This window comes from Myotis daubentonii, chromosome 18, assembly GCF_963259705.1.
Source record: "Myotis daubentonii chromosome 18, mMyoDau2.1, whole genome shotgun sequence".
NCBI lineage: Eukaryota > Metazoa > Chordata > Mammalia > Chiroptera > Vespertilionidae > Myotis > Myotis daubentonii.
Genome location: NC_081857.1, coordinates 18,978,659 through 19,104,036, shown reverse-complemented (window position 1 = coordinate 19,104,036; position 125,378 = coordinate 18,978,659). Strand labels below are relative to the sequence as shown.

General features: G+C 43.8%; 2 protein-coding genes across 6 annotated transcripts; one reads left to right on the top strand and one right to left on the bottom strand.

Moving 5' to 3' along the window:
- Window positions 1-4,043: 4,043 nt before the first annotated feature.
- Window positions 4,044-83,155, bottom strand: COLGALT2 (collagen beta(1-O)galactosyltransferase 2). Of its 3 annotated transcripts, none has more exons than XM_059673770.1 (12): window positions 82,524-83,149; window positions 37,054-37,164; window positions 34,157-34,274; window positions 33,093-33,227; window positions 29,002-29,206; window positions 23,653-23,772; window positions 16,531-16,607; window positions 12,896-13,002; window positions 11,660-11,792; window positions 10,216-10,343; window positions 8,351-8,557; window positions 4,044-6,848 (listed from the first exon to the last, which is right to left on the bottom strand). In XM_059673770.1, the coding sequence occupies exons 1-12, from the start codon at window positions 82,784-82,786 to the stop codon at window positions 6,572-6,574; spliced, it is 1,881 nt and encodes a 626-aa protein (XP_059529753.1). In that variant the 5' UTR covers window positions 82,787-83,149; the 3' UTR covers window positions 4,044-6,571. The 3 variants fall into 3 exon arrangements, with proteins under 3 accessions (XP_059529753.1, XP_059529755.1, XP_059529756.1); XM_059673772.1 differs by lacking the exon at window positions 4,044-6,848 and adding an exon at window positions 6,922-6,994 and having other exon boundaries at window positions 82,524-83,151; XM_059673773.1 differs by lacking the exons at window positions 4,044-6,848; window positions 8,351-8,557 and adding an exon at window positions 8,579-9,456 and having other exon boundaries at window positions 82,524-83,155.
- Window positions 83,156-88,483: 5,328 nt separating this feature from the next.
- On the top strand, window positions 88,484-104,557 carry TSEN15 (tRNA splicing endonuclease subunit 15). Of its 3 annotated transcripts, XR_009449923.1 has the most exons (6): window positions 88,485-88,663; window positions 91,802-91,883; window positions 92,196-92,331; window positions 100,784-100,925; window positions 101,434-102,442; window positions 102,620-104,557. XR_009449923.1 is itself a non-coding variant. In XM_059675288.1 (5 exons), the coding sequence occupies exons 1-5, from the start codon at window positions 88,523-88,525 to the stop codon at window positions 104,139-104,141; spliced, it is 525 nt and encodes a 174-aa protein (XP_059531271.1). In that variant the 5' UTR covers window positions 88,484-88,522; the 3' UTR covers window positions 104,142-104,557. The 3 variants fall into 3 exon arrangements, 2 of the variants coding, with proteins under 2 accessions (XP_059531271.1, XP_059531272.1); XM_059675288.1 differs by lacking the exon at window positions 101,434-102,442 and having other exon boundaries at window positions 88,484-88,663; window positions 104,118-104,557; XM_059675289.1 differs by having other exon boundaries at window positions 101,434-104,557.
- The last annotated feature ends 20,821 nt before the right edge of the window (window positions 104,558-125,378 follow it).

The following is a 125,378-nucleotide window of genomic DNA, read 5'->3' as shown; positions in this document are numbered from 1 at the left end:
GAGCTCTTTACTGACGTAGTGGAAAACAAGTCTGATAAATGGAAACTGTTTGCACGTGACCCAGGAGATCAAGTAGAAGCCAGGCAAGCCTAACCATTTTAGCCTCAGAATTTGAAAATCCCTGCTTGGTGTGGTTTCTCAATGTCTCTACCCAGAAAACTGCTGGAAGCAGCTCACTTAGCGGTTGGTGAAACCCAGCGTGTTAACATTTTGTGGAGTCAGAAGGCATCTCGGACATCAAGTGCCCGCCTCCTGTTACAGAGGCGGCTGGGCCCAGAGCAATGAAGTCCTTGCCCAAGGTTGGGGGCGGAGCTCTGGATTATCGGCCCCACTGTGTGTGCGTCCCGGTGGGTGGGCGCTGGGTCCAGGAGGTTTCCCTGAGGGACACTCGCCAACGCTTGGACAAGCTGGACAGGATGCCTGGGGTTCTCTCCACCCCCAGCCCCCCCGACCGTGTGAACGCACACCATCCGGGTTCGATGGGCAAATGGTTGGTTCTTTAACGCCTCCGAGGAAGGTTGCGCTGCTGGTCAGAGCACTGCTCCCTGTTCTCCTGAGCACGTTCCATCTCACAGGTGAGGAAACGGGCCATGAAAGTCGGGATTCCTGTGCTTTAGGTCCCCCGCTGGGATTTGAACCCATTTCTGATGCCTGAACTTGGCCATCCCATGGGGTGGGGTGCATGCTGGGGGGGAGGTCTCCTGTGAGAAGCACCAGCTGCGGGAGGATGTAATGGGGGGGTGGTGGGGGGGGGTGTGACAGGCAGGGCTGCCTTGGAGAGAGCTGGGACGTCCCTTTCAGCCCCTGGAAGCCAAAGAATTCATGTTGTTCCCACCATTGTTTCATCCCAAGGCAGCACTGTGTGCCACAGTTCCAATTTCTTCCGTAAGGGGGACCAGAAAATCAAGTGGGAAAAGGATGCAGTGAATGATTTTAAACTGTTTCTGGTTTGCTCACGGGCATAAAAAATATATCAAGGCACTCTTTTCTAAATGGGACTTAGCTTTCCCCGCACACCTATTTCTGATCCTTGTTTATGCGATGGCTGCCATCCACGCCTCCAGCAGAGGCCATCAGACAAGTCTGATCACTGAGTAGTCAATGCTTGAGAGGTCACAGGTGGGGAGTGAACAGGGGATGGAGCTGCAGGTTGTGTGTGTGTGTGTGTGTGTGTGTGTGTGATAGGCATTCAGAGAGAGACAGGCAGAAACATTAGATGTTAGTGAGAAATAAATAAGACAGACTGCACCAGCGGCTTTGCCACTGACTACCTTAGTGAAGCCTCACCTGAAAAGTAGGTGATGATGACAGTTCCCACCTGTGGAGGTGCACGTGGGATTAAAGGCGGGGCACGCGCGTGAAGAGAGCACTTGGGCGCACACGGGGAGGGGCGGCTGCTGCTGTCGGGGAGGCTCCGGTGTAAGGGCAGCGGTGTCTGCCCAGCAGCCCTTGAGCCGCCTCCCCTGCTGAGCAGCCACTCGCTGCTGCAGAGGCAACACTCAGATGTGTGAGCAGCACCCGGGAAACCAGCCTGCTGCTGCTTTGGGGAAAGACTGACTCTCGGAGTTGGAGGGCAGCCAGGGCTGCTCCGGCACGTTCCACAGCCGCAGGCCAAGGCTCCCGGAGGGGCCCATGGGCCGGCTGCAGGCCGTGCAGTGTGGGCGCCCATGGCCGGGCTGTGACGGAGGGGCCGCTGACGGGCCGGAATCTGTCTCTTCTCCCCTGTCCTGGCACTTCTGTCCCGGGCGCTGTGCTGGGCCTGGAGGCACCTCTTTCCTCCTCCCTGCATTTCCCGCCAGCCTGTGCGCTCCTCTGCCCCCGACACTCAGCTCTGGGGTTCCTCCCTCTGCCTCGGGAGGATCACAGCCCCACCCAATCTCCGCAGTCTGTGCCGGCAGTTCTCGAAGCAGCTCCCACCCTGCAGCCCAGAACATCAGCCCCTGGGCGGCTCCTCCTGTCGGGGGTCTCTTCTTTCAGAACAGGCCGCTCGGTCACACTGTTTTCTAAGCTTCTCTGAAGGACGGAGGCAGAGGGCCGTCCACTACACTCTGAAGGTCAGGCTCCCTCATGAGCAAGAGCTCAGATGTCTGTCCAGCCTCCCCATGGACCGGCGGGGGGCTGGGAAGCTTGCGCTCTGCAGCTTGCGCTCTGCGCCCCGGAACTGCTTGGACATGGAGATTTTTATTAAAACGCCCATTCTGGAGGCAGCCACGCTGAAGAAACCGCAGGGAGGGGCACACAAATAAACGCAGTAAATTAGCCATCAAGGGAAACCAATGCTCAGAGGCAATTCTTCATTCTTTCCACCCCTTTCGGGGCACATGGGAGGGCGGCTTTGGGCTGGGAGCAGCCCAGCTGGTGTCCTAGGAGCGTCCAGAATAAGATCATCTCAATATTAACACATCCGTGGGTGGGAAGAAGCACACAGGCCATTTCAGGTCAACTCAGAGCAGGAGCCCTTCCTGCTCTGGCCCTGGGATCCCCCTCAGTGTTGGACAGTCTGTGAACCGACTCTCCCCGAAGCACCTGACCTCTTGGTGCTGCGATGGGAGCCTCGTCCTCTTGCTCTGCGCTTGGGGAGGCACCGCTTTCCCTGTCATCTGTCTAACAGGACGGGCCAGAACCCACCGCCATATTTCTCTCTTTTCCAAGGAGGCAAAAAGGCACACGGCCACCGCGGGCCGGGCTCTTCGTCCTCTCAGCCGCCCTGCACTGACTCAGGGCCGCCGTCACCTGCTCACAGGGTCACTTCACTGCTCTCTCCTCCCCCGGCCACATGGAATCAGAACGTCCTGAGGGAGGAAGGTTCTTTCCGAATAATGAACATCAGCACGAAGTGTAGTGACGATTTCCAAGGCTGCTCTTAGTGTTCTGTGCTACCCATGTCATGCTCTTATCATTTCAACTCTCACTTTGTCATTAATTCCTCAGCCAATTAATTCCTTCTGGGTCATTTCTCTCCCCCTCTGTTCACCTGGAGAGAAAGTCTCAAAAGCACCTGGTAGACATGCACCTGCATTTGACAGTTACTTGTTAGAGGGGTTTACTCCCACCTCAGGTGAAAAGATTCCCAGTGCGTAGGTGAGTGGGAACGTTCTGTTTCAGGCACCAGCATTTTCCTGGAAACCTCTGCGCTGTCCGTCAGGAAACCAAGCCTAGGATCCCCCTGAAACAATGGCCTCTGCATTCCCGACGAGGTAGCCTGAGCGGAGGGAGCCCACTTGCCTTGCCGTCATTATCTGGGTTCAACCTTGTTTCTTGTCATCAACCCCAAAACATACCTGCCTCTCCAGTCCTCCCCAGCTCCCCATCCCAGCCACAGCCCACGCCTCCCAGTGCCTAGAGAGCTTCCTCACCCACCTTGCCCAACCCTCCTGCCTCTAGACTCGCATTCATGCCCCCCAGGCCAACACAACTGTCACCTTCCCCGCAGAGCTGCCTCCCAGTGCTCCCAGCAGAACCAGGTACTCTGGGTCCTGTGGCCCACTTTGTTCCACCCTCTGAGGTCAGGCCATTCTGCTCTCATGGATGCTCCAGGATCACAGCAGTGGGGCCTCTCCTTGTCCTCTGAGCATCTCAGTGCCCAGCCCAGGGCCTCAACAGGGCAGTGCTCAGGCCTGGTTTTTGAAGTTTTGGGGGCAGTATGATCTGCTGAGGCTAAGATGGATTCTCCTTTTGTTGTTGTTGTTGTTGTTTGCCTCAGGATAAAGCTCTTTGGCTTTGGACAAGCGTCATAGTACCTTTCGGTGAATAGACTGACCTATAGAGCAAAAATGTGAATGCCCTCTCCCTCAACACCCTCCCACTGGGGACTCCAGTCTTTCTGTAGCCTCCAATCCTTTTTAGCTGACCCACCTCCACCCAGCCATCTAAAACCACCCCCACTGGGCAGGAAGGTCAGGGGCCACCCTCTTTCGTTTGCCATGAGGATCACGCAGCCGTGATGGTTATCTCTGGCCTCCGACATCTTCGTTTGAGAGCAAACCTGAACACCCAATATTGGCCATTGATCATGTTGGAAGAACCAATGAACAATCATAGCATTGAGCCAAAATATATATTTTTTAATTTTTCACAAAGAGCTCTAGAAGGCAAGTAGTAGTTTATCACGTCCTCTCTGGAAATGACACAGCATGAGACAGGGTAGGGCGCTGGGATGCCGGCTCTTCATCATTGTCCAGAGTCCCCGCAGGGACCCAGGGACCCCACAGCAAGGCCATGCGGTATGTCCTCTGCAAGCGTGGTCGCTCAGCCCACACTCAGCAGCACCAGCACTCCTGAGGTCACCATCGTCTGTCCAGAAGATTCCACCTCAGATCCCAAGATCCAGACCGGAATCCAGGTGGGGTTTGATGGCCAGAGGCAGAGAACAGGTGCCAAGGCTGGAGGCAGAGCCTCTGACACTGCAAAGGTCGGAATTCTTGACTCAAGACTAGAGGGGAGGCGGGAAGAATGATGAGGTCAAGGAAGCCCTGGGTTGCTGAAGAGACAACTTTTTAAAGGAATGCTGGGTCTGCAGTTCACAATGTTCACAACAAAAGAACATCGCTTGGGATTCCAGACCTGAGCAGGGAGAGGCAATGGCTGGGCTAAGAGAGCCAGAACTTTCTTCACAGTAGAACAGCCTTAAGCTAAAATTCTAGAATTTAAGACCCATGTCTTTTAAGAATGGGAATTCGGAAACCCATCAGACCAGCTGATGGAGGCAAAAAAAAAAAAAAAAGTTCTCTATTAAACAAAACCACACAAACAACTCAGTCCTCCTCCACTCCCAATACCCCAGCCACCTCCCACCCTATTAAAAAGTATTATGAACGTTACACACACTCGCACACACTAAAATACACAAACAAAATACAAGACACTCAAGGAACCTTCGGGATCACCTAAGGAGTTTTCACAAGCTCTCCAGGTGCTCTTCTTGTTTTGTTTCTAGAAAAAAAGAGTCAAGCTCTGATGGTTTGTCTAAGCAGTAAAAACTGGAGTCAGCCTCAGTTTCCTGGCTTATTAGTCTAGTCTATGTAGAGGAATATCAGCGGTAATTCAAGAAGGGAGGCCAAGACTGGTATTCTGTGGAAGGCGAGCTGCCTTGTCCTGCAGCCGGGCCCTCACCAGGGAGCACTCAGCTGTCACACGCAGCAGCCCCGCCCATGGGTTCTGCTCGAACATCAGGACACTGCGTGTGTGCACAGAATGCTGGGAAGGCTATTCCAGAGGCGAAGCTCTACTGTTCATAAACCTGAAGCAAACCGTCAAGGGACAGCCGAGGATCACAGACGGTGGAGCTGGAGGAGCTGATGCAGTCCAACTCCGCTTTCGACAGAAAATCCATCTATGGAGAAAGCAGAGGTTGTCCAGATCCTGACTCCACCTGAAGCTTCCCTGGTGGTTGGCCTCAATCAGTTGCTCAGTCCGTTGTTTCTGACCAATGTCCCTCACCTGGATCATTTGTTTCCGGACGGTGAGAATCTCCCACTCAGCATAAGTCTGTCTGGGAAATGCAGGAGAACCGGACGATCGAACCGATGTGGCTACACTGACCGCTCCCCAGGGTGCCATTGTGTTTAGTCTTCAAACACGATAAAGTTCAAAACATCTGTTTCTCTGCCTTATCACACAGATATCTCCCACCCCCCCCCACTTTGTAAAATAAATAATTCAAACTAGACTGAAACTGGGGCAAGGACAGTTGCTGCCTCTTAACAGTAACTCATGAAACTCACACCTGCAATTCATTCCCATGCAGGGGTGGAGGGGAGCGTCTGACGTGCTGAAACCCTCGGACAGAAGTCAGAGCCAGCCCTCCCCCCTTATATATTAAATTTATCTTCATAAATAGAGCATCTTAATTCCAATGGCCACAATAAAAAGGCCAAAGTTTGAGTTCTTTTTTCCTCAAATAGTTACACAAACCCCCAAATATCTACTAAGCTACCCACATGGCCCATTGGAGCCTCATTACGAGAGCTCCGGCTGCCACGACAGTCAAAGGCCAAGGCTCAGACAGACCCACACCCACCCCTGTTGGACAGCGAGGACTCGGATAGAAAATTCTCTTTGCAATAAGGCTCATGAAAATTCCTTTCAACAAAAAGCCCAATTTGATTTTAAACTATTTGATCCCCCCAAAACTTGTTACCTACACAAGTTTTTAAGGTCACATCTATGACATGAAATGGGCTCACTAGACCAATAGACGTGGCCTCAGTGGGCGTGGCAAGGTTGCCCACCCATTCACTGATGTGACACTGTGGTGATCACCTTCCTCTTGGACAAGTCTCTGAGCCATACTTTCAACCTTACTGTGAGAACCAGTATCAATGGGTAATTGACTAAAGGACTAGGCGTCTACATTAAAGTTTATCTTAATGGGCGCAATAAAGCCTACCTTCTAGGCATCCTAGGAAATTTGGGTTTTAATTTTCTAATTTCTCCTCCCCTCCCAAAAATGTACTAATTTGGATCAATCACTTGGGTTAGATGACTGTGACCATAGGAAGAAGCCGGGGCAAACAGATGGACAGCCCGTCAGAGAAACCAAAGGGTGGTGAATGCCGTCCGGGTGGAGCCTTCATAGCTCGTCCCTCGAAGGCGCGGTGTCCAGGGAGGTTGGCGGTGGCAGGGCCTCTGTGTTCTTGGCATTGTGGTGGATGTGGCCTTGCTTCTGGGACTTCCAGGAATGTGTCCTGTCCCAGTCAGTGGCCACTGTCTCATTGTCCCAGATGGTCGAGGTCTCCGTGTCACTCAGGTACCCCGGCTGGCCTGTGTAGTGTGTGGGGTAGATGAGCAAGGGTTCCGCGGAGAAGGCTTTCAAGTCCCTGGATTTGTAATGCTCCTTGTACTCAGCTCTGAAAACAAGAGGGGCACAGGCATGAGGGGGCAGGGCACTTACAGAACAGAGGGAGAGGGAGAGGGGCCCTGCTTGTTACCTCTTCAATGGTCAGGGACTCATCTGATTATCTTTTAAGTTGTGTCCTTTGTGGAAAACTTTAGTCTATAAATACAATAAAGGTTCTTTAGAAAGAAGCTTTCGGATGAGCTAAGCACATACATAGACAAAGTCAGGATATTTCTGTTGTATTTGGATAGACTGGTTTAGAATGAATTTCAGCTCTTACTCTGAAAGTTAAGAATTAAGCTCTGTGTGGGACCGTACTAATACATAAATGTGATCACTCTGTAGAAAATGCCCTGTTGCTAGATTAATACATTAGCAGCAGGATCTGGACAGCAGTGAAGGAGTGAGTGAACTAGCGTAGGCTTGGAGGCAGGCCAACGTGGCTTTGTATTGCAGATCCCTGTGAGTGTAAAGTCGAGAGATGACTTGACCTCCCTCCCAGGGCTCTGGTGCAGATTATGTGAGGTGACATCTGCTCGGCTCCTACGTCAGTGCGTGCCCCATAGGCGTTCATTTCCTTTCTGTTAAGGGGATGATGGCTGACCTCCCTGTTTCTTCAGGATTCAGAGATAAAGTGAGTCTCTAATACGTTGTGTAAAAGAGGGCAAGGAGATAAAATGAGATGATGAGGATGGAGGTCAGGAACTCTTAACCACTAAAATGAAGACCATCTCCGTGAGGAGATAACCCAGCAACTGAGAGAAGGAACCAAGGTTAGAACCTGGTCTCCTGCTCCATTAAGGAATTTAGGAATCATTGACAGAACAGCAAATATGCATAGAGTTTGACTCTAAAGACACAGAGATGTAAGACTGTGCCTACCTGAGGGGCTCACAGGTTATTGGGGAGACTGACAAGTAAACCATCAATTACCAAACCCTTTGGTAAGTGTTGGTCAGAGCCAGCTCCTGGGCTATAGAATCCCTGATCATCACGCTGCCTTCTCCCATGGATCCACCCCAGAGGCCACCTCCTTTCCCTGATTCTCTAACACACCTCCATGATCACAGGTAGCACAGTATATCATGATGATTGTTCATGGGCCTGTGCTCTCGACTAGGCTGTGAGCCACTGCCTGGCCAACAGGACCCACAACAGACTGAGAAATGAGTTGAAAATTTTGAGATGCTTAGGAAGATGACCTCCACCTTGAGGTGTATGAGTTCATGGAAGTAAGGAGATCAAAGACAAGGAGAGGACAGAGCAGATTATGTCTATTTATATCACACATTGGGTATTAAAGGGGACCCCTATGCAAGACACCATTTCTGCTTCACCTTCCCCATAAGGGGGTAACCACTCGAGTCAACCTCCCTGGGTCGTGATTATGGAAAGATCATCTAGGAAAGCAGTGCACCGTTAGGAAATACCAAGTACTGCCCAGGAACTGAGTAGGCTGGCTCACGAATGCACTGTGCTCACGGGACGGGCAGGGAGTTCAGGGCAACTCACACAGGATGCTTGTTGTACATGATTGGCAGGAACTCGTCCACTGGCAGCATCTTCCCAAAAGGATCAGCTCCAACCAGCTTCTGTGCTCCTTCCAGAGAGAGGGCGTAGCCCAGCGTCCAGTAGGAGTAGTCGGCTTCAACCAGGTTGACCACGTTGGGCACCGCCTTCTCCGGCTCTTTTACTTGCATCCTCTTCCTACCAATATAACTAAAAGGAAGTGGGCAGAGGAGAAAATTCCATTGGAATGCCAGACATCCCTAGGAATGGGACACGGCTTTGTAGACACTTTTGAAAGCTTACACCCACTGTGTCCTATATTAAATGCATCAGGCCGCATAGCACGTCACATCTGTCACCAACTGTGACTGTCACCTGCCATCAGTGGGGCCTTTCCCTGGCTCCATTTATCAGCATCCCATCTACTCTTGTCTAGGAGACCGTGTTTAAGCCAGAAAGTAAAGATGTAAAGAGATGAAAGGTCTTTTCAGATCATTTCCCAAAGGTGGTATGGGATTTCCAGCTGTGTTTACAGGGGTTGCAGGGGACACAAAAGGCCAGATGTGAGAATCCAGCTTGCTATGTTCAAGTCCCCCGAGTTTCAGCCTGCTGTGTTGTCTGCAAGCGCTCCAAATGCTGGTGGTAAACACAGGACAGAACTGGCTGTGGGAAAGAAGCAGTCTGCAGGAGTGGCCCCCGGAAGGCTCTTCCTGGGGAGGATGATGCCAGCGCCTCACAGGCACCTAGCTCTGCCCACACTTCCCCCTGCGTGCTCTGCTCTGAGAAAGGCACCCAAGCAGGTCCTGTTCTCCATGAGCATCTTAGCAGCTGCTGTCTGACAGGGAGCCGTCTCTCAATTACACTGTGCTGACTGCTGGGTCTATTTCCCACGGGTCAGTGGAGCCATTGCTAGGTTGCTCTTGAGCTCAGAAGAGTGCCTTTTCTGAGAGAACAAGTATTCCGCCTGGGCCCATAGCTGGCTTTCCCTCCAAGGATGGGAGGGGGGAGGACAGCCTGTCTGAAGCAGGTGCTCCAAAGGGACAGGCTCTGATGGGATGGGATTGCCCGTGACACACAGCTGGGGGGAGAACGCAGGGCTTGGGAACTTTCTGCCTCATGGAGAAAAGAGAAGTGTCAGTTGGGTTTAACAAGAAAATGAGAGAGAGGGGGGAGGAGGAAGTAGAAAGGGAGGGAGGAAGGAAGGGAGGGAAAGAGAGAGAGAGAGAGAGAGAGAGAGAGAGAGAGAGAGAGAGAGAGAGAGAGAGAGAGAGAGAGAGAGAACACTCAATTCCAAGAGGTGGCAGACAATGAGCATTAACCCATTGTTAACTCATCAATGTCAGTTCAGAGCCACCAGTCCCCTGGTAAACCTGGTTTTCCTGCAACAGCCCCTGACCCTCCACCAAACCCGGCTGTCAGTGTTCTCCCTGCTGCACCACTTCCTCTCCCAGCAGAGATGCCCTCCCCTTGCTCAGTCTCCCACACCCACGGAGGGAACCTGCTCTACTGAGAGCTGAGGTCCAGTGTGAGCCAGGACTCTTGCCCTGGAATAAACCCCCTCCATGGGCCACGTGCTTCGAGGGCGGGTGTCTGCTGTGCTCCCGAGTGAGTGCTCTGTCTGAAGGCCCCTGATCTGCAAGCTGACCCAGGTCTCATAGAGTCTCCTGCAGTTTCTTCCTCACCCTGCAGAGTACACACATGCAGAACCAGTGGCTATCCTCTGCTCATTTCTTCTGGTAATGTTTATGGAGAGAAAATCAGTGGAAACTTGGGGTGTATCTCCTACCAGGGGGGAGGTGGGGCTCGCTGCCCCTGGAAAGGACCCAGTGCCTCTCAGAGCTCTCTGATAAGGCTGCCTTGTCACTCACATCAGTTCCCAATCCAGCTGAGCCTGGTCAATGTCATCCATCAGTTTCATCAGCTTCTTCTTAAACTGATGTTCAAAACGCACATCATCCTCAATAACAAGAGTCTTCTCCAGCTCTCGGTCAATTACCTGCGAAGGTCATCAGTGGGAAGACACTCTATGAAATAATCAATACTTATTTTTTTAAATATATTTGATTGATTTTTTACAGAGAAGGGAGAGGAATAGTTAGAAACATCAATGAGAGAGAAACATTGATCAGCTGCCTCCTGCATACCCCTACTGCGGATGTGCCCGCAACCAAGGTACATGCCCTTGACCGGAATCAAACCTGGGACCCTTCAGTCCACAGGCCAACACTCTATCCACTGAGCCAAACCGGTTAGGGCGATATGTATTTTTTTTATTAGACAAATCAGTATTAAAACATAAGGAGTTTAGTAGCATATGTAAAAGCTCATAACTGGGTTCTAAGTCAACAGCAGAATGAATCAATAGACTGTGGTATATTTACAACAATAAGAATGTATGATCTACAATCAAATTAAATGTTCTAGATGAATCTCACGAACATAAGGTTGAGAGATGGGACATACCCTATGGTTCTATTCATATATTTTTTAAAAAAGTACAAAAGAAGACAAAACTACTCTGGCTGTCGTTAAAAGTCAGGACGGTGATGACCGGGGGGGACAGTGACGAGAAGGAAATGCAGAGGGGGTGGATCTGTGGACTGGCAATCTGTTCGGGATCTGGGTGCTGGTTAACGTGGGTGCATTGTTCAGTCTGTGAAATTTCACTGGCCCGTGTTTTACAATCTACATATTTTTATACATTTCTCTTATGTTTCATTTAAAGTTTAAAGAAAAAAAAGACAGGCCTAGACTGGATCATTCAAAGAGAGAAGGCATTCAAGGGGCCCTTCTTTAGAGCCTTTTCCTTTTCTTGTGAGAACTGAACCTTGATCAAGAGCCCCACACTCCAATACCACCCCCATCGTCTCACCTGTAAGATATGGGTTCAAGTCCTAGCTCTGCCACTTCTTGCTTAGACAACATGTTTATTTCCTCTTGGATAAAATGGGCCCATCCCTCCTGACCCACCTCATGTGACTCCTGTGGGTCTTCTCGTATGAAGTCACTTACTAAATGATGACATGCTAGACACATGCAAGGCGTCCCTACTAAGGATGAGAACGCATCTGCAGGAGTGTGGCCCTAAGAACACGGGCGTCTTCCCCTGCCATTGTCCCAAGGGTGCCAAGGTTACCCCTCCTTGTCTGTGGCTGGCCTTGCGTCAGAGGAAGATACGGAACAACTGCAACTTTCAAGTGTACTTCCAGAACAGGGAGGGGCTCACCTTACACCCGGCCCTCATTCACCCACCAAGTCCCACTCTCCCTCCTCCTCATTACAAAATGCACATGTACATACAGCATCATTTACCTCTTTCCAGACAGAGTAGTGGCTAAGGAAGCAGCCGATTTCACCCCTGGTCAGAGGCCTGGAGGAGTAGGGGTCTCGATACCCAGGCAGCATGTCAATGTTCAGGGCCTTCAGCTGGCTGGTGTTGAGCGCCCTGCGTGACAGAGAACACATATGAAAACGAACAAGGAGAGATGTCCCCACCACGGAAGCCAGAAAGAGAGTTCTGTATGTCCCCCAGAGCCTTCACGCACCCTGAGAAAAACGTCCCAGGTTTCCCATAACTCCTTAGGAGCTCCCGGGGTCACGTGTCCTGGGGGGTCTTATGAGCTTTGTGGAGAGCAGAGGGTGTCTTGTAGTTGGTGTAGCCCTCATAATGCCCAACATAGCTCTAAGTATCATCACTTTTTTGACAACTTTGAAAAGTATTTTCCTCATGAAGGAAAGTGGCAAATAGGAACATTAAGTCCCCTTCCCAGGCCCTGGGGATTCTGCTGTGGGTGTCCCGGCCACACTTCAAGAAACACTGATGGGATTCTCTAAAGGAGTCATAAGAACTCGCACTACAGCTTCTAACCATCCTCCTTACAGGCATGCAGATAACATTGGAACTGCAGTTTTTGCAAAAATCCATGCCTTGAAGGAGGGTGTCAAATAAAAGGTCAAAGCAAAGCAAAGCAAAGCAAAGCAAAAGAAAATAACAACAGCAATAACAAACCCCCCTGAAGGGAGCTAACATGTACCCCATGTGACTTGCCTGCCATTCTCGGCAAAGCGATCAGCCCAGACGGACTGTGGCCAGCATCTCATGCAACAGCATACACAGACCATTATGAACTTTTTCCATTCATTTTCATTGGGTCGCCCTAGTTTACTGGTAGACACTTTGCTCAAAATCAGGCTCTGAATGCAACTCTGAACGGATTATTTCCAATACACTGCAGGAAGCTGGGAACCACCCCAACCACTGCAAGAACCCCAGAGATGGGAACATCACTTCTGGCGTGAGCCTTCAGCGTCATGAAGAGCGGAGATGGCTGGACGGTGAGTGGACTGTGGTCCAGATCTACATGGTGAAATTAACTTCTGTGCTACTATGAGTCATAATGTCTCCCCAGGTAGGCTGCACGGGGCTGTTATAAAAATGTGTCTATATTCCAATGACCACAGATTCTCCTCACCCAGAACTACTCCATCAGATAGGACACATCCCCACTCCAACCCCAGCTGCAAAGGTTCAAGAGAAACCCAACTCACTTTCCATCCACAGCCTCCACGATCTTGACCTCAATCTCCTGCTCATACAGGGTGCGTAGCATGCGGTCCCGCCGGTCCTTCCTGCGTTTGAGATTTATCATGAAAATCTAACGCAGGGAGAAAAGGAGAAGGAAACAGAGATGACTCAAGTCTTCTTTTAGGCTGTTTGAGAATTTAAGTAAATGTAGCATCAACATTTTAAAGTTTCAGTTGGGATAGGGAGTGGAAACTGGAGATTAGTTTATGTTTCATATCAGGTCAAATGACATGAATCCAGATGGACTTACTTTAAAAACTGAGCCATTTGTGGTGACTTAACCCTCCCTGTTTCTCTGATGTTCATTGGTGAACACCTCCACCTTGTTTTTGAGACAGAAAAGTTGAAAAAGTTGCTCTCCGCGAGGCTAATGGTGACTTAAATCTAGGCATAGGCACTAAGGGGCAGGAGGCAGCTTGGCAAGTGGTTAAATTCGTCAGCAGACCTGAGTTCCCATCCTGTTATTTACTAGTGTTTGCCTCAGATCAGTTCCTCTGCCTCAGTTTCCTCATCTTTAAAACTAGGATAATAATGGTCCTGTCTCATGGGTACTAAGTACCAGCTATTATTATAATGTATATCCTCTGTCTAAAGTCAAAGAATAAGAAAAATCTAGTTTTAACACATTCCTTTTATTTCCAAAGGTTCCAAACGTAATGATCAAGGTCTCAATTTTAGTAGCTTCTGTGTCAAAATTCAACTTCCCTAAAGATAAGGGCATTTTTCTGAAGGAGGTAAAGGAAGGAGCCATGGCCTCAGGGGCAGCCCTTTGAGGAAGAGATAAGGGAGAGGTGGAAAGAAAGGCTTAAGTGAAGGCTTAAGTGAAACTAAATTTCCATGTGGATCTGTGGGAAAAGGTATAGAGAGGACTCCTACTGGTCCCAAAGAAGGTGCACTCAGCTCATCCCCCACGAGGGCTTGGGTCCACCTGTGCACCCACGTTATCCCTACATTCCTGATGGCTGCACTAGACACATACGTATTACCAGGCCATAACAGGAAGTTACAGATGATGACACTGTCCTAACTTTTCCCATGTTTAAGGGGCCACAGAAGGACCTAAAGCCTCATGAATGCTATTATAGGTAAATTAATATATTAACAAGGTCTCTCCTATGGGCAGTAATAAACCCACTTAGTCCTCAAAGTGAGGGAGACTTCAGCGGCCAGCAAGAAAATGATTGATACATGGCATGGAAAAGGAGAAACCTACAGGAGTGAGTCGGATGATGCTGGCTACCTCTTTAACCGTCGAGGTGATATTTCATGTTACAGGGTCCAGACACTTGTTTGTAAAAAGAGGGAGTTGAACAAACTCATCTCTCAAGTCCAGGACAGATGAAAATGTCTATAATTCACGCTTTATAACAGGGTTGCCTTATGCTATGTCTAGAAGAAAGAAGTAACTATAACCAGCCTGCAGTTCAGACTACATTGGGTAAAACTTTGGTTCATATGGTCATTCTGAGTGTGTTTATCGATGTTATATGATTTATTGGGATAAAAAGCTACACTAACTAAAACTGCCACTCTTCCTTACAAAATATTCTCATTTCTATCCATGTATAAAGCTCTGGGCAAAGAAAGTGAGGGTGGGGGGCAAGATGACCTCTTTAAAAAATCATCCACTTGATTTAGGGCGAAGTGTGTCAGGCACGTCATGATTTCATCACCTCCTTTGTTTACCTAACTGGGTAATTATTTTTTAAAAACACAATTTCTATGGTGACCATTTGCCTTGTTACTGGTGATTTTACAACTTGATGGGTGGTGTTCTTTCATATTTCATTTTCTTCCTGGGTAGTAGACTCATACTGTGATGGGCCATATTCCACCCCTTCGTTTTACAGATATGGGAAGGGCATTGCTTGTGGCACACAAGGAGCTACCTGGGGTCACTCTAGGAGAGCAAACCACAAAACAAAAACTGAACAGAAACACAACAAAAAAGTCCCCTCACGCCAAAGACCTCTGGCCTGGGATGACTTTAGGAAATAACAAGCCTGTCCCAGTTCCTACCAGGACAAGTGCAATAAAAACTGCAGCCACGAAGGAAAAACACAGACAGCTCGCTCATACTTAGTGCACGGTAAACAGAGAAAGAGCCACACAGCCAAATGCAACCCAGACACCACCACCGAGGTCGGAGAGTCCTGGGAGGGGATGGAAATGCCCAGAAAATCTTTTTTTTCCACCATCCTAGTCAGGACAGAGAGAAGATTACCCTGGGCCCCGGAGTTGAGTCCCTGAGGCTGTGTCACTTTCTAGAGTGAGCCCTTTTCAAAGGCAACTACGAGTGACCCAGTCGTCACACCCACATCCAAATGCAAGACCAGAGCTAGAAGATCCTGTTCCTGTCCCGTTTTTTGCTTCTGTTTGGTCCTTAAGGGAATGTGTTTATAGAAGGAAGATGACATCTGTGAAGACACGGGCTCTTTTACCTGGAGAGCCAGGAGCTCCAGGGGAGGAAAGCTACAGCGATACATGGGAGCCCGTTCAGTGCACGGTGCAGACCAACATTCTCTGCAGCCTGAGGGTTTTTAAAGCCATTTATACTTCAAGTCCTCTCTCCCACGCTTCCAATCATCTCTCCTCATTCAGCCCTCTGTGGAAATTGCTTAGTAGTGCTCTTTCCCACCTGATAGTCATGAAAGACTTCTTCCCACCTCAGAAGTTCAGCCCCCAAGTCACTTTTATAGACAGAAGCCCATTTCCCAGGGCCAGCAGCTCTTTACATGGCTGTACTTAGGGAACATGCGTTATATGATACCAGGTGATAAAGAAGGACTTTCCTTTCAATGGAACAGCCGCAATGGGCACAGAGCACAAAGCTTGGCCTATAACCTATCCGGATTCCGTGAGAAAGCACCCGGTGTGCGGATTCCTGACTCGCCTCTAGACCGCCAAGTTCCTGAATACAGGACATGAGGAACCATGGAGGAGTCAGTGACTTGGCCCTGCCAAGTATCATATATGTTGGGCATATTACCAAGAGAGGCATCTCTTTATATTTCTGCTTCATTCTTTATGCAATTGAAACTTACTGACAAACATGGCCCTCAGCGAGCTATTATGATATTCTTGCCTGGGGAAAGGCAGAATTTTAGAACAGTTTCTTCGTTCTCTTTTTCCTTTGTCCTCTCAACCCTACCCTCCAACCTTTTTCCTTGGGAGAACAGCGGAGAGAACATAAAGTTCGGAGTGGTCCAGCACAGTTTCCACCCACCCAGAGTCAAGTTCAAGTTCTCTAATCCCGAAAACACATATCCTCTTTACCTTACCCTGGAGTCTTGATAAAAAGGTTGATAAACTGTGGCAATATTTTAGAAAAAAAATATCAAATTCACTTTCACCACGCAACAGTAGTTTCTTTCCGATTGAATGATTAATTCACTTTTACCATGATGCTCCTTTTTCAAGAAAACTGAGGCACAACAAAAAGTGAGTAATTTTTCCCAAGACCTCAGTTTCTTTTCAGTAGCCAAGCCCATCTTGTTGGCTCCCAGACCTATGCTCAGGCCTGTGCATCGATATAAACATACAAGCATGTTAAACCCTTGCACACACGTGCACACACACACATAGACACCTTTCCTACCTCATCAAATCCCATCTTGTCTGGGTATTTAGGGACAACTGAGACAAACTGGGAGGGTTCCACTGGAGGACGGTCAACTGGAAGACACAAGAAACACGCAGAGGGCTTTGTTAGTGCATGTCAGAGAACAGAAATGCATCCACATGTCTGATCTCTAGGAACACAACCTGCGTGTCCAGGGCAGGCACAAGCACTCAGCACCTCTCCAGGACTGAGTGGCTACACAAGAGCCCTGCCAGCCAGGGGCCTGGCTTTGAGAGCACTTGTTTATATGCTAATTGCAGTATTTGCTCCATTTCCCATTAGACTTCTTGTCAGATGCCCTGCCAGTGTGGCTCAGTGGTTGAGTGTTGACCTATGAACCAGGAGGTCATGGTTCAATTCCCGATCAGGGTACATACTGAGTTGTGGGCTCGATCCCCAGTAGGGGGCATGCAAGAGGCAGCTGATCAATGATTCTCTCTCATCATTGATGTTTCTCTCTCTCTCTCCCTCTGCCTTCCTTTCTGAAATCAGTAAAAATATATATATTTTTAAAAAGACTTATTGTCAGAGCATTTAGGGCAACCGATGAGGGTGAGGACTCTGTAGTCAGATGACCTGGGTCCAGACTTAGGTTTGTGAAAGTCTGGAACAGTTAGGTGACTTCTCTTAGCCCCTTTCTTTGTGTGTAAAATCAAGATAATAAATGTGTATCTTTCAGGATGTTATAAAATTTAAATCTTACCGGCATGCCAGGCAGGCACAGTAAATTAACATAATAAATACTCAATAACTCTTAGCCCAGGATAACTTACTGTGGCCAATGATGAAAGGGCTCAGAAATAGGCCAGACCCTCTCGGAATAATGCTTTTCCTATATAGTTAAAATGGTCAAAGCCTAGGACTATTTTTATCCCAGCCAGGCAGGGTTAGCTACAGGTACACAAAAGGTCCTTTATTTCAATACAAGCTCAGCTCCGAGGGCCAGCCCACGTCCCAGAACCTGGAACAGGGCTAAGGAGGAAGTTTCCACATGGAAGGAACATCATATCTTAACTCACAAAAGTTTTAATTATTTGAAACTAAAAAACAAAACAACTCTCTTTGCAAGCAATATATGTTAAAGATGGATAGCCATGGTGTTGAAAAACCTGAGAGAGTCTTGAAGACTTTTGGTATTGCACAAATTCAAAGCACTCATTTGGTTTTTCTTAAACAGATGACACAGAATTTAAAATGAAAGCTGGTACGTGGGTTGTTTGAAGACCTGTGCGTGATGGTTCTTAATGGATGGTTCAGCAGCATCCATTCTCCTCCGTTCCAGGGACGTGAGAGGAAAACAGTTCCTCACCCTTGAAGTTAGTCAGGACCATGTGAATTCCCATTGCTCCACTCTCCAAACCCTCGCTCCCTCACCCAACCCAGTCCCCACAGTGATATGGAGAAGCCACTCATTTGGAGCAGCCCAGCGTGATGTACCCACATATGGAGGGCAACCGCCCAGGGAAGACATCAGGCCGCAGCAGACTTTGGACAGCCAGGCATAAGCCATTGCTGGATTGAGCTGAGGAGATTTGGGCACCGTTTGATATACCAGCATAACCTGCCTCATCCTGACTGAGATACTGTCCCCTCACTGGGATATTAAAGAGAAAGCAGGACATCCAGTCTCGCTAATGACCAAGTAATGTGAAGTTCTAGAAGACGGCGAGACAGGTTTCCTAAGCCAAACTTTAGAGTTGGGCGCTTACATCAGCCCTGACCTATTCGTCCAATTTCTGTGCGAACATAGAGCACATGTTTCTGTTGCCATTAGCAACCCCGAATGTTTGGGTCCTTTCTGTTCCACCTCACTCCTCACTCGTTGCTTTTAACATCAACAAATATTTATTGAGGATCCGCCATGTACAGACTTAGATTTCTAAGAGAAAGAAACGTAACTTATAAACTCCTCCTTGTTTATACCGTTGTTTGAGAAGCCGTCTAGCTCTCCCTCCTCGAGCCTTCTGAGACTTGGGAGGGGGTTATTTTTTCAGTTACCCTTTCCACACTCTTGGTCTCTGTTTGGCACTCACATGGCCTGTGTGGCTTTAACATGTCAGCCAAACAGACTGCTTTTAGCCACTCTGTTTCCATCAAACATGGGAGGCCATTGCATTCATAGGAGAAGTGCCCCCCAGAAAGCCCAAAGTGGCTGGCTCCTGAAAACCACCACTGAGCAAAAATTAGATAAATAATCCTGGGTTTTGCCACTGAAGACAGAGAACTAAGCCATAGGAAAAACAGGAAATGATGTGAGCTAGACCTAAGAAACTTACTTGACTCTTAGGTATATCCCAGGTTGTTTGGGGTCATTTCTGACTCCATCATTCATAATTGATCTAGACCCTCATTGAATCCCTCTCGATACATATTCCCTCCCTATACCAACATTTGGTGCAATTTGTTTCTTTGGCTCCTGGATAGGTTCAATAAAGATCTAGAAATAATAATAGCTATTGTGACAGAGTTATTATCACTTACTGAACTCTGGGCTACACACTCTTGGCATATGCAATCACATTTATTTAATCTTTACAACATGTACCGTGGGATAGCTATGAGTGTCATTATTTTACAGATAGGGAAACAAAGGCTTAAATGACTTGCCCAAGGTCACAGGTCTGATAGAACTGATATCTGAACCTAAGCCTGACTCTTACACCTGAACTCTTAACCCCCCAAGCTCTACCCTGCCACCAAAGCTATTCCTTGGTAGTCCTTGGAGCCAAGTTGGCCTTGGGCAATGGGTCTGGGTTCATAGTAGCTCAGTTAGCTAAGTCCTTGCTTCTGGAGCACCCACCATCCAGCATACAACATACCAGCCCAGTCACACTTGGAAAAGTATTTGAGAAATTATGCTTGCACCAAATCCTAACACTTCTCTATAACTTCTTCTGAACTTCCATTGCTCTAGCCACCACCCTAGCTCAGGTGCTCATTCACCATGCTTGGGGTGTTTTAATATTTTTTAAACACTCATGTGCTCTCACTCTTGCCTCATTCTTACTCATTGTGCACACTGTTGAAAATATGATTTTCTTCCACAAAAAGAGCTCTGTTCTTGACCCTGACACTCAAGTGTTTTATAATTTAAGTGCTTTCATATTCACCACATCATTTTATGCCTTCTTTTTTATTGTTGTTCTTTTGTAGAGATGAAGAAATTCAGACCAACCTAGATATAGACTTGCCCAAGGTCAAATAGTGAGTGATGGGAGGAGCTAGAACTCAGTTTTAGACCTTATGACTTCAGATCCAATATTCTTTTTAATATTTTTATTGTTTTTTAGAGAAGAAGAGAGAGGGAAAGAAGGAGAGAAACATCGATCGATGTGAGAGCGAAACATTGATCAGCTCCCTCCTGCACCCCTCAACTGGGATCAAGCCCACAATATGGGCATGTGCTCTGACTAGGAATTAAACCAGCAACCTTCTGTTGCACAGGATGATGCCCAACCAACTGAGCCACACTGGCCAGGACAGATCCAATATTCTTAATAATCTACATGACATTCTGTTGCCTCAAAATGTCATTGCTGAAAATGGGCACCTAAGATTTCCATCATCTCATGCTCTGATTTGCAAGAGCAAACTTCTCATACCTCATACCTATTTACTTCTAACACTTTCATAAGCTCTAGCTTCCTGTAATTCATCCCCAAATTTGCTGTACAGGAAGCACATCCCCAAATTTCTGTGCAGCTCCCACCACTCATTCCAAACTGTTCATCCTTCATCCTTCAAAACTCCCAGCCTCTTTGATGCTTATTTTCATACCACCTACTTCCTCAACAGGCCCCTTCAGCCACTGATGACTATGGCTTCTGGCTCATGGTCTCACTGTTATCATTCTTAGAAACCTCAGCATCCATGTGGTGATCTGTCTAACAGCCTAGTGACTCCCAAGTCCTAGACCTTAGTACCAGCAAGCATTCCTTCAGTGACCCACTACCATGCCTGCACCCATCATGCCCTTCATGCCTTGCTTCCATCAGTACCCAACCCAGACCTCATGGTCCAGTAATCTAACCATTCCTAGTAAACACTCTTAAATCTCTTCCATTAATCTTGTTTAGCAAGACCCCAATCTTGGTTGAATTCAATTGTCAGCCGAAACCGGTTTGGCTCAGTGGATAGAGCGTCAGCCTGCTGACTGAAAGGTCCCAGGTTCGATTCCGGTCAAGGGCATGTACCTGGGTTTCGGGCACATCCCCAGTAGGAGATGTGCAGGAGGCAGCTGATCGATGTTTCTCTCTCATCGATGTTTCTCACTCTCTATCTCTCTCCCTTCCTCTCTGTAAAAAATCAATAAAATATATTAAAAAAAATTCAATTGTCCATTTATACAGCACTGAGAAAAATTCCGCAAGAGAAATTCACACAGTTGTTCTGACTGAGTCATTTGAAAACTATAACCACAGATGTCAAATTGGCACTCAATATTGCCAAATATGCAACTATATACTTCCATAGTAAATTTACTTTCTGTTTTCTGAAAGATATATTTTGTGCCTTTTTCTTTCTTCTGAAATCTCCAACATCTCTCTCAAGCTGTTGATTGGAGTACATATGTCATAGAGAAAATATTCAAAGTCAAATTAGTCCTGCCTTTTCCTTTGACCTCAAGTTTACAAACTCAGAAGCATCTGTACCCACACATTCTGACTTCTACCCATTGGCTACCGTGGGAGAAGCATCCCTGTTCCTATCTAGGACAACCTCTCCAATGTTGCCCTGGCTTACAACGCCTTTTGTTTTCTCAAGATCTTCAGCCTTAACAGTCATCTTCCTCTCTTCTACACCATCAAGTTCTCCTTATCTGTTCTCCTTCTCAGCACACACATATGCTAAAATCCTATCTTAAAAAATAGCACACAAAACATAACAACCTCTGCCTTGATCTCTCACTGCCTTCCAGTCACCATCCTATTCCTCTAATTCTCCATCCCAGCAAGATCCCATTCTCTCATCTCCCCATTGTTCCCTCTTCAGCCCACTCCAATGGGCTTGTGTCCCCATCGTTTCACTGAAGTGGCTCTTATCAAGGTCACCACAGATGTCTATCTCGACAGAACAAATGATCAATTCTCTATCCTCACTTTACTTGACTTCTCAGCAGCATGTGGCTCCTTCTTGAACAGTTCTCATTTTTTCCTTCCAGCTTTCTGGCTGTTCGTCTCCCCCAGGGATCTGTCCTCCTCCCTCTCCTCTTCTCTTTCGATGTTCTATTACTAACAAGTTCACTCTGTTCCATGGCTTCAAATATCCTTTTAATTCGAATGACCTCAAATGTCTGTCTCCAGCTGGAGTCTCTTCCTGAACTCCAGATTCATAGCCAAGTATCTCCTAATCTTTCCATTCAGATGTTCAATAAATATCTTAAGCTTACATCACCAAAACTTCTCTCCCAAATCTTTTCCCATGAAGCCTTTCCCACTTCATTAAATGGTAAACCAGGCCAAAATCCTGGAGCCATCCTTGATTCCTTTCTTTCCTCACGGGCTGCATCCACGTCTCTGTAAGTCCTATTGGCTCCACCACCAAAACATATCCTAAATCTGCTTGCTTTTCATCTCCTCCCTGCTACAGCTTACATCCCAAACACCATCTTCCCTCACCAAGAGAGATATACTGGACCCCCTATACCAGTGATAGCGAACCTTTTGAGCTCGGCGTGTCAGCATTTAGAAAAACCCTAACTTAACTCTGGTGCCATGTCACATATAGAAATTTTTTTAAATATTTGCAACCATAGTAAAACAAAGACTTATATTTTTGATATTTATTTTATATATTTAAATGCCATTTAACAAAGAAAAATCAACCCAAAAAATGAGTTCGTGTGTCACCTCTGACACGCGTGTCATAGGTTCGCCATCACTGCCCTATACTGTAGTGTCCATACCATAGTCCGAGTGACCTTTCTTATACATTAGAGGTCATTCTGACTGGGCTCACACCCTGCCCACATGCACACATCCTGTGCTCTAGTGATGAACAACTGAATTTCTTAGATCCTGTGTGACAATTCAGTGCAAATATGCCCTCCTTTGGGAAGCCATTTCCAACATCCTTCCCTACGCAGGGTGGATCTGTAGCTTTCTCCTTAGCCACCTGTACATTATACATAATAATTAGTGTAGCTACTGATTATTGAGCCTCTACTAATCCTGACATCATGTAGACCTGTAGGCAATAACAACACAGTGTGTAAGGATACAAGCTTTGGAGACAACAAGATTGGTTCAAAACCCAATCTGTTGTTTCCTTAGCAGGATGATCTGGGGCAAGTTACTTAAACTCTCTATGCCTCAAGTTTTTCATCTTTAATATGGAGATAATAAAACCCCTTTCACTGCTCTGTTGTAAGGATTAATGAGACAATGTATAAAGTAGCCTTAGTCGGTTTGGCTTAGTGGATAGAGCATCGGCCTGCAGACTGAAGAGTCCCAGGTTTGATTCCGGTCAAGAGCACATGCCTGGGTTGCAGCCTTGATCCCCAGTAGGGGGTGTGCAGGAGGTAGCCAATCAATGATTCTCTCTCCTCATTGATGTTTCTATCTCTCCCTTTCCCTTCCTCTCTGAAATCAATTAAAATATATTTAAAAAAATGCTTAGTATGGTATCTGATAAATCATAAACTATTAGTAAGATGAAGTCATAATTATTGTTGTAGTTATTAGACTTTTTATATATATCATTGAACATCTTCCCCCAAAGTCTACAACTTTTCATCATCTCCACTGTATAACTAAACAAGTTAGGTTACTTGCCCAAAGTCATATAATTAGAAAGCAGCAACGTTAGAGTTTAAATCCCAATACAAAGCTCCATTATAGCCCTGATGACATTGTGTGAAATGCATTTACTGTGTACCCAGCTCTCCACCTGGACAGATGCTCCCTGAGGGAAAAGACTTTGTCATGTTCACATTTCACGTTAGGGAAAGTTTAAGAACAAAGGAGCAAATGAATAGCCATGTTTTAGCCAAGGCAGACTGATGGCTGTGAGACTCCAGTCCTGGGGCAGGGGAGGTGTGTCTGTGGTGGTCATGGTGGCAGTGGAACAGGAGCCATCACAGGCTCTTGGGTCACTCACTCATTGCTTCTATCTGCACATGGATGAGGGTTTCGACGTCGTCCTGCAGGGTCTGATGGGGCTTCAGGGGGATGGGCAGGTAGCCGTAGTGCTCTCTGTTGCAGAGGTACATCTGGATGCCTGAAGACCGAAGAGAGGGACAAAGCCGACCAATCAGAAAACAACACTTGTTAGGTCTGTAGTGATAACTATGGAAAAGGAGGCTGGGCTGTGGCTGGTGCTGGGTTTGGCTCTGATATTGAACAAGTAGCTGTTTCAGGCACTGTCTGCAGACCTCAAAAATGCTCCTTTATTAAGAAACTATAACCAGCACTGGGGTCTAATAAAAAGCAGGGGCCATTCTTCAGCTCAGAGGAAATTGATTTTCTCTCTAAAGAACAAGCATAGTTGTGGTCTGAAATGAACACTAGAGGCATGAAGGGATCAAAAAGGAGGCAAGGAATTCCCGTTCCCGAGAACAGAATAGAACACTGCAATCCACCAACAGGAAATAACGAGAGACTGAGGGATAAAATCCATATTTGATATGAAAGCAAACAGGAAAATCCTGTAAGGCTGACAGATTACGAGAGCTAAATCTAGGCACATGTAGAACAAAAAATAAAAAGCAAGGAAATTTAAATTCTCCATGACTCTCTTTAGTCTTATTTCTTCTCTAAGCAAGCTCCCTGAGAGCAAGTTTCCTGGATTTGGTGTCAACCAATGGACATGAAACTTCTAGAACAAATTCATAAAGGAACAAAAGAAAGTCTGCATCTCAAGGCCTGTGAAGAACCTGCCAGAAATGTGCCACAGCCCTCTCGTATTCAACACTGGTCTTATAGCCCCAGCTGGCTAGTTCTGAGAGTTATATTACACAGCATCTGTGTTCAGCCAGATAGCTAGGAATGTAGGGATCAAGATGGTCTCTTAGGGACGCAGCAGCAGACACAGTTTTGACTAATGAGAAGATTGCTTCATTAAAAGAATGAATCTGCCAAGCTCTGGTCCATGTGTCCAAGCTTCTGACTTGTTCATTGCTAGAATCATCTATGTTTTCCAGAGAGAGAACTACCTGCACAGAGCCTTCTCTATTTTGTGCAGATGAGATTTCCTCCGGTCAGCTGGATCACCTGCCAAATCAGCTGTCTCACGGCATTAACTGAAAAGAACGGGGAAGAAAAGAGCCTCTATCCTCCCTTTGCTGACTCTGGCTGAATCAGGGTTGGCCCACCAATCACTGTCACTTCTCTTGCCTTCACTGAGTGAAGTCATTAGCTCTGCTGTGCGCCCGCACGAAGGCTTCTGGGGAACTTCAAACCCAAAGCTACCCTCTTGCAAGTCATGATGAATTCAGAAAGGAGAAGAAAAGTGATTTCAGGTTTAGGTTGCCTCTCAGCCCTTCAACTTTCCAAAGTTGCCATTCAGCTTTCCAAAGCTTCAGTAAAAGGAGGACATGAGACCCAACTGAGCTATCCATCAAGTGAGGAAACAAGAGAGGCATGTTCAAACATGCAAAGTCATAAATGTTTACTTTCCATCACACGGTCTCACCAAGTTACTGGATGATGTGGAAGAAGAAGAAGGAAGAGGAGGGGCAGCGGGGGGGGGGGGTGGAGAGGGAGGAAGAGAAGTGGAGGAGGGTTACAAATAATAAGGAAGATGGGACACTGTAAAGAGGACAGTCAATGAAGAAGGGAAGAGAAGAGGGTCCCAGGGTGACAGTTGTGGCACCACTCAGATTAGAGTGCATCAGAGGCTCCAGGCCAGGCATCGTCACCAATAAGAACAGCAGATAAATCGGACCATTTATCTAGAAACCTAAAACACTAATTCAAAATAATAATCTCACCCCTATGTTTACTGCAGTGTTATTTACAATAGCCAAGCTATGGAAACAGCCCAAGTGTCCATCAATAGACAAGTGGATAAAAAAGCTGTGGTAGATGTATATAATGGAATATTACTCAGCCATGGAAAAGAATGGAATCTTACCATTTGCAACACTATGGATGGACTTAGAAGGTATTATGCTAAGTGAAATAAGTCAGTCAGAGAAAGACAAATACCATGTGATCTCACTTATATGTGGAATTTAAAGAACAAAATAAATAAACAAAATAGAAACAGACTTATAGACACAGGGAACAGACTGATGTTTGCCAGAGTAGAGGGGGTTTGGGGGGACTGGGTGAAAAAGGTGAAGGGATTAAGAAGAACAAATTGGTGGTTACAAAACAGTCACCAGGATGTAAAGCTCAGCATAGGGAATATAGTCAATAATATTGTAATAACTATGTATGCTGCTGGTTGGGTACTGGAAATATCAGGAGGAACACTCTGTAAAGTATATGATTATCTAACCACCATGGTGTGCACCCGAAACTAAATAATGTTGAATGTAAACTGTAAAAAGAAAGGAAGAAAGAAAGAAAGAAGGAAGAAAGAAATGAATGCAGACGTACTTAGCCATGGGAAAAAAAATGTCACCATGCTAACATGAGTTTTAGACAATTAAGGGTTAAATTTTAAAAGGAAATGTGTTGATAACTAGATAAAGTCTATGAAGGAATCTGGTACTCTCAGTGAAAGCTGCTTCTGGGAAAACAAAATTCTCTTTGATACTGCACCTTAAAGGACTGTACATACTTACCTTAGGAAGATATCCATCATTTTCTTATACTCACATAGTACCTTAATATTGTAAATTGATATACGTATCTTTATTCTGATGAAAATTCAGAGAGGTCATGATTGGCCCAAGGTCACGCAGTAAGTCATTAGTGCCAAACCTCTGTCCCTAAAGGCCAATGCCGAGCCTCTTTATCCACCCAGAATTCGGAAGCCGAGCCTCAGAACCAGTAACCACACAGGATTGCCATCCCTGCACATGGGGGCACTTTTGGTCACTACCAGTGATGTGCAGGAGGCAGATCACCCACATCTTGCCTCTTTTGACACTGAAAGATGACTGGCTGGCGCCAAAGATGGTTCCCGTGGCCACGATGGGAAGTGAACTCCTGACCCTGCCCTCATTACAGCCACAGAGACTTGCCTATGACCCCTGTGCTCTCTTCTTGGGCTAGATGGGCAGCCACACCCCAGTGCCCAGGCGCACTTGGTCTGACCCTTTCACTCATCACCCAGATGTGGTGATGCCTGAAGTCCAAGCTTAAAGAGTAAGGATCAAGGTTTGTGGCTAGATGGTCCTACCTGGGACACACAGACCCTTTCTTTCCTTCTCGACAGTTAAAAAATGACGCTCCAGTGGATGAAGCACAGCCAGGGAGCTTCGCAAGAGTGAGAACAAAACAATCATATCATCCTTCATCAAGACTCTCTCAGGGGGGAAGGGAAGTGCTTTGCTTTGGATCTAAGAATGGAAGAGCCCAGAAATACTCGATGGCTGCATTCACATCTCTCCTGAAAATACTTCAAGAAAGTGAAAGGGCTACCTTAGGACCACGCCACCATCTGGGAAGCTTTTCCATTCCTCCAAATGCAGTCATTCTTTCTGTCTTGTCTCCTGGCCTGTTCACAGTTTGTACCACCCATCTGACCCTCAGCTTTCACTGTTTCATAACTATATTTACGTTTCCACATGGAAAGGTAATATCTCCCCAAACACGGAGACTAACACGATGGTAGGCACAAGAGGAGGCCCAGAGCCCTGATCCCCTCGCCTTCCTTTTCTCCCTCTCGTCTCCCCAAAGAGGGGAATCACCAAGCAGCTTTTGGGCCCCTGCACCTGCTTTCAGTGTCCCGGGAGGACCCTTGGGAAGTCTGGCCAATAATGAATGAAGGCCGAGTGAATAGGACAAGCGAAGGGCAGAGCTGACAATTCCTTCCCAGCCTGTGTCACTCTCCTAGCCACAAATCCAGTTCTGGGTTTAAAAGAATTATCATCATCATTTAGCGCCCAGGTCACCATAATGCCTTGTGCAATGCTGTAAAGGGGACTCTGTTAGGCGAGGATCGTTACTGTAACTGTTCACAGTTCACTTTCTTGGAACGTCCTTCCTTCCAGCTCTGAAGCAAAGGGCCTGGCACAAATAGAAGGAATGAGAAGGCCCTGCGTCTGCTTCTCATCCTGGGGAGGTCAGAGCCAATCACAGACCAGGAGGAAAGAAGCAGTTTCATTAACATTGACATAGAACCTTCAGGAAAACGTCCAACCCACAGGAGAACGAGATCCTTGCTTTTGCCTTGACACAGGCCTAAAAGTGCCTGCATCTGGCCAAGGAGTCCCAATGGCCTTGCCAGCCAAGGGGGAAAAAACCAGCTTTCCACATTCCCACCAAATATTCTCATTCCTACCAAGTCTACAACACGGTCGAGTTTATTCACCATCTGCCTGGTTTCTAAACTCGCTTTGGCTAGTGGCTAAGCGACACATTTCTGGCTCATTGATCATGGGACCTGGCTTCCGTCCTGAGAATAAACCTTTGCTTTAGGAATGTGGGTATCTTCACTGCTTTGGTGAATTACGCCCTCCCTGACGGCATGTGCAGGTGACAGAAGAGAAATAACTTTCATTCCTACTGACTTGTCTCCTTTAGAAGACTTACACTCGCCTCTGGAAATGCTTTTCTAGTGGTTCATGAAAGACTTAAGTCTGGCTTTGCCTGACCTTCAATGGGGACTGTGGTTGACACCCCAAATCTACTCTCTCCTTCTTCTAGAGCAGGAGAATGGGGCTCTTGACTGCACAGACAACATTCTGAGCCCCCTAGGTGTTGTCCTGTGACTAAGTGCTGGTTAATGGGTTATGCAAGGAAGTGACGTGTTCAACTTTCATGAGTACCTTCAAGGGGAAGACACTGCCGTCCCTCTCTGGCTGGAACGCATCCCTAGTAATGAGACATCTTGGATCATACAATTAAGGATGATGCCTCATGGAGGGTGGAGAAGCAATGGAGAAGGATCCTGGGTCTCTGCAAATGTGTAGAATAGAGCCACTGCACCAGCTCAGACTTTTTAAAGAAGAAATAATCTTCCATTTTTAAAGTCTGGGTTTATTTATTTTTTGCCAGTGTTGTTTTGGTCTGTCAGTTTCTGATTAATAAAAGGGCTCCTACAATGAACAAAGCTATGCAGTAGCACCATAGGGAACCAATAATTGCCCCTGGCTATCACCACCACCACCACCCTCCTCTCACTGCTCAGTAACAAGAGTGGATTCTGGGTAAGGGCTCTTGGTCATTGGTGCTCACAGGGACAGCAACCCAGAGGGTGCTGGGGTGAGAACTGCAGCAATCAATTGCCTCTAACACTACCTGCAGAGGAAGCCCATTTCCTTAGACACAAAACAAAGAGGCTGGTTATTTGCAGTGTTTCCCTGGGGGCGGTGCCACCCAATACCAACAGTACCTGCTTGCCTGCTGGAGAAGGCAAAGACGATGATGTCATCGAAGGTCCAGGTGTAGTCCTGGTGCGGGGGATAGAACATGAGCTTGTCAGAGGCCTCCTTCCTGAGGTCAATCAGGAGTGTGGAGTGGACCATGGGGACGGGAAAGCAGCCCATCCTCTTCCATTCTCTGATCTGAAGGTAGTCCGGGGTCCGTTTATAGAAGCCCTACAAAAGAGCAAGCAGGGAGGCTATGTTCTCTCATCTGAGACTTCATCTCTCATGGTCATCTGCCAGCCGATTCCTTCTAAGTCAGCACCATTTAGAAGTTCCCAAGCAAAGTCACCTTCACTCTTTTAATCTTGGCCTAAGAATTTGGATTGAGCTCAACAATTGCTATTTACATATTAAACAATACTAAAAGCGTCCTGTTGTCAGAAATAATTTTGGTTTCAGCCTATCTCTTGATTTAATAATTTCATAGAAGTACATTTATGTTGGCTTATGGTTAAAGCATGAGTATGAAGAGGTGGCAAAGCCAAGCAATGGAAGTGTCTGCCGGCCTGAGTTCAAATCCCACCTCTGCTACTTATTGTCTGCAGGTATTGGTTAGAGTACTCAACCTAGTTCCTCATCTGTAAAACAGAAGTGACGGCCCTATCCACTCCATGGGGATGGATGCCTTAACAATTCAGAGTGCTTATAATAGTGTTGGCACTGAGAAAGCATCATTGGCTATTATTAAAATGGCTATATTACATTGGTTAATGTTTTTTAACTCAACATGCAGTACTGAGACATAGAAATAGGGTCTTCTTTCTATGAAGTTATTTATTCAATATTCTGGTGGAGCTGTCACTGCTCAAAAGAATTCCCCTTTGGAAAGTTCCTTGTGGGCAAGCACACAGGGCAACCAATCCCTTGACTTTGTGGTCACATTTTCTGTTGTGATGTCAGGGCCCACACACAAGGCATTGCAGCCTCTTTCACGCCTCGGGCAATCCCTTGCAGTGGTTCTCAACCTTCCTAATGCGGCGACCCTCATGTTGTGGTGACCTCCAACCATAAAATTATTTTCGTTGCTACTTTATAACTGTAATGTTGCTACTGTTATGAATCGTAATGTAAATATCTGATATGCAGGATGTATTTTCATTGTTCGCGACCCACAGGTTGAGAACCACTGCCTTAGTGTCTAGATGAGTGTTCCAGCTGAGCTAACCCTAACCCTGACTACGTGGCAAGGTTGAAGCCGTGCAAATTGAAACTTAGAGGATGTGAGGCTTAGAGTTGCTTGAACCATCTTCCAGCTGTTTGATCTCAGCCCATGTTTGATCTCCTTGAGTTTCTTCTCACACGGCGTAGAATGGATCACAAGCACTAAGGTCTGTGAAGATACTTTGAAAACTGTGGTTCATTATAGGGAGTATTATTAGTAGTATAATTTTTTATTAGCTTTTAAATGAAGGCTCACTTAATATCCTTAAGTTAGAACATGGGTTCTCCCAATACTTCAACTTGAAAACATTTTTTTCCCAAGGGATAAAGGGAAGGCTGGTCTTTAAGAACGCATGTCAAATATAAAGTTCTGGACAACTTAGGCACAATATTCTCAGAATGAGAAGACTGGAAATGTCATCATGATGATGAATCACTGAGTATCCCGGCGGCAGGGAGGACGGGAGCAGAGAAAGGGAGTTAACATGCCTCCTGCAGACAGGCAGAGGTGAAAACTGTGTCTTTTTCCCCCACATAAGTTGAATGTTGTTGGTAGTAATTCTTGTTCACTGGCCAGACAATAACACCAGGGCCACTTTGTTTTGGATGCTCTGGGGACCAGGGCCTGCCTGAAGCACATGGCGTCATTGACTGCCCCAGCAGAAGCCTGATGGGATGGAGCCAAGAGTAGAGGGGTAACAATTAGAATTGCCCCTAAAGGGTTCAAATTTTTACTTTAAAAAAATCCTCACCTGAGAATATGGTTATTGATTTTAAAGCGAGAGGGAGGGAGGGAGGGAGGGAGAGAGAGAAACATCAATGTGGAAAACATCGATGTTTGCCTCCTACATGCACTCGACCAGGGGATCCAACCCATAACCTAGGTATGTGCCCTGACTGGAAATCAAACCCCAAACCATTTTGGTGTACAGGATGATGCTCCAACTGAGTCACACTAGCCGGGGCCAGGTTTTTTACTCTTATTGTGCAAAATAAGTGAGCAATTTCTCCTATTTGCTTTTCATGATGAAAGCAAACAAGAAGATAATTGAAACCTGGAGGCTGCAGTGCCTAGAATAATGCACCCTTATGGCTGATGTCACAGCATAACTCATTAAAAACAACCGAGTGATTCTGCCACGCGAGACACTGCAGATCATTAACTAAAAGTGTGTGGATTCAAATGCACCTAAATAACGTTCCAGACCAAGAACTGAAATGACTTGTACAAATATGAACTTAATGCTTCCCTAGAAGAGATGTGGCTAATAACATGCATTTGAAACCTCTCGGGACTGCGGGAAATACTGTAGTGAAAGAGGAATGCCTCGTCCAGTAGTGTGCTAGAGCCACTGACTATTATGTTTTCAGGAACTGTGCAAGCCAGTTGACATGTTGACAGCTGTAAAAATAAAAATCAAGTTAATGCCACCATCTAACAGAACCGCAGATGTCAGCTATGCATATTTTTAATAATTATATCATCAAGTAGCTACACTGCAATTTACTTAACCTTTCCCTTAGCTTAAACAACATTTAAGTAGTCTGCATGGTGGGAGTAACTTACACCATGAAAACTGGCAAATGTTACCAATCAGGATTTTCCTCCCACAGGGAGCCAGTTATTAAACATTTATCATTTGGCCCCAAACCAAACAAAATATAAAAGAGGGGCTCACAATTTTAGCCCCTTGGGTCTGAGACCACATCTAACATATATATATATATAAATTTTTTTTTCCTTAAGCACATCTTTATTCTATATTGATATATATGACATTGATCAGTTTATCTCTTGCATTTATTAACTAAAGAGTAAAACTATAACCAGCCATAAGCATTCACTGTAACAGATCTCTAGACCTTAAAGATTTTACAGTGGAAAAGAGAGGGGATGGAAATAAAAGAAGCCCTAACCGGTTTGGCTCAGTGGATAGAGCGTCGGCCTGCGGACTCAAGGGTCTCAGGTTCGATTCCAGTCAAGGGCATGTACCTTGGTTGCGGGCACATCCCCAGTAGGGAGTGTGCAGGAGGCAGCTGATCGATGTTTCTCTCTCATCGATGTTTCTAACTCTCTATCCCTCTCCCTTCCTCTCTGTGAAAAATCAATAAAATATATTTAAAAAAAAAAAAAAGAAATAAAAGAATTCTGACTTTAACATGAATTTTGTAAAAACAAGCTACCATAGGAGTTCTAATTATTGGATCTCTTTAGAAATAAATTTGGCAACATATATCAAAGGTCATAAAAATATTTATACTCTTTGACTAAGTAATTCCACTTCTAAGAGCTATCCTAAATAAATAATATTAAATACAAAAAATTATATTAATCATGACGATCCTTATAATAGTTAAAAGTTGCAAAAAACTTAAATGTTTTTAAATTAAGAGAAAGGTTAAGTAGCACTATAGCCACTTGATATAGTTATTAAGGAAATGCAAACTGTTATCTATGATGTTAGAGTGGTGGGGGTTAACATGATATTTTTATCTTTTTCCATTTTTAAATTTTTCTATAGTATTCTTATGATAGTGTTAATGACAAAAAAAAACACAAACAAAAACAAAAAAATCAAACACACCACCTATTAAATTTTTTTAAAAAATCTCTGAGTCAGAAAGAAAAAAAGTACAAATCCCAGCAAGCTTTATTGGTTCATTTAAGCTTCTAATGCTAAAGTCACTAGAATGTTTTCTTCATAATTCATTAAGTCAGAAGCACTCACTGGGTTGTGGCATTGGACCTGGATATATCTCCCTTCCTGAAAATGCCTGCTCTGAAATGGCATGCATCTTTCAAAGGAGGAAATGAGAAGAAGGTTAATAGGGCTACTGGTGACTCAGAGCCGCCTTGTTAAAACTCATAGCTTTCACTCCTTAGCCAAAGACTTGCCTGAGGTGTGATTCCGCACCAGAAATTGGAGTACAGGCCCCGAGACTCCAGCATGGGGGCCACGATGGTTTTGTTTTCGGCAATCAGTAGATTGAGGGTCTGTGGATTAGTCAGGAAGTTGTCAACATCTATGAACTAGGAAAAGAAAAAGATAAAGTCAGGTGAAAAGATACTTGTCGTCATGGGTTCAGGAGTAACCCAACACCTCCCGAGGATCACAGAGGCTGGCTCATGAGATATGGCACCAGTTATCTATGTTCTCCTTACGGGAGCTCACTGCAACAGGATGGCTTTCATTCAGACTAAACACACTTAGTCTAACTTCTACATGTTCAGCTCCGCAAAAGGCACCAGGCAATGAATTGGTGTTACCACGCTGGGGACACACGCAACCAGGACGCAACCCACAATATTCAAAAGGGAAATGGGAACTGCAGCTGCTTAAGAAGCTGTCCTTTCCAGTGGAGAGAGGTTCATGGAGGACAAGGATGGAACAACATATTGATTCCTGATCATCAAGTCCAGCACGTTCTGGACCACCTCACAGTTCTAACGGAAGTGATGGAACCTCTAACGGAAGTGATGGAAATTCACCGCCAGAGCCCAGCATCATGGGGAGCAACCAGGAAGCCAAGAAAGAGGTGCCATTTCCCCAAGTCACGCAGGAGTGAAAGTGAATGGCATTTCAGAGCTGTTCATTTGAATCTCTTTTTATACAATTAATTAAATTCCTCTGAAAAGTTATTAAGACTATATTATTTTACCTACAGCATCTCCCATGAGCTACAAAGATTTGGATTTTTATGCCTGTTCTATGAAAGAGAGTGAATAATTCAAGAGCTTGTTTGCTTACTGAAAATGCATGTCCGAAGTGGGTCTGAGATGAAATCCGGGTATCTCAATATTAAATTCCCAACATTTCCTCTGTGCCTTTATTAAAAAGTGGAGAAGGTAGGGCCTAAACATAAGATTGTTTCACTTGATCCCACAGTCCTAGTTTTTGGACAACTGATCTGGACATATTCTAGATAACAGTTGTCAAGAAATCAAACATCTGATTTTACCAGAATGTAGTCTGACCATTTTTCCCTCGCAGTTCGAAGGGCTGCCTGTCGTAGTTTCATCACATGGGCAAACCGGGAGGCCGGCCAGTGCTTTGGACCAATTTCATCAGGATAAGACCTAAAATAATAATAAATAATAGTAGTAGTAGCAGCTTTAATTACTGAGTGCCTATATATTCCAGGCACCATGTAGAAACTCATTGAATCTTCCACTCACCCTCGCTTGAAGTAGATACTGTTCTTGTTAGTATCATCCCCACATACACATAAAGAAACTAGAGCAAGGAGAGAGCAAGGACTTCTGCTTACTGTACACAAGAATCTTGATGTGAAATAGTTCAGTGGGTTCTAAAGGGAACCCACCGAGTCCCTACTAGCTAAGTAGAATTGTCTCTGAGTATCCGAGAGGTATTGGTTTCAGGACCCCCGTGGTTACCAGCATCTGCGGATGCTCAAGTCCCTTCTATAAAATGGTGAAGCATTTGCATATAACCTGCACACATTTTCCCGTATATTTTAAATGTTCTCTAAAGATTATTTTGAATACACAGAACAATATAAATGCTATGTAAATAGTTGTTATCCTTTATTGTTTAGGGAATAATGACTAGAAAAAGTCTGTACATGATCAGTATAGATGCATTGTAGGCCTAACTACACTGTACACACACCAGCAAAAAATGATAAATTTTTTTCTGAATACTTTTGATACACAGTTGAATTGCAGATATGGGACCCACCAACTGTATTACTGTTCTCCCCGTTTCACAGATGAAGAAATTGGTGTAGAGCAGTTTGAGCCGTTTGCTTAATGCTATGTAGTTAATAAAGGGCACAGTCAGGATTTAAACCCAGGCACAACCCCAAAGCTCATGTTCCTAGATATTTCTTAAAATACATTTTTGCCATCAGGTACATTTGGAAATTTGTAGCATAAAAATGTGAGTTTCCCAGGGGAAGGAAAGGTTTAATTTACTTGGGCAAGTCTCAGGAAAGGATGCCACAGAAGCGAACACATGGCTGTATCCCGGGTGAAGGGAGGTCATGGAGCAATGCATAGTCCTTGGGATCTCCATCAGCATCCTCAGAAAGGCCGGCCCCAGGCTCTCGCATGGCCACACAGGCCGATGGGTGCTGTGCCCTCAAGAACCCTTCTGGAAACTCCTCATTGGCATGGGCATTGACATTGCCACAGTGGCCCGAACTGGCCACCACTTCAAGTTCTTAGAGCTGTGCTGGTAGTACACGAGCCTTGGAGAATGAAAAATCGCAAAAAACTATACAAATAGGATGAATAAAACTATGTACTGCACAGGAATTCTTTGGGATGCCTTCCCCTATTATTGCTTCAAGGAAAAGCAGTGCAATTCCTGTTTTGCTGAATATATCACCCCCTCCCAAATGCCTCTCCTAATATTTTTCACACTGACCTTGGCATACAACATATTTAGTCAAAAACTGGCTATAGAGAAAATTACCAAAATACCAGGATACAAGGTAGGAACATAAAGTCTTTCAGGGCCATTCTAATGATGCCAAATTCCATTCTAAGGGACTCCAAAAGGGTGTTCAAGAATTTTTATAGTGTTCAAATTTTGTAGTTAAATGTTGCTTGATATATGGATCACAAGCTGGGATTTGAGATATGTATATACATGAATACACATATAATAAAAGAATTATATACAGAGAGACTAGAAGGACAAAAATTTGTTCTGGAATGGCACTTATCATACAAATTTGCCTTTCAATAAATGACTTATCCTGGGCAAAAATTCAGGCAACTCAATTCATTCTACTTATACAGTTCCGTAAGCTGGAATTGTAGTAGCCTTGGGAATATGTACAACAGTAATATATTTACTCATTCACTCATTTGTTCAACAAGTATTAATTTTGTGCCTGCCAAAAACTGCACTGGGGGAAATATAATCTGTGTACTTTAGCTCCCGACAAAGAACTCAGAAACTTGGAAAAATGCACAGGTTATATAGTTTATGTTCGTGAAGTGTACGGTCGTATCTAAAAGAATGATGGAAAAAAATAAGCAACACACGTGCTGAGAGAGAGAGAGCGCGCGTGCTCTGTAATTGAAATGACTGGCAACAGCTTTCGGTAGGAGGTGGGATTTGGGATAAGAATTGGTTATAAAGAAAGAAGGGTCTTCTAGGAGAAGAAACCTACACCAGAAAAAGCTTGAGGTTGAAAATAAAAGGAACATTCTAGATAAAGCAGGCATTTTTGGGCAGAAGAATCAGGAAATGTGGGTGCATAGGTATGGTTGCTAAGTTTGAGAGCCACTGGAGTCTTTTTAACAGAAAAACTAACCCATTAGTATTTTAGGTAGATTGATTTGTTAGCAAGATATGTAGAATGACTTGAAGATGGAAGCACCTAATTGGTCTGGTTAAGATTAGAAATAACCTAAATGCCCACCAGTAAGAGATTGATTATATAATTATGGTATTTCCATACAATGGATACTCTGCAGTCATAAAGATAACGAAGAAGCTACTTAACTATAGAATGATTACCAAGATATGGTAAGTGAAAAAGCAAGGTGTATATAAAAAGTATACACACTTTTCACTATGCTCCCTCAAGTAGAAAAGGTTTACACTCAAAATGTGAATCAATATTATCACTATTTTAAAACACGGACCGCCACGGTGATTTACTTGTGAACTCATGAGAACTGGAGCTTGGCTGGGACCTGCTGGAGTAAAGAGGAAGGGAGAAAGATAAAGATCTGCCAAAGGAAGACACTTACTAGAGATGCAGATGAAAAACAAAGAAAGGTCACAGGCGCCTCCAAGGCTAGAAGCCCGGATGGCAGAAAACGGGTTAAGGGAGGAAGGGCCCGTAGTGAGTTCACAGAATGTCCTCTGGCTACTCACGCAGGCTCATCCATGGGCCTCCATTCCACGTAGTGATAGAGCCTCTGTACATTCTTCAGCCACTCCCTGAGGATTTCTGTTGTGTTATCCACATTGTGATCAGTGGCTGCCCTGCAGGAGAGAAAGCACAACCGAGGTCAGGTATGCCATGCGAAGGAAGCGGGGGAAGCCGGAAGACCCCAGATTAAGTGACAGGAGAATGACCAGTCCTAAAAACTGTACATAAGAAAACGATCCTCTCACAATCCAAAAGGAACACTATATTTCTAAAGAGAGAGAGAGAGAGATTGCTTCAAATCATCCTGTGTCATTAGATTCTTAAACAAGGCTCGGCCAACAGCAGAGTAAATGGTTGTACTAAAACGGTATATGCATGAAATGAATTAAGAAGCTACAGTAAATTCATTACTCTTCTTGGAAATCTTCCTGTTTGCTTTAATTTTCATTTATCCACGATATAAACTCTGCCTTTTAACTTCACAAACAATTACCCTTAATTTAAGCAGTAATTCAGTTGCATTTTCATTTCAAGTTCATTTGCAGGGCCACAACAAAATTTCTAGCCAGTGCTTCTTTAATCACATACAACAGAAGGAAAAGCCACAATAACAGTTCCCAGGATAAAGCTCAAAATCTAAGGTATCCTCACAGATCCATTTTAGATTAACTTCACTTATAAGAGTACCATCGAAAGCCTTCAAATAATGCATACAAAGCTTATTTCTGTTCTACCTTGAAAAGTGTAACAAACTGATCCACTCATAAAGGTGCTTAGCTCACCTATTCAAACAAAAATATTTTCATATTGTATCACAAAGCAAACTCATACTGTATATCAGATACACATCTAAAACAAAGTCAGAACAGGTAGAAATGAAGAGATATACCAGTCTTGGAAAAGAAAGAGGGAAAGCAGGGGTTATAATCTTGACATCATATAAGGTAGAATTCAGGCCAAAAAATTATAATTTTAAAGGATATAATTCACATCAGAGATATAATGAATGTGAATATGTTTGTATCTTGATATAGTACAGGGGATGGCAAAGATTTTTCTTTAAGAGCTACAAAGTAAATATTTAGTCTTGCAGGCCATACACTCTGTCCCAGCTACTTCCTCTGCCATTGTAGCAGTAGAGCAATCATAAACACACAAAAAGGAATGAGCATTCTTGTATGCCAACCAAAACTTTATTTACAAAAGCAGGCAGCTAGTCTGCAGGCTGTAGTTTGTGAAATCCTGATATAGTGGAAAGTATAGAAATTGCAAGGAATTCTCTTTCAGTGGAAGATGGTGCAAATGGAAATGAAGTAAATATACAGAGAGGACCTATAGAAAACATTAGAGAGACTCTATCGTCTTCTCACGTACACATGGAACAGTCACAAAAATTGATCAACAATTTTATGACAAAGAAATACGATGATATTGAAATAATATCAACAGCATTCTCTGGTCACAGTGCAATAAAACTAGAGATTAGCAATAAAATAAAAACCAAAAGCATTCCATTAAAGTCCCTATTAAGCAACTGTCGAGTAAAAGAATAAATACAAATAAATTTCAGAACTTATAAAAATGAATAATGAAAATACTATATATCAAAATTTTGGGAGACGATTATAGCAGTGATCAGAGAAAATGGTAGTTTTATCTCCTTAAGTCAATCCAAATAAAGAAGTTGAATTCCTACTCAAAAAGCTAGAGAAAGAACAAGAAAACAAACAAGCATAAAGAAATAAATAATAAAGATACAGGTAGAAAGTCACGAGGTAGAAAACAGAAGTAAATAAATAAAAATGCTAAAAAAAAATTTTGAGAAAAATTAACAAAAGACAACCACTCGTTAAGCTAATCAAGACAACACAAATATAAAAATAAGAAATGACAAGGATAAGGGGATTGTGATTGATATGGAGGAACATTTGAAAATCATAAGCAATTACTTTGTACACATCAATGAAAAATAAAATTTAAAACTCAATATATTGGGAGATTTCCTAGGAAGATGCGTGTTAGCACAATTGACTCCAGTAGAAATACAGAACTTGAACAGAACCATTTCCATGGAAGAAATAAAGACAGAAAAACAACAATATTAGGGCCAAATGGTTTCCCAAGGGAATTTTACCAGATATCTTAACAGATTAGATATTTCCAATGCTATGCGGCTTGTCGTCTAGAGCATCAGCAGGGGAAATCCAAGTTCTTTTCGTAAGTCAGGTACTATGGATACCTAAACCTAACGAAGAAAGAGTCATGGAAGAAAGAGATGTCTGGGATTCATTAAAGGGACGAAAAGTGCATGGATTTTATTGGCAATTCAGCAGGTCCTTCTGGGAGAGAAAGCCATGGTCATGATCAGCAGCAGTGGTTCCCTGGGAACAAGGCCTTGATAAGAGCAAATGAAGAGATGGCAATTTCAGTAAAGAGGACTTTGTTCAACCCAATCCATAATGGCTTTCCTTCTTTCTACTTGAGCTTTGGGAGGTCACTGCAGCTCCAAAAGTAACAAATGAAAATCTTTAATAGAATATTCAGGAATGTTCAAGAGAAAAAAAAACTTTGTTAAGCAAAGCAGAGTGGAACCCAATGCTAGACAGGGGATAGATTTCTGTAAAACACCAAGTAACCTGAAATAGATACAGAATTCAAGTCACACGTTAAGTCGTAAAGTAGAAAAAAATGGGATAAGAGGTATGCGACTATATTTGAAAAGTCCAATTTTGTAAGATGGATATTTGAACTGAAGCCAGCCTTACTAAAAACCAAGGCTAACGTATCTGCTTCCAAGCCTCTCCTGGGAACCAGACCAGAACCAGCCCCTCTCTTCAGAACAAGGTCTGAGAGGGCGGAAGACCACAGGCCCGCCTGGCACCCCACCAGCTGGAGCGGGAGAGCGGTGTGTGTGCGCAGCTGACGGTGCCGAGGGTCACCAGGGGAGCCCCTTGGACAAAGATGGGGTAATCCGAGGAGGTGGGAAAGTGGGAGAGAAAGCAGCGTGGGAGAGGGCCCCGAGCTCCATCTGGTTTTTGATTGTGCTGAGATGTACACGGCAGCGAGAATCACATGCTCAGTGACACGCAGCTACATGCCACTGATGTCCAGCGAAACAGCCATGAAGGGCTCTGAGAGAGTCGGGCCATGGGTCTCCCAGTGTGAAGGCTGTCCAGGGAAATTCCTGAAACTGGGAATCGGCTCTAACGCACGTGATCCTTCACTCAAAATATTATGAGCGTGTTAAAACAAAACAAAAAATATCTTGACTACAAGGTCAGCCAAATGTTAGGAGAATTCTATATTATTCCCAAATTACCTATAAATAGTGTATGAGCATTTATACAGCATCTACTTCTTCCCTCGATTATGGTGTCTCCATTATCCAGGACTTAAATGCTCTCTGCCCTCCCTACACATTGATGCATTTCCTAATCAGGGGGACAAAGTTGGCCTTAATGTATGAAATTTATTCTCCTAGTATACATACTAGACAACTTCAAACTCTAAGTATCCACTACTGACAAACCTCCTTAGATATTAGTGGCTTGGAGTAGGCAAAGATAAATGCGTCTAATTCAAAACAGAAGCGTAGATTTTAAATACTCTTTTTATTGAGTTGAAAAATTTTCCTATATAGTAACTTCCCGGAATTATTAAGGTTCTCTTTGTTCTCGGGCTTCTGAGGAAAAGAAGAGGCCTTCTGGCTGTGGTTGGAGGCCCATCCATACTGGTCTTTGATGTGCAGGGCCAACCACTGTCCCAGAGGAAGGGCAGCGCTGACCACAGCAGCCCACCGAGAAAGGCCTGCACCCCCACTCCCTGCCCTGCCCCTCCAGTCCCAGCGAAGGCAGATCCACAAAAATCCAGGCAGACAGTTCTCACTGCCGCCTTGTACTCCCTCGGACACAAATGTGTTTCTGTTCAAATACATAATCATGAAAGCACGCAGGCTCTGGTCCATTCAAAAACTGGGGAGAGAGATAGCAAAGGGCCAGATGCGAACTCCCTGGAGGAAACACGAGGCTTCAGTTAAAGGCTCCATTTCCAGCGCCCTGGAGAAGAATGCAGCCGCGCGGTGCCTGTCCTGCTGCGAGACTTCACGAGCACTGGACACAAAGCACTGTGAGGATGAGATGGATTTTTCCATCAAACCAGGAAGTGGAGGACACGGAATATGTGAACCATTCAGAAGCCCAGGCATCTCTTCCATCACCTGAAAGCTCCTTCCAGGCCCGTGGGAAATGGGCGCTGTCTCAGGTCAGCCACCCTCTTCCCAGTCAGACCAGGAAAGGCACCTAGGGAGGGAAGAGACATGGCTAAAGGATTCCTTGATGGGAAGAGACGTAGGCAAAGGTGATCTGCAAGTGATTTCCAGTCCTTGTCAAACCAGAAACCCACTGTTTGAGCGCACAAGCGTGCACTGGCTAGAAGACCATGCTCTTGGGAGTCCAAGACCGTTCAATCTTTGCCTCAATTCCCCAACCGGAGTGAAGTCACATTTCAATCAACAACGCCCTCCCTCTCTCTTCCCCGGGTCTCTCTGGCTCAGGATAAGATGGTGAGGACAGCTCAGCTCTTGAGCCTGCCAGTCCTCACATCATTCCTTTTCTTTGAAGGCCAAGTTGGAACTTTGACTTCCCTCGATCTCTTAAGGAGCACCAGGACCTGCGATCACTAAAAGATCTCTCTCCTCCACATCTAGGAGAGCTGTGGCCCTGATTCAGCTGCAGAGCTTACAGTCGGTCCCCTCTCTGTCCATCAGTCTTGCTGGCTTCCTTTGGAACTAGTGCCTGAAGTGGAAGAGCTGGTAGAAACAGGTGCAAAATCCAGTTGGCCTCAGAGGGAAGTCAAGGCCATTTCCCATCATAATGCTGCCCATCCGCTTTCTGATTCTGCTTCTTCTTCCACTTCTCTAGCTCTGCATGTCAGCAAAAGCCCATTAGTCTCAGATTCAAAGTCAAATTAGGACAAAGGGAAACACACACCACACACAATCAGTAGGATGTGCAGGGATCTCCTTGGCTCATCGAGTTCCCTGGCCAGCAAGTGCATGGTCACTGTTACAGGGAAAAGCAAGAGCTCCTAGAGTGGACTAGTGAATAAACATGTCTGCAAGATGATAGGGCCTTTCTACTGTGGCTGTACCCTCCACATCCCCCAAATGAGTGGAGATTTCTCTGGTAATATCTAAACACCCTGACATTTCTCCTTATTCCAGGACAGTTTTCATTCCTCAGTCTTGGCTCTTAAACTAATAGCCAACTTGAAATAATTAGCACTGACTCATTTATTTTTACAAGGCCTACTAAGGTGTGAGGGTTAAACTCACATTGGTAATTGTAGGACCATGGGAGCCATATAAACACGTGGTTCGGGTCTCCCAGCAGGTGGAACAGAGATATTGAGGAAACAGTACTCTTGATCACATCTGCACTGACCCTTGGGGAATGTTCTCAGCCTCCCTGCCACCCAAGAAAGTCTAGACTTCTGACACTATAGAGCAACAGAACTGCCATCGGGTGGGCAGGATGGAGGCAACACTGTGTAGTAGTTGATCTTTGCTGCCTCAAGTGTCAAAATACGTCCCACAGAGGCTCAAGGGGAGAGCAGTGAGATGAACAACAAAATTAGTCACCACCTGGACTAATACCATGGATTCATACCATGACTAGTGAGTTGGCAAAAATGAATTTTCCAACCCAAGACTTCAAAGACTGTCCTCTTTACTGTCTCTTGTTTTCATTCAGTAAGGAAGGCTCATTGGTGTAGATGTAGAAAATAAAGAGCTCCACCTTCAAATAAAACTCTACTTTTGGAAGCAACTAGTAAAATCCATTTTTAAGAAAGGTCATGTCATCAAGTCCCACCACTTCTGTTTCTGTCCTCAGGGACAGACTCACCAGCAGCTGTGCTGCCAACGGGAAGAGATATGCTTGGCCACTTGGCAAAATATGATGATGGATACTTGCATCTTGGGAACGGTAGAGTTGTTTAAAATCTAGAATCCATCTGCTGGGTGGAAAGTTGATATGGATATGGTTAAGGATACAAATATGGATTGTGGAGGCCAGAGATTTCTCCCCAAAACAGACTTTTCCTGAGTCCTACCAAGTCCATTAGTAGCAATTCTTTCTAATGAATGAAGAAATCTGTAAAACTCACTTCTCATGAACTCTCCTCACCAATAAAATAAATGTTTATACGCCCTCAATATCCCTTTTTGGTGTGTCCTGCTTAATCCCAGAAATAATCACAGACTTCCCACACCTGAAGGTTGGGTAAGAGTGATGTAAAAAGAAATGTTTGATTCTGGAAAGGCAGTCAAACAGCAAATGCATTTTATTCCTAAGGGCCAGAAAGAGGAATGGTAAAATCTGCCGATTGACCATGTAATAGTTAATTCAACATCAAGATGAACTTAATTAAACATATTACAAATGAGCCTTTTATTGATACCTTTGATTCTAAGCTATAGTTTTCCTCTCTTGATGTTAAGAACCCCTCACCTTTATATCATGTATTATCCCATTTTAAGCTTCATTTAGGCATTATTTTGATCTCCCCATTTTATAGAAGAGAAGGCTGGGGATGAGAGGTTATGACTTGCACAAGTCATGCAAATGGTGGGTATTAGATTTGGACTTTTTCTTCAGGCCTTTGATACTCTATTCCAACCTTTATCTCAAACTCCCCCCACCACACTCACCCACAAAGAGTGAATGTCCACCTGTCAGATTAGAAGAAATTATCTGCCTTGTCAAGGACATTAATAAACACAACCAATATAAAAAATCTCAGTATGAATAATTTCAGGGAGACTTTTCCCAGTCCAACCCAATGCCTACAAAGGCTGAGCATAGATAACAAATGTGCTATGTATGAGCTAACAGTGTGAGCATAATGTTTTCAAGGTTCATCCATGTTGCAGTATATACCAGTACCTCATTCCTTTTTATGGCTGCATACTACTCCACTGTATGGATATACCACACTCGTTTATCCATTGATCACTTAGTGGACATTTGGGTTGTTTTCACTATTTACTTTTATGAGTATTGCTGCTATGAACCTTCATATGCAAATTTTTGGGTGCACATATATTGTCATTTCCCTTGGGATTGTTGCTCACACCCTGGAACCCTGGAGTCCTGCTCCATTTGAGAAAAACAAACTGGTGAATAATTCTACGAAATAATATATCTTGCCAGATCGTGGCAGGTATTGCCTTTAGCATGAACCTATCCTTGTAATTCCTCAAAGGAAGGAAATGCTGAAAATACTATGTAGTGTTGGCATACTTTATTCCATTTTCATGCACAGGTTCAGCTGCCACAAAGGATGGGTTTTCTGGGAAAGGTGTGATTTCTAACATCCTGACCCATTTACTGGCAAATTTCATTTATACTTCTCAGACAAATGTGTCCGATTTATTATTATTATTAAATATTTTTAAATGTTGACATTATTGTAAGAGTTCTCCTCTTTCTCCCCTTTGCCCACCCCCACACCTCCTACCCCTTCCTTGGCCTTTACCAAATTATTGTCCATGTCCATGGGGTCTGCATGTATCATGTGTCCAAATTTCTCACTCAAAAACTATGTCTGGTGTATAGTAAACATTTAGCACAGGCTTATTGAATGAGTCAGTAAATGCTCGCATAAATGAATGACAAAATAAAAATATACTCTCCATATTTACTAAGGGCCTGCCACGTAAGCAAAAGCAGCAGCAAATCTAAGAGAAAAATGCTAACCCCGCTAAAGCATTTTTTTTTTTTTTTTTTTTTTTTTTTTTTTTATTGCTTAAAGTATTACAAAGGGTATTACATATGTATCCATTTTATCCCCCCGCCCTAGACAGTCCCCTAGCCTCCCCTATCACCCAGTGTCTTATGTCCATTGGTTATGCTTATATGCATGCATACAAGTCCTTTAGTTGATCTCTTACCCCCCTACCTCCTGCCCCCCAACCCTCCCCGGCCTTCCCGCTGCAGCTCGACAATCTGTTTGAGGCAGCTCTGCCTCTGTATCTATTATTGTTCAAAAGTTTATAATGGTCTCTATTGTCCACGAATGAGTGAGATCATGTGGTATTTTTCCTTTATTGACTGGCTTATTTCACTTAGCATAATGCTCTCCAGTTCCATCCATGACGTTGCAAATGGTAAGAGTTCCTTCCTTTTTATAGCAGCATAGTATTCCATCGTGTAGATGTACCACAGTTTTCTAATCCATTCATCTACTGATGGGCACTTAGGCTGTTTCCAGATCTTAGCTATGGTGAATTGTGCTGCTATGAACATAGGGGTGCATATATCCTTTCTGATTGGTGTTTCTGGTTTCTTGGGATATATTCCTAGAAGTGGGATCACAGGGTCAAATGGGAGTTCCATTTTCAGTTTTTTAAGGAAACTCCATACTGTCTTCCATAGTGGCTGGACCAGTCTGCATTCCCACCAGCAGTGCACAAGTGTTCCTTTTTCTCCACATCCTCTCCAGCACTTGTCGTTTGTTGATTTGTTGATGATAGCCAGTCTGACAGGTGTGAGATGGTACCTCATTGCTGTTTTGATTTGCATCTCTCGGATGATTAGTGACTTTGAGCATGTTTTCATATGTCTCTTGGCTTTCTGAATGTCCTCTTTTGAAAGGTGTCTATTTAGGTCCTTTGCCCATTTCCGCTAAAGCATTTTGACTTATTAAGAAGCCATCAGACTTCTTCTGCTATCGCCCATCTCCCCCCCTGAAAAAGGCAGGCTAGACACATGAGCGAAGACCAGAAAATGTCCAATTTGCCACAGAGTCACCTACAATGAGAACTTGGCTCCAGCTAACGAAACATTTCAGTTCAGTGCATTGCTGTAGCTCAAACCTGTTGTCTTGGTTCCAGTAATAACAGGCCTGGCCAGCTCCGGAGGGAGAGAGAAAATGTTTGCCTTGAGTTTACCTGCTGTAAAAAGTTTTAAGTCTGGCCTTCCCACATCACTTCATTTGAGATTTTTTTCACTGGGGGGTGGCGGGGGATACTGTTTCGCAGATGTCTGCTCCTGTTCATTTTCTATAATCACACTCAGGCAGACTGCAGACACCGAGACATATTGGTGAGGAGGTTCGAGTTATTTACTCTTGTCCATGGTGTCAGGCTATTCTGATGGTATTTTTTCCTCCATCTCTATTATGGAAAACTGCTGTCAGAAGGGAGGAACAGTCTGCGCTCCGAACATTTCCAGGGTCCACGTGTGTTTGTCACGTGTTGCCGGGGAGGGAACCATGCACAAATCCACAGCACAGAGCAGTTTTCCTTCTTTATCACTCACTCCGCTTCTGCAGGCAGCAAAGAAGCAGGAGCAAACAGCCGAGCGCTCACTATTGGTCAGGCACTGAGCTGGAACCCTTGACTTGTAACCTCTTGTTTCATCACAACTCTGCTGTGTATTCTCATTAATCCCATTAGAAAGATGAGGAAAAGCAGGTCCAGAGAGGTGACACCTCACATCCAAACCTCAGAAGCAATGGAGTCAGAGAGCAGGGCTCAGAGGACTGTCTCGTTAACCACTCCTGAGGCTTATTTTGCAATTGTACTTTGTAGTGAGGTTTGAAACAGAGAGAAATATTTTAAAGAAGGCAGAGAGTAAGTTGCAGTTGTGTCTTCAAAGTGCTAGATCTAGCACGGGCTCGTGGGCTCAGTAAAACTGCCGCAGCCGCAGGGCATTTCAGTTATTTCTGAGCCCCCAGGAGTCACCGACCCTCTTCCTGCCTCAGGGACAGACAGACCCTACCAAGCCCTCCTACTTTTCAATAATGCCTTGATCAGCAAATGGCTCTTATCAATAACTGGTTGATTTCACTCTTTGCTGTTTCCCAAGCTTTCTGTGATCTTGGTTATCTCCTCTCTAGCAGAGAGGTTTAAGGATCTTTGCCTTTGCTGTAAAAGGAGAAATAAGGTTTAGGGGAAAAATATCGGAGAGACAAACTTTTCAGAAGCCTGGCACGAATGTCACCTGGTGACTGTGGGAGGTAGGATCCTGGGTCCTAGACTTCCAAGGTACTGAAGCCTTCCCTGACCTTCCCACATGGGTCAAATCCCCTGGTGGTCAGTTCTTTTGGTGCCACACACCTCTTCCCTCTAGTACTCATCACAGTTGCAAGTCGATCCTTAGTTCTATGGTATTGCGTAATCCATTTCTCCCCCCTGTCAATAAGGTTGGTGAAGGCGGGGATGTGATTGTCTTTGCTCATCATTGTAGCTTCAAGCCCAGGACAGTGTCTGGCATGGGCACGCAGTAAAAGTGTTGTTCAATGAATAAACTGAGTGCAAGATTGCTGTCCCCATCCTTCTTTCTAAGCACTGACTACTTAAAGTGTGGATACGATATCCGTAAACACAAAACACATAATGATACAAGTGTGGGGAAATATCTTTGGGGGCACTTCCATTCTGTTTCCTAATCCATATCTGGCAGAGTGAGTTTAAGCAGACCCTGGGCACGAACATGGGGGCAGGTACTGTTCGGTATTGAGCTGGTGGAAGGCTCTGATGGAGCCCAATCACCTGCCCGGGGGGAAGTGGGGAACATGATCGATCGCTCTGAAGGCAGCATCCAGAAGACACTTGGCCAGGGCAGAGTTCAAGCAAATGTCATTGTGGTCGATGGTAAACATGGCAACAGGTGAGTCATTCTTCTTCCCGGCTTTCATTAGGGTGTGTCCTCTGAGCCAAATTAGAAATCCAGCAACAGGCCTTGGCACTCGTCATTATAAACAGAGTCCAGATCCAGCCAACAAAGGGAGAAAGCTGCAACTTCCTTTTCAGACCGAGAAGAGGGTGCGATGGCTTCCCCAGGTCCCAGCAGGACTTTCTGCTCTTCCCTCCCCAGTCGCAAGCCAGGCCACGTCGAAGGCACGCTTCAGTCTTCAGCGGCCGCCACGTTCCTCTAGAGGCACCGTGGGAACAAAGCCAATGATGCCCAACATTGCAAGTTCACGTCCCCAGAATCTCCCAATGTTTCAGTTCACGTTTTCTGTAAATGATATCATGGCATGTCGCTGATGAAATTCTCACTTTCATTCCCGCATAGCCGGCATTTGGGGAGGGATTTGGGCACTGCCAGAGCCAGATTCAAACTCACCGACCCCAGTTTCTTCCGCAGAGGATCAGAGCACAGTTTCAGATGAACATTTTCAGCAGAACAACTGGTGGCAGGAAGACCTGACAGAGCCCTTTGGTACAATGCAGTTATACTCAAGAAGGAGGATTTGGTCAAATGAATCATGTGTGTTTTCTCCTTTAAAACCCACAACATTCTAAGAAGTAGGTATTCTCCCCATCTTATGAATGAGAAAGCAGTCACAAAGCTAGTAAAGGATGAACCCAGGATTAAGCCACTCCAAATCCTGGGTTCAGTGCTCAATAAAGAGACCCCCAAATCAGGACCAGTGAGACACATTGGAGAGAAAACTCGATGAAGATGAAATAAGGAGACCCAGCCCGAAACATTGCACTCGCAGCTCTGGGAAGGTAAGGCTATTTTCTGCCAAGTTATCTCTCCTTAGACCAAAATAAATGCTTTGCCATTCCCGCAGGCTCAGGCTCGGTGAGTTCTCTGCCTGTGAACAAAGCCTGCCTGCCTAGAGGTGAGGGCCTGTCAGCTGGTGAGCTGCTTATCTGCCTTATACCCTCAGGGCACTGGCTTTCTTTAAACACAGGCAACAGTTTTCCTTGGAGAAGATGGGCAGCAGGTTATCAGGGATCCTGAAGAAGCAAACACACAGGCTTCTCCACTTCTCCTGGGGTTACCTACAGATAAACTCATCCGAAGTTGAAACTGTTGTAAATCAAAATGCATTGAATACACCGAACACACTGAAGAGCATAGCTTAGCCTAGCCTACATTAAACATACTCAGAACACTTACATTAGCTTACAGTTGGGCAAAGTCATCTCACACAATGGATACAGTGTATAGTGTGGGTTGTTTTCCCTCGAGATCAGTAGCTGACCAGGAGCTGGGCTCACTTGCTACTGCCCAGCATCACAAGAGAGTATCATACCACATATCATTAGACCAGAAAAAGACCAAAATTCAAAAATCGGAAGTATGTTTCTGCTGAATGTGTGTTGCTCTTGCACCATCATCAAGTAAAAAGAATCACAAGTCGAACCATCATAAGTGGGGGACCAACTGTATAATGCAGGCAGAAGGGGTGACCTGTCAAAAATAGGGTGAATGCACCCAGAGGTCACTGCCACTAAGGCAGTGAAAATATTAGCTACTAAATCCTTTTACATTATTGAGCTTTTAATCTTTGAAAGAGTTTCAACTGTATAGTACAGTCAACAAGGGGGCGGGGGCGCCCATATTAAGAGAAGGAATAGGTGGACAGAACAATACATGCACAAATGAATTCATGGCATGAGACTGGTAATCTGCAGAAATATTTCCATAGAACATGAGACTTGGGATCCTGCCCCAGCCAACCTAGTGTGGAATTTCAAGCAAGTAAATTTACATCTCAAACTTATTTTCTGCAAAATAAAACTACCTTTGCTAAACACAGGTGTTCTGAAGATAAATAAGAAATAAAAAGTTTTCACTGGATAGTAGTATATAATGATAAGAAATTATAAGTTATGTGTTTAATTTTTGTAGAAATTCTATGTGTGTCTAAGGAAGAATATGTGTTTTGCAGGTATAGTAGTGTGTGTGTGTGTGTTTATTAAATATTTATGTAACTTATGAGGTGATCATCCCATAAGGCTAATACCCATCTCATACCATACATATTATTACAATATTACTGACTGTATTCCCTATGCTGTACTTGACATCCTCATGACTAGTCCTTTTTAAAAAAAAAAAATATTTCCTGTCTTGACTTATTTTAGGTTGAGATATTTTCCTCTCATTTCATTGTTTTCCCCTCCAATAGTTAGTGATTAGCATAGAAACTAGAATATATGTATCTAACAACACAGTTTAAATTTAATAAACATTTTTACTTTCTGCCAACCAAAGTAAGAATCTTAAATGATTTAACTCGTCACTCCACATCCCCAAATAAATGTTATTGTTATCCTATATTTTAGTTCTCCCTTGATTTTTTTAATACTTTAAATTAGAACTTGTTGTTATTTTATAAAGTCAATAATTTGTTAAGATTCACCCGCATGTCTACCATTTTCCTTATTCGCCATTGCTTTCTGCATCTTAAATCTTCTTTCTGGTATTCCTTCCTTCTTTCTGAAGCACATGCATTTAGATGCTTCTTTAGTCAGCATCTGTGGGTAGCAAATACTCTCATTTTTTCTTTGTCTGAAAATGTCTCCATTGACCCTCCTTGTTTAAAGAGAGATTTTCTAGGTATAGAATTCCAGGATGTCAGTTATATGGCAACACTTTAAAAGATGTAATTCTGGCTTTGATTTTGTTCTTGAAAAGTCAGCTTTAGTATGTTGTTCTTTTTTAGTAATCTGTCTTCTCTCCGCTGTTTTTAAGGTCTCATCTTTTTTGGAAATGCATTTTGCAATTTAACTATGATTTATCAAGTTGAGGGTTTCTTTTTATCTACCTACCCTGGCTGGGATTCACTGGAATCTGCATCTGAAGATTGGTGTCTTTTACAGTTTCTGGAAAATTCTTAGCCATATTCTGTCCAAATACTGCCTCTCCCTTATTCTCTTTAAGTTGACTTCTGGAATTCCAACAAGCATATATTAAATCTTATCCTCTTTTCCTTGGTATGCCCAAACCTCTCTTTGACTTTCTACACTGAATTCAGGATAATTCTTTTTTTTTTTTTTTTTAAATATGTTGTATTGAGTTTTTACAGAGAGGAAGGGAAAGGGATAGAGAGTTAGAAACATCAATGAGAGAGAAACATCAATCAGCTGCCTCCTGCACACCCCCCACTGGGGATGTGCCTGCAACCAACGCACATGCCCTTGACCGGAATCGAACCTGGGACCCTTCAGTCTGCAGGCTGACGCTCCATCCACTGAGCCAAACCGGTTAGGGCAGGATAGGATAATTCTTTAACTCTATTTTCCAGTTTACTAATTCACTCTTATATTGTACTTAGTTCACATTTATAACTTAAAGTATTATATTGTTTTTCTTTTCTAGGAATGATTCACGCATCCTACTTCACATCTTCATATATGTAGAGAATCACTTTTCCAAAGCACTTGCATTACAGGCCAATTGCATATTTTTAAAAAACTAGCATCTGAGTTTTTTTGTTATTAGTAGAGTCAGCTGGGATCACACACACATATTCTGCCTTATTTATAAAACCCCTTTACAAGCCCTGCTCCAGTGCCTTCCTCTCCCTGAATCTCAAAGTCATCGCAATCTTTTTGTTAAGTCAGAATTCAAACCCTTCGTTATGGTTGGGAATATTCCACGGGTCTGCAGATTTCGACCGTATTATTCTCTGGCACAGAATTCCATGTTGTTATAAGCTTCTTCCAGTGAGATATTCTGAATGACAAAGTATAAACCCTCTAGCCACGCTACCCCAGACTCCTTTTTTTCTCCCCACTCTAGTTTGAAGACGATGATTTTCCCATTTCACGGCTGCAGAAAGCAAACACTAGTCTACGGGGAGTTTGGGATGGAAGCCCAGTTCTCACTGGACGCTGGTCTAGGTTTCACAGATGGTGCTCCCGACAGCCTGGGCCCCCGTCCCAAACAGGGTCCCCTCGGCCTGGAGTGGACCGTGGTCAGGTGACTGCTGCCCCAGGCTGCGAGAAGAAACCTGGGTTGGACTCCGGGCCTGCAAATAAACGCGTGGCCGTCTATATTCCCTTTCATGACTCAGCCGGTCTTTATGAAAGGATCCACTGTGTGACGAGCTGGAGGCTAGAAGATCGGAAAGGAGAAACGACAGAGGAAACTGGGGAGACTCTTAGGTCACTGGACTCAAGGTGCAAAAGCAGCTGTTCTGGGCTGCTGTTGCTTTGTTGTGGCAGGAAGAGGATTTTCCACTTAAAGAATAATCCTCGTGGGAAAGTTCGTCTTTGTGTGCACAATGCAAACAGCACAGAAGCAGAACAGGATGAAGTCCCCTTCCAGGGATCTCAAAGAAAAGCAGGATGTCAGGACAGGCTGAGTAAAGGCTGAATCTGTAACCTCAAGACCTATTCCAGATCAGGTGGTAGAAAGAGGCCTTAGTCTGAACTCCTGTTCCACACTTTCTATTTTTGGGACCAAGGCCAAGCTTCTTACCGTTTCTTAGCTTCAGTTCCCTTATCTGAAAAAATGGGGATAATAACTACATCTTTGGGAGAATCAGAGATGACACACATAAAGAAATGATACAGCAATTGCTGGTTATCTACCGGTATCCAGTTCTCTCTTCTTTCCTGGTAATAAGAACTATGATTTTGTCTGGGCATATAACCACTCAGCTAAAAGGCTTCACTCCCTAAAATCACATACCTATGCATGTATAAGTTTGGGCTAATGATATATAAAAAAATATTACACAGATATCCATTAAGTTTGAAGTGTTATTTTCACACTCAAACTTAATCCTGATGCAAAGAACTAGGCTTAATATCTATTAAAATTTCACATTTTTTTGACCCAACAATCCCACTTCTAAAAATATAGCCTACGTGCAGAGATATATGTATAAAAGATACAATAAAAAATGTATTGCACCCTTGTTTATAATAGCAAAAGACTGGAAACAAATGGAATGTTCAATAGCAGGTGGCTGGTTAAATAAATGATTTGTCTCAAGCAGTAAATTAGCCTGAGAGATCTATACAGAATAATCTCCAAGTGGAATAAATTCCACTGGGGAAGGGGGAGATTATATATATGTATTTTTCCAAAGATAGCTGCAATAAAGATGGGGGCCAGGTCTCTTCCTCTGGCATCTGAGTGGCAGAAGTGACTTTCAGGGCTAAGTCTGAAAGGAGACTTGTTGATCTCAAGCCAGAGTCCAGTATCAGCAAGAGGCCGCCATGCTGAAGGGAGCCATGGAGAGGCCACGTGCTGTGCTCAGCAGTCTCCGTCTTCCAGTCCACCCAGTCCAGGGACTACTCCTGGGAGCGCATGAGCCTTCAGATGATTCCAGCCCGCAGTCTTCGAGTCTTTTGAGCTGAGGATCCAGGTCTCAGGGGGCAGAGAAAAGTCATGCCTGCCATGCCCTATATCAGTGGTTCTCAACCAGTGGGTCGCGACCCCTTTGGCGGTTGAACGACCCTTTCACAGGGGTCGCCTCAGACCATCCTGCATATCAGATATTTACATGACGATTCATAGCAGTAGCAACATTACAGTTATGAAGTAGCAACGAAAATAATTTTATGGTTGGCTCACAACATGAGGAACTGTATTTAAAGGGCCAGAAGGTGGAGAACCACTGCCCTATCTGAATCTCTGAGTGACAGAATTGATGAGTGTAATAAAATGGTTGTACTTTTCTGTCACGAAGTTTGGGGTGGTTTGTTGCACAGTGATAGCATATTTTTATATACATAAAAATTTTCAGGAAGACTATATCATAAAGCCATTAACCTTGATTGTTTATGGACAGTGAGGCAGGAGACAGTGTGGAAAAGAGTTTTCACTGTACGCTTTTTAAATGCCATTTCAGATTTTACATGGAGAGTTGTGAGTAGATCATTTTGAAGGCTATATTCATATTGTTAGCAGAAGACGATGCTGCTTTCTTTTCAAATCACAGAACAACCAGAACACGGGCAGTGACAGCTCAAGAAGTCAACACAGAGAGAGTAAAACAACAAAAATGACGCTGACTTACAATTAAAATCTGATTATGATGGTATTTTTAAAAATACCACTTCTCTCCCTACTTTTTGGACAGAACTTGTATTCACTCCAGTCTTGCTCATGTTCTTTAGTCCATAAGAACAGTGGTTATTGTTAGGATGGGAAGGAAAATGACAGAGCAGCTGAAAATCTGAGCCTAGAGTTGCTAAACACCCTGCTTTTGACCAAGTCCTGGAGGCAAGAACTTCAAGGCTCCTTTGGACTCGGGCCAGGCTTTGCTCCCAAAGTGCTGGCTACCTGTCGCAGCTGCACTAACAGAGCTCCTGGCCAGGTTTGAGGCAACTGAGACAAATGATCAGCAGCTCCCAGGAGACCAATCCCAGCCACTGAGCAGGGAGCCAGCGGTGCCCTCCAGCCAAAGGCAGCAGATACCACAGGCTGGTGGGGAGGAAGGTCTGTTTTCAATTTTCAGTGGCACCGTGCTGCAGGCTCAGGGAAGAGCTGTGTGTTGGGACAAGGTCATTGCTTGACATGTAATTACCAGGAGTAGCAGCCTACCAAGGACACTAGTGAAGTCCCAAGGGCTGCTGCAGCCGTTTTAAGCAACAATTTAAAACCTTGTAAAAACAGTAACATCCACAGTCCATCTCCCTCCTCAGTGCACGTCCCGATCTGGAGTTGAACACACGAGACTCTGTGAACGCTTCTCAGTGGATGTTAGCTCTGCAAGTGCCGGCCACACGGTTTGTTTGCGGAGCCTATTTAATGCAAGCTGGAATCGGGACCAGGAAAGCTTTCACTTCGCCCCACTGCCTTCTCCAACACAGCTGACAACTGGGGGAGAGAAACTATCCAGAAAGCGAAGTCAAACTGGAGAATATTGGTCTATGCACACTCCCCCGTCTCTGTCCAACTCCAGGATAATTCCAGCCTCCAGTTCCCTTCAAAGCTGTCTGCAGAAACCTTTTCCCCCCCACCCCCTTGTCTGCTGCCCCCTGCTACACAGAAACCCAGGCCACCTCCATCTCTACGACCGACTCTTCTATAAGGTACCAGCCAGGGTGTGCAAAACCAACTTCTTTGTTCCAGACAGCTGTCCTGCTATTTGACGTAAGGTCGGGGACCATGCTCTCAGCAACCTGGGACTTCCCTTTTGTTGTCAGTGTGACTGGAGTTATGATCATGATGCAGTTTGTTCGGTTGCCTGTCTTGTCTCACTTTCGGGGTGTGTAAACACTACATGTGAGGCCCGGGTAGGCCGCCATCTGATTGGTGTTGGTCAGTACACTCCCAGAACATTTATTATTGTCCTACGAAGCAGTAATCAATGTGACCTGACCAGTATGATTTGGCAGGAAATGTAAATTTTACAAGTTTCCTGCATTGACACTAGCCTTTATTATAAAATACTCTATTATAATTCAGAATATTGTTCTCTCCAAGAAGAATAGGTGAAAAGGAAAAAGGCAGAAAAAGAATGACATTTCTTCGTCCTTCTTGCCTGCTGCATATACATTACTCATACCTGTCTTCTCCCAAAAGAAAGAAAATAAAATAATGAAAAAAGGAGAGTAGAGACTCCCCAGGATCTCTCCTGAATTAGCCCATCATGTGTCCACAGCCCACAGCCCTACAGCATTTCTCCCACCTCCTTATTTAGGATGCTGAGGGCGAAGGATTTTTTTTTTAATCCACTATCCTTACCAGCCTTTTTGTGCAAATGTCTTTCTAAGTGTTTAAAACCATTGTGAAATGTTATCCTCTATGGAAAAGAAACTTAGAGATTTGGGTAGTCATGGAATTTACATCAAAACGTGTGTGAGGTATCCTGTAGCATCTGGGATTACTGGAGGAGAAAACTATTTCCTAGCAAACCAAATGAAAACATGATGAGGGGTCACATTTTGAAATCCCTTTTCTTAAGAGGAAAAAAGACTGAATCTAATTTTCATAATGAGTGTGGATCAATCACTCTTTGAAACAATCAGAGTTTGTTTTTATTGCTTTAGCATCATGATAAAGAAACTGTGTATTTCCAGTGTGGGTATGGGATTCTAATAAACATGACAGTCAACCCCATGGTGCATTTCAAAATGTGTCCTTTATTCCATCACCAGATAAGCAAAATAAGAGAAAGGATCCCACAGAAGAGAATTCCTACTCCCTGCTTCTGGTTCTAACTTTGTAACCAGACAGGCCCCTGAGGAACTGGGAGGAAACCACTCATTGTCTTTGGGGAGCTCCGTTTTCTCACAAAAAGGATATTGATGTGGAACTCTATTAAAATAATTTATTTACCTTTTCCCAAATATTTATTGAGCCCCTTCCTGCTGGGCACCTCAGTGCCAGAATCTGGGATTACAATAAGACAGGCCTTGTTCCCAAGGAAAATCTTACATAGATATAAGGTAAATATGCATCGAATCCTATTCCTTTTCTGTATGGCCCTGACAGTGGAGGCATCCGTGACCTTGCCAACCTTGTCACCTTGTTCCTGAACCCGCCATGCTTCTGTGATGCTGGGCTTCCAGGGCGGCGAGTGAGGTGGTATTTTACTCACTTTCTTAGAGCCCAAGGCCCGCGATTAGAAAGACACTTGATATCTGTGGTGCAAGAAGAAATAAGAGAATCCCCCATATGTTTGCATAACTCCCAATTTGGTGAAACTCGGACTATGTGGCTCACCTTCCTTGCACAGGCGCACAGGGAACATTCTTAGTTCTGAGATCCACACGGCACGTCCTTGGCTCTGGGCCGGGGAATCATTACACTGAAAGTTAGAAAAGCAACCACAGAGGGAACCGGGGGCTGATGTGAAGAACTGAAGTTCAGTGGTAGATGACAAGCCACAGAGTTCACAGGGCACCTTCCGAGCAGTGCGGAGGATTGGGTCAATGAAGCAAAAGGCTATGCATGTGAAACTAGGAAAAGATCTTAAGTTCCAGCTGTGGATGTCACAAGATGTGTGTGCCATTCAGACACTCGGGGAATTCTAACTCATTATTATTTCTAGACAGTCATTATCAACCTTAGTGACTATGCTGAAGAACCTCAAGTGTCATAGGTGATGTTCTGAAAATGAATTCTTCCTCCAAGCCTCCAGCTGTCATGGGTGGCTTCATTTATAGGCACGGGGTGGTTTTTGAGGCCATCGGCAGTTAATAAAATGTGACAACATGAGTGTTTTGTGGACTAAAGGACACTCAATTATCAAATTTGTTTCAGAGTCAAAATGATTTAGAAATTTCCACTGGGATCCTAAATTACCCGTCACTACCGTTTTTATCTTTCACTGCATTACATGAAGGATTCAGGAGGAATTATACAGCAGGCCTGGAGCGGGGCACTTCGTGCTGAGAATTGCCCTTCAGTGTGGCAAAACAGTCACACAACATGTTTCAACGTGTTTTATTGTGGGAAACGAGTGTGGGTGTTAACATACTATTTCCAACTACAAATTTGAGGATGCCTTTTTTTTTTTTTCCAGTAGTGAGACTTCATTGTGTTAAATAAGGATAAATGTTGTTAGTTCAGAAAGTGCTAACATCAAACTTTAATGGAAAGAGCAGCTGGTTTGTGAGACAATCAAAAGTTAAAAACAAGGCTTGAAAGGGACGATTGCGGCCACTCCAGGGCAGTCTGCAGAAGGGCAGGAAATGGGTTTGAAAGCCAAGGACTTGGGTGGGATCGAATCAAGGGCTTGAAGCTTATATAACCTGGGAGAACCCAATCTAAAAACAGAAATATTCACTTTCATGAGGCATGAAAGTGAATATTTATTTAGAATAAGAAAATAACCATATAAGTAATTATAACCAATTAACAAGTGTGTTTTATAGGGACGTGATAGTGAAATAATTATAACAGGTTTCCCAAAGCTGAGACATGCCATAAACATCCACCACCCAAGAAAGTAGTTTATTAATTTACCACCTGACATACTTCTATAAATTTATTTTCTAGATGTTTGTTTACATACTCTCTGATCACTTCCTCATGGGATAATTATTTCACAATATCTCTTTGGGTAGAGAGAATAGAAATATAATTGCCCTCCCCCAACCAAGGTTGACTGAAACTTGCTTATTATTATTCTTAGGTCAGAGCGTTTCCAGCCGTCTCACTGTGCCGGTGACAGTGTTGTGTGCCACTTGCAGTGCAGTTGCCAGACTTTGCCAGGCCAAGATGCACTAGATCTGCTACTACATAGCCCGCGGTGTCGCAGTGCAGAAAACAGGTATGTGCTCAGACCTATGGCCACTGTGGTTTGTGCTCTGCAGACACAGTGATTCTGATAGAGTCTATCCCATGGGATTCCCATAGGGAAAAAAAAAGTGTCCTGTAGGTTTATAATGATATTCAATTGTATTTACTGCATTATGAAGTATGCTTCTGGTAGAAGAGAAGCCTTGCTTTTACCAGGAATTAATGAGAACTAAATCAATCACTTAAAATTTTGCACAGCTAATGGCTGAAGACAGTTTCCAGAGACAAGTTGCAATCATTGTTTCTCCTCTATATCTGACTTCTGACACCAGCTGTACAACAGGGCTGTTGGTCCTTCCCCTGTGTGTCAAGTGGACCTAAGAATAATAAATGTACATAGAAGTGACAATGAGCCACATTATTCGGCTAACCGCAAGCTAAATGCATTCCCCAAGTCAGCTTCCCCTTAACCAGATCCCATATATACCCATTGCCATTCTGCCACCACCCGAAATAAGAGGAAATGTGATTAAATGGAAGTTGGCTAAGTGTTCTGAGCCAATCGCTGATAAAATATTTTCCTTTTGCACATTTTATCCAAGTAGCTGTGAACACACAGCCCTGGGCCCTGGCAGGGGGGCTGAAGCTCAGGCTTCATTAACTTCACAATCAAGCGCCTCTGGGCCTGGGTCAGGCCACTGCACTGCCACTAAGCACGGGGCTCTGGAAAAAATTTTAATTGGTCTCAACTTCAGTTTCTGCTTTGTCAGATGAGGCTACTAATAACAATCTGTGTTTCATGGGCTTGTGGTGCGCTCTGAACAAGTTAATTCATAGAACATGTTATCACAATGCTTGGTACACAGTAAGTGTGCAATGACTACTAGTTCTCATTAAGTGACAGTATTATACTGCAGAATACTAGAAAAATAATTCATATACCGACAATAAAGACACAGTTGTATATATTAATTAAAATGATTCTCTGAGGAGAGCAGTAGCATTGCCTCAAATTACAGATGCATTTAAAAATAATGAAACTACTCTTTAAACTTATATTTCAGAAATTTAACCAATTACACATCTTCCTTCACATCTCACTATGTGTGAACTAAGGAGGGGGGCAGATTTGTTCTATTATAGTATTACAGGGGAGAGAAGAATGTGTCTTTTCTCGTATTAATTATTCTAAATGGTGTGTTATAGTTCCTTTCCTAGGAAGCATATAAAGAATTCCATTCCCAGAAATCAAGGTTTCAAAACATCTTCAGATGCAAAGTGAACAAAGTGGAAAACAAGCCCTAACAATGATTTCATTCATAGGAAACTTTTCTTTGCTCATAAAATCAAGGGACAGTAAAAACCCTTTTCAGACTGCACACATTCTTCACTTTACACACATACCTTCACTGTCCCTAGATATTTAATAATATATACATAGAATTACTGCACAAAATCTCTACGTGAAAGGGCACAAGATATTTCAGAGCCAACTGTGACACCGAGGCCCTACAAACATGAATATGTGATCTTCCTAAGTCAGGAATTCATATGCTGAGAGATGCTCCCGACAGCCTGGATCAGAATAAATTGAGAAAAAAGAAATAGTTTCTGCCGGTAGCAAGCAGTAAGAATGCCAAATGTCAGGAAGTGAGGGAAGCTTTTTTAAAAAAATAGAGATCATTGTGAAACCATACATCTGCTTAAAGCAAATCAGATTACACTTATTATTTTATTAGAGATTAGGTTTCAAAACATCTCGAATGCAAGCACTTGATTTGAATGGCTGAGGCCCCTTTTCAGTCCCTATAAATGTGCCTCTCCCTTCTGAAATAGAGGAATCATTGCTCTCTACTCTGATTTTTCCCTTCTCAATATTAACTCACTTCTTGGTAGCACTACACATGGGAGGCAGGGGAAACGTCATTGACCTAAAGAATCTAAATCATAAGGGGTGAAAAGCAGCTCTTATGAGAGCTCAGGCAAGAGACAGAAAAATGCTGGCGGTTGTCTTATTTTTCATGAAGAAACCAGAGCTGAGCTTTGCCAAGCAGACAGCCATGAGCTCACTGGTCTGAAATAATTACTCGTTGAGACTTTTCCCCAGGATGGAACTATTGGGCTTATGCAGGAAACAGAACTCGCACACTGATTTACAAGATTTTTCTTTTTAGATCAATAATCAGTACCCTTTGCCTGTACTTGGGCCTGACAAAGCTCTGGGTTACATCTGCTGACAAAGTAGGAGTTTAAAATGAAAAGAAATATTCCACCAAATCAGATTGTTTTTAATTCACATTCGTGACGTTTGGCAATCCTCATTCCTATTTTTGGAGATAAAGAAATCAAAGCTTCAAACAATTGAAAATGATAGAAGAGTTTTTATGGGGTATAATACTCCACAGTCAAAACTCAGAAATTAAGCACAAACTGATGCAAGTCCAAAACAAACTGCTCTGTTAGCGCAGAGCCAATCTGAGAAATGTTCTTTTTAATCAAGATAATATGTGCTGTGATGTCAACCGGGGAACCAGGGACATCAAAAGTGGACTGTGTTGAAATGATTTCTGTGGGAAGATGCAGAGCAGGATCTAAAACACTGATGTATGGTTTTGAAAATGTAGCTTCATGGCTAAAGAAAACATATTAAATTACAGGAAATAATTCACCTAAAACTCGGTGATTTTTAGCTGCAAGTGCAGTAGGTCTTTTCAACACTCCCAACCTGTGCTTCAAGAAAGAAATACATACAGATCTGATCATGTCCTGCACTCTCTTGTTTTTTTTAGGTTCTTTGGATGGCTATGCAGAAAGTCTTTATTGCTGGGGTTGTATGTTTTGTTCGGTTTTATTTTGTTATTTTCAAAGAAAACATAATTTTTTAATGAGTAGTGTCCCCCTGAATCCTGTTAGCGCTGGCATTGCCACTGATGACAATCGAGAAACAAGTATTTTGAGAACATTCCACTGTAAAATCAGGCTCCAGAAGATGCTAAAGTAGAGAACTTCCTGACATTTGAATTTATTGACCTTTGACAATACTCAAAGGTTACTAGCACAAATAATATTTATTTCCACTCACAGGTGGGCGTTCCTTTGTATAGTTACACAGATTGATAAGAATGAAAATGTAAACATATCATCCAGCCTTTTAGCCATAGTGATCTAATTGGATAAGACTGCCACTTGGGACTGTCCTGACACTGGAAGAAATGACTTTTCTCCCCCAAGGGTAGGTCTGCTGTGTAGGCCCACACCTTACTCAGACCCACTCTGCATTCCTTTAGTGTTCCTCCAAGCTCTGGAGCCATTGGTACAAATGCTTTATCCACAATAAACACATAGCACATAAAATACGATTGGGGGAACACAGAAGTTGGCATTGTACTCAGACCCCTGTTCCCTGGCTGGTGGAGGCAGCCCCACTGGGTCAAAGGAAGGCTGGGGCCCACCCAGCCCAGGAAAGCCAACCCACGGAGGGCTGCTCACTCATGACCTCGCGATTTGATGCTGAGCTTCTTTCTTCAACTGTTAAATGTGTGTCTGAGTGGCACACATTTAATTTTTTAAAAATATTGTCCTGTGGTTGATGATATTGAAAACTGACTCTATTTTCCCCGAGAGGAAGCCCAAAGAAGAATGGAGAGCCATTCAGAAGGCAAATCTGACCCAAGTCCCAAGGGGACTAGGCACCCCAGCCTTCTTTGCTTTCTTCCAACCAGCAAAGACTTTCCCTGACTTAGGAACCTTGTTTCCTTTTCTTCTCTGGCCCTCCCCTCCCCTCCTCTCTTCTCCTCTCCCTGCCTCTTCCCTCTCCACCATGCTGACAAGACAGCTCCTTCTCACAGGCATGGCTTCCTCAAATATCACCTCCTCAGAGCCCTTCTTCACCCACCTTCTATATGAAGTGCTCTCCAGGAAAATCTACCTCATCATCCTGTTTTGTTTTCTCCTTAGCACCTATCTTTTTTTCATTTTTAAAATATGTTTTTATTGATTATAGAAAGAGAAGAGGAGAGGAGAGAAACTTCGACGTGAGAGAGAAACATCCATTGGTGACCTCCTGTACACACCCCAACAGGGGACCAAACCTGCTACCCAGGTATGCACCCTGACCGGGAATCAACCGGCAACCTTTCAGTGCACAGGGTGACATTCAACCCACTGAGCCACTCTGGCCCAGTAGCACATACCTTTTAAAATCATCTTGTTTATTGATTTCCTTGCTTATCATTACTCTCTCCCCGTGTGGTGCAGCATGAGCTTCACGAGCGTTTAGGACATTCTCACTTGGAGTCTCTCAGGTTGCACTGAGATGCCATCTGAAAGCCTGGCTGGGCTGGAAGACCCACTTCCCAGGTGGCTCGCTCACATGGCGGCAAGTTGGCGCTGGCTGTTGGGTGCAGATCTTAGTTCCTCTCCATGTGGGCCTTTCCTTGGGACTGATTCCATGTCCCTGTAGCAGAGGGGACATCTCCCGAGGCCAGCAATCCACAGACCATGACAGAAAATGCAGTGCCTTCTCTGATCTGGCCTTGGAGGTCATGCACTCTCACTTCCACCTGCTCTGCTGTCCACACGAGTCAGGAGGGGAGCAGCCTAGGGAAGGAGTGGACACCAGGAGACAAGGCTCTTTGGGGGCCATAGTGGCGACCGGTTGCCACCCCGTGGCTACAGTTCACTATTTAGAAAGCAGGCCTTTGAGATGAGAAACGATCCACGCAACCTCGTACTTGTACGCATTCGTTCAATACTTAAAACCCTCTTAAAGAAAGAATGTGTTCTGCTTTTCTATGGAGACTAGGAAAAGCACACATTTCTTCTTAGTGACAGAATTATTACATGAAAAGAATCATAAAATGACTACTGTTCTCACTTCCACTTTTTGTTGAACAACAACAGGTTACTGGTTTTGTTTTACTCAAGACTTAATTGGACGCGTGCAGCACTCAAGTGCTTTGAAATGTGAAAGTGAGATGAAGGCCAAGGCCATACTAAGCTGGAAGGATTTTCAACGAATACTTGGAAGCTGGCCCCCAGACAGGCTCTGCAGCCTATGTCTCTGCTGAGACAATGACATAGGCAATTCTCCTACCAAAAATGACCTCACTTGTTAACAGCTGATTTTTCAGGGGGTCTGGACACCACGGCGTATTATTTTACCACCCAGGATGAAATGGACTACAGCCTGAAGCCATGTGTAACCTTGGTCTTCTCAGGGATCAAAGGCCAAGGAAAGCAAATATTTTTTTAAGTGGCTGAAAGTAAGAATTACCTGTCTGGAGTTTTAAAAGTCATAATCATTTTTTTTTAGAAGGTGATGCGCAAAACAGCTTGTCCTAATTTTTTTTGGATAAGACACCTGTGTTTCCAGTACTGCCAAACCTATTGATAATAAAGAGATCAATCCACCAATAAATAAACCAAAACCTACCTAGAAAAATACCTTTTTGAAAAAATAAAAAGGATGCCCAGCCAGCATGGCTCAGCAGTTGAGCGTCGACCTATGAACCAAGAGGTCATGGCTTGATTCTCGGTCAGGGCACATGCCTGGGTTGCAGGTTTTATCCCCAGTGGGGGACGTGCAGGAGGCAGTTAATCAATGATTCTTTCTCATCATTGATCTTTCTATCATTCTATCTCTCTCTCCTTCCCTCTCTGAAATCAATAAAAATATATTTTTTTAAATAAATAAAAAGGAAAGAGAAAATAGCCCCAAATCTGTGATGTAAATAAAAGCAGTAAAAGTTCATTAGAATAAGAACTTTAAAAAATCTACTATGGAGAAATGATTTCAGAGGGTCAAACACAGACTATGGTTTATTTGTCCTGTGACCCTCTGACATCACAAAGACAAATTATTTAGGGAAACTATTTGCTTTCTAACTCACAGGAGCAGAATGCCAATGCAATTTATTATCTAAAACTTGACAGCTGAAATAAAGACCAGAGAAAGCAACAATGAATCTCAGATACCTTGGAACAGAAGAGAGGAAAAGCTTCAAAATCCGCTTTACAGCAGGGCAAAACAGTTTGACCTCCCCAAGTCCCTTAAATCACATTTACTGTTCTAGCAGGAGAAAAACTCACTAGGGCATTTTACACTATCATGCCCAAGCCGCAGTGTGACTAAGGCGTCCTACAAGCGTCTTCAGAAACTCAGGGCAGTGGGCACACGATGCTTGGGCCTTCGGGGAAGGAAGCAACTGGCTTACAGCGTGAGAGGGTCATCTGAGTAGCAAGACCAGCGAGGGCTGCGAGAGGGAGCCGAAGGGCAGCACCTTCTCAACGTCATTCTGATCCAGCGGAAGGGTTTGCTTTTTTATTTATTGGTTATGGCTCAAAAAAGAAAGAGTTCGATGTAAGAGACTGAACCCCAAGTAGGTGAGTCAAAGGGTCACCAGTGGGAGCACTCTTTGAAAAAGAAAATTGTTGTCTTCTTCATTTTAGTTTTCTGAGGCCTTTAAATTCAAAACTGGAGACAAGTGACTCTGTCTCTCTTTTTTTTTCACACCTTTCCCTACCCCCGACTTTTTCTTCTGTTCCTCCCATAAAGAATCAGCGAGAAAGGACATGGCCCCTGTCAGCTTCATGATAAAGGGAGCTTTCGCAGGCACTCCTGCTCCGGGCCTCTGAAGGTCAGCACAGGCCAGACTTCAGCACGGAGGGTATAATGACAGGGCTGTGAAGTAAAACCTCTGGGGACGGGGACTTACCACATGGGTGCAATAACCCATTAGCCTGGTGAAACTTGACTTCTAACAGCCACGTTTCCCCAACCCCCAAAGTGCACATGCAAGCTACTGTCCTCACTCAGTGCACTGAGCAAACTGCACAGCCTGCAGTCTGGCCAGCAGCCTTTGCAAAGAACACACGTACATATTGTTTCCCATCACAACAGCAGGTGTCAAGCTCCTACTGCAGCCTTCTAGGGCAGCGGTTCTCAACCTGTGGGTTCCAATCCCTTTGGGGGTCGAACGACCCTTTCACAGGGGTTGCCTAAGACCATCGGAAAACACATATATAATTACATATTGTTTTTGTGATTAATCACTATGCTTTAATTATGTTCAATTTGTAACAATGAAAATACATCCTGTATATCAGATATTTACATTACGATTCCTAAGAGCAAAATTACAGTTATGAAGTAGCAACGAAAATAATTTTATGGTTGGGGGGTCACCACAACATGAGGAACTGTATTAAAGGGTCGCGGCATTAGGAAGGTTTTAGAACCACTGTTCTAGGGAATACTTGCACTTACTTTGCAGGCATGAGAAAAGCCAACTCTAACAAAAGACCTGCACTACGTACACTCATCCGCAAAGATCCCTCCCCAAGTGTCCGCAGCAATAAGTCCAGTTTTCAGATCTGTAACTATCTCTTCTGACATAATTCTCTGGGTTCTTCTTCTTCTCATCACAGCCCTTCTTTTGGTTGTTGTTGTTCATGAAAGAGATGGTATTTTATTTCAAGTTAGAGGTTATATTAGTTAGAGTTCCCCAGAGAAATGAAACCAATAGGATATATCTATATCTATATAGAGAGATAATATATAATAATATCTCTCTCTATAACAGGGCTTCAAAGCCTGGACTGGGCATCAAATATACAATATATTTATTTCAGAGATGAATAGAGCAAGAGAAAGAGAGAGTTTAAGGAATTAGCTCATGCAATTATGCAGGTTGGCAAGTTCAGTTTATAGAGCAGGCCAGCAGGCTGGAGACTCAAGGAAGAGCTGATATTGTAGTTCAAGTTCAGAGGTAGTCTGGTGGCACAATTCCCTCTTGCTAAAGGAGGTCAGACTTTTGTTCTGTTAGGTCCTTCAACTGAGTAGATGAGGCCCATCCACATTATGGAAGGCAATCAGCTTTCCTCAAAGTCCACTGATTTAAATTTAAACCTCATCTACAAACACTTTCATAGAAACATCCCAGAATAATATTTGGCTACATATCCAGGCACCATGGCCCAGCCAAGTTGACACAAAATTAACCATCACAAAAAGGGAATATGTATTAAGTGTTTATAATTTTATATAGATATGAACCATCAAACTATTTAGCAAAGATATGAGACATGGAGAAGTCAAAAGTACCAAAGAAATGAGATCTACACACCAATAGAGAAATCAAGACCCAAATGCCATCTTAAATAATGTGGCAACAGAGTAGGTTGTTTCATGTTTCATGGTATCAGTAGTGTAACTGCAAATACATAGCATACTGTGCATTTAAAAAAAAGTCTTTAATGACCAGTCTGTCCAACACTCATTGTACAGATGAGAAGACCAAGGCAAGGCAGAGATTCAAGAAAATCTGAAAACATGGTACATGGCACAGATGATGCAAAAGGGCAAGAGCTACAAAACCAAATGTCACTGGCACTGGAATGCCCTCTGTGGAATGTTGCTGAACACCTTCCAGCTTTCCTCTGAGCTGAGATAAAAATTACTCTCCGTTGTCTAAACACACAACTATTGGGCAGCATAGAGACACAGTTCAAGGCTGTGCTGGATGATTGGACCATACAGGCTGATCAAAAGCTGGCCTTTCTGAATCCGAAATGCAGACAATCCAGCTGTGGATAACTGAGAGTTCAATTACTGCCTTTACTTTGAAAAGATACAGGGAAATAAATGAGGGTGTGGCCCCCACCACGCCAACATCAGCAAAGACTGGCCAATGAGCCTGGGGCTTCTATGCTTCCCAGAGCGACCCCTTGATCATGGGTCTCTGGTGGGGCGGGGATAGTCCACTAATAGCAAGTTACTGTCCTTTGCTCTGCAGACAAACACCAGCAGTGCCCATTTCACCCACCAGCATTGGCACAGGCCTTAGGAAAAGGTATTAAGATTCAGGGTCATTATCAAAGGGGCCATGGCAGAATCTAATCTTTGGGAGACAGAAAACTGGCCCCGAAGTGGAGCTGTAACCTCCAGTCACCTGCTGGCATTGCTGCAATCCGATGCCTAAGGAATGAGGATCCAGGGCGTCTTTGATGCCCAGTCCAGGCTTTGAAGCCCTGTCAAGACCACAGGACAAAGGCAGCACTGTTTATGCAAATCTAGAAACAAAAGAAGCTAACATCCGAAGCCATTAAAAGTAACACCAGAAATCCAATACCCAGAGATGATTAGAGGCCCTGCACCAGTATGAAACAGATGCGGCAAAGCAAAGCTGGGCAACGCACCAAAACACACACAGCGGGAAGGAATCCTGCGCGCCGGAGCCTGGCTGGATGGTGCCCTTAGAAGGCTGGGTACACGCAGCTCCCGTAGCCAAGGCGCAGCATCTGGGCGCTGCAGGAAGCAAGCCCTGTGCAGCTGCTGCCTCTGCATCTGGCGCACACGGCCCTCCCTGAGAAGTTCCAGAGGTGCCCCTGCAAGGCCAGCCCTCTGGCTGCCACAGCGCTTGGCAGCTCATTGTGTGGCGCCACCTTCTTGCAGGACGCCACCATCAGAGTGAACACCTCTGAGCACAGTCTATGTACAACAGGATGAGATACCATGAGCTTTGAGAAAACTTAGATTTTATTTTTAGGCCATTCCCAAAAGATCTAGAGTTGGCCTGAGCATCCAGGAAACGTCAGTCATGCAGAGTTATGATTCATGAAGATACCTCACATCCACAGAGGGGGCACTATCGTCAGATCAGGGAGGGACCCCAGAGAATGTCTGATCCAGAGGTTCTCAAGCCTGGCTGTGCGTTGCCCCTGCCTGGGAAGTTTTCAAGAGCTGTCCCTTGCCCTGGCCCTACGCCAGAGATTCGGACGTAAATGGTCTGGGAGTGGGGCCCGGCATTGGATTTTTTTAAAACCTCATCAAGTGATTTTAAATAGCAGCCGCGTTGACCATCACTACTCTAGCATGTGTCCTTTATGTTACAGGAGAGGAAACTGAGGCCCAGGAAGAATACGTGGCTTGTTTGAAGCGGCACCCCTGAGCAGTGCCTCCTAGTCTTTCACAAGACAACTTAAGCGACAAAACAATGATATTTGCACACAGGGCCCAAGGCTGCTCTTGGCGAGAAGCAACTCCAGGTGTGCAAGCCAGGGCTCACCTCCCTCCCCAGAGGACTATTGTCTTCTCCGTGGGACACATTAAGCTATAGTTTGCAGCTCACATTTTTTTGAGAAGAAAAAGGACTAAAAAAATGAAAACAGACACATAAACTTGAGAATCTGGGCTGTGGAATTTTGGACAGACCTGTCACCTAAAGGACACAAGGAAACTAAGGTACAAGAACAGTACAAGCCCTCGCTGGTTTGGCTCCGTGGATAGAATGTTGGCCCACAGGCTGAAGGGTCCCGGGTTTGGGTCCAGTCAGGGGCATGTGCCGGTTTGATCCCCAGCCCTGGTTGGGAATCCTGTGGGAGGCAACCAATCAATGTGTCTCTCTCCTCTCTCTCTCCCCCACCCCCCATCCCTTCTACTCTCTGTAAAAGGCAATGGAAAAATATCCTCGGGTGAGGATTAACAATAACAACAAAAGACCAGTACAAGATTTGGCGACTGAGTTGTGCTCTGCCCCAGGGAAGGCAGCCTGTAAGTGAGGTTGTAACAATGCTACTATATCAACTCAGGACATGCCATTGCGCAGCAGTGACAAATTCAGAACAATCCTTTATGCAGCCGACCAGAACAGTGAGAATTTCCAAAAGTTTATATTTTTATTTCATGACTAAAGAAGACACACGATGTAGGGACTTTGTAGTATCATATAATTAGGGCTGAAGTGCCAGCTACTAAATGCAGGCTAATTTAATAGACGGTTTTGTTTTGTTTTTTCACAAATGAGGGGGCAGGTTTCTAATGGCACACCAAAGAGAAAACCAAAGGTAGGAAAATGAAATACAAGCAACAAAGGGACCAAGATGAGGACCAAAGTGGTTCAAATGACGACGACTTACTTGAAGGAAATGCACGGGTTTGATTTCCCTTCCCTGTATTAAGAGATGTTTATCAATAGCTGTCCTTTCTTCTCTAGAACTAAATGCTTAATGAGCTCATGGTGTGATACCCACTGAGCAAAGAAAAAGGTTTCAGGGAGTGTCATGTTATACCGACCACTTCGTCCAGCGGGCAGTTTGGGTCACTGCCTTAAAAAAAATTTTTTTTTTTAAATAGTTACTGTTGGAAGGAGGGAGAACAGAAGTGCTTGACTCAATAAAAAACACAAATGATGCCCACCTGGAACAGCCCCTCCTTTATGACCCTGTTCCTTCCTACTTCACTTGATAAGAAAACCCGCTGGCCTTCATTCTTCAGTACCTGGAACCCGGAGTTTAGAAGATTGCACATTATGCCAACTTTCCAAGCTCTGAAAATCCCAGGGCCTGTATTTTAGATACATACACAGCCTTCGGTCCTTGTCCCCTATTCCTCAGGGGGCCTTCTGAGAGCCCACCTTGCAGTTCCCAAACCCAGAGGTACATCCATATCATTTGCGTCCACGTTTAAGACCAGCTTCCCAGGCCCCTCCCACGGGCCATCTGATTGAAGGTGGCTGAAACGGGGCCCAGAAATCTGTGTAACTAATAAACGTCTTAGGTGTTGTGATACAGTTGGCCCCTGAGCCAGCGTTTAGTAACCACGAGTTGAAGTCCAGCGGTCTTATACCAAAAGGTGGGCAGAACAGTGATGGAGAACCAATGTCCATTCATGGCCAATGAACTTGACCAAGGGGGAGAGTGAGTCGCTTGTAGGCCACCCCAACTACTAATTTCAACATGATGACCTGGATTCATCCACCTAGACTATCTGCAATGGCCAAATGTATAAAGGAATGCATATAACATTTTTTTAGTCCGTTGCTTTAGAAATTCATGGTTTATGGTGCGAAAGAGAATTTTCTCGGACGGAAATCAATGTGCCTAGGAAATCATAAAGTCTAACAAAACTGAGGAAGGCCAGGGAGGAGATGTGTAATTTTCTAAAATATTTTAGTAGGCTGGTTGTTTCAACAAAATCCATCGGAAACACAAGACAGGGTCTGAATGCGCTTCGGCCCCAATCTGTTCCAGCAGACGGAATGTTGGAGCTTCATACACACTTACTGTGCAACTGTGCAGCCATGATATGAAAAACCCTGATTCCATTTGGCAGCAACTTCCCACTATCTTGGCGGGTCTAAACCATAACCGCTGTGGTGTGTGGAGCCTGAATAGATTATGCGGCTGGCTGGAAACCAAGAAACTAAAAAGCAGTCCTGCGGTCCAGAAAGCAACTCCGTGTTGGAAATGCCACAGACCAATTGTCCACAACCACATTTCTCACAGACGGCCCAGGAATATAAGTTCTGCTGTTAGTCTCCAGAAAATTCTACCTTTCCCAAGACCCTGAAAAGCAGCAATTTCTCACTTGATGACATTTAGGGAGAATGCCAAGGTACCTCCATACATTCTCTTACTCAGAATCAGCTCTCATCCTGTGAGAACAGGAAGCTCGCCCCAACCTCCAAACCATATACAATCACTTTCAGAGAGAAAAGAAAGAATTCTACTTCCCTATTGTATAAAATGCAGGCACTTTAAGCTAACTTCATGGTTTTCTTTCTTTAAAAAATTTTATCTATCTATCTATCTATCTATCTATCTATCTATCTATCTCTATCTATATATATCTATCTATATATATCTATCTATCTATATACTATATATATCTATATCTATCTATCTATATACTATATATATATATAGATTCCAGAGAGGACAGGAGAGGGAGAGAGAGATAGAAACATCAATGATGAGAGAGAATCATTGATCGGCTGCCTTCTGCATACCCCACATTGGGGATGGAGCCCACAACCTGGGCATATGCCCTGACCAGGAATCAAACTGTGACCTCCTGGTTCATAAGTCAACACTCAACCGTTGAGCCATGCCAACTGGGACCTTCATGGTTTTCTTGAGCTTGACAGCTGCTTAATCTGTTCAGACTGCTAGAACAAACACACAGACTGGGTGGCTTATAAACAGCAGAAATTTGTTTCTCACGCAAATTCTGGGCGCTAGAAGTCCAAGATCAAAGCACCAGCATGGCCAGGTCAGGTGAAGACCCTCTTCGTGTCCACCTCACATGGTAGAAGGGTTGAGGGATCTCTCTGGAGCCTCTTTTAAACAGTTAGCCCATTTAGGAGGGTGGAACCCTCTGGGAGGCCCCACCTCCTAATATCATCATCTTTGGGGGTTAAGAGTTCAACATATGAATTTGGGGGGTACACATTCAGACCACAGCAACAGCCAAAATGGGGGAAGATTCATTTAAGGAAACTCCTCTTTCCAGCCTGACACATCCCTCAGTAGACTTTGAAGTGATTCTGAAGGTAAAGAACTCTTCTAAAACAGCCCATTCATCAATGAAACCCAGTATGCACCAGAGTGCTTCCCAGCAGCGGCCGGCCCCACACCTACTCTGAGGAGCACATAACCCAAGATCATTGGTTACTAATCATGAATGTTTCTGAAATGCATATCCTCCAAGGGGTCTTGAAACATTAATCAGAAAACATTGGGGGAGGGGGATTGTTTTGCATTACATTTGCAGAGGAACAAAATCTCATCAGCTAAACCAGCAGTTCTCAACCTGTGGGTGGCGACCCCTTTGGCGGTTGAACAACCCTTTCACAGCGGTCGCCTAAGACCATCCTGCATATCAGATATTTACATTATGATTCATACAGTAGCAACCTTACAGTTATGAAGTAGCAACGAAAATAATTTTATGGTTGGGTCACAACATGAGGAACTGTATTTAAAGGGCCAGAAGGTTGAGAACCACTGAGCTAAACCATCAAATCAGGGACAGGCCTCCGCTTGCCAAGTTTGATAAACAACTAGAATAACAGACACAGCCTCCATGACATGAAACGTGTTATAAAGTCCCCAGTCCAGCCTTGGCAGGATGTCGTAAAGCTACTCTTGGGAGCCCAAGCCTGAAATGATTTCTGTACGGTGCTCCTAGAGAGGAAAGGAAATGCCCTCCAGCCAGAGCGAAGGTTTAATTCATGCAAGAGACTTGGCTGACGCCACCAACCACAAACACTGTGTTTTCACGGATCCGAATGGCAGCAAGTCCCAGTGAATGAATTACAGCCGCTCTATTTATATTTCGCATGACTTGTCAATGATTACCTATAACGAGATCCCTTTGTACTTTCATGAACATTAACACACGGCTTTCCTACCAGAGGAATGGAGAGCTGAGGGGAAAGAAATAGGATCCCGGTCCCTTGACCTCCAGATCTCGCTGGCAACAGGCCACGCCTGCTGGTTCTAGAACGCAGTTACTACTTGAGTCCTAGGGCCCCAGAGGAGCCCGAGGAGGATGCAAGGGGCACACCCCAATGCCAACGGGGGCCAGGCAAGCCACAGCAAAGAGTCAGACTGTGCACACAGGGTGGTCCCCATGGGGATGTGACGGTCTAGAAACACTGCAGGGGACTGCAGCTACTCGGCCCCAACAGTCATTGCTGTGTGCAGACGCAATGGTGAGGCAGATGCTGGTCACACGGACATGTTCGGTTTGTGAAAAGTTATTCAGTTATAGGCACTATAATATAGGCACTTTTTGGATGCATATTACACTTCATAAAAGAGGGTTTTTTTTTTTAAAATGAGCTTAGGACCAGATTTTCTAAGGGCCAGAGACACAGGACAAGAGAGCAGAACAGGGCTAGGTTCAGAGTCGCTACCAGGAAGAGGTATGAATGTAGGTGGGCTGGCAGAGTTGAACAGAGGTTAACAGAAGTTGTGTTTTGGTGTGTGTTTTTTTAAATCACACTTATGCAGAACAGGCTACATAAAATACTCATATTTGGGTTGACATCAATAGGGTACGTGTATGTGCACAGAAAGTTTCTACAAGGATATACAAGAAACTGGTAACATTGGTTGCCTCTGGCAGGTGGAATGAAGTAGAAGAGAGGCTTACTTTTTATTGTATTCCTATTCATATTGTTTGAATTTTTATGTTATGTTACTATTTCATTTTTAAAAATGTCGAAAAATATCGGGAGAACCAAGATGGCGGCATAGGTTAACGCCGGACTTTGCTGCTTTGAACAACTACTTCAAAAGTGAAACCAAAAAACGGAAGGGACATGACCCAGAACCACAGGAACGCTGGCTGAGTGGAAGTCCTACAACTACGAGGAAAGAGAAACGCACACGGACACTCAGAGGAGGCGCAGTACTGAAGTCAAATTCTGAGGTGCGGAGTGCGCGGAGCGGGCTGGCGGAGGAGGGCGCGGTTGTTGTTTTCAATCGGGAGGGAGTCGCAGACTCTGAGCTCCAGATCCGGGCGAGTCTTTAGGGACCCAGACTCAAACGGGAGAAGCGGGACTGTCTGGCTTCGGTCAGAGCGAGTGCAGCTTTCTCTCCCAGCTTTGCAGCGGGTGCTGGGACTCAGAGAGGCAGAGCCCCTGGGGACAGGACTGAGAGCCGCCATAACTGCTCTCTCCGGCCCACCCTGTTGATCCTGTGCGACCCGCCCCGCCCAAGCCCTGCACAGAGGCATTTGCCGGATAGCCTCAGGCAAAGGCTAGATTAGCACCTCCCTAGAGGACAGAAGTTCTCTCACTGCTGACACAGCTGATTCTCATAGCCACTTGGCCTGGAGGTCAAACCCTCCCTGGAATTAGCTACAACAATCAAGATTTAACTATAAGACTGCGAACAAAGACCACTAGGGGGTGCACCAAGGAAGCATAACAAAATGCGGAAACAAAGAAACAGGACAAAATTGTCAAAGGAAGATATAGAGTTCAGAACCACACTTTTAAGGTCTCTCAAGAACCTTTTAGAAGCTGCCGATAAACTTAATGAGATCTACACAAAAACTAATAAGACCCTCGATCTTATATTGGGGAACCAACTAGAAATTAAGCATACACGGACTGAAACAACGAATATTATACAGACTCCCGACAGCAGACCAGAGGAGTGCAAGAATCAAGTCAATGATTTGAAATGCGAGGAAGCAAAAAACACCCAACGGGAAAAGCAAAATGAAAAAAGAATCCAAAAATGCGAGGATAGTGTAAGGAGCCTCTGGGACAGCTTCAAGCGTACCAACATCAGAATTATAGGGGTGCCAGAAGATGAGAGAGAGCAAGATATTGAAAACCTATTTGAAGAAATAATGACAGAAAACTTCCCCCACCTGGTGAAAGAAATGGACTTACAGGTCCAAGAAGCGCAGAGAACCCCAAACAAAAGGAATCCAAAGAGGACCACACCAAGACACATCATAATTAAAATGCCAAGAGCAAAAGACAAAGAGAGAATCTTAAAAGCAGCAAGAGAAAGAAACCGAGTTACCTACAAGGGAATACCCATACGATTGTCAGCTGATTTCTCAACAGAAACTTTGCAGGCCAGAAGGGAATGGCAAGAAATATTCAAAGTGATGAATACCAAGAACCTACAACCAAGATTACTTTATCCAGCAAAGCTATCATTCAGAATTGAAGGTCAGATAAAGAGCTTCACAGATAAGGAAAAGCTAAAGGAGTTCATCACCACCAAACCAGGATTATATGAAATGCTGAAAGGTATCCTTTAAGAAGAGGAAGAGGAAGAAAAAGCTAAAGATACAAATTATGAACAACAAATATGCATCTATCAACAAGTGAATCTAAGAATCAAGTGAATAAATAATCTGATGAACAGAATGAACTGGTGATTATAATAGAATCAGGGACATAGAAAGGGAATGGACTGACTATTCTTGGGGGGGAAAGGGTGTGGGAGATTCGGGAAGAGACTGGACAAAAATCGTGCACCTATGGATGAGGACAGTGGGTGGGAAGTGAGGGCAGAGGGTGGGGTGGGAACTGGGAGGAGGGGAGTTATGGGGGGGAAAAAAGAGGAACAAATGTAATAATCTGAACAATAAAGATTTAATAAAAAAGAAAAAAAAAATGTCAGGAGAAAAAATATTAATAAAATACTTAAATTACTATTAAGTAAATCTACAGGGACTCTAAGAGATTTACTTTTCTTTTTTCCAAATCAGTACTATGTGGTATTCTAACAACATAAGTACAATGAAATGAAAAGTCAGTCCTTTGCAAATACCTATGTCAAGACATATACAATACACGTATTTTTAAGTTCCTGATGAATAATAAATATGACTTAAACACATGTAGTGAAAGCTCGTCATAATATGGCACCTGGAGAATGGGACTCACAACCTTACTACAGGCTGATCATTTTCTCTGAGACTTTAACCTTACTGTACATTGTTATTTGAAGAAATGCATAGAAACCAGCCTTATAATAGTCCTACTTTAGTCCCCATATGAGCCTTATAATGTCCTACTATACTGTGCCATTGACTGGAAGACAGTGCCGCACAGTGATATGACCCTTGTGTATGTTTAAGGGTTGGAAAAAGGACTGAGGCACACAACCAGCAGCCCTTCTGGTTACAAAGCCTTCACTGTTCATTCCTACCACCGCCAGATACAGTGGAGGGAGAGGGTCACCAGGAGCATGCTTATGTGCCTGGAGTCACAAAGAAATTCGGTGATGGAGTCACCTGGAGAAAGAGCTGAAGACAGGCCTGTAAAACTGAACCCAGCTTAGGATACCTGGCATGCTCCTTTACCCTGTGAGCGACATTTGTTATAAAAGAACAGAGCCACACAGGGCTTAAAATCTAAAGATCTGGTGTCTCATCTGGATGCTCATTCACTGGGTAGATAATATACGAGGGTCGAATCCTTGAATTGTGCTTTACTTTCCCCACCCATGGAAGGTAATTAGCCACACACAGAACCAGGACAATGTAGGCATCCTTCCTAACCCTGCAGGCAATCTGTCATAACTAGAACAAGAGGATTGGTGACCTGTGGTAGTCACTTCAGGTTTTACCCAAAGGAAATATGTAATTCGGAGAGTCAAACGTGTGTTGAAATTGGGGGTGGGGGTGGGGGTGGGGTGGGGAAGGATTGATAATCTTCTCCAATCATTTGGAAAAAAGTTCAGTTTAGGGGTCAACCAAATCTAAGGCCACTAATTAAAAAGGCTGAAAACCTGGTATTTGCAGTTTTGCCAATATGAACCTATAATGCTAGAGCCACTTGTGTATGAATAGTGCTGCTGGATTCATTTGCCGCTAACAATACTTGGTATATTTCTTTCTGTTTCTATGTAGCTGTGATCATAGCAAGTGACCTGAGTATTTATGGGCAACCCACATAGTTTGTTTCATTCTGTTTCTATGAAATCTACCATAGAAAGAGTTCAGTAATTAGAAATGTCTAAGCTAAGTGACAAAATTATCAAGACAGCGGAATGGAACCACTGAGTCCTTATGTCATTTAAGTAGAAGGGGCCGTTCTTGTTTGAAAGAAACACTGGCACTCCTATCTTCCCAAATTGGGTGAACTGACAGAAGCAAAAACTAGAACTAATTGGTCCTTTTTAAATCTTAAACAGACCATCTGTACTCAGTCTGTGCCATTAGCTGCCTGGGTCAGATCCTGGCTCCAACATGCACTAGCCTGGTGACATCAGGAAAGTCATTTAAATGCTCTGTGCCTCAGTTTCCTCCTGTGTAAAATGAGGAGAGTGATGGCACCTCTCACCCAGGGTTGTTGTCAGGAGTAAATCCATTATCAAACAAAAATGTTTATAATAGCACATCTTTTTTTAATATTAGTTTGCATCATGCTGATCATTTATTATTCAAAGGAAGAAAATAGAGTTCCTTTTGATCATATATATATATATATTAATTTTCATTTGGAAGATAAAGATAAAGGAGATGGGACAAAAAGGAAGAGATGAATTGAAAATGGCAACTACTACTTATTAGCATTTATGTAAAAGACAATGTCCACATATTATCTCATTTGCTGTTAAAAGAAATCTTCATGGTAGGTGTTATTAATGGTCACTTCCAAATGGGGAAGCTATGCTCGTAGGTTCGCTGATGGACCCCTAGTCTGTCTGGCTCTAAGCTCACACACTCCAACTTCAGTACTAAACCACCAGCAATGAATACTAAAGGTGAGGAAAAAAGACTAATGGAGAGAAGGGGACTAAAGTATCATCCACTGTTTCAGCCTTGAGCTGAAACTTCTCTCCATAAAGGTAATGAAAACATTTAATGTCAAGATGAAATGTGACATCATTCTCACTGCTGGTGCTGAAAGCGATCGTTAATAGTAGTTTGGGAACATTTTACACACATACATATATTAGTGAATCTAGTTAAATATCCACCAAAATGCTCCTGGTTGGGCATTAAACTGTGGAGGTCAATCCAAGCTAATCCCCAAACACTGCACAGAGTAAGTAGTGTATAAAAATATTGGGATCAGCACCCAGACCAAGCATAGCTCACCATTGTTTATGTGCACGTCAATAGAAACTCATCTCTTTATTTAGAAAGCCATACAATGGCCCCCAATGGAGGATTTTACTTTTCAACACTCTACCAGGTGAAATGCCCAAATGGTTCTGTAATTACATGGCAGTTACTGCCTTGTGAGTGTACAGACTCTGCAAACCCCAACCGTCTTCCTAAGGCCAATAGCAGGCTCTCCAAAAGACAAACTTAATGTATCTTTGGGTCAAATGTTTTTCCTTGCGTCCCAATCCACTTTTCATTGTCATGGTACTTGGCGCTGCTCCCCTTAATCGTGGGTTTGGAAGGGGGATGAGTTCAGCCTTCCCTCCATGGCTAAGGCCACTGTGCACGGCTCCACTGAATTACAGAGAAGCCACCGAAGCCACTGCCACATGTCACAAGGCCTCCAGCTCCCTTCATCTCAGCACAGCATTGATTCCCACGAACTCAGTGCAGGATGGAATCAGAACACAAGGGGTACTTTCCTTAGTTCCATACCACAAAGCTGTGCTAATTTGCCGGGAGCCAGTCAATCCTTGCTGTTTCAAGGGACCTGGCATATATGGCATACGGTTCTTAATATGTTTGCTCACCTTCTTGGCGCTGTGTTTTAACCAAGGTCACCTCTCCGAGAAAGGTTGAATCCCCAGGTAGGGATTTTCCCCTGAAGTTAGGGAGGGAATAAAACCTCTTAACTAAGTGCCAGGCGGGTAATTAATCACTTTAACTACGAACAATCATGCTTAAGCTACATAATCTTTATTCCCTGGAATGGAGATAAGAAACGCCCTAACCTTTGTAATAGAGATTGATAGGATTGAATCAACTGGTATAAATACAGATGTAACAAGACAGCAAGAGACAGAACTCAGAATCTAGAGACAGAAGACAGAACTTAGAATACAGAACCAAGAGAGACAGAACCTAGGCACAGAACCTACACAGAACATTCTCTAGAGACAGAAGAACTTCGCTGGAGAGAACATGGCAAAAGATCCTGGACTGAACCTGACTACAGAAATTGGCAAGAGAACCTGACTAGAACCTGGTGACCGAACCTGGCTAGAGATCTCAGACAGAACCTGGCTGGAGAACCTAGCAAGAGAACATGGACACAGAACCTGGCTGGAGATCCAAAGCAGAACCTCTCTGGAGATCCAGACCAGAACTTGGCTGGAGATCCTGGCTAGGCTGCTGATCAACTAAACACTGTCTCCGTGTCCTTCCTTCTTCGCCAACTCCGTCTACGCCTTTGGGGACCCCTGGACCTGCTGGGGTTGGACCCCAGCACTAATTTAAAGGAAAACCATTAGCTTGTTGGGGTTTTCAGATCAGATGGGTACATGGGACACATTTTCCTTTTGCTGGTAAAAAGTATCTCTAAAATATAAACTTGCCTTCCTTCAACCTAATCTGAATAAACCTGATGCTGAGATATCTTACTCATTCTCTGACAGCAAAAGTTTTCAGGTCAATGAGTTGACCCTCATTCCACCTGGATGTGCAGTGCAGCCCTGATCGAGAACTTTAGGTGGGGGGAAACAATCCTATCACTGGGAAGTCTGAATGTGATCAGTGAGCCAGACCTCTCAATGACTCATACAGGAAAGATGTCTTATCAGGTGCTCTCCAGCCATGGTTAGAGGTAAGCAGATGAATGAGAAGACCAAGTCTGCATAGTTATTGAAGTAGGACTACTTGGAAGCTGGCACCCAGACTCTATGCTCAACAGGGTTCTATTTTGTAAGGTTCTGGGTAGCTCACAGCCATTTTTGACACTGACTGCTTTTGACAGCAGCGTGCGCTGGCTTTGCAGAGTGAACACTAACCAGCTTGGCATCTGAGAATGCTGAGTAGAGTTAGGACAGAGAGACTAGAGGTAAGCAATTGGCTGAAGCCCCTCAAAGATGTAGCATCCTAAACTTAGGTACCACCTCCTCCTAGAGGGTTATCCCATAATCTTCCCAGCCAAATACTATTTAAGGGCCATTCGCAAAGGTGGCAGTTCCGGTGGTACAATGCGATGAGTTGGGAGGTTTACAGTCAGTAGACCTGCCACCCATATTATTTCCCTGCCTTTTGTTTTTTTGTCTCGCTGTTCTCTCTTTCTGGAACCCTCCTTCCCTTCCACCCCAGGTTTAATTGAGTTCAAACGAAGTGTCAACTCCTGAAGAAGACTTCCATGTCCAGCCATCTGTCCCAATCTGATTTAGAAGTCCTCTGTCACTACATCCTGTAAATGCCATTCAGACGACCTTACACTGCCCAGAAAAAAAAAAAAAAAAGGAAGAAGAAAGAAAGAGAAGCCCTAGCTGGTTTGGCTCAGTGGATGGGGTGTCAGCCTGCAGACTGAAGAGTCCCAGGTTCGATTCTGGTCAAGGCACATGCCAGGGTTACAGGCTCAATCCCCAGTAGGGGGCATGCAAGAGGCAGCCAATCAATGATTCTCTCTCATCATTGATGTTTCTTTCTCTCTTTCCCTCTCCCTTCCTCTCTGAAATCAATAAAAAATATATTCAAAAAAGAAAGGGGGGGGGGAAGCAATATTTGTCTTTAAGGAGCCACATCTAATTCAACTTTTCTCAGCCCAAATGGCCCAAATCTGGCATAGTGGACAAGAGGACGTCCCCAAGGAGACAAAGTCTTGTCACAAAACACACACACGTGCACGCACACACATGCACACACACACAAAAAATGTGCTTGTGCTTGTACATGTGCTTAGGAGCATGTGCTTGTACAACCTCGTGGTGCCTCAGTTTTCTCATCTGTAAAAGGGTATATAATACAGTATACACCTGATAGGTTTTTAATGACCATTACTAGTAAACCAGAAAGTGAATGTAAGGTGCTTAGCAGAACTGTGAGCTCTTAGCATTAAGTGTTTGTGAAATTAACAAATAAATGTAATCCTAAGTCAGTTACTTTTAACAGATGAGTTCTATAATATGCAGATGATTTCATTTCTTTACAGAATGACAGTCAGGATCAAATAAGATAACATAGCTGATGAAAGCACTTTGAGAGCTGTAAAGCTCTCCTTAGAACTGCCAATTCTGGTGACTGTTATCTAATAAATGATATAAGGTTTCTAAGCTAGAACTCAAAGGAGAGTTTTTAGTGGCTAATCCGCGGATTGCCCAAGGCCTTATCCAAGCCTCGGGTTTCTTCCTTAACTTTCCAACACTGGCCGTAAAGGACAAAGTGGTTACATGGACCATGAATGAGGGTAAAAAAATATAGATCCCAAAGATCTATGCAAAGTTGGGAAACTACCTGCCTAAACAGAACACCAAAGTCAGTAGAACCTGGAGTATGCGGGACCTAGGAAGTACAATCGTTGTTGGTTAGTAATTCTGATCACATCATAAAATCTATGTAATTCAAGAGCCGGAAAGAACTTCTGGAATTCTAATTTCAATGTAGTCTCATTCCATCATTTTACTGAGGAAACTAAAGTCTATGGCTCCCACGAAACTGCCCCAAAGTCACACATCAAGTTGGTGACAAACAACTCACATTTCCTAATTTGCAGCCGATAGGTTTGTATAACTTTTGCTTCTAGTGTCTTATTCCCACTACTCCCTTACCAGGGCAGTGTTTAGGGACACACTTGGGTTCAAATTCCAGCTCTGCCATTTATTAATTCTGCAACTTCGAGTCTCTGAACTGATTCAAGTCTCACTTTCTTCGTTTGTAACATAGGGTCACGGTATCTCTTCTAAATAGTGACTATTGGAAGGCTCTTTAAAATTAAGCAATGCATAAAGACCCTATTGTAAAGCATCTCTTTTGAAAAGGGCATCAGGGAACGGACGTTTGTGAAATTTTCTTTTGGGATTGAAGTGGTTAAAAAAAAAATCCTTCCTTCTGGTTTAAAACCTGGCTGCACCAGCGTTCCCACTGGCCACACAGCATGCTCTTCTCCGTGGCAGTGGTCACGTCTAGCGGGCGTATAGTAAAGCAGTGTACAGCACAGTGCCGCTCTATACTTCGTGTTTGCTTTCTCACCTCTGCACCTCTCCCACCAGGTACCCTCAGGCTGCCAATTCCTGCCACTGCGTTATCCATCCTTCTTTCTTTCTGCCAGACCGCTGCTCCGAGGATAAGTTCTGTCTGCGGACAGCTCCCTTTATCAACACCAGACAGAAACTGCTCCCGGGTGAACTGGGCTTTGTCTTCCTCGGGGAAGTCCTCTTGTCCCTTTTGTCCGTGTACCCGGCTGCCTATCTGCCCTGGCCGGCGTGCATCCCCTCGCCCACAGGCTCCTTAGTGGCTCACCTGGCCGCCAACGTCCCGGCCTCTGATACCTGCGTTTTTCAAAGATGTGGGACTGCACCCATTCCTAAAGGTGGAGCGGACAGGCACCTCCACGGATGCCCCGGCCCTCCCCGCAGCAAACCCAGGAACCAGGCCCGCAGCTCTACGCTAAGGGTTACAAAACTTGGCTGTCTGCCTCCTCCAGGGCGCCCCACGCGGTTGGCTTCTGCGGCGGGGAATGAGTCCCCAGAGGATGCACAGGCAGGGACAGTCTGGAGCCTCAAAGGAGACAGGACCCAGGATGCTGGCGTGGGTGCGGAAGCACAGCGGTCCCACCAGGCTCACACTCTGGGTCCAGATCTCCTCTTTGCCCTCTCCCAACCCTTGAGAACCAGGAGCCTCTGAGGAGGGCGCAGCGGCCGGCACCGGGAAGCCAGGACGGCGCACTCTTCACCACCCCAGCCATTCCGGAGCCCCCCTGCCAGCCTCAGTTACCTTCCCAGCCGCGTCTGGAGTTGGAGGGGAGGACACCCTTATCCCCTCACTCCAGGGCGCGGGGTGTGAGGTGGGGAAAGAGGAAACCTCGAGAGTGGAAAGGGGGAGAAGCTAGCACTACTGTGGGGTGTCCCCAGAATCTTGATGGGGGGGGGGGAGGACGAGGCTGCCCGGACCCACACCCCCACACACACCCCCACCACCGGAGCTCCGGGCGGCTGGTTATCCCAGGAGCGCCCCTGGCGCACAGTGACCCGCGCGTCCTTTCCCAGGCCGGCCGCGCGGTCCTCCCGGGACCTCGCCCGCAGCGAGGGGGTGTGTGCACCCCGTTTCCCGCGGTTCCCCGCCAGCCCCCGCCCAGGTCCCCGCAGGCGGCCAGGGCCCCGCGGCTCACCAGATGGCCATCCTGCTCTTGGGGTAGTCCAGCCGCTCCAGGCAGCCCAGGAAGGGAGGCAGCGCGTGCGCCGCGTTGCGGGCCAGGAGGGCCACCAGCACGGTGGGTCTCTGCAGCGGCGACTCGGGGAAAAGCCTCGCCTCCTCTTCGTCGTCCTCCGAGTCGGGCTCGGCGGCGAAGCGCGCCCGGCAGCCGCCGCGGAGCAGCGCCCAGGAGAGGAGCAGCAGCGAGCAGGCGAGGCTGGCGGCGGGGCGCGCAGCCATGTTCCAGGCTGGGGCGGGCGGCGGGGGACCTGCGGCGAGCGCCGAGCCCGGGGATGCGGCTCGCGGGGCGGGGGGTGCGCGCACGCTGGCACCGACCTCCGCGGCCCCGGACCCTCCCGCCGCCGCCGCGGCACCGCCCAGGCCCTGGCGCGGGGGCGCACCGGGTACCTGCCGCCGCCAGCGCTCGCCCAGGGCTCGGGCTCGCAGGCGGTCGGGTCTGGGCGCTGTTTGTCCTCCGTCCCGCGGAAAGTTCCTCCAGGCCAGGCTCAGCCCGTACAGCTGAGGTCTGTGGCTTCCCCCAGAGCCGTGAGGTGTGGCCTTGTCTGCCAATGGGCGTGTGAGAGTGTGTGTGAGTGTGTGTGCATGTGTGTGTGTGTGTGTGTGTGTGTGTGTGTGTACATAACGGTACAACTACAAGAAAATTTATTCTGCTTTCGCAAACCGCAGTCGAAAGTCCTTCAGAGTGATGCAATGTGTCCAGTTTTTCATAATGCACCTATTGACTAAGTGGGTAGAGTTCTAAAATGGAAAGTCACCCAACGCTTCGTGACTATGATAAAGAATCCTTTAACTTCCACAAAGGCAGAATGCTTATATGCTCAGTTCACTTCTATGCTCAATTTCTCCTGAAGTCCATTCTTCAATGAGTAGACCTCAGGTCTGAGTAGACCAAGTTTGAAGACTTGCAGAATTTTACAGACGGATGGATTCTCCCCCCCCCCCCACCCCCCCACCTCTGGAGTGAAAGGAAAGGCCTTGGGAAGCCTGACTCTACCTGCCAACCCTGGGGACCACAGAGCCCAGGAGAGGGGATTCCATTAGATGGCTTTCTTCTTCCCCAATAATCTAAACTAACCCAAAGAGGGAAAATCCATACACTTGGGGGGCCAGGAGATATGAGGAAGAAGGAAGAACACAATTAGCAGGTAAAATGGAATTGCTAGGATGCACTGCTGCAGAGTTAAGGAACAACACAGAGACGCCAGTAATGAAATCCAAAGTTCCTCCTTTGTGGAGCTGTGTAGACTTTGATCAATGGTGTGCAAGGTGGGTTGGTACCACCACACATTCATGAACCCCTATCCCACTGTCTTTCCACTAGTTTTATCCATCCTTCTCTGCAGGTATGAGAAGACTTCACCACTCAACTGTGCCCCCCTTGCTCCCTCAGAAGAATTTACCTTCTTCATCGAACTTCCTCAACACCCCTGTCTCTAACTAACATCTCTCCGCCAACACACTCCTGCCTTGCTGGCACCTATCATGACAGAGTCTTTGATCCCATCTCCTCCCTTCTAGTCCATGAGTTTTTAAAAAGATTATTTTTTTTATTAGTTGACAGTATTACATATGTCCCCCATTTTTTCCCCTTTGAACCCCTCCATCCAATCCCCACTCCACCGCAGGCCTTCACCACACTATTGTCTGTGTTCATGGGCTATGCATCTATGCAAATAGGTTCTTTGGTTGATCTCTTTTGGTCCCTACCACCCTTCTCCCCTCTGAGCTCTGTCAGTCTGTTCTATGCACCCATGTCTCTGGGCCTATTTTGTTTGTCAGTTTATTTTGTTCATTAGATTCTGCATATAAGTGAGATCATGTGATATTTGTCTTTCTCTGACTGGTTTATTTCACTTAGCACAATACCTTCCAGGTCCCTCCATGCTGTCACAAAGGGTAAGAGATCCTTTTTTTTACAGCTGCATAGTATTCAACTGTGTAAATGTACCACAGCTTTTTTGTCCACTCATCTACTGATGGACACTTGGGCTGTTTCCAGATCTTAGCTATTGTAAATAATGCTCCTATGAACATAGGGGTGCATATATTCTTTCTAATTGGTGTCTTGGGATTCTTAGGATATATTGCCCAGAAGTGGGATCTTTGGGGTTTTTAAATATATTTTTATTGACTTCAGAGAAGAAGGGAGAAGGAGAGATAGATAGAAACATCAGTGATGAGAGAGAATCATTGATTGGCTGCCTCCTGCATGCTCCCTACTGGGGATCAAGCCTGCAGCCCGGGAATGTGCCCTGACCAGGAATTGAACCATGACCTCCTGGTTCATAGGTAGATGCACAACCATTGAGCCACACCGGATGGGCCTGTTTTTAAATTTTGAGAAAACTCCATACTGTTTTTTTCCATTTAGTTTCACTCTCTACTGGATCTTCAACTGGATCTCTCTGTCCTTTCCCTCAAGATATAAACTCAAGTCAGTCCTCTCCTAGTTTTCCTTTTTTTTTTCTTCAAATTTGTGCCTCCTTATAACCCTAACCAACCTCTCCATTCTCTTGTGACTTCTGTTCTTGTTGTAAAACATACTACTAAATTAAAAGGCATTTATTTAACGAGCATTTCCTAACTGTCTTCACACCCTTCCTTATCCTCCTTTTCTACCATAACACATACCACTTTATTATATTTATTTGTTCATATGATACATCTTAATTCTCCATGCATTTCCCTCCCCCATGTCTTGGCACAGGGCAGACACTGAGTTTATATTGGAACGAAGGAGTGAATACAATTTGATGCATCTAGTCTTCTAAATGAGATATGGGGATATATTTTAAGTTTGTACACATTTGTTTGAAATGGAAATACATTTCTTTTTCATACACTAAATATTCACATTACAATTCAAAGTTTATTTTTTCCTCTTGAGACTCTTACTGAATTAATGTGTCTCTGCCTAGACAATAGAGATTATTTTTGGTGGGTGTAAAGTGGTCTGGCTCAGACATCAAGATGGGAAATCAGTAGAGCAAGTGCCAGATTACATAGAATTTGATCACACCAGTATACTCAGGGGGATGTTACTGTTATAACTTACCTAGCTTTTTCCCTAACCACTTTGACTCTCTAATATAGTGAACTACTGGAGCAGTTATAAAAGGAGAAACCCTACAGTCTGTCAAAAGCTGAAACTCTAACCTGTTCTCTGTGGATTTCACCCTAGATTGCCACAATAGTCATTTTGATTCTGGTACTTTAACTACTAGGTTGTGTTTGTGTCCCTAAATACTTTCTTTCTTAGCTATTCCCAATCATCAAGTCTTATTTATAAATGTCCATTACTTAATATGAAAGTTAAGAGACACTCCATTTCATTCTTCAACTCTTTTTAATAGACATGAAAAGTCAGAAGCGTTTAATAAGCAAGCTTAAATATAGCATGCTTTTTTTGGTAAGCAATAGAATATCATCTATATGCCAAAAAGTACCATTTGCCTGTTGTTTTTTCAGTTTACGGTTCTTTCTGCGTCCTTCTGGGATTCCCCAACACCTCTCCTCCGCCCCTTTTGTTTTTTTGCTTAAGCTTGAGCTGAAAAATCTTCCCCTGAAGATGGTTGAGCTGTGTTCACATAGTACCTAATTTGATTGGATCTCCTTACTAATTTATAAAATTTCCCCTCAATTCACATTGGGAACAAAGTGCCCTTAATACTCTATAAATACCATCATATGAACTGATTGGGATCTTCAGAGGTCAGAGAGAAACATGTATTCACTTCTAATTACTTGAATTAACATCAATGTCAGTGCTTCAAAGAGCCTACTAATTTCAGTGCCATTTGCTTCTTTAGGGCTTAGCAGCTGCTTTGTGGAGACAAAGGTTAGTGATAATTCAACGCAATACTTTCTAGGGAAACTTATGAATCGCCATGTGTGGCTTTACATCACAGTCAGGAGTGGATGCACTTCTTCTCCCTGCATGCAGTACACTGCCTTTCTTTAGACGCATTTAAAATGACATCTGACTTTCAACAGTTTAACTCCAGGGTGCACTTGGTTGTGCTCATTTTACTTGGTGTTCATTTAGCACTCGGTACCTGGAAATTTCTTTCATCAAATTTGGGGAAATTTTTTTTCTTCGAAATTTTTCTTGCCCCATTCCCTTTCTTTTCTCCATCTGGTATTCTACGGATATGTATGTTGGGTTGTTAGATATCATTACTAGGCTCTGAGGCTCTGTTGATCTTTTAAGACATTTTTCTGTGTTGTTTACTTTGGATGATTCCTATTGCTCTACCTTCAAGTTCACTTTTACCCCTCTGTAATTTGGCTATTAAATCCATCCAGTGAATTTTTTTATTTCTGAAATTTTAATTTTCAGTTCTAGAACTTCTGTTTTTTTCTTTTCCTCTGCTGAGTTCTTCTATTTGTCTCCCGAGGTTTTCATTCACTGAAAACACATTTTATTTTAGTTCAATTAGGATAGTTCTAATAGTTAATTTCAAATCTTCACCTGTCATTTTCAACATCTGATTCATCTCAGGGTGGGACTCTAGAAGATGTGGTCCATTTTCTTTATTTTCATACGTCAGTAGTTTTGAATCATATCTTGGACTTTATCAATGATAAATTGTGGAGGTTTTGGATTCTATTGTTTTTCTATGATAAACATTATTTCCTATGTGTTGGTAGGTAACTTTCTTGGCTGGATTCAAACTGCAAACTCTATTTCTTGGGGGACAGCTCTGGTGGCAGTTCAGATCATCTGTTTTTAACTGAACTACTGTGATTCTCTTTCGAGTGGTTCAGGATCTGTCAGAAAACTGAGCAGGAAGAGTTTGGGGATACCCTCTCCGGCTTCTTCCCTTCTAGGATTTCTTCATTTCTTAGGCATTCAGATCTCCTGCCTTCATTTTCCTGGCTCCCCAGATAAGAAAACTGGAGAGGTTTTCCACGTGAACCCTGGGCTGAGCCTGCCTCCTGGACTGCACTCAGCTTTAACCTAAATGCCAAGGAAAAGGGAACTTTCTTATGTAGCTCCTCACCAGCCCACCTCCAAGCAAGTTGCCCTTCCGAACAAAGTCAGCCCGTTTCTGTTTGCATTCCAGTATATTCTGTTGTATGATGTCCAAGTTTTACAGATGTTTTCTACTGGGGGATAGTCCAGTAGGATCTTGGTCATATTTGGACTCAGAAGTTCTATCGCTGCCTGGGACTTTCAATCTTGGGAGAGTCCTTTCTTGCCTAGGTCAGTGCAATATCTTCCTAACCATTCCCTGAGTCTGCCCTTGCCCCCAAAGGTCTATTCTCAACACATCAGCCAGACGGATACCAGGAAACGTTAAGAGCAACTTCCAGTGTCTCCCCATTTCCCGCAGAGCAAATCCATGAATGCTTTCAACGCCCCACCCTGCCTGTTTGAAACTCCTCATCCTTGGCTTCCCGGTCACGTGTCTGTGCTGGTTTGCATCCGACTTTCCTGACTGATCACTCATTCCACAAACCCTGTTTACCCTTGCTCCTCTGATCCCAAAAGTCGAGTCCACCCTCAAAATACGGTCCTTGGTACTCTGGTTTTTTCTTCTTTCCACTTTCGTCTCTAGAGATTTCACCCACTTCCACACTTTCAGCTAACACGACGCTGAACGAGGCTTTCCCTGTTCCCAGGAGCTGGAGAGCTGGACCCCAAGCCGAAGGCAAGGAGGCCTTCTATGTGCTCCCTACTTGCTCAACAGAGCTGCAAACAGCACTGACGCAAGGCAACTTCTTCACCCTGGTGTCTGCCCAGGTGTGAATAAACGCAGAGCAGAACTAGAGAGCCTCCCGCAGGTTCCAGCTCCCTTTGTGAGAAGGCGGGGCTGATGTAACTTTGCTCCCTTTACGGAGCCCTCCCGCGGGGAGGCGGCGGGCGGCGGGGAGGCGGAACCCTCGTGCGCGCGGCCCTGCTTCCGGCCGGGCGCGGGCGCGGCGCACAGCTTGCGCGCACCACTGCCCGGCATGGAAGAGCGCGGCGACTCCGAGCCCTCCCCGGGCTGCAGCGGCCAGGGCCCGGCCGGCGCTCCCGGCGACGGCGTCGGCGGCGGTGGCGGCGCCCATCCATGGGCTCCGGAGGACGCCTGGATGGGCACCCACCCAAAGGTCAGGAGTCGCGAAAGGAGCGGGGCGCCGGTCCAGGCCCCCAGCCCAGGCGGAACCCCCAGGCCGCGCTCCCCTCCGAACCCTCCGCCCCTGCCGGGCCGGATCGCTGAGTTCACGCACGACCCTCCGGGAAGGGGACCCGTGTGCACACGGCCAACCGCAGCAGTTTTGTTTTCATTTGTTTCAATGAGTTCAACTCTGAACTCTTGCCCTGACACTAAACCCCACCCCCACCCCACTTCGCCGTTCTAAGCCCGAGGTGTAGACAAACCCGGCCCCTCCCACGCCGGACGCCAACACTCGTGGCTCCACTGGAGAGGGTCTCCCTTAACCTCACACGAGCCACGCGGGCGGCGGGTAAGACCCGGGAGCCGGTCATGGCAAAGGGGTAGGCACCAAGTCTATTTTGCCGCAGCGCAGATTCCTAAATGTCTCGAGTTTCTTGGAAAGTTGAATAGGTTCTTCCTTAAAGCATAACTGCTCACTTCGTGGTTGTATTTCTCAGTATAGCAGTAAGGAGGAGAAAGGTAATTCCTTGCTGGCTTCTGCTTGGCAAATTGCTGCCTTGTGCCAGTCATGTCCCAAGCAGTGAGTAAACGGTGAATGGAGTTGGGGGGGGGGGGGGGGCGGTAGGCATCTCAGGGACTGGTCTCATCACTGGTAGAATCGCAGTCTTCTGCTGAGTTGTAATCTCTATATCAGTGGTTCTCAACCTTCCTAATGCCGCGACCCTTTAATACAGTTCCTCATCTTGTGGTGACCCCCAACCATAAAATTATTTTCGTTGCTACTTCATAACTGTAATTTTGCTACTGTTATGAATTGTCATGTAAATATCTGATATGCAGGATGTATTTTCATGGTTACAAATTGAACATCATTAAAGCATAGTGATTAATCACAAAAACAATATGTAATTATATATGTTTTCCAATGGTCTTAGGCAACCCCTGTGAATGGGTCATTCGACCCCCGGGTTGAGAACCACTGCTCTATATAAAAGCCTAAGATGCAAAGTGTCCCTCCATTTCGACAGATGGAGAGTTCAATTACTTGCTATGATGTGTGCTGACCACTAGGGGGCGGCGTGTAAGGAAGGAAGGCCCCAGCCAGCAGCCGCTAGGGACCCTATATCCGTGCACGAATTTCGTGCCCTGGGCCTCTAGTATTTCATAAGTAACCATCTAAAAACAGTCAAGAGCCTGGCCCCTGTGGCTCAGTGGTTGAGTGTTGACCTATGAACCAGGAGGACATGCTTCCATTCCCAGTCAAGGCACATGCCTGGGTTTGGGGCTCGATCCCCAGTGTGGGCCTTGCAAGAGGCAGCCCATCAATGATTCTCTGATCATTGATGTTTCTCTCTCTCCCTCTCCCTTCCTCTCTGAAATCAATAAAAAAAATATTTTTAAAACATTAAAATAAAAACAGCCAAGAAAAGAAAATTTTTGAAGATAAAAGTCTGAAGCATTAACCTCTTCTCATTTTATCTTGCTTAATTTTATCCTGCTCTTCTGTCCCCTTATTCCCCTTCAAGATGAGAAAAAGAAGCACTAACATGGAGATGTTACTCAGTGCCATAAAAGGAAACACCGTGACACGGAGAGGCAGCACAGTGGTTAGGAGCATGAACTCAAAGACACATCGCCTGAGTTTGAACCCTGGTTCTGTCACCGGCTTTGTGATTTGGGGCAAATTGTTTAATCTCATGGCACTTAGGTTTTCTCATCTGTAAAATGGGGGTAATAAGGGTACTTATAGGATTAAATCAGTTACTATTTGGAAAGTACTTGACATATAGTAAGCAAGCACTATGTAAGAATTTAAGAAGTGAAACGCCGGTAACAAGTTTTAAAAACCTCCTCTAGTTTGGTGGTGCTACTCAGTTTTTATACTTGCAGATTTTTTTTCTCTTTGAAGTTAATGGCTATATAGGCCCTAGCCTTCACCATCAAATCTTCCCTTTTGATTTTTCCTCTTAAGGGTCTAATTGATTTTTTTTTTTAAAGAAAGAAAAGATATCGGGTGTTTGATTTTTCTACTTCTGCCTTTTTATTATTCAATTTGAAAATTACTTGGGTCCATCTAGTAACACGGTATCAGATTTCTTGTCCTCAAACACCACATTCATCATACCCTCATGCTTAGAAGTCTTCAGTGTTTCCTTATGGGTAAAATTCAAACTTTTAGCTTGGCCATGCAGTCCTTGCAACCTGGTCCCCAATTACTTTTTCAGTGCTGTGTTCAAGCACGTTTAAGGCTTGAGGAGGAGAACTAGTAACACCCCTGTTCTCCTGTACCTGTACACCTACGATGAAGCCAAAGGGAGAAGGTGATATCAGATATGCACCGTGCAGGTCTGCTAATCCCTCATTTTTGCATTAGTCTTGCTTACCCACCTAGTCACTGACGTAGCTGGACTACCTCAGGCTTCCCCTGCAGGAGTAGACCCCTGAAGAACGTTCCCACAGTGCTGACCAGTAAGTCTGAAAGCAGCAGCAGCTTGCTTGGTCCTTTCTTTAAAATCTAGCATTTAAATAACTCGCTGCTCTTGAGTGAGAAGGAGAGAGAGGCCGGGAGTGGTATTCTACTAGACTTTTTCCACGTGCACATAAGAGACCAGGAGAATAGAGGCCCCCACTACGTGCCCCAACACAATTCTTATTAAAAAATGTCTACTCCTGGCAGATAGGTTTCTTTATAGGCCCTTGAATACGTGTGGCTTATTCCCAGCTCTGTGTGATTAGTTATACTGTTGCGCTGCCTTCTCAGTTTAGTCAAATCATGCATGTCCTTCGGGCCCAACTTGTATCTCCCCTCTATCATAAAACATTCACCAACCAATTCACCGGAGTATAGCTCCTCTGACCTGTGGTGTCATGGTTCTTTAATCCCACTCACTTGGTTTTTACCCACTTTCTGTCATGTATTGTTATTTCCCTAACAGTTGCAATGTGTTTACCCTAATAATTGCAGGTTTTTTAGAGGCAGGATCAGGTCTTACATTGCCTTATAACTCCCACTATACCTAGAATTGAGTTTGATGCTTTCTATATATTTAATAAATAGTTGTTGCTGGAGTGAAATAAAATATTAAGAGATTCTTCCTTCTCTGTTTAACAATTATATTTTGATTTTCAGTATTTAGAAATGATGGAATTAGATATAGGAGATGCTACTCAAGTTTATATAGCATTCTTGGTTTACCTGGACCTCATGGAGAGTAAGTTTTTGTTTATATTGCTTTATTATTTGGGGCCATGGTGGAGGGTTGGGGAGTTGGGTTTGGATATAGAATTACTGACATTATAATAAGCCATTGTTTATGTATTTGCTGTTATCCATCCATTTTATAATTTCTTCATTTATAGTGGGAATGACTGGGTAAAAAAATAAGTAAAAGAGAAGATAAATAAAAATGTAAAGAGAAGATAGCATTATAACTGACATTTGCTCAGCTGAATATTAGGTAGAAGTTTAGAATTTTTATCTTTGATTTTTGATAAACATTTTCCATTTAATGATGCTCTTTCAGGTAAAAGTTGGCATGAGGTAAACTGTGTGGGATTGCCGGACCTCCAGCTCATCTGCCTGGTTGGCACTGAGATAGAAGGAGAAGGGCTACAGACTGTGGTGCCTACATCCATCAATGCTTCCCTCAGCCATAACAGGTGGGCAGGTGATTTTGCTCTTTGTTTAAGAGGTTAGTTCAGGGGTGGGCAAACTTTTTGACTTGAGGGCCACAATGGGTTCTTAAACTGGACCGGAGGGCCGGAACAAAAGCATGGATGGAGTGTTTGTGTGAACTAATATAAATTCAAAGTAAACATCATTACATAAAAGGGTACGGTCTTTTTTTTCAATAGTTTTATTCATTTCAAACGGGCCGGATCCGGCCCGCAGGCCGTAGTTTGCCCACAGCTGGGTTAGTTCATCACATCGTACACTTTTTTTAAAAATGTATTTTATTGATTTTTTTACAGTGAGGAAGGGAGAGGGATAGAGAGTTAGAAACATCGATGAGAGAGGAACATCGATCAGCTGCCTCCTGCACACCCCCCACTGGGGATGTGCCCGCAACTAAGGTACATGCCCTTGACTGGAATCGAACCCAGGACCCTTCGGTCCACAGGCCGACGCTCTATCCACTGAGCCAAACTGGTCAGAGCACATTGTACACTTTAAACTTACACATTGTTGTATGTCAATTTCATCTCAGTTTAATAAAGCATGGTGGAATGTGAGTGGATGACGATGATATGTAACAGGGAATATTAAATTATATTAAAAATAACATGCCAACTTTGATACTTCATTGTTATACACTGCACAACTAGTCTGAGCACACTAGTTGTAAATTGCTATCCTAGCCTATCCTGCTTAGCTGTCTGAGTATAGTGGGAATTTTTTAATGTTCTTTATTCCTCAAAAACTTTAAATAGCATTTTTATGACTAGGGAATCTGGGTGCTATACAAAGCCTGAGAGCCAGAGGAGTTGGCATTTTGCTGGAGGTGTAATCCATGTTATTTACAGAGGGCATATAGCATATAAGGCATAAAAGCTGTCCCCTTTATTAAAGTCTCAACTTTGTAAAGCTGGACTAAACTCTATCATTTACATAGTTAACTACAAATTAGTCATAAAATAGTTCCCCAGTCATCACAGTACATAATCTCACTGCATCCTTTAAAACCACTTCAGTAACTATTTTGACTATTGAGAGACAGAATAATATATATATATATTTGCATTGGCTTATTATTTCCATTATTTATTTTATGGTGTATGTGTATTTGCCAACTCCTTAAAAGGTAGCAATTCTAGGTAATATTTGATATCATATCTGTCTAAATTTCTAAGCTCTCCTACACAGTTTTTGTATCCATTTCCCACTTAGTTTTCCAGCCTTTGGACCTAGTGATCTTATTTACATAGTTTTGGCAAGAGTGCAGACAGATTCCATCACAGAGAGAATCTGCAGTACAGTGGCAGTGAGTGAATGCACTCTGAGCAGAAGTGGTTTGTGACTGGTATTTTCTTATACATAATATATGTTCATAGTTAAAACACGTTGGCATATTTTCAAAGTTTCAGAAGGTCTTTCAAGTACTGTAAAAGTTGGTGTGAAGTAAAATGAGTGGGATTACCAGATCCCCAGCTCATCTGCCTTGTCAGTACTGAGATAGGAGAAGGGTTATGGATTCTGGTACCTACACCCATCAGTGCTCCCCTTGTGAAAATATTGATTGAATCCTAACTGCTGATCTCTAGGAGGAAAACAGAATTGGTAAAGTACCCATATCTGATTATCTAGTGGGAAAATTGTGCTGATGGAGTATGAGGTTGTTTTTGTTTCTCAAAGGACAGGACACATCTTTTTTCTCTCATCTAAAACTACTACTTAGCCCGACCAGTGTGGCTCAGTGGTTGAGTGTCGACCTATGAACTAGGAAGTCACAGTTCAACAGTTCCATTCCTGGTTGGGGCACATGCCTGGGTTGCAGGCTCAATTCCCAGTAGGGGGGCATGCAGGAGGCAGCTAATTGATGATTCGCTCTCATTGATGTTTCTATCTTTCTTTCTCCCGTTCTCTCTAAAATCAATAAAATATATTTTTTAAAAATAAAAATACTACCGAATGCTAATGTAAAATAATTTTTAGCTTACATTTTAAAATACTATATTAGGTTATATATTTGGATTGTATATGCATATGGAAGGTACTGTATAGATTGTTTCTTACTAAAATGAATGTAGAATCATGTAGCACTTTTGTTAAATCACTGTAGAGGTTATGAATACTCTGATTTCCCCAGACCCAGCAATGGTATAAAAATCATATTCATAATTTCATAGAGGTCAAAGAGATCTGCTAAAGATGATCTGTTTAAAGATGAGATAACCAGAGGAATCCTAAGGAAAGCCAGGGCCTTTTTCAGTGCTAAGATAGCAAATGAAGCCACATGAATATCAGAGGGCTTGATGAGCTTCTTCTGGACCACTTTGCCACTGATATTTGTTGAGAAGTGTATTACAACAAAGTTAGGATAATAGAATTTCAGATTTCTGTAATATTAATATTGTGGATAGTTATAAATGGGAAATATCTTAAGTAACTTACACAATGACTTATATCAAATAATGAAAAAAATGTTTTTGTTTTTCACTACTTTTCCCCTGATAGAATCTATATTGTCTCCCAATTTCAATGCCAATTCAGTTTCGTCGGTAAAATATGAAATGCTGAAAACTAAAACCACAGTAGCTGTATTTTAAGCTCATCTATGTTTGTACATAAGTTAATTTTTAAAAAGCCGAATGAAGCCCTAGCCAGTTTGTAACAGTGGATAAAGCATTGGCCTGAGGACTGAAGGATCCTGGGTTTGATTCCGGTCAAGGGCACATGCCTGGGTTGCAGGCTCGATTCCTAATATGGGTGTGCAGGAGGCAGCCAGTCAGTGATTCTCTCTCATCATTGATGTTTGTCTCTCTCTCCCTCTCCCTCTCTGAAATCAATAAAAATTAAAAAAAAAAAGCCAAGTGAAGTGTTTTGTAAATTACAAAATTCAAAATCCAGAGACAGTTAATATATTGTTTTTGAAATGATCTGTAAATCAATCTCTCTCTCTCTCTCTCTCTCTCTCTCTCTCTCTGCTTAGTAATAATCAATGAATCATTCATCCTGTTAAAACCGACTGGATTATAAAGGGCTCTTTCACCCTAGTGCCAGCAAAGGATAATGGATAGCTTATGCAAGGGTGGAGCCTCTCCAGTGACCACTTTATCCTCCAACCCCACAAATTAGTGGCATTTCTCTTGATTTGTGGTGATAAATGGGTACCCTCAGCCATTTTATCTGAGAGAAAACTTTCCCAAATGTAGTGTTGCTTAGCATCTTCCTATTTGAATATTAGTCTAGAAATGTAGAAAAAGGCTCCAATATGCCATATACCAAATTGGTCATCTGCTAATTCAGCAGCTATTAGGCTAAGAGTCTAAGAGCTTTTGTTATTTGGTTTGATAAGGACTCTTGGCCATAGTAATGCAACTACGTGGCCCTCCTTTATAACACCTACCACATTTATTGCTACTTGATATAGATTTGGTTTTCTTTGTTTACTGTTTTCCTTTCCCTTTTAGAAAATAACCTCCATGAAAGCAGGAATTTTGTTCTGCTCATTGCTTTTTCCTCAGTGCATAGCCTGGTATCTGGTACTTGGTATTAAATCAATGTTTGTTGAATGACTGAAAGAGCTCCCTTAGACTACTAAGTTCCTGCAGTGGAGATTTGCTAAATAAAATCTTAAAGAATATAGAATATGCTTAAGTAACCTTCCAAGAGTTTCTAAAAATTAGAATGTCTGCAAAATCCATTTGCTTTCAGATTTGGCACCACTTTCCACACTTTATACTGTAACTATAATACGCATCTCAGGATAGAAAACAATCACAATGCCTCCTAACCTTTTAGTGAAACTCTTTTTCATCATGTCCACCCCCCTACCTTTAATCCCTTCTTTTTCCTTAGTGTCCTGGGAAGAGGACTTATTAATGGTGGAGTGAAGGGTTACTAGAACTGAGTTCCTTCTTTAGAACATTTAAAAAAATTTAATTGACATATAACATATTAGTTGCTGGTGTAAAATAGTAAGTCATTATTTGTATATGTTGCAAAATGATCAACACAATAAGCCTAGTTAACATCACCTTACATAATTACAAAAAAAGGTTTTTTTGTGATAAGAACTTTTAATACTCACTTAGCAACTTTCAATTATGTAATATAGTATTAACTATATTTAGAACTTTTTAAAAGATGTTCTTAATTATGAGATTTAATCCTGAAATGCTACTATATATATATATATATATATATATATATATATATATATATATATATACACACACACACACACACATACATACACACACACAGTATATGTGTGTGTGTGTGTATAATTGTTTAAAGTATTGCATATGTCTCCTTTTTCCCCCATTGACCCCTCCCCAGCCACTCCCACCCCCCAGGACAATGCTACAATATTCTTGAAGGATACTCTATTATTTCCATGTAATTGAAAAATATGTCCACTCTCCAAAAGTATGTTGTTTATTACAGATTCACTTAATGGACATTACTTTATGTGAGGCCTGAAGTTTAATAGCTAGTAAAATGGTTTCTGTCATTTAAATTCCCTGCGTATCTGATGTGTGTCCTCATATTACCTCTGTTGGAAATCTGTTACTGGTGAACCCCAATTCTGGCAGCTTCTTTTAACAGTCACAGCATTTTTTCTCTTACCTGCCACAAACACACACAAAAACTTGCAGTTTATGTTAACAGAATGGCCCCCCACTGGGGTGGATGGTCACACAGGCACTTAATTGTTCAGTAACCCTGCCACCTTGGGATTTTAGCCTCCTTGCTTTTTTACCAGGCAGTCCGTGGTATGGTTCCCAAGGAGGTGGTCTGTTATTCTTGAACTTTTCTTCAGGATTAAGCCTGTGGATGAATACAGCTTCTTGGGCACCCTGGGCACTAATTTAAATTTGCATTGTATTCTAGAGTTGGAATGTGGAGTGTCGTTCTAAAATATCATAATGAGACAGATTAAGCAGTTAATGCCTTTAATTGATGAGGCTACAACATGTGCCAGTTTGGTCACATTGAAGAGGACAGAAGAAGATATCGCTTTCTGTGGGTTGAAATTAATAATTTTAACCCATGATGCATTCTGTTTCAACATTTGAAGTTAAAAGTAATAAGTAATGTTGCCTTCAACTCTCTGTCCTCTGTGTAAATCTCCGGAGCTTACTTAGTCTCTATTGGAGGATCTTACAGAAAGATGAATGCTAAGATTTCTGGAAGGCATTTACTTTAGTTTGGAGGAAGGGCAGTAGCCAAATGGTGTTGCCTGTCTGTTTGCCTCAGACTTGTTTTCACGTTAACTTTAGTACACTTTGGGATCACTCTGTTTACAGTATGCTGAGCTCCCCTCTGAACAGTTATGAGAACATCATAACTGTTGCAAGCATCAAATTCTGTTACTGTTGAACAACAATTATAATTATTATTGACTTTTCTATTTCTTCAGGTGGGGTTTTCCCTTGAGATATAATTAACTCAAAAATATGAAATTCTCATTATATAAGTTATGTTTTTCATATGTGGATTTATATAAAATATGAACTATAAGCAATTTTGTTATCCAAATTATTATTTTAGATTTGTGTGGTGAAACATCTTTACAATACTTTTTAAAGAACTGAGCTTTTAAAAAATGTGCCTAAGAGGAAACTTCATTCTATGGTTTCTAAATTATGATTTCAAACTGTAATTTCCTTCTTCCTCCTCATACAACCAAACAGGATAAACAGCTCAGAGATGGGAACTTCCACTTCATTTTTAACAGTGACTCCCCTCAGCTCTGAAGACAAACCAGGCTTTACAACTCTGAGCTGATTTTCAGATGTTAGGGTTTCCCCCGTGGGTGTTCTGAGTAAGTCAGAAAATGTTTTGCTGTTTATAATCAAAGAACTATGAAAACAAATATGAATGAGATGGAAATTTCTATTCTAAATTTCAATATATGGGCTAGAATTTCCACACATTTTACCTTACAAAACACATACACATATATTCTGATTTAAGTATCATATCTTGAGAAACAGAAGATATGTAACAGTTTTCTTAATAGGTTTTTTCCCTTCCATCTGTGTCCCATCCTCGTCATACTCTGCCAGTTAGGGATGTTTAAAGAAACTTATTTTTAACTTGTGTGTACTGCAGTGTCTTAAGACTGTCATTTTCCATCAGTGCTAAGTGTTGAGGTTGCTAGTTAATATCTATGGTTGCTTCATCGGAGTATCTCTAAAGAAAAATTCTGATATGAAGTGGAATCTAATTGATGTTCATGTAATTTAACATAGGTAGAAATTATTTTTTAAGGAGGGTGTGGATAAAAACATTATGTCCCAATTTTCAAGGTAGCAAAGCTGGTATAGGTACTATATAGTAATACTTGTACTTGCTGACTACTTGACAGTTTGCAATGCCTTTTCATGTATGCCACCTCAATAGTCCTATGTGTAGATGTACAAGTATATTGTCTTCATGTTACAGCACCATTTCTTAAAAAGCTTTGACCTTCAAAATGAGTACAGCCCAGTGAGAAACAGGCACTGAGCTGTATACATACAAAGTCGTGATTACAGTAAGGTAGGGCTACCCCGTGTGCCTCTGTAGGGTAAGACATGTAACTTTGCCTTGAGGTTGGGGAAAGGTGACAGGAAAGACTCGAGAGAAGATGATGCTTTGCTTTGTTGACTCGTGGAAAGGAATTAAACTTTTGCCAGGTAGACATATTTTATTTATCTAGTGAGTTATGCTTGATAACTGGAGTGTTACTATATTGCTGATTTACCTCTTTCACGGCCATTTTAGAAAAGGTTTGAATATGAGGAAACAAACTTAGAAACTCATCTTCTCATCTCACTTCATGCCTTTGTAAACTTAAATGATAGGTAGCAGGTAAGCAGCCTTTTGTGACTGATGTTCTAACAAACCAGTTAGAACTTCAGCTTTTCCAGAAGTTTACTGCTATTTTAAATCACTTAAAATCTCCAGTCATTACTACAGATTTTTTTAAAAAGCATTGTAATTATTATAGTAAGACTATTTCTTTTTTTAAAATATATTTTATTGATTCTTTTTTTTTAAATATATTTTATTGATTTTTTATCAATAGAGGAAGGGGGAGAGATAGAGAGTTAGAAACATCGATGAGAGAGAAACATCGATCTGCTGCCTCCTGCACATCTCCTACTGGGGTGTGCCCGCAACCAAGTTACATGCCCTTGACTGGAATCGAACCTGGGACCCTTGAGTCTGCAGGCCAACGCTCTATCCACTGAGCCAAACCGGTTTCGGCAAGTAAGACTATTTCAAAGCAGAAACTTTTCTTTTTAGATTTTTTTTTATAGTTTCAATAGCTAATAGGATGGGGGAAGAGTGACCATAAGAATTTTTACTTACGGATGGGAAGTAAAAATTAAGGGGACAAATTACACTTTTACTAAATACAGTACAGTATTTAGCATGTTAATATGCTAGTAAATCTTTTTCCAATCTCTGGAGACTTGGTTAGCTTAGTGAAAAAACAACTGATCACTTTTTATTTGCCTTTTAAAGAAGCACCTTTGGAGGTTTCCTTTACTGAATTGTTGAACATGGGCTTTTTTGAGTAGATAATAAGGATTTTCAGTTGGTGATAAACAAAAGGTAATAGTGCTTTGAATACCTAAATATCAGATTTATTATCAGATAAATTATTTTCCACAGTAAGCAAACTGAAATAAGTTATAACATTGATTGCTTGATATATAATGTTACCCCAAAAGTTTTATTTCTCTCTCTATTTTTCTCTTGGCTTTTATGAAGTATCAGAACACATATTGAGAACCATAAAAATATCTATATTCAGATCTAATAATTCCCATACTTGGAAAGACCCAACAAGTATTTAAAAAGAAACAACTACCTTCAGAAAGATGATCTTCACAGCTCATTTTTATTAGCACCTTCACCCCACAAAACCTGGAAGAACTTTATACCAATAAGGGAATGATTGGGCAGATTATGAGTCAATAAAATATTACATAGCCATTTAAAAATAGTAACTATGAACACGATGAGGGAAATATTTATTATAGTCTTTTTTTTAAAAAAAAAAACAAGCCTCAATACAAAATTATTTCACTCTTAAGGGGAAAATTGGATGATGAACACTCATGACCTTTAGTCAGTTCAGATGCACTAAACACTCACTATTGGAGTCCTGTTCTGTAGGTTCCTAAATATAGTTTGACTTTCAGGTCTGATGATCAGGAGAGATGGGCGAATGAAAAAGAGAAGGGTTGAAAGTCGGGATAGCCCTTCCCTGCAGGATTTTCTGTGTGAGAAGACAACTTTCAATGTTTATATTTGAACCTTCAGACATTTCCCAAGTCAGCATTATAGATATAATGTGATGATTGCCTGCCTCTTGCCCAAGATTTTACAGTATTTGATATTATTACGGAGTGACTGTGAATCCTAAATGCATTGTGGCTTGCTTTTCAGGATAAGGGAGATCTTGAAGGCATCTCGAAAATTGCAAGGTGATCCAGATTTGCCGATGTCTTTTACTTTGGCCATAGTGGAGTCCGATTCCACAATAGTCTATTATAAACTTACTGATGGATTTATGCTGCCAGACCCTCAGGTCAGTTTTGAGGCAACTAATGGTAAACAGTGAAAAAAGAAAAATTATGACATAATTTTAACGGTGAATCAAGCCTTCCACAGAACTACCTCTTTCTCTGCAGTATGAAAATTCATGAAAAATAATGGCTTTATTTTCATTCCTGCTATATTTTGTTCATAGTGACATGTTCTTGGTTTTCGTAAGAAAGATTTCCTTTTTCTATAGAGAATTTAATGGTTTCCCAGAGTACTTCATGAAGTTATAGTGCATTTTATTATTTGACAAGTAACTGAGGTGGAAAGTAAAGGCTAATGATAGCTTTAACCAAAAGAAAACTTCTTTATGATAGTTAAATTGGTGGACATTTTGACAGGAATAGTTTAATAAAATAAATGTGTTACCTGTGATGTCTTCACATACTTGTTGGCATCATTAGAATTATTACATTAGATATCTTTTTAGTTTTGCTTTTAAATTACGTTATTGGGGCAAAGGTCCATCCTGATCTTTGTTTTTTATGTTGCAGAATATTTCCCTTAGAAGATGACACCTATACTTTCCGGTGCTTACTTATTCATACAAGATTGGACTTGAGACCCCTCAACCTGCTTACTCTTTTATCTCAGAGACAGTCAGGGTTGACTTAGCTGGTCCCATTCCATAAGTATTTTTCTAAAGTAGAAAACTTTCCCAGATAGAGAATTTTTTGTTATTGTTCAAAAATATGGGGTAGTTGCTCTGAAACTTTCTTATCTGAGACAGTTTAATTACAGTTGTATACAAGTTTATGCCTAGGGTGTTGTAAGTGTTATCCTCCACTCATAGCTGCCTCATCGTTCACTGCTGTTACTGCCAGCTCATCGTCGAGACTGCCTCCCTTTCCCTAACTCAGCCCTCTCAGTCCTTTGGCCACTACCTAGCTTGGAATACCTTTCATATACACCTTGATACCTGGAGAGTTTACTTTAGTTTGATTTTTAATCCTAATAGAAAGTAAAACATTTCTGTAATTGTTTTTAATATTGCGATTACTGTTACATTCCTCTTTGGTTTACTTTAAATCAAAACTATAAATAAGCTCATCCAGAGTGTGACCTTGCATGTCTAGATAAATAAGGACCAGAGAAGTGCTACCCACATGAGCACTGAGCCTTCCTTTCCCTTCTTATTACCACAACCCTATGTCATAGTAGACTGTTACAAGAGAAATAGTGGGGGACAGGGTCCGCCTTAAAAACATCTTTATGAAGTAGACCCATTTATTCCACTTTTGTTATAATATATTGCAAACAAGTTGCCTAAAGTATAAAAATTATATGCACAAAGATGTTCTAAATTGCATTACTTGTAATTGCCCAAATTATAAACCACTTAAAAGTTTAGGGCAGTGGTTAATAAACTTTTCCGGTAAAGAGCCAGGAAGTAAAAATTTAGGCTTTACAGTCCATGTAGTCTCTGTCACAGCTTCTCAACTCTGTAGTTTGTAGCACAAAAATAACAATAGACAATAGGTAAACACATGAGCATGGATGACTGTGTTCTAATAAAACTTTATTTACAAATGCAGGACCATAGTTTGATTATATATATATATATATATATATATATATATATATATATATATATCCCCCCAATGAATGGTACATTATGTGCTCATTAAAAATTAGTAAAGAATATAATGAACATGAGAAAATATTAAATAAAAAAGCAAGATATAAAAGTGCATGAATGGGTATGATCATGGCTATAAATAACACACCCAGAACATAGTAAAAAGATGACAAAATAAATTACTAGCTGTGGTTATAATAGAATGGCAGGGTAGTCAAAGGATGAGTTGGTCTTCAGTATTTCTTTATTTGTGTTACTTTTATAATAAAAATGTTTCTAAAAAGTATCTTGAGATTTATATTAGTTATCTATCATTGCATAACAAACTTAAAATGGCACCCATTTAAGATCTCAGAGTTGGTCCTTTATAAGGGTGCAGTCAAGGTGTGGCAGGCTGCAGTCTCACCTGGGGCTTGGAGGGGGAAGAGTCTGTTCCCTGCTCGTTAGTAGCAGCTTTTAATTCCCTGCTGGCTGTTGGACTGAGGGTCTCAGTTCCTAGTGGGCTGTTGGCAAGAGGCTGCTCATTTCTGCCACCTGGGCCTTGCCTGCACAACTGGTTGGTTCCTCAATGCCAGCAAGGAGATTCTCAGCAAGACAGACCTCTTCATCTTAAATGACATAATCCTCTCACCTTTGCCGTAAGTTGGGTGGTTAGAATCAAGTCATGGCTGATTACTCTAGAAAACCAAAAATAACAAGAATGGAAAATGACAAAAGTAGGGATATTACAAAATGATATAAAAGCGTCATTCCTGGTCTGTCGTAGTTCCTCTTTGAGGACATTTGAATTTCATGTGTTTTTATTTTTATTTTTATTGACAGTATTGCAGATGTCTCCCATTTCCCCCCGACTTTACCCTTTCAAGAAGCCCCAGGCCTTCCCCACACTGTTGTCTGTGTCCATGGGTTATACATATATGCATATATGTTCTTTGGTTAATCTCTTAGTGGAAGGTCTTGGCAACTCTTTTAGATTCCCCCTGCTCCTCCGGAAAGTCTGAAGATGTACCAGTTCAGAGCAGTGTGTGTTTCTGAAGCTCTAGTTGTCAATTTTCAGATCTAAGAATTCTCAAACAGTAATGATTAATTCTTAGGGTTTCTCACACTTCATTCCTTTTTAAAATATATATATATTTCTTTATTGATTTCAGAGAGAAAGGGAGAAGGAGAGAGAGAGAGAAACATCAGTGATGAGAGAGAATCATTGATCAGCTGCCTCCTGCTTGCCTCCCACTGGGGATCGAGCCTGCAACCCAGGCATGTACCCTTGGCCAGAATCGAACCTGGGACCCTTCAGTCCGCAGGCTGACGCTTTATCCACTGAGCCAAGCCGGCGAGGGCCCACTTCATTCCTTTTGAGGCTTTTCATCATAGTGCTAGGAAAATGGTGCATTTTCAGAAAGAAATGTAAAGCTTAGTGTTAGATTTGTGTGTCCTGTCTGATGCCCAGTGGTTCCCCGGAATACTACAAGACTGAAGTGTCCTTCAGGTTGACCGTGAAAGCTTTTTTGCAGAAATTGTTAAAACTGGATGTCCGGGAATGTTTACCCTGTTTCAGAATGTTCCCAGTGTACTTGACCAAAGTTGTTCTGTCCACAGCCAGCCAGATACCCGCTAATGTGAATAAAGGTCCAGAACAGTTTGGAAAGGAGACAACCCAGCTGTATCTGTCTCATTTTAGTGGACAACTAGGTAAAGCGACTTTTTGTGTATGATCAAGGAATTTTGTAATTGCATTTACATTCATGTCTTCTTTTAAACACCTGTGTATCCCACCACCTTCCACAGTAACTGGCATAGCTACTAAGCTCTTAATAAATATTTGGTGACTGGATGAATGCTGCTGGTAGACTTGTTGAATTGTATAGTGGCTTATTTTTTACCTCAAGGCAAAAGTAAAATCCATTTGGACACCAGAGGGCACTGCTAAATAAGCACACAGTTGTCAGACTCTAGGAGCTGAGCCGCTTGAGAAATGGTGCTCTTAAAAGTTTATTTTCAGCCTGTGGGAAATAGCATAAATAAAAATACAAATGAGTTTTATGTGCTTCCACCCACTTTTTCTTTCTGGCATGCCTCTAAGATTACACTCAATTGTCATTGAGTTTGTGACTTGATTCACGCTTTCTCAAAATGCAGCTCTGTCTAAAAATAAAGGTAGGTTGGGGCAGGGGTGGGTGGGGTGGGTATTTTTTCTAGATTATGGCTTTGTTCATATCCATTTGAAATGATTCATTTCTCTTCCTTGCACATGTCAAATTTATTAAAGAAATTTCAGGCTCAGGTTACATAGCCAGAGACTCCCATCCTGAAACACTTGCTGAACTGGCTGCTTACCACTGGTGAAAGACGCAAATTGCTGCTGGAATACACATGCACTGTTCCGTAGGAGGGCAGCCCTCTCCAGGTGGGTTCAGGAAGTGGGGAAAGGGGGCACCTCAGCTTCTCTGTCCTTGTCTGGTCAGGGCACCCTCTACTGAGACCGCTCAGTGGAACATTGGGTGATGTGGGTCCAGTGAGTCCAGATTAATGTAGTTTTCGCTCCCGGCCTAAACACTATGGATCTCTTGTGAGAAACATGAGGGCAGTGAGTGGCACTCCGTAATTCTAAGCTGTAATTAGGAAAAAATAGTAAACTCCAACCAATTCGTGTAATCTGTATTTTTAAAACCGAAACAGCTTTATACTTTAATATGCCCAGGACCAAAGGACTTCACCCAAACTGCATGGTATTTCATCTTCTTTTTCTGAGCCTTTCTGCTCTGAACTCCTCTCTGAGGTCATTTTTTCCATTGCAGCCCCAGCAGGAGGCCTTTTGCTACCACAGCACAGTGGCTCCTGCCAAAGTTTATATTCCATACAGAAGCTCTTTATCTATTTGCTGCATTTTCACCTTGACTGTTTACATGTGCAGAATAATGTCATAGCCTCTGAACAATGAACAGTACAATTTCCCCTTCCCTCAGACCAATAGCTGTTCTGTTCCTTCCCACCCGTCTCCCGCAGCCTAAGCCTCTAAAGATCTTTGAATAAGAACTGCTTGTGCTCAGTAAGGAAAGAGGTTGGGAAAATCACATGACTTATTGCATGGATGTGCTTTAAAAATGGTGCGTTTTCCAGATGATTCTGGAAAACTTCCCCCAAACCATTTTAACCAAAATCAAGATTGGCTTTTTAGGTTTCAGGGTATTGAGTGGAGGTAATATTAGGAAGTTTGTAATTAAAGTTCACTTCATTTATTTATCTTTATATCAATTGGGCTTCTTCTGTGTGCTTAGATGACTGGTAAGTGCTGGGGATACAAAGATTACTGGGATGTGACCTCTGCCCTCAAGAGACTCAGGTAGCCAATGACAACTCTCAGCCAAAATCCAAAACTGTGTCAGGGTGAGTGAGGCATACCTGTCATGCGGTTTGTGAAGTTTATACAGTTTACTTAACCATGAAGGGGTTCAATTTTTGGCATATTAAATACTTTTCAAACAATTGTTGTATGTGTATTATTTGTCCCAGAGGACTGAACTTTGAATAGGACCCAAAGAAATATTATGCAATGCGTCTCTCACGGACTTACTATCTAGCTAGCGTGGAGAGAATCTATGTATACGAGACAACTGGAGAGCATTCTAAGGCAGTATTCTATACAAATGCTAAATTACAGTTCCGTAGCACTTTATTCACTACCAAGTGCTTCGCTCTATTTTGATTCTCACAAAAGAGTTGATGCTATTTGTCCTTATTAACTTATTTTCACCACTTAATAGATGGAGAAATTAGGGTACCGGGTGGTTAAGCAGTGGCTTCGTGTAGTAGAGAGGGAGTAGGTAATGAGGACTAGAAGCAGTTCTGTCACCTAGTCTGCTGTGCTTTCCAGAATACCATGCTGCCTCTTTCCTGTATGGTGCACAGAAATATATTAATGTGTGTCAAAGAGACTTTGGAAACAAAAGCATAACTCTGTTTAGTGCTGGAGGGAGTTAGGATGTGATTTAGGGGTTAATTGTATTATTCTCTTATACTCTTGAACAAATGTATCAAATTGCCAAGCTGTCTGTAGGTAATCTGAAAACCATATTCATAAGCAATATACTTACAAAGTTTTATTACAAAGAATAAATACATTAATGTCCATGCTCTTATGTAGGGAAACCTAAAGCAATATTTAATACTAGGGGCCTGGTGCACGAAATTTGTGCACTGGGTGTGTGTGTGGGGGAGAGTGTCCCTCAGCCCAGCCTGCCCCCTCTCACATACTGGGAGCCCTCAGGTGTTGACCCCCCTCACCCTCCAATCGCAGGATCGGCCCCTTGCCCAGGCCTGACGCCTCTGGCCTAGGCGTTCGGCCCGGGCAGCGGGGACCCGCAGCTGCAGCGGCCCCACGATCGTGGGCTTCGCTTTAGGCCCAGGCAAGGGACCCCTAGCTCCCGGGACTGCCAGCTTCGACCGTGCCCAGCTCCCATCGCTGGCTCCACCCCTACTTCCTGCTATCACTGGCCAGGGCGGAAAAGGCACCTGATTCTCCGATCATGGCTGGGGGGCAGGGCAAAGGCGGCCCCAGGGCCGCCTTTGCCCTGCCCCCCAGCTCTTAGCTCCCCCCTGGGTTTCCAATCACTGTCAGTGGCAGGGGGCTTCTTCCTGCTTTCCCTTTCACCTCCCTGCATTGTGCCTACATATGCAAATTAACCTCCATCTTGTTGGCAGTTAACTGCCAATCTTAGTTGGCAGTTAATTTGCATATAGCCCTGATTAGCCAATGAAAAGGGTAGCTCGTACGCCAATTACCATTTTTCTCTTTTATTAGTGTTGATTAAATGAGAAAGAGCTCAGAAAGGTTTTCTGCTTGTTAAAGCTAAACTCTGTGCTGGCACAAAGAGTAGACTTGGAACTTTTAAATGATTTCACCCTGAGCGAGGAAGGGTCTTAAACCCTAAATACCCCCCAGATCTGCTTGCTATTGCTTGAAATCTTACCGTAATTCTTACTCATGAAGCTTTGATCCAAATTAATGACAAGCATTTTTGTAGCATCCCATGGGCAAGACACAATGCTAATATTTGGGGGAAACATAAGCCCAAATACTTTATTCATAGATTCAACAGATAAAAATTAGTTAAGTTGTTTAAGATTTTCTAAATGTTTATTCTCAATCTCTATACCTGCCTCATTGCAGACTGGTGATGTTTTGTGGATTGACATTTGTGTGTAGACCACACTTTGAGTAGCATGTATTAGAGTTCAGATGACAAGCGCTGAGAACCTGCACTCCAACAGTAGCCCAGGTATGTTAGTCAGGATGGGCGAGATCTGATGCAGTAACCACCCGTGAATTAGTTTAACAGATATTTATTTCTTGCTCACATAGACTTGGAGTCCTTATTCTGGGAATCAGGTCAACAGAGCCTCCACCTTCTGGAATGTTGGTTCCAGTGTCAGGAAGAAGAAAGGACTGTAGTGTCTGCAATAAAATGCTTCCAGCAGAAGCAGCATATGGCACCCCTGCCCACATTTTGTTGGCCAAAGCAAGTCACATGGCCAGCCATGATCAACTTCTGGAAGGAGAGGATGTGAATTCTACCATGTTCCTGGACAAGTAGGAGGAATAGTCAGAGAACAGCATTTCCAGGTAATGGAAAGGAGAGGAGACACAGCACGGAGGTAGATTTAACAACTGATGAGCTGTGGGAATAGAGGAGTTAAAGCTCAACCTATACTGAGTCACTTTAAGTTTCATATTGCAATGGGAAGATAGTGAGAGGACGTTGCAAGAAGGACAGCGCTAAACCACCAAGGTGGGAAAAGGGCCAACCTAGGGGCTAGGAGGAAAGGAGAGTTTGGAAGACAAACTTTCCCCGACTTTTCTGCTTAGACTATGGGTTAGCATCTCAGAAGGAAAATCTTTTATGAGTCAAGAGCCTAGGACCACTGTAGACCTCCCTCCCCTCCCTCTTCTGATGCATCTGGGCTGTACGCAGAGTATGTTGTCCTAGTCTTAACTTCCTAAGAATGGGAAAAAGAAAGCATTTGTGCCTACCGTGTAGGGGATTTGGTTGGGTCCTGCGAGAATCTTTTGAAACAAGCTGTTAAAACATGGACTCTCGGGTGGTGCTGGATTTGTGAGGAACCTGGGGTGGATAACTATCTAGTCGGATCATGACCTGGAGTATTTGTAGACCTAGGGGCACTTGCTACATTAACATGGGTGGGGGGCAGACATCAGCCCATGCTGGCATTGGCTGACTTGAGCGTCATCCTGCAGTGCCCGTGTTGCACACAAGTCACCACCATGTCCTCCTAATCCCCGGCCAAGTGTTCCTTCAGATCTGGATCTCTCAGCTATTCCACTTGGGACGTGGAAGATACTTGGTTCTGTGCCTCAACTCCACAGGCGTGTGAGGGAACTTTCAGGCTGTCTCAGGTCCTCTCCATCTCGATTTGCTTTCCCTGTTGTCACCACAAAAGGCTGTGTGGGTGACTGTCAGAGACTTTATCTGAGCCTGGAGGCAGCAGCGGGAGTTTGGGCATGGGTGCTGGCCACAAAAACCCGCCCGTGAGTGAGGGGGATCCCCCAATTTCCTGTTGTCTCTCCTCTGCTCCAGGAACTCGGACGGGGTCAGGGCAAAGGGAAGGGAACCGGGCCTCTGCTCGGTGACCCATGCAAGGGCCTAATTTTCCATGTTTGCTCTCACCTGTCCCTGCCAGGTTTCTCCCACTAGTTTTATCTTAGGGCTAGAAAAAAAATCTATGACCATTTCTGATCAAATTTCTTCCAAACATGCTGTTTTTGCCAAGATTTCAGGTTTTGAAATTCAAAAGGCAAGAATTTGCCTCTTTTGCTCTATAGTATAATCCCATGCCCAGGCACTGTGCCAGGAAGCCTGTATGGGAAAAGGTTCTCAGGTAACAAGAATTACTGAGGGGAAAACATAGCAGTTCATATATCAAAATATTTTCCGGCTACATTCGCAAACATGTTAATTATCATTAACGTGCATATTTCTCTCATAAGAATTTTTTTAGGCATATCAGGCGGCATCTGACCTATTGGTGATATAGTACTTGGCACAGAGTAAGAGCTCCATAGTATTTTATTTGATTGCATTTAAATGTCCACAAGTGGACTACTTTTCGCCCAGCGCTCTCTCTGCCACTCTAAGGTCAGGGCAAGAATCAGCTGTCCTTGTTCTATCAACCGTGTAGCGAAGGAGGAGCTGTGTTTCTTGGGCAATGAGAGAGCTTATCCCATGATAAATGCTTCTTTGAACATGCTTATGCTGTGAAATCCATGAGGGCTTCACTTCTGTAAAGGCAGGAGAGGACCTGTGCTCTCCTCATCCTTCAATGGCCTGAAGATTTTGCGATGCCCCAGACCTTAAAACACTGTGTGTTTGCCGACATTGCTTATTTTTTATTACCTCATATTTTTTTAGTAGTCATTCTTTAGGCAAGGAATGAGAATTTGCAGCTTCTAATTGTTTCCTGGCATGAACCTAGTACCTTTTTAGCTTGTTTTTTTTTCTTCTTCTTCTTCTGGCTGCACAGAACATTTCTCTAAATATAGAATGGTGCATGCTATGGACAAGGCTGGAATAAGATAAAATTTTCTTTTCAATCAATTCCCATGCATCTTCTAGTGAGCACTAGGTACTGTTTTTTTCTCAGAGTGGCAAGAGTGGGCAGCAGAAGGGAGTGATATGGAGTGGTGGAGCTTTCGAAAGCAGAAGTCCATCACTGCAAAGCCCTCTGAGGAGACAGCGAGGCCAAGGTGGCCGATGCTTTGGGGCTGGCTCTCCTGTGACCTCAGGTGAGCCACACGGTGATGGGGTGATGGGCAGCAGCACATACCTGCCCTTTGGAGGCAGGGCAGGTAGCGAAAGGGGTGCAGGCTTCAACAGCCCTGATTGGATCTCCTGCTGTGCCACACAGTTAAGGGTGACCTTGGATAAGTTGTTTAACCTCATCTACAAAATGGGTGGTACTAATAAAACCTGGCTCTTAGAGCTCTCATGCGAGTTAAACGAGATGAATATGTATAAATTATTTGGCAAACTTTCAAGAAATGGTAGCTATTATATTTTGTAGCTGATATTTTATAGCATTAATGTTTCAAATATGACCACATTTTTAGTTTTGTTTCTGCGGGAAGTTATTTATGTAAATTCATTTATAATATTAACAAAAAGCAGCTCTCACATACCTTTAGATACAAATCTTTATTACCTTCATTTATTCTGGTGGGAGGGTTTTATTATTGGAGGCAGTGCCGGCTAATGGTTAGAGCAGGGGCTTTGGCACTATAGTCTTTTGGGCTCAAATCTTGATGTGTGATCTTGAGCAAGTTAATTAACTTCTCTGAGACACAATTCTTTGTCTGCAATTCCAAAATAAGACTACCCCACTTAGTCTTCCTATTTGGTACTGAAATACTGGACTCCTCGGACTCTGATGGGGGTTTTGCAATACATGTTACATGTACCCTGTTTATTAAATCTGAATTATGAATTTTAAAACTTATCTGGCTCCAAGGGTTTTGGTACAGAATATGTGATACACCCTCATAGGATTATCTTGAGTTACATCAACTTCATGTAAGCCTTTTGGAACCTTATTAGCTATTATTGTCATCCTTGGAACAATCCTTTGAGGCAGCAATTATGATCCCGATTTACGGATGAAGAAAATCAAGCACAGAGAAGTGAAATTGCCACATAGTTCATATGTGGTAGAGCTGGAATCCAAGTAGGAATTTCTGACTCAAAGCCTATGCATTCTACTGAAACAGATTAATTTCTAGGGCCCTGTACATGCTCACCCCCAATTAAGATTCCACTTAGAGAGGTTAGGGTATATAGTTAAACACCATCAGCGAGGGCTGCTCCCTTGGGACATCTCTACAGGCAGACCTCTGGTGTAGGCTCCCCACCCTCTTTCTTTTATATATATTGATTTCAGGGAAGAAGGGAGAGGGTGAGAGAGAGAAAGACATCAGTGATGAGAGAGAATCATGGATCAGCAGTCTCCCACACGCCCCGTACTGGGGATTGAGCCTGCAATACAGGCATATGACTTCCTGATTCATAGGTCAATGCTCAACCACTGAGCCACACTGGCCGCACAGAGGAAGTGCTGGTAAGGCTTCCCATGGGGGATTGCCAACCACATGGCATGAAGAGAAAGCATGCACACTGTCTGGTTGCACACCTCTGCCCCCTCGATGGCCATCCTGTAGTGCAAGTAGTCGACTTGTGAGTCATAGTCATTTGCCATTTGGTGATGGGGAAGGGACAGAGGGAAGGGAGGCAGCCAGTGATAGGTGTGTTATCATGCCATCTTTCCACAGTGAGTGGCTGTAACTCCATGGGGAAGCATGAGGTTACGTGTGAAACCTATGCCACGGAATGATGCCACCAAGGGAGGAGGGACTGGGGTATTTATGATACATCTCTGGAGAGTCATTGGTTGAGAGCCACTCCCAGGGATGTCCTTGGCAGGCAATCAGAAGCAGCATGACCTTCCTGTTCTGAAAAGTGAGGTCTACAGAAATGAGCGAAGCATTGACACACGCCCTTTAGCACAGCTCCGACAGCAGCAGGAACACCCTTATTTGTGAAAAGCCCAGGATGGATGACGTCTCATTGTCCGTGAATTTGATGTTCACTGACAGACCCGCCTACCCTCAAAAAACTCCCACTGTGCTGCTTGCCGTGGTGTCGGAAATATGTGGCATAAGTCACTAGTCTCCCGAGGCCACCAACAAAATGTCAGTACATTGCCCTGAGAAGCAAGGAATGAGCTATGAGAGTCTTGCCTCAAGGGACTGGGACTTGGAACAAAGATGCTTTAATGGAAGAAATATCAAGAAAGTTCTAGACAGGGGTGAGGGTAAGAGAAGAATAACAAGGTTGGAGGTGGACATGAAGGAGACGGCCTCTGAGGAGTGTGGCAGGGACCCAGAGGACCATTTTTCTCTTTCCCAGTGTGATACAGACCAAAGGCCGGGGGAGGAAGAAGGAAGACTTCCCTCCCTGCTGCTGAGACTGTGAGCTCCTGGAAGACAGTGATCACGTTGTCTATCTCTCTGTCCTCAGAGCTCAGCACAATGACCAGTGACTCCTCTGACTGAGCAGAACTGCCATGAATTCAGTGCTCTGCTCTCGTTTTCACCTGCCAATCCTTGCACTTTTCTGTTAGCAACCCCATATTCATACCAAGACGCTCTCCGTAGCTTCACTTCTAGAAACAAACAATACCACCAACACCTTATTTATTCGCAGTGAGACTTTGGGCAAATTACTGAACCTTCAGTTTACTCAGTGATGAAAAGTTGAGAAGGCCCTTAACTTCCTGAGCTTGTAGTGAGGACTTCGTGGGGTTACTATGAACTGAATTGTGCCTACCACAAATTTATACGTCCAAGTTCTAACCCCACAGTGTGACTGAATTTGGAGTTAAAACCTATAAGGAGGCCATCAAGTGAAAATGAGGTCTGAGGGTGGAGCCTTAATCTGATGGAACTGGTGTCTTTATAAGAGAGGAAGCGACACCAGAGGTCTCTCTCATGTGCAGAGAGGAAAGGCCATGTAAGGACATGGTGAGAAGGTGGCCATCCACAAGCCAGGAAGAGAATCCTCACCAAAACCCAGATTTCCTGGCATCTAGGTCTCAGACTTCCAGCCACCAGAACGGTGAGAAGATAAATGTCTGTCGTCAAGCCCCCAGGCTGAGGGTGTTCTGAGAGCCCTAGCAGCCCAGTACAGAGCTAATTCCCAGAGGACTTTGCTACAGCACCATGACACAAGGCAGAGGGTTATAACGTGTAGCTATTACCTATATTACTACTTCTAATAAAATGGCTACCTTTCCAGGAGAGAAAGAGAATTCTGGGAATCCTGATACTAACCAGTCGGCAAATCTATGCTAAGCTTCTCATGAGAAATCGGGAATGTCAGAAAGACAGCAAACTGCACTCCCTGAAACTTTCCAGTCCTATTTCTGTATAAAAGGCATAACGATGGTGTCACGTAATGTGACTGCATCTTTCCTCTGAGGAATTAACTTGCTATGCCAACCACTCGTTCATCAGGCAAATGTTTGCATCATGAGGATGAGCTAAGAGAACATCTTAGTCAGCCAGATGCCCGAGGCCAGGACTGTGTACAGAGGGGCACTAATAAAATATGATCATCATATTTGTTCCATCCTCTCTGTAGTGTAGGCTCTGCCGTCTGAAAGCAGGCCAGGCTGGTAGATTTTAGGAATTGCAGGGTTGAGTTTACAGTACAAGAGATTTTACTTCAGGTTGGCCTTGACTAATGGCTGTTCCATCTCTTTTTTGGGGGGCGGGGGGCATTGGGGGCGTGGTTCAAGACATTTTTTTAAGTTTCTCTTTTTTTTTGTCCAGTTAACATTTATTTTATTTTACTTTGTTTTGTTTAAGGTATTACAAATAGTAGTACATATGTCTCCTTTATATTTTCCCCATTGACCTCTCCCCCCTGCCTCCCCTACCCCCCAGCACTTGCCCTCATTCCCCCCCCCACGCCCACCCCCATGTCTTGCATCTATTGGTTGTGCTTATATGCATGCATACAAGTCCTTCGGTTGATCTCTTACCCCCACCCACCCCCACCCCCCCATCATGAGCACATTAGGGAAAGGACCTCCCAAAACTCTGTTCTGGTTTCATAATGTTGTACATATTCCTCAGGACAGCTCCATCAGGCCTCTCCTAGTGGACTGCAGACCTCCAACTGACAAATGGGGTAGGGGACAGAAGAGACCAGGTCCTTTTGGCTTCATTTTCAATCCAAATGAATGCACTAGAATTGGTACTAAAATCTCTTTGGAAAAACAGAACCATCTGTGAACATTGGTCAGAGTTCTAAATGGTGTACAAAGAGGGAAAAAATGTGCTGACTCCTGACCAATGGAAAGGGGGTTGCATTGGTTTAATTGCAACCAGTTGAAGGGGTTGTTTTTTTGTTTTGTTTTGTTTTTTTCTATTTCTTTTTCCTCAAAATTTTCTTTAAATCTGTGTTGTTCACCTGGCCCCAGAGACTACATAAGGCACAGTTGAAATTTCTGTTGTCCTTTCCTATTACTCCCTCCCTACCGATCCTGGCTTCATAGGGCAGGGTGGTGTAGACTGTAGGATCCCTTGCCCATTATTCCTCTGTCACAGTTGGATGAAGTGCTCAAATATGAATCATTAAGCCCACTTCTTTTTGTATCTCCCAGTTGCTAACTGTTTGTTCTCAGATTCAACATTGATTTAATGTGTTCATTAAAGCCAAACATTTCCTCAGCGCTCACCATGTGCCAGGCCCCCTTGAAGGCACCGGGGATGCTAAAGCAAAGCAGACACAGATCCTGCCTTCAAAGAGCTGCAGTGTAGTGCGGGCAGAGAAACAGTTACTAACACATGGTCACAGGACAGAGCATGGAGAAAGGCTTTGAAGAGAGTACGCAGGAATGTGGAGGTGACTTTCCAGGAGGGAAGAAAAAGAGGAGCATTAGTGGGTGGGCAGATGTAATGGGGGGGAAAGAAGCAGCCAGTCAGAGAGTCAATCTTTTCTTTTTTTAAATATATTTTATTGATTTTTTACAGCGAGGAAGGGAGAGGGATAGAGAGTTAGAAACATCGATGAGAGAGGAACATCGATCAGCTGCATCCTGCACCCCTCCCCCCCCCCCCCACTGGGGATATGCCCGCAACCAAGGTACATGCCCTTGACTGAAATAGAACCCGGGACCCTTCAGTCTGCAGGCTGACACTCTGTCCACTGAGCCAAACCAGTCAGGGTGAGAGTCAGTCTTTTTGATGTACCCACCTGCTGAAAGCAGCTGGTGATGTTGGTGCAGACTGCAGACAACTTTAGCTCAGGCACCAAGAAGTAGCCTCAGTAGGTGAAAGACTGAATGGAAAAGCCATTCTCACCCTGAGCTGCACTCTGCAATCATTTGTTACAGAGTGGAACGAAGAAAGGAAGGTCACAGGCCCCAGAAGGCGCTAGAGGACCATCAGGAAGCCTCACAAGCCCTTTGAGAACCATGTCCTCAAAGCGCATTTTTAATGAGAAAAGTCTTTCTAGTATAAAACCAGATTCAATTGAGACTCAAAAGGTAGTGTTTGTGTCACATTTTCCACAGAAATTCATTCTCACCCAAGGCAAAACACATCAACACTGGGACCCTGAGCCATGGAGAGCTTGTGTGCTATCTGGGGAATAGACCATGTTCTTTGAATGTTAACAGAGTAGCCCAAAGACTGCCTTTGATTGGAACCAGATGCTATGAATTGGAATTTTTAATTCCATTGTTATCCCTAAGGCAAACTGGGCCTTGTGGGAAGTCTCACTAATCCCCCGATGAGTTGGATCAGCCATAGTTCACATAGGCTTCAGTTTATGAGGACCTTTGTATGCATTCATTCACAGGGGATGGGGCTTTGTTTGTTTGCTTTGTTTTAACATGGTTCTTTGTAAAGCATTAGGATCAGCTTCCTAAGGCGGTAGGACTTATCAAGGAATCCATCTGTTTTCTAGAGAAGTAGCTTAACTCTAGTTGCCTCAGTCAAAGAGTCCCATTCATAGGGGACAACTGCCTAGCTCAGCACCTTGGGTCCTGTTGAAAGCACCCGAGGACTCTCATAGTTGGGATGTAACAGATTTCCCCATGCCTGGACCAGGGCAGCAGCATCACCAATGGGCAGATGGAGCCATCTGCCTTCCTTGGTGGTATCTGTTTAATCAACTTTGGAGGTAGCTATCATGCCACCACCTAACAAAAGTGCTTCATATCCAAATAGTAATACCCCAGAAAGATGGTCACCTTGATAGAAAAATATGATAAAAGAGCACCAGAATCTTTATTTCTGCAATCAAGAAGTCCCACACAGACTTGATATTTATCTATGGTAATATGTTGAGGGGCACTTAACTCGGCTCTTTATAAGAAAGGCAGGAAGCTTAGTTGAGAATTACTGACACCCACACACACAGTTAAGAGAAGACAGTGGTCTGATGTCGACCTTAGGTTCTCTTTCTCTGGATTCCACTGATCCTCATCTTAGCCTACAGTGTCTCCCACTCTGGTCTCCACCGGGCTATTGCTTTCTTGCTTCTGGACCCTTACGGTCTACAGAGTCCTCAGTCTTTGTTTATGCTCTCACCCAGGGTTCACTTGAAATACAACCTTTCTCGGGTACAGAGAAGAATCCGATTCTTTTTAAACCATGCCAGAATGCTGCTATTGACTGTTTACTATCAGCATCTTTGCTGACGGTCCGGTGTCTTTCCAAAGCCGGCTTGTGTTCTTTTTGCCTTGGTGCCCTGTTCTTTGTATTCTTTCTGTTGCCTGCCATATAAGGAAGAAAAGGATAATCAATACCTTTTATTTTTAATCCAGCAGAATGTGGATTCACCATCATCCATCTCCAGAACTATTCATCTTTTCATATTGAAACTCTGCCTGTTAACAAATAATCCCCTCTTCCCCTCCCCCTAGGCAACTATTGTTCTAGTTTCTGTTTCTTTAAATTTGACTACTCTGGGCACTTCATATAAGTGGAGACATATCTGTCCTTTAAATTCACTTTTAAAACATTCACTAACCTCTCTTGAAATGCCCTTCTGCTCCAGCTCCTCCTCTCCTCTTCTCAAAACCCATTCCATCCTTCAAGGCTCTGAACCAAGATTTTCCATTTGCTTCAGCCTGTGGGCATCTCTCCCTATTCTGGACTTGGAGTGCTCAGAGTACTGGATGCTCCCACCCATGTGATTCCTGTGTAGATTTTCTCAGGACATAGCTGGAGTTAATATTCGATACTAGCTGTCATTCTGTGAGTTATTGTCTTATCTCCAACTGGATTGTAACTTCCTGGAGAGCAGAGACTATATGTGCCTTACCTTTTTTTCTATCCGCCACAACCCAAGCCCTCTACACAATAGTCACTCAGGAAGTACTTGTCAAATCCCCTGCACTCTTTAGAAAAGCTGCCTAAACCAGCTGTATAATCCAGAAGCTTGCACTTCAGCCTGATCATGCTGCTCTCTCTGGTTGTTGAAACTTAAGTCTTTTTTTTTTTTACTTTATCTTCGCTGCAATAGAGAACAGATGTCCTCCTTATACCTGTATCTGTACTTGAGGAAGGTTAACGTGTCACCTGTAGCTTCTGCTTTTCCCGGCTGAGCCAAGATAAGAAGGCAGAACCACTGTATTTACACAACACCTTTTCCCTGAGAAACCCATAACATTTTCCTCACATTAAGATCAGTTCAGTAATTAAAAGTCAAAAGTTTCACAGTATGGGAAGGAATTCCTCTTTTGTAGAAAAATTCAGAACTGGGAAGTCCTGATCCTTTGGCAGGCATTTGTTTATTGCAAAAACTCCTTCACCTTGCTGTAGTTTAATATCTACTGGAACCCTGAGGATAACACACACACACACACACACACACACACACACACACACACACACAGGCATACATACACCCGACACCCTTTATACAGTGTTGATCACAGCTATACATAATACTGGATCATTTCTAAAATCAGACAGGAGTTTACCAGTAAATTACTAAAAAGTCCCTCCTGCCATCACACACACACACACACACACACACACACACACACACGCACGCACATGAGCTGTTGTTTCAGATAACCCCCTCCTTAGAGCAGTTGACTTTCTCTGCTATATTTCCCATTAGCCCAGCCCTCTGGAAACACTAAGGTACTTTGGTAAAGAGGACCCATGTTTTTAAACATGGAATGACATATACAAACTTTCTCCAGCTTGCATGTTCATTGAGTCAGGACCAGGTTGGATTTGTGCCCTGCTCCATCTCCTATGAAGACCTGGCATGTAGAAGGTCCTCTTAAACATTTGCTACATAAATAAATGAACTAAATGAACCAGGCAGAGTGGAGAATGGGCTAACAAGGGAGGAGGCTACTGGCACACCACTCACTGGGCTGTTACAAGACCCAGGTGAGCAATCACAGAAGGGATGGAGAGGAAGGACCAGAATTTAGACCAGCAGTTTACAGGGTTACAGAAATAACCAGCCTCTGCATTGCTGGCCTTGCAAACCCAGCTTGTTAAGTAGTGGCAAGTAACATAGTCCTAACTTACTTATGAAGAGAGAAAACTGAGGCTGTGGTTTTCCCAATAGACACACTGTCATCCACTTTTTACGGGAAGCTGCTGTCGACGGGCTGAAAAGGATCTGAATTCTTTAGCAGATGTGAATGTTGACATGATGAAAGGGTGAACTACAAACATATGGCGAAAGAAAGTGTTCTCTGCCTTCATTTGGTTGCTCGTCTTTTTATATTGTACGCCCTCCCCCACCACTCCTCTGCCCTTTGAGCTTATATTTTTGTAAATAGTCAAATAGGACAAACGATATGGTAAGTAAGGTCATAGCTTTGCCAGAGTGTCATTCAGTGTTGAAATATGCATGTTGGCTCTCCTTGACTTCTCTGTGTCATTTGACTTTTCTGACTACACATTTGGAGTTCCACCTGGGAACTGGGACCCTGAGCCCATGCTCTATCCACTCTGTTGTGTTATATCTGAGTTTGGTGACTCTGGAGCCACCTGTGGAATTATCATTAATCCATGGTCTGATATGACTGTTGCATGATTGCCAGAGGAACACTGGACAAAGCACTCAACAACTGAGGGTTGCATGTCAAAGAGTGACATGAGAGCCACTTCTAAGGTTCACTGTCCACTCCCTCCCTGCTCCAACCCCACCTGACAGGGGCCAGGGTCTTCTATCCAGACTGTAGCACCATCACCCCCCATCATTCCTCACCAGCAGTGGCCCATCAGATGATGCTGGGTGCTATGAAGGAGAAAGTGCATGTACTTCGCTTGGAAGTGTATCAATCTGAGACTTAGGTGAATTGACCGACTTGGGGCAAGGGCCTTCCGGGCAGTAGGAAGTGCATAGGGGAAGGCCTCAACATAGGAGAACGCTTGACAAATCAAGGATTCAAAAGGCCAGTGTGGCTAGAACACAAGAAAGGAGAGGGATTGTGTTGCCAAATTCAGGCAATTGGAGCAAGAGTCACAGCCAACTAGCATTCTGTTAGGAGAGTGTTGGGAAGTTTGAGGGTAGTGGAGGAAGTACAAATAGAAGTTGTAAGACTGGGAGAATGAACTTACTAGAGAAAGGTGGTAATATGGTTGAATGGTCCACGTAAGTTGAGATAGGATAAATTCATAAAGATTCCGATCTTTTGGGTTGTAAGATTTTTTAATAGCAGTATTCAACATTTAGATACAGACATATAAATTTATTTTAATATTAGTTATGACTTTCCACTTCATACTGTTCTATATAAACATTTCTATATGTTTTTATTCCATAACTTGTTTTTTTTTAAGTTGTGTAGTATTCCATTATGGTTTCCATCAAGGTATCTTTGGCCCTTCTTCGCACTGGTGTGAGTTTTCATTTATAGTGTTTTTGTTTACAGATCATGCTTCTGGGAATATTTTTGGTTTCCTATGAGTTATTTATTGGGTTTCATTCCCCTGTGGGTCACTTCCCTGCATGTCAGATGGCTGCCGTCATGGTCACAGTGTTCTGTTGCATCGTGCTTCATTTGCCTGCCTGGATTGGAGCAAATTCCCTTATATTTCAGGGAGTTGGATGGGGAGGGGCAGGGGCCAGCAGGAAGAGGGTTGTCTTCATTAGAAATGCAGACAATACAGGTTATTGTGTTAATACACTTGCTCCTCTAGGATGTTGCCTCTGTCAGAAGTTTGTTCTGCACTCAGAACCTCCGCAGCCCTTAGCCTGACAGGTAGCTCATTCTCTTCCTTTACTTGGCAATTTCCCCCAAGGGACTATATAGGTTCCTGTTGAGTGTTGTATGGGGAACAAAAAAGTATAGCCCTGACCGGTTTGGCTCAGTGGATAGAGTGTCGGCCTGCGGACTGAATGGTCCCAGGTTCGATTCCAGTCAAGGGCATGTACCTTGGTTGCAGGCACATCCCCAGTGTGGAGTGTGCAGGAGGCAGCTGATTGATGTTTCTCTCTCATCGATGTTTCTGACTCTATCCCTCTCCCTTCCTCTCTGTAAAAAATCAATAAAATATTTTTTAAAAGTATAGGTAGTGGCAATTAATTGAATTGTTAGTAAGAAGTGACTGTGAGAAGAGGCACAAAATCTTTGTGACTGCAATTAACTGAAATTTATATCATCTAAATGGTTTCCTGAATGTCGGTATTTTTATTTATTCCTTTATTTAATATTTCATTCTCAATTTCTAGATATTGTTGAGAAATTAGTCAGGGACCAACTCACCAGGTTAAGTAGGTATCAGGAAAATTCATCCAAGAAGCATCTTTTCCTTACCTGCTCATAGGCCAGCCATTTATTTGATCCGTATATCTCTTCAGCATTTATTATTAACATTGGTCAAAAAGTTAGTGATATAAAACAGGATAACTGAACTCATTTGATTTGGAACAAGAGTAGAGTTTAAGTTCAGTTCTCTTGGTAGGGGCAGGGAGATATGGGGAACCTTCTATTCCCTGTGTCAAACATAATAACTGGTTGTTGAAACTTAAGTCTTTTTTTTACTTTATCTGTCCTTTAAATTCACTAATCAATAATCTAAAGTTCTTGAAAAGTGGGTAATAAGTTTTAAAAGTTTTCTTTATTTTATCAAAGCAAAAAGACAAAAATGGAACATAATAACCATTTTATCCTCTTTTCCAAAAAGAGTATGTATGAAGAAAGAGAGACTGACTACAGATCGAATCCTTGCTCTTTTGGTCAGAACTACCATGACTGACTGTCATTGATGTCTGTAGTTAAGACTAATGGCAAGGATATTAACATGCAACACCTATGGAGTGTTCCCTCTGTGACAAGCATAGTGCTTTATATTATACTAAAGGCCCAGGGTGCGAAATCGCGCGAGTAGCTTGCCACCACGAGGACCATGCTACGCGAGATGCGAGCCGCGAGCCCCACCTTGCCGCGCAAGCCCCACACCAGTCCCACTGCTCCACTTGAGTCGCGAGCCCGGCCCGCTGCCCTGAGCGGCTCGTGGGCTGGGGGGAGGGACCAAGAGACGCTCCATGCACCTCCTGGTGACCAGTCGTTTGGTTGTTCTGGCACTATGGTGTTATGGCCACTGGCCTTTTTAAAAAATATATTTTATTGATTTTTTACAGAGAGGAAGGGAGAGAGATAGAGTTAGAAACATCGATGAAAGAGAAACATTGATCAGCTGCCTCCTGCACACCCCTCACTGGGGATGTGCCTGCAACCAAGGTACATGCCCTTGACTGGAATCGAACCCGGGACCCTTCAGTCCGCAGGCTGACGCTCTATCCACTGAGCCAAACCGGTCTGGCCGGCCACTGACCTTTTATAATAATGATTCTTATATCACCATTGTGAGGTGGGTTTTCTCAAGGTCACACAGCTAGTGAATGATGTACTCAAGATTCAAAGTGTGGTCCCAAGCTAGTGCTCCTCACTTCTTCTCTACCCTGCGGTGCCATGGCTAGAGGCAGTGTGGGGTAGCATGAGAGACCCGTGCCCAGGGTCTGTACATAAACAGTCACCTGTCATGTTAGCCTCTATAATCTTTTGGGTGAATTTGGGTAAGTCACATCAACTCCTCAAGGTTTAGCTTCCTATAAAGCAGAAGGCAGTCCTGTTTTTTCCAACTCCCATTGTGTGGGCATGCTGGATAATAGCTGAGAACATTCTTTGACAACCATCCGTAAAGTTCTATGGAAGTAAAAGGACTTATTATTTTGTATTGTGATTGCTACGATGATGTGGTAAGTTCTCATACTTAAAAGTTGGAGATATGCAGTAGGTGCTCTCAGTTAAGGTTGCTCGGGGGGGTGGGGGTGGGGGGTAAATTAGAATGTCACATCCTGGGGAGTTGTGGTTCAAAATGAATCACCTGATATGCCGACATGGCAGGGAACCAGATAATTCCCAGCCAGGAGGCAGCAGGAATCATGTATGTTGTGTATGTGACTTGATTGATGTGGTGACAGATGTATTAAAAGCATCACCAGGCTCCCTAAACAGATCTCCTTCCAGGAACACTGACGGCTGTGGGACACTCCCTTCAGTGATGCAAGCCTGGAATGGATCATAAAGATCCTGAGGTAGATTTCTAGAACAAGGTCTGAGGGCTGGAGCTGGAGTCGGGTGTTTTCCAGAGTGATCTTGTGGACATTATCCTGACCCAGGCTCCCCCATACCTTGAGCAATGAGCACATCTCAGGTCCTGGGTTTCTAGGAGGCCAAGCTAGAAATTTCATTCATACTTTATATAAACCCAGTAGACCAGTGGGTCTCAAATTCCAGGGAGACTAAAACCTCTTAGAAAATTTGTCCAAAGGCAGATTCCTGGGCTCCATTCCCAGTGAGCACTATTCCATTGGTCTAGCATGGGGCTCAGGACTCTGCATCCATACAGCTCTTTAAGGGACTTTGCTGCAGATAATGTACAATTTTTATTTCCAGGAGAAAATGCAGTTACTCTGAAAGAGAGCTACTATGAAAAAAATTGAAAAGCTAACATTTACTGAGCGCTAACTATGAACCAGGCACTCTTCCATGTATACGTCAAGTCATTTAATTCTTACCACAATGCCATGAGAGAGACAGCGATATTTCCTCCATGTTACAAATAGGGTAACGGAGGCACAGGTTGCTGAAGAGGACACTGGCACCTGTCATATCACATCCTGGCTTCATAGGAAAATGTAAAAATGCTAAAGTCTAAGAAGAACTTTCTGGGAAAAGAGAAAGTGGGGTTGTTTAAATCCCACCCAGAGAGCCAGTACTCCTGTTGCTCTAACAGTATGGCTTGATGCTAATATTCAAAATGCATGCCAACTTGGTTACTCAGGGGAGGAATCACCAGCATAGAATCTGTCTTCACAGGGTGCAAATACTGCGAATGGGGACCACAAGCCAACAGCTATCAGAGACTTTAGATACTACTGCCAGGGACAGACAGGTAAACAAACATATTAACAAAGTAATTCTATATTGTAATGCATATATGATTTAAAACAGAGGAACTTAGAGAAATAACATTGGCAGGAAGGAATCTTATTGTAGACACAGTGGTCAGAAAAGTGGGTTTTTTGTTTGTTTGTTTGTTTGTTTGTTTGTTTGTTTGTTTTGAGAAGGTCACATGTAACCTCAGAGTTGAAGGATGAGAAGGAGCTAGTCCTACAGAGAGAAATGGGAAGAGCATTCCAGCAGCACCTCTGGGTGAGACTTGGGAATCTGTTGTTGCTCTGTTTTCTGGGTGCTTCTAATGAAGGAGCCCCTGATCTTGATGAGGTCCTTGTCAGGTGACAAAACTAAAACCCTTCAGTAATGAGTTTGGTGTCCAGGGAAAACAGTCCACGGATGGGGGAGTACAGTGCCTCACCACAGTGGAGCACTCCTCCCGAGGGATCATGAGCGAGCACTGAGTTTTATGGGCATTAGCAGAGGCCATGCAGAAACAGGGCAGGATCGGAGGTCAGGGCTTCCTGAGAAGGCCAGCGGTCCTGTCTTCTAAGGTAAGCTAGTTAAAACGGAGTTGGAGGCTTGTGACTGGTGTTAGGCTTCTTGACAGCGAGGCATTTCCAGTAAGTGCCAGCTGACCTTGGTTTAGATTTGTGGGCGGGGCACTGGGGCAGCCTCCTGATGTATGGATTACCTTTATCATCCTCAAACATAATTTAAGCTCTCCTATTTCCATGGTTTTGTGCCTACTGCTCCCTCCTCCTAGAATTCCTTCTCCCCTGCTCCCCTCTCTCTGTTTTTCAAAGCCGTACTCATTCTCCAAGACCCATTTAAATGCCACCTTCAAGCCACTGCTTCCAGGAGTCCTCCTCTGGCTGCACCAGCTGGGGAATCTGGTGCTTCTGTGAAATGCCAGCTCGCTCAGCTGCTTAGCATCTGCTGCCTTTCTTTCATATCTCTCTTATTTGCACTCCTTGTTGGGAAATTATTTGAAGGTAAAGACTGCTTTATATCTTAGCATTCCTTGAAGCACCTCCACAGTGGCTTTCACATATTAATAACAGTACAAATGGTCTGCACACATAAAAAAATGAATGAATGATTCCAAGGCAGACCACGTCTTAACATTGTATTCCTGCAACCTTGCCTTTATTTTCGCTTGCAGACCAGGATAGCTGTGATTGCAGCTGGACCACAAGGCAGGTGATGAGACCTTGCATATTTAAAATGAGCTAAGAGGAGGAGGGATGATGAATGAGCTCAGGAAGACGTGGTGGCTTCTGCAATGACACTAATAAATGTAATACTGAGTCTCCAATACCAGCTCTGATATTTAGGATTGGAAACTACAAAAAGGCAAGAATAATGGATGTATGGGAAGAGGAGAGGGGAGGGGCATATGCAGTTTTTAAAAAGATAAAAAGCTACATGCTGCTGATGGGACAGGAGGTTTTACATTATGACTGCTCTGTTTTTCTTTTTCTTGTATTTAAAAAGAAATTTAATGGGCAAGCAGTCCCCAAAGATTTTTTCACAGTGGGTGGGAGTGCATGGGTAAGATTTAGAGCTTAACAGTATAGGTGGTTCCCCAACAGGCCACAGATTGAGATCAGAGCCCTTGGAGTGAACTGTCAGGCTGGTGCCGATGGCAGATTGTAGAACTCATCTTCCATAATCGATTAAGCCAATTCCTATAATAATTTCCCTCTTAACTGTATCTGTATATATTCTACTGGTTCTGCTTCTCTGGAGAAATAGCTAATATGGTGACCCTGCATCAAGACCCCAATCTCCCCATTAGTGTAATGTTGTCTCCCATCTGTGATATCCCTTCTCACCACC

Coding starts and splice junctions, on each gene's coding strand:
- COLGALT2 (XM_059673770.1), bottom strand. CDS start 82,786: ATGGCTGCGCGCCCCGCCGCCAGCCTCGCCTGCTCGCTGCTGCTCCTC. Junction 11,793..12,895: donor GTGGAGGCTGTGGATGGAAA/GTGAGTTGGGTT, acceptor TCTGTCACGCAG/GGCGCTCAACACCAGCCAGC. Junction 6,849..8,350: donor ATGTACAACAAGCATCCTGT/GTGAGTTGCCCT, acceptor TCTTGTTTTCAG/AGCTGAGTACAAGGAGCATT.
- TSEN15 (XM_059675288.1), top strand. CDS start 88,523: ATGGAAGAGCGCGGCGACTCCGAGCCCTCCCCGGGCTGCAGCGGCCAG. Junction 88,664..91,801: donor GGATGGGCACCCACCCAAAG/GTCAGGAGTCGC, acceptor TTTGATTTTCAG/TATTTAGAAATGATGGAATT. Junction 91,884..92,195: donor TTACCTGGACCTCATGGAGA/GTAAGTTTTTGT, acceptor ATGCTCTTTCAG/GTAAAAGTTGGCATGAGGTA.